The 144179-nt window shown below is 42.7% G+C and overlaps 1 protein-coding gene across 2 annotated transcripts; it reads left to right on the forward strand.

Annotated features, from left to right (window-relative positions):
- The first annotated feature begins 5065 nt into the window (after nucleotides 1-5065).
- LOC311136938 (fibroblast growth factor receptor 2-like) lies at nucleotides 5066-112148 on the forward strand. Of its 2 annotated transcripts, none has more exons than XM_084171262.1 (18): nucleotides 5066-5604; nucleotides 9060-9336; nucleotides 43445-43714; nucleotides 49024-49098; nucleotides 52645-52814; nucleotides 66237-66360; nucleotides 75850-76040; nucleotides 76533-76671; nucleotides 82773-82972; nucleotides 84013-84155; nucleotides 86849-86970; nucleotides 90837-90947; nucleotides 91376-91566; nucleotides 93731-93853; nucleotides 100154-100224; nucleotides 108718-108855; nucleotides 109499-109604; nucleotides 111887-112148. In XM_084171262.1, exons 2-18 carry the CDS (start codon nucleotides 9147-9149, stop codon nucleotides 112049-112051), a joined length of 2529 nt encoding a protein of 842 aa, XP_084027388.1. In that variant the 5' UTR covers nucleotides 5066-5604; nucleotides 9060-9146; the 3' UTR covers nucleotides 112052-112148. The 2 variants fall into 2 exon arrangements, with proteins under 2 accessions (XP_084027388.1, XP_084027387.1); XM_084171261.1 differs by lacking the exon at nucleotides 76533-76671 and adding an exon at nucleotides 77754-77898.
- The last annotated feature ends 32031 nt before the right edge of the window (nucleotides 112149-144179 follow it).

A 144179-nucleotide genomic window follows, 5' to 3' on the forward strand; every position in this document is an offset into this window, starting at 1 on the left:
AGGCCATTGATTGCCTTTGTCACAAGGGGTACGTATGGGAAATCTGATTGGTTCCAAGTTTAGTAGTTCTGCAAATTTGCCTGAGCGGCCAAGTGTTGAAATATACTTTTATGAGAAAATGTGCAAGAATTGAAGGTGTCAACAAATGTTATAGTCATCATAAGAATGTTTTACTGTCATATACATTAACAAAAAAATCTGCTGCTCCCTCGATGGCGATCGATCAACTTCACGTTTTAAGGCTTCGGCCCACCACCTAATTAGGGACAGGAGGACAATAGCGAACTAGTAGCACATGGGTCCGTCCAAGGTAATAGCCTAAAGAAACCCAGCTTGATGAAATTTCTTTCAAAAATAAATGCTGTTCAAAAGGTGGTGAAAATGGAAAGCTGCAAATAGGGTTAGGTGAAGAAACAGGGGAGTTTGCTTGAATGACTGCCTTGTCACTCTTGTACAGTGCCTTGCAAAAGTATTCATCCCCTTGGCGTTTTTCCTATTTTGTTCCATTACAACCTGTAATTTAAATGGATTTTTATTTGGATTTCATGTAATGGACATACACAAAATAGTATAAATTGGTGAAGTGAAATTCAAAAAATTACTTGTTTCAAAAAATTCAAAAAAATATATAACGGAAAAGTGGTGCGTGCATATGTATTCACCCCCTTTGCTATGAAGCCCCTAAATAAGATCTGGTGCAACCAATTACCTTCAGAAGTCACATAATTAGTTAAATAAAGTCCACCTGTGTGCAATGTGGGGAGAACAAGTATTTGATACACTGCCGATTTTGCAGGTTTTCCTACTTACAAAGCATGTAGAGGTCTGTAATTTTTATCATAGGTACACTTCAACTGTGAGAGACGGAATCTAAAACAAAAATCCAGAAAATCACATTGTATGATTTTTAAGTAATTAATTTGCATTTTATTGCATGACATAAGTATTTGATACATCAGAAAAGCAGAACTTAATATTTGGTATAGAAACCTTTGTTTGCAATTACAGAGATCATACGTTTCCTGTAGGTCTTGACCAGGTTTGCACACACTGCAGCAGGGATTTTGGCCCACTCCTCCATACAGACCTTCTCCAGATCCTTCAGGTTTCGGGGCTGTCGCTGGGCAATACGGACTTTCAGCTCCCTCCAAAGATGTTCTATTGGGTTCAGTTCTGGAGACTGGCTAGGCCACTCCAGGACCTTGAGATGCTTCTTACGGAGCCACTCCTTAGTTGCCCTGGCTGTGTGTTTCGGGTCGTTGTCATGCTGGAAGACCCAGCCACGACCCATCTTCAATGCTCTTACTGAGGGAAGGAGGTTGTTGGCCAAGATCTCGCGATACATGGCCCCATCCATCCTCCCCTCAATACGGTGCAGTCGTCCTGTCCCCTTTGCAGAAAAGCATCCCCAAAGAATGATGTTTCCACCTCCATGCTACACGGTTGGGATGGTGTTCTTGGGGTTGTACTCATCCTTCTTCTCCTCCAAACACGGCGAGTGGAGTTTAGACCAAAAAGCTCAATTTTTGTCTAATCAGACCACATGACCTTCTCCCATTCCTCCTCTGGATCATCCAGATGGTCATTGGCAAACTTCAGATGGGCCTGGACATGCGCTGGCTTGAGCAGGGGGACCTTGCGTGCGCTGCAGGATTTTAATCCATGACGGCGTAGCGTGTTACTAATGGTTTTCTTTGAGACTGTGGTCCCAGCTCATTTCAGGTCATTGACCAGGTCCTGCCGTGTAGTTCTGGGCTGATCCCTCATCTTCCTCATGATCATTGATGCCCCACGAGGTGAGATCTTGCATGGAGCCCCAGACCAAGGGTGATTGACCGTCATCTTGAACTTCTTCCATTTTCTAATAATTGCACCAACAGTTGTTGCCTTCTCACCAAGCTGCTTGCCTATTGTCTTGTAGCCCATCCCAGCCTTTTGCAGGTCTACAATTTTATCCCTGATGTCCTTACACAGCTCTCTGGTCTTGGCCATTGTGGAGAGGTTGGAGTCTGTTTGATTGAATGTGTGGACAGGTGTCTTTTATACAGCTAACGAGTTCAAACAGGTGCAGTTAATACAGGTAATGAGTGGAGAACAGGAGGGCTTCTTAAAGAAAAACGAACAGGTCTGTGAGAGCCGGAAGTCTTACTGGTTGGTAGGTGATCAAATACTTATGTCATGCAATAAAATGCAAATTAATTACTTAAAAATCATACAATGTGATTTTCTGGATTTTTGTTTTAGATTCCGTCTCTCACAGTTGAAGTGTATCTATGATAAAAATTACAGACCTCTACATGCTTTGTATGTAATAAAACCTGCAAAATCGGCAATGTATCAAATACTTGTTCTCCCCACTGTAAGTGTCACATGATCTCAGTATATATACACCTGTTCTGAAAAACCCAGAGTCTGCAACACCACAAAGCAAGGGGCACCACCAAGCAAGTGGCCCCATGAAGACCAAGGAGCTCTCCAAACAGGTCAAGGACAAAGTTGTGGAGAAGTACAGATCAGGGTTGGGTTACAAAATAATATCTGAAACTTTGAACATCCCACGGAGCACCATTAAATCCATTATTAAAAAATGGAAAGAATATGGCACCGCAACAAACCTGCCAAGAGAGGGCCGCCCACCAAAACTCACAGACCAGGCAAGGAGGGCATTAGTCAGAGAGGCAACAAAGAGACCAAAGATAACCCTGGAGAGTGGAGATTGGAGTGTCTGTCCATAGGACCACTTTAAGCCGTACACTCCACAGAGCTGGGCTTTATGGAAGAGTGGCCAGAAAAAAAGCCATTGCTTAAAGAAAAAAATAAGCAAACACGTTTGGTGTTCGCCAAAAGGCATGTGGGAGACTCCCCAAACATATGGAAGAAGGTACTCTGGTCAGATGAGACTAAAATTGAGCTTTTTGGCCATCAAGGAAAACGCTATGTCTGGCGCAAACCCAACATCTCTCATCACCCCGAGAACACCATCCCCACAGTGAAGCATGGTGGTGGCAGCATCATGCTGTGGGGATGTTTTTCATCGGCAGGGACTGGGAAACTGGTCAGAATTGAAGGAATGATGAATGGTGCTACATACAGGGAAATTCTTGAGGGAAACCTGTTTCAGTCTTCCAGAGATTTGAGACTGGGATGGAGGTTCACCTTCCAGCAGGACAATGACCCTAAGCATACTGCTAAAGCATCACTTGAGTGGTTTAAGGGGAAACATTGAAATGTCTTGGAATGGCCTAGTCAAAGCTATGACTTAGGTATGACTTAAAGATTGCTGTACACCAGCGGAACCCATCCAACTTGAAGGAGCTGGAGCAGTTTTGCCTTGAAGAATGAGCAAAAATCCCAATGGCTAGATGTGCCAAGCTTATAGAGACATACCCCAAGAGACTTGAAGCTGTAATTGCTGCAAAAGGTGGCTCTACAAAGTATTGACTTTGGGGGGGGGGAATAGTTTTGCACGCTCAAGTTCTGTTTTTTGGTCTGATTTCTTGTTTGTTTCACAAGAAAAAAATATTTTGCATCTTCAAAGTGGTAGGCATGTTGTGTAAATCAAATGATACAAACCCCCCAAAAATCTATTTTAATTCCAGGTTGTAAGGCAACAAAATAGGAAAAATGCCGAGGGGGGTGAATACTTTCGCAAGCCACTGTATTGGGAGGAAACTGCAGCAGAACTCTTTCTCACCCCTTCTCCCCTCTCCTCTAACTTCTCCCCCTCTTTGTTTCGAACCAAGCTGTCACCTTCATGTCTCTCATGGCTTTACCGCAATTGCGATAGAAATGGTGAGAGAGAAAAACAGAGCTAGAGAATGCTCCATTCTCTGTACACCACCTCGCTTTTGGTAACAGCCTTATTAGCTGCTCTATTCATCCTGAATAGGGGAGGGTTTCCTTCCTATAAACACACCTTCTACCCAGTACTGGAAGAGAGAAAATTACTTTAGGGGGCGATTAGTAGTCCTCTGCCTCCCTCCTTTCCTCCCTCCATCCCTCTCTCTGCTCCACTCCACTCGACTCAATTCAATTCAATTCACAGGGCTTTATTGGCATGGGAAACATATGTTTATATTGCCAAAGCGAGTGAAATAGATAATAAACTAAAGTTAAATAAAAAATAAAATTAAACAGTAAACGTTACACTCACAAAAGTTCCAAAGGAATAGAGACATTTCAAATGTCATATTATGGCTATATACAGTGTTGTAACGATGTGCAAATAGTTAAAGTACAAAATGGAAAATAAATCAACATAAATATGGGTTGTATTTACAATGGTGTTTGTTCTTCACTGGTTGCCCTTTTCTTGTGGCAACAGGTCACAAATCTTGCTGCTGTGATGGTACACTGTGGTATTTCACCCAATTGATATGGGAGTTTATCAAAATGTGATTTGTTTTAGAATTCTTTGTGGGTCTGTGTAATCTGAGGGAAATATGTGTCTCTAATATGATCATACATTTGGCAGGAGTTTAGGAAGTGCAGCTCAGTTTCCAACTCATTTTGTGGGCGGTGTGCACATAGCCACTCTCTTTCAGGGCCCCGGGAAATGGGGGAGGGGGGGCTCATCTTATACAAAACACTGTAGCCGAACCCTGCGAGAATGATAGGTGATAGACAAGAAACCTACTGCTCCCTTATGTCAACATTATTCATTATATACAACATGGAAATAATACATACATTCCCTATTGCTATTCTGCATATGACTTGTGCGCTTCAGGTGTTGTGTCCGCACGGGGGCGGAGTTACTGCAAGTTGCGCCAAGCCAACGAGGGGTGGAGGAGGACCCCTGTACAGTATGAAGTTTGTAGTGAGCTCCGTAGGTTGAGCTCTCTCTCTTCGGGCGTACGGAGCAAGGAAGGCTCGTGGTTTCTTTCTAGGCAAAAGCGTAGAAAGAGAGCGAGAAACTGAGGTTTGATTGGCGGAGGAATTCAGAGGCAAAAACACTGTGGCCAGGAAACGGATCGAATTTCAGGGGGGAGTGACACCCACTGAAGTGAGGGAGGAGGGGGTTGTGTGTGGGGACGTAAGGAGGAGAACAAAACTCCAAAAACCTGACAAAGCGTCTGAGGACAGTACTACTAGGATTGTCGGGGAAGAAGACGCTCTGCCGTGAGGGATCATAAATTGATGGATTCTATGTTTTTGGAGTATATATAATTTTTTTAACGCATGAATTCTTCATAAATTGCATAGGCCCTTCGTTTGGATGAAGAGTGAGCTCGCGGTGGAACACTGACAAGTTTTGAGTTGAAGAAACTGTAGGAACTTGGTGAATAAGAAAAGGTTTGGGGACGTAGCTAGCTAAGTTTTTCAAGTTCTTTTCAAGGATATGCATTTAAATTCAGAATTTTTCAAGTGCAATGGAACACCAATAATTTGGGGATTTAAGAGTTTCTTTCCAGTGATTTGAGTTGTTGCTCGTTGGATTTGGGGATAATAAAAAATCGCTGCTTGGCATTTTTGGTAATGTGAAGAGAATTCGCTCCGTCAGGACTATAGGGTACACATCCTCTCGATACGGCCCATGCACTCGCCTCCTGCCTTTTCCGTGCATGCGAATCGGAGATCTTTCAGACTTGGTAGTTATTCGTGGTAAGTATTCTGGCAGTATTATTGTGGGCATAGATCTCAAATAGTTATTGTTCTATTCGTCCTAGAATAATGGAGAATAGAGCTCATTTGTAATGTTGGTAAAAACCTGTTTCTAAGTTTTGGAAATATTTTTTGGGAACCAGTTTGTTACACAAATTATCACCACGCACATGCAACGTATGTATAAAACTATGATAGATTAGCATCATTTGTTATTATAAGGAGTTGTGAAATTACACATTTTATGCATATGCTACTTTAAATGCTAACTTGATCTGACAGTCAAATCATAATAAATTGCCAATATAATGTAGGCCTACCCCTTTTCTACTACGAAGCAAGAGCTCGTATTTTGCAATTTGTGAAAAATATTATATTTTTTCATTCAAAAACAACTGCCTATATGGCAATGTTTACCATTTCCCCCCCTTAATTACAAAAATAAAATGTAAGCAATGGTTGCAGCACCCATGAATGTTCATTAACAACATTGTTTTGGTTATTTATTACTTTGCTTAATTTTCTACATTGCATTTATGGTGCCAATTACAATTACCCCGTGACCGCACGTTGTGTTTTTACTGCATGGAGATGGAAGCCTAAATCACTGAGCGCTCTAAATGAGTCTTCATTTAGCAAAATACAACTGATTTGAATATCAATAGGAATTCAATCAGCGCCAAGAAATTTCATTCAGAAGCATTGGTTTAAATGGGGGCCAGGAAAACGTGTGGATATGCATATAAGGAAAAGCCCTCAAGTGTTTGAACTTGTTGTTGGACGTCATGTTGTTGACAGCAGCAACTCATAAAGCGTTTTTCAAAGCTATAGGCTATACACTGGATAGACTTACCACAGCTAAATCACCAAAAGTAGGCTAGACCTAGGCGAATTGTCGAGGCAAAAAATTGCCCGCCCACTCTAGTCTGGTCCCATCACTTTGCACGTGAGGGATGCATCCAGGCCACAGGCAGCATCCCATGATGTAATGCGCGGTGCGGCGCGCTCTCCTCTCCATGGTCATTAGAGGGTTGTTACTAGTTACCACAGCCACAAAGTCAAAATGCTATATTTCTTAAAAATTAATGAAAGCCAGAATTTGCTTTTTGGTCTTCATTTAAGGTTAGGGTTAGGCGTAAGGTTAGCAGTGTGGTTAGGGTTAGGTTAGCCGACTAAACTAAACTCCACGATTTACGATGGAGTTGAGTGGCGACTAGCGTGGGAGAACTGGAGTTCCGACATCTTTATAAAAAACTACGGATTTCACCACCCAAAATAATTCGGACTATTCTGGATTTCAGCACCTAAAGAAATGCGGCCTATAAATCTGTAGTTTTTTATAAAAACATAATTTTATGTGACGTCGGAGCTCCAGTCCGGCCACACAAGTCACTGCTCAACTCCATCGTAAATCGTGGAGTTGAGTATAGTCGGCAAGGGTTAGGTTGAAAATCAGATTTTAAGAAGATACATTTTAGAAATTGGCTGGGTTTAGCCATCATTTTGACTTTAAAACCTAACCCTAAAAATGAATAAAAATCTAAATTAGCTTTTTGGTCTTAATTTAAGGTTAGGGTCAGACATAAGGTTAGCAGTGTGGTTAGGGTTAGGTTAGCCGACTAAACTCAACTCCACGATTTAAGATGGCATTGAGTGGCAACTGGTGTGGGCGAACTGGAGTTCCGACATTTTTATAAAAAAATATGGATTTCAGCACCCAAAAATTGCAGGCTATAAATCCATAGTTTTTTATAAAAACGTAATTTTATGTGACGTCGGAGCTCCAGTCCACCCACTGCTCAACTCCATCGTAAATCGTGGAGTTGAGTTTAGTTGGCTAGCGTTACGTTTAAAGTCAGATTTTAAGCAGAGAAATGGTAGAAATAGGCGGGGTTTAGCCATAATTATAACTTTGTGGCTGTTGTAACTAGTGATGACCTCATTAGAGATTAACCAGAATCTCTAGACACCTTTCAAAGTTGCTGTGTACATGTCAAATTACATGTATCTTCCTGGGTAAACAAATCAATACATTGCAGCTGTAGCAGAAGGCGCTCAAGGAAGTATGACTAGGGGCTCTGTGCAGCCGGCTCCAAACCTCCAGAAACTGTTGAATCGGATTGAACCGCCAGATTTCTGGCCAATAAATTGATGTGTCCTTGTGTATTCCATTTCAATTATAAAACGCATAATCATAGGGCAACAATTAAGTGAATTTATTTTGCAACTGAAAAGTATGCATATTCACTAATAAATCGACTTGAAATGGAAAGCAACAGGTTGCGCACAAGGATAAAACATAGACTATCAGTATTGGAGGCCTTGGTTATTGATTGTAGCCTACTCTCTGATCAGAAGACGGTGATGTTTGGTGAAATTTGATATTCCACAGCTGGACAATTTCAGTTATAATAATAATAATAATAACAATAATAATAATAATAATTGCATTAGTGAAATGGTAATAACTATAGTAGGCTAATACAGTACCTACATAGCCTAGTGATGAATGTTTTTTCTTAGTAACTAACCAAGTCTATTCAATGCAGTTTCTCTGAGAAACCATTCATATATGTAAAACTTCACTACAAGGTGATTTCAGCCACTCAATAGAAATGCTACATACTCATGCGGCGTGTATTGTAATAGTGAACGTGAGGATTTGTGACAATGTGTCGGACGTAAAGGTAGGTTTAGTGTGGTTGTGTACTGAGCTGAGGTGCATCAGAGCTTCGGTATGTCTGTGGCAAGGCTTGTTTGACAGCATTTTGTGACCTTCTCCCTCTCTCACACCCACTCTTTCTATATGTGCTATTGTGACTGAAATAAATCAAATAAGTCGGTGAACAAATTAGAATAGGCGAGACAGGTAAGAATAGAGTACAAGAGAGTTTAGCAGAGTATAGTATACAGACGTAGGATCTTAATTTGAGCCAGTTTGCTACAGCAGGAAAATTATCCTGCAGCAACAGGAAATTTGCATTTTTATGTGGATTATAATGAATGGACATTTTTTGTAGGGGTTGGTATATTTTTCGTTAGGGCAAATTAAGTATTGACATTTTAAAGTGGAAATAATAAACTATATAAGCCTTTTAAACCTTGAATACACTACAAGTTTTGCATTTTCAAATTAAGATCCTACATCTCTAGTGTAAATGCAGAATTGGCTTCATTTTCAACGTCAATACTAATTTTCCTCTTTTGGTTTTCTCCCTCTTTCTTCTCCCTCATCCGTTCTCCCAATATTATTATAAAAAAATGTCATCCCTACCTACCCTTTCCTTCCATCTATACTTACCTACCTACCTACCTACCTACCTACCTACCTACCTACCTACCTACCTACCTACCTACCTACCTACCTACCTACCTACCTACCTACCTACCTACCTACCTACCTACCTACCTACCTACCTACCACCCTTTTCCCAACTTTCTTGCCCCTCCCACAGCCTTTCCTCAGCCCAGGTGATTGGGGGAATTCACAGTGAGTGACAGGCCATACAGCCTGCAGTTAATGGTTGGGTGGAGCCCCTCAGATGGGATCAGTGTCCAGGGGGAGGCGGAGCCTGAGGAGGGGGGCATGGTGTGGAGACTTGCCCTCCACTAACAGGATGGCCTCGTGGGCCTGGCTGCTCACCGCCGTCCTGGTATCCCTAGCGACGGCTACTGTGGCGAGGCCGCCGTACACCGCCGCCGAGGAAGAGGAGGCCACGCTAGAACCTGAAGGTAAGATACTGGCTCCTCATTGGCTGTATTATTTACTTTGTTGCTCCTAGATACTGATCTAAGGATGAAAATGTATGCACTCACTAACTGTAAGTTGCTCTGGATAAGAGCGTCTGCTAAAATGACTAAAATGTAAAAATAATCTAAGGTCCGTTTAGAGGTTGTGGTTATGGTTAGGATTTGGGAAAGGTAAGCTGATCCTATACTGAACAAATATAAATGCAACATGCAACATGCAATTATTTCAAAGATTTTATTGAGTTACAGTTCATACGAGCAAATCATTCAATTGAAATATATTAATTAGGCACTAATCTATGGATTTCACATGACTGGGAATACAGATATGCATCTGTTGGGCACAGATACCTTAAAAAAATGGGCCTCACAATGAGCCTCAGGATCTTGTCACAGTATTTCTGTGCATTCAAATTGCCATCGATAAAATGCAATTGTGTTTGTTGTCCGTAGCTTATGTCTGCCCATACCATAACCCCACCGCCACCATGGGGCATTCTGTTCACAACGTTGACATCAGCAAACGCTCGCCCACACGACGCCATACATTTGGTCTGCGGTTGTGAGGCCGGTTGGACATACCAAATTCTCTAAAACGACATTGGAGGCGACTTATGGTAGATAACTGAATGTTAAATTCTCTGGCAACAGCTCTGGTGGACATTCCTGCAGTCAGCATGCCAATTGCACGCTCCCTCAAAAACTTGAGACATTTGTGGCATTCTGTTGTGTGACAAAAGTGCATATTATAGAGTGGCCTTTTATTGTCCCCAGCACAAGGTGCACCTGTGTAATGATCATGCTGTTTAATCAGCTTCTTGATATGCCACACCTGTCAGGTGGATGGATTATCTTGGTAAAGGAGAAATGCTCACTAACAGGGATGTAAACAAATTTGTGCACAACATTTGAGAGAAATAAGCTTTTTGTGCATATGGAACATTTCTGGGATCTTTTATTTCAGCTCATGAAACATAGGACCAACACTTTACAACGTGCACCTGGAGCGTGTTATATAACTATGGGATGGAGAGAAGGAGGTAATGTTGCTGTAAGACTCTCCTTGGCCCTCTAGCTCTTGTATTGTACACTGTTAGGGGGGTAGTTGTGGTTCGGGGTGGGGAGGATTAGGGCTGGCACCTTTGAGTTGTACTCTCCAATTTATTTTACCTTATCCCTTTACACTTGTGGGAATTGGCCTATATGGATAAGGCTAAATTGAAATGTTTCTTACAGAATAAATATGAAAAGCATTTGCATAACCATAGTAGCAATTGAAAGGGAACAGTTTTGAGATTTTGGGAAAGTTATTAGACCAAAGTTGAGGACACAACAGTTCACCTGACACAAGACTGAATCCAAACATTACACTGTTGATTTAATGTGAATTTTACATTTACAATACTTTTCACCGCATTTGTTGATTACGAAATCTGAAAATACTCTGTATACATTCAGTAACATAATAAGAATATTCCTGGAAAATGTGGGGTTGGTGCAACATAAGACAAAAAAAATGACAAGGGTTTGAGTGAGAGGACTAACTGCTGTCTCCAAGTGGCCACACACCTCTCCAAAATATGCACATAAATCTCAATCTGGGTCAGGTGGGCATAATTTGAAAGCTTGTTCTATTGCCAACATGACTAGATACATGATAAAATATGGTATTACAGTGTTAGGCTTTCACGATGCAATTCAGGGAAACGGATCATAATGTTGGTGGGCAAAGAAAGGAGTCATGAGTGCATTCAGGTGCTGCTGCAAATTTTCTTCACAATAGACACTTGTTCTGTTCAGAACAACCAAGGGTATGACACCATGTCATCATGTATATGTACACTACCGTTCAAAAGTTTGGGGTCACTTAGAAATGTCCTTGTTTTCAAAAGAAAATTACTTTTTTTGTCCATTAAAAGAACATCAAATTGATCAGAAATACAGTGTAGACATTGTTAATGTTGTAAATGGCTATTGTAGCTGGAAATGGCTAATTTTTAATGGAATATCTACATAGGCGTACAGAGACCCATTATCAGCAACCATCAGTCTTGTGTTCCAATGGCACGTTGTGTTTGCTAATCCAAGTTTATCATTTTAAAAGGCTAATTGATCATTAGAAAACCCTTTTGCAATTATGTTAGCACAGCTGAAAACTGTTGTGCTGATTAAATAAGCAATAAAACTGGCCTTCTTGAGACTAGTTGAGTATCTGGAGCATCAGCAATTGGGGGTTCGATTACAGGCTCAAAATGTCCAGAAACAAATAACTTTCTTCTGAAACTTGTCAGTTTATTCTTGTTCTGAGAAATGAAGGCTATTCCATGCGAGAAATTGCCAAGAAACTGAAGATCTCGAACAACGCTGTGTACTACTTCCTTCACAGAACAGCGCAAACTGGCTCTAACCAGAATAGAAAGAGGAGTGGGAGGCCCCGGTGCACAACTGAGCAAGAGGACAAATACATTAGGAAGCTTCTTAAAATAGTACCCGCAAAACACAAGTCTCAACTTCAACAGTAATAGGCGACTCCGGGATGCTGACCTTCTAGGCAGAGTTGCAAAGAAAAAGCCATATCTCAGATGGCCAATAAAAAGAAAAGATTAAGATATATGCAATTTTCAACCCGTATATGGGTATGAGTGTAAAGGGTTACACGTGCCTTCACCCTCACAATACCACATCTCCACAGTATTATGGATTAATTAGAAATAGAACGTGGAATTGAGAAATTGGGGCACATAATAAGGAAAACTATAAAAAGTAGAAACTAAATAACCTTGGCATGTGTGATGTTTGCCACACCATGAGGTATTTACTACATGGCACATAGCTTTGGTTCTTACTTCTTTTCCATAGTCACTTTTTCTGTGCCTGTTGTTGGGAATTGTCAGACTCAGGACACTGTATTTGTGTCACCTAAAGATAAAAAAATGTCAAGTAAAGTGTATCAGGCAGTGGTGCTTTAAATTGCCACAGACAAAGCATAGCATGTGTGAAATACTGGCCCGTGACCTGGTATGAGAGGATGAGGGAGGATTGTGAAGGTGGGTGGGACAGTATTTTTACTGGTACCTTTCAGGTGCCCTGCTGCCCCAGAGAGAGAGTGTGAAAGAAAGAGTGAAAGAAAGAGAGAACTCTCTATTTACCCTCCATTACACTGCAGTAGGCTGCTTCCGGCCATACAAAACAACACTTTTCGAGGTGTTGCAGAGTGAAGCTAACTTTTGTTCTTTTAATCAGCTGTTTTCTCTCTCTCTCTCTCTCTCTCTCTCTCTCTCTCTCTCTCTCTCTCTCTCTCTCTCTCTCTCTCTCTCTCTCTCTCTCTCTCTCTCTCTCTCTCTCTCTCTCTCTCTCTCTCTCTCTCTCTCTCTCTCTCTCTCTCTCTCTCTCTCTCTCTCTCTCTCTCTCTCTCTCTCTCTCTCCCCCCCCCCCCCCCCCTCTGAGGTGAGGAGTAAGTCTATATATTTCCCACCAAGCAGCTTTGTTTGTTTGGGATGAAAATACTACTTTTTGGGTGACAGCGTGAATGTGAAATTAAATACTTTAACAGGGGATGTGGTTTGTATTTTAAAAACAACCCAAAGTCCAAAGTCTTGTAATACTAGCCCTCTCATTCTAGCTCGTCTCAAGCTAAATTACCTTCAATGGACAGTTTGAAAACATACATTTTGGCTACTGAAATGGTGCCTGAAACAGTAGCATTTTCTTTGAGAAACTGTCACTTCTAGAAATACATTTTCAAAGACATTTTGTAATACAGGCAGGGTTTGTGTTTGAGGGTACTAAGTATTTTGTCTCTAGCCTCCAAGGAGCCTGGTCAGTCTGAGAAGTAAGCCTAATTAGAGTTGTTGTGTTGGCTAGTCAAATTATGCGGCTTTTGTTCCTAGGCTCTAATCAACTTGATAATTCTAAATTGGGCCAACACTTTTTAAGCCCCCTTCACAGTTCACACACACACTCAGCCCCCCCTCTCTTGCCCTCTGGCCTAGGGGTCGGGAGTTGCCCAGACAAGGGTTACCTTTCACAGCATTATAAGGCTGCGTTGAGACAATGACATATCAATGACCCAAGCCCAGCTCAGTTAATCCCTTCCAGTGTGTCGCTGAGTCATCATAATGCTTTAGCATTGGTAGACACAATGTAAGTAACCTAATTTATGTCCCTCTAACTGCCCTGAATGCATCTGCTGATCCTATAGCTATTGTATGCAGCAATCATGTGCCTATGAACCAGATTTATGGTGTTAGCACTGAGGCAGTGTGCCCTAGTAGGAAGTCCACTGTGTGCAGCTCACTCTGCACTAACATAAATAACATGAGAATATCTACTTCTGCTAAGCTTCCCAGTAAAGCAGCAATGAAAACAAGCAACCATCCCAGAAAAGTGCTCAAAATAGCCCACGTTAACATATGTAGCTTAAGAAACAAGGTTCATGAAATTAATAAGTTGCTAGTAACAGATAACATTCATATTCTGACTATCTCTGAAACTCACTTAGACAATACCTTTGATGATACAGTGGTAGCAATACAAGGTTATAATATTTACAGAAAATACTGAAATGCCAGTGGTTCAGGTGTTGCTGTTTATATTCAGAACCACATTCCTGTAAAGATTAGAGAGGATCTCGTGTTAAATACTGTTCAAGTAATATGGCTACAGGTTCATCTGCCTCACCTAAAGCCCATTTTGTGGGAAGCTGCTATAGACCACCAAGTGCTAACAGTCAGTATCTGGATAACGTGTGAAATGCTTGATAATGTATGTGATATCAACAGAGAGGTATATTTTATGGGTGATTTAAATATTGACTGGCTTTCATCAAGCTGCCCACTCAAGAAAAAGCTTCAAACTGTAACCAGTGCCTGCAACCTGGTTCAGGTTATCAGTCAACCTAGCAGGGTAGTTACAAACAGCATAGGAATGAAATCATCAACATGTATTGATCACATCTTTACTAATGCTGCAGAAATGTGCTTGAAAGCAGTATACAGATCCATCGGATGTAGTGATCACAATAGAATAGCCATATCTAGGAAAACCAAAGTTCCAAAGGCTGGGCCAAATATAGTGTATAAGAGGTCAAACAATAAGTTTTGTAGTGATTCCTATGTTGTTGATATTGATACAACAGTAGCTAAGATGGGGAGAAGTCTGTCCATAATAAAGCACTGCTCTACCTTCTTAACAGCACTATCAACAAGGCAGGTCCTACAGGCTCTAGTTTTGTCGCACCTGGACTACTGTTCAGTCGTGTAGCCAGCTGCCACAAATAAAAATTGCAATTTGCTCAGAACAGCGCAGCACGGCTGGCCCTTGGATGTACACAGAGAGCAAACATTAATAATATGCATGTCAATCTATCCTGTCTCAAAGTAGATTAGAGATTGACTTCATCAGTACTTCTATTTGTGAGAGGTATTGACATGTTGAAAGCACCGAGCTGTCTGTTTAAACCACTAGCACACAGCTCAGCCACCCATGCATACCCCACAAGACATGCCACCAGAGGTCTCGTCACAGTCCCCATGTCCAGAACAGACTATGTGAGGCACAAAGTACTACATAGAGCCATGACTACATGGAACTCTATTCCACATCAGGTAACTGATGAAAGCAGTAGAATCAGATTTTAAAAAACAGATAAAAATACACTTTATGGAACAGTGGGGACTGTGAAGCAACACAATCATAGGCACAGACACATGCATACACACACCTGATAACATACGCACTATACACACGTACACATGGATTTTGTGTTGTAGATATGTGGTAGTGGAGTAGGGGCCTGAGGGCACACACTTAGCGTGTTGTGAAATCTGTTATGAATGTATTGTAATGTTTAAAAAATGGTATAACTGCCTTAATTTTGCCGGACCCAAGGAAGAGTAGCTGCTGCCTTGGCAGCAGCTAATGGGGCTCCATAATAAATGCAAATAGCATCACTCCATCAGGTTTTCACTCTTGCTGTTATTATTAACAGAAAGACAGTCCTCTTAGCTCCGATCGTCTCTATTTGAGAAACACTGATTTCTTAGACATGCTACAGGCCAATGCTGTAAGAGACAGGATTTTCCCCCTTGTAATCCAATATGTGCAGATAGGAATGTTTTTTAAGAGGATTTGGGCATAGTGGACTTTTCCTGACTTTGGGAAGTTATGTGATGGTGGGATTAAGTGGGCTGAACCTGGGGATCACATGATGAGGGATCAACAGGGCAGGGGTTGAAGGCTGGGTTAGAAAGCAGCCCCAAAATATGATTCCAGATCAGTTTTTGTTAGCTCACCCCGGTCAACCACAGGGGTAATATTCCACAGTGGTGACGTTTGTGTGTGTGTTTATTGTGTGAACCAGTAAGTTTAGAATCTATTTGTGCATTTGTGTATTTTTCATTGGATTTAATTGGCCATTTAAAAACACATTCCAGCCACACATAAGTGAATACATTACATGTTAAACCACCAAAGATTGCACCAAACAGTTATACAACTTATTTCTATTGGGGTCATATGAGAGTGAATCTTTCATCTCTCTCGCTCTGATTGGTTGTGGTTGCGGCGGTATCCCGCCCTTCACCAGTACAGACAGAAACAGAGGAACATGAAAAGATGTGTCTCTCTCCCTCTCTTAATTACCCCCCATAGGTTGTCTTGTCAGTAATGGTCCCTGGCCCCACCCCTTCTGAATGCCAGAGCGCCCCGGGGCAACAAGTGCCTACACCACTGTCTCTCTCTGCCTCTCTGGGAGGGGAGTGGTAAATTGTCATAGATTGCATATCAGTGTTACCGCTTACTTTCAACGAGGAATGAACCCATTATAGCTCTGCTGCTAGTTTGTTTACCTTCCCACTGAAGGCTTTTAAATTGAAACGTTTGTGTATGCTATCCCTTGACGTACTTTTATTTAAGCCCTTTGCTCCTATAAGGAGCATGGGCTGTTGACGAATGTTCTCCATCTCACTCTGAAGGTCCTCCATGCTATCTCTGATGCAGTGAGAGAAAAATATTCATTAAAATATAAAGCTTTATGCAACATTATTTTTGTGTGCGGAGTGCGGAACCATTACCTTAAAAAATACAATCCATTCATTATATTTCTATGGTCCTCACGCTCACTACGCTTGTGGTAGTAGGTTAAGTGGACTGAGGGTTAGTCAGGCTAAATCAATGTAAATATGCATGGACATGTCAACCTATTGTCATGAAAATTAGTTTTGATTGATTGCTACTCATTATGATAGCAAAATGACCTGTCAGCTAGTGATATACTGTAGGACTCCAACCTGTAAGGCTAGTATAGCAGGGAGGAACATTCTGATACACTGCTACACTCATTCTCCTAACTACAGTAGTTTGGAGTAGTAGAAGACTGCTACTCCTCTCTAAAATCAATGTTCAGTTATTCAGAATATGATAAAGTCCCCAAGTTTGAGTTATTCACTGCGTTAGCACACTCTGCCAACCCTGATGTTCTAGCAGTGTCTGAATCTTGGCTTAGGAAGGCCACCAAAAATTCAGACATTTCCACCCCGAACTACAACATTTTCCGTCTAGATAGAACTGCCAAAGGGGGCAGAGTTGCAATCTACTGTAGAGATAGCCTGCAGAGCTCTATCATACTATCCAGGTCTGTGCCCAAACAGTTTGAGCTCCAACTTCTAAAAATCCACCTTTCCAGAAATAAGTCTCTCACTGTTGCCACTTGCTACAGACCCCCCTCAGCCTCCAGTTGTGCCCTGGACACCATATGTGAATTGCTTGCCCCCCATCTATCCTCAGAGTTCGTACTGCTTGGTGACCTAAACTGGGATATGCTTAACACCCCGGCAATCCTACAATCTAAACTAGATGCCCTCAATCTCACACAAATGATCAAGGAACCTACCAGGTACAAACCTAAATCCGTAAACTGGGGCACCCTCATAGATATCTTCCTGACTAATTTACCCTCTAAATACACCTCCGCCGTCTTCAACCAGGATCTCAGCGATCACTGCCTCATTGCCTGCGTCCGGAATGGGTCCGCGGTCTAACGACCACCCTAAAACACTTCAGCGAGCAGGCCTTTCTAATTGACCTGGCCCGGGTATCCTGGATGGATATTGACCTCATTCCGTCAGTAGAGGATGCCTGGAGGTTCTTCAAAAGTGCTTTCCTCTCCATCTTAAATAAGCATGCCCCATTCAAAAAATGCAGAACTAAGAACAGATATAGCTCCTGGTTCACCCCAGACTTGACTGCCCTTGACCAGCACAAAAACATCCTGTGGTGTACTGAATTAGCATCAAACAGCCCCCGCGATATGCAACTTTTCAGGGAAGTCAGGAACCAATATACACAATCAGTTAGGAAAGCAAAGGCTAGCTTTTTCAAACATAAATTTGCATCCTGTAGCACTAACTCCAAAACGTTTTGGGACACTGTAAAGTCCATGGAGAATAAGAGCACCTCCTCCCAGCTACCCACTGCACACTCTCACCACCGATAAATCTACGATTATCGAGAATTTCAAAAAGCATTTTGCTACGGCTGGCCATGCTTTCCACCTGGCTACCCCTACCCCGGCCACCAGCTCTGCACCCTCCGCTGCAACTTGCCCATGTCCCCCCCGCTTCTCCTTCACCCAAATTCAGATAGCTGATGTCCTGAAAGAGCTGCTAAATCTGGACCCCTACAAATCAGCTGGGCTAGACAATCTAGACCCTTTCTTTCTAAAATTAGCTGCCGATATTGTCGCAACCCCTATTACTAGCCTGTTCAACCTCTCTTTCGTATCGTCTGAGATCCCCAGAGATTGGAAAGATGCCGCGGTCATCCCCCTCTTCAAAGGGGGTGACACTCTAGATCCAAACTGTTACAGACATTTATCCATCCTGCCCTGCCTTTCGAAAGTATTTGAAAGCCAAGTTAACAAACAGATCACCGATCATTTTGAATCCCACCATACCTTCTCCGCTATGCAATCTGGTTTCCGGGCTGGTCAAGGGTGCACCTCAGCCATGCTCAAGGTCCTAAACAATATAATAACCGCGATCGATAAAAGACAGTACTGTGCAGCCGTCTTCATCGACCTGGCCAAGGCTTTTGACTCTGTCAATCACTTAATTCTTATTGACAGACTAAATAGCCTTGGTTTCTCAAATGACTGCCTCGCCTGGTTCACCAACTACTTCTCAGATAGAGTTCAATGTGTCAAATCGGAGGGCCTGTTGTCTGGACCTCTGGCAGTCTCTATGGGGGTGCCACAGGGTTCAATTCTTTGGCCGACTATTCTCTGTGTATATCAATGATGTCACTCTTGCTGCTGGTGACTCAGATCCACCTCTACGCAGACAACACCATTTTGTATACATCTGGCCCTTCATTGGACACTGTGTTAACAAACCTCCATACGAGCTTCAATGCCATACAACACTCCTTCCGTGGCCTCCAACTGCTCTTAAACGCTAGTAAAACTAAATGCATGCTCTTCAATCGAACGCTGCTTGCACCCGCCCGCCGACTAGAATCACTACTCTCGACGGGTCTGACTTAGAATATGTGGACAACTACAAATACCTAGGTGTCTGGTTAGACTGTAAACTCTCCTTCCAGACTCACATTAAGCATCTCCAATCCAAAGTTAAATCTAGAATCAGCTTCCTATTTCGCAACAAAGCCTCCTTCACTCATGCTGCTAAACATGCCCTCGTAAAACTGACTATCCTACCGATCCTTGGGGCTTGAATTTTCGAGCTCTCTCCGTAGAGTTTGCGGTGACGTAGTGTCCCCATGAGTGACAGAACACTGAGCCAATCAAGGCGCAACTAGAAGACATTACCAACCCCTACGCTCCATATTTTCCGTTGGCTGCCCCACCACCACAGAAAGCACTGAGCTAGGCTGAAACACCTGCAGTTTGGAGCTGCCTTACTCAAGAAAGCAAAAAAGAGACCATGTTTGTATGCGGCTTTATTAACTCAATTATTATTATTTTATTTTTTTGCTAAACAGTTGTGGAGCCCACATCATTTTCCCTCTCCTCTTTCGGCCGGTGAGGCGGTAGAGAAGCCTGCAGAACCTCTCCCTGAGGGGGGCGGTGCGGGCCACTAGCAAGGCCCAAAAGTGTCTCACTCCCCGGGTCAGAAAGCTCATAATGAGCTAGGTCATCGCAAGCACCAGCACCAGTGTAGATACTACCATGACCTGGTAGTATATGAGGAGCTGTAGGTCACGGGGGCGTTTGCCAAAGTTGTCTGAAAAAGCATGTCGGACGTGAGACCCGCCCCAGTTAAGGGACAGGGACTGCGCATCAAACATATTGCCAAATGTATCCATAGAAATAAATGAATTAATTAATTATAATGAATTAATGAATACAATGAAGAGCAGGTTACAGAGTTGTTGATTGTCCACTGTCAACATTCTAGAACTCTTGTAACATACTGGGTCCATATAATATTATGTTTCATGACAGTCCCACTATCAACATTCTGGTAGTTGTGATGTCATAATCGATTCTTCTATTACATCATGTTGGGTCCATATCTTGTGTATGTTTGACAGTGAACAGTAAACCCAATTCACTTTTACAAAGCACAGCTAGCCAACTAGTAGTTTGACTTGTAATTTGTACTGCCTACTTTTGAAAGACGATTTCTTTTATCAAAATGGCACAGCTCTCCCAGAAGGGTGGGCTGTGCAACATGAAGATGTTATTGTTGGCTGTTATTTTCTGTCTCCTATCGTTTGTTGCTGCAAATGTGTTGGTGTCTTCAGAGCACAAGACTTTGATGCCAGTGAAGGACCACCCTATTCTGAACAACCCTGATGCTACAAAAGAGACCAATTTTAAGTCATTGCTGGAACAACTTGCGAGTTTACGGGTGAAAGACGATTCTTCTCCAGGTAACGTGGGCCAGTTGACAAAAGGATATTCCTCAAAAAATGTCATAGACCACCCGGACTTTGATGAGTCCCTGCCCCTGAATTATGTTCCAGAGCACAAGCCATTGATGCCAGTGAAGGATCACTCTGTTCAGAACAACCCTGATGCTACAAAAGAGACCAATTTTAAGTCATTGCTGGAACAACTTGCGAGTTTACGGGTGAAAGACGATTCTTCTCCAGGTAACGTGGGCCAGTTGACAAAAGGATATTCCTCAAAAAATGTCATAGACCACCCGGACTTTGATGAGTCCCTGCCCCTGAATTATGTTCCAGAGCACAAGCCATTGATGCCAGTGAAGGACCACTCTGTTCAGAACAACCCTGATGCTACAAAAGAGACCAATTTTAAGTCATTGCTGGAACAACTTGCGAGTTTACGGGTGAAAGACGATTCTTCTCCAGGTAACGTGGGCCAGTTGACAAAAGGATATTCCTCAAAAAATGTCATAGACCACCCGGACTTTGATGAGTCCCTGCCCCTGAATTATGTTCCAGAGCACAAGCCGTTGATGCCAGTGAAGGACCACTCTGTTCAGAACAACCCTGATGCTACAAAAGAGACCAATTTTAAGTCATTGCTGAAGAGCACCCTGAAGATCAAACCCAGAGTCAACATATTGACTGACCCTTCTTACTCCGAGCCACTTGTGAAGGTGAACCTGATTTTGGGGCCCGTTTTCTATAGCTTCATCGTAATAGTGGTTCTCTATGAGGCTGTGAGAATCTCCAAGGAGGCTAGAAGGCGATCTGATGCTATTGCCACTGCCAGGTTGAAGAAAAGGGAACCAGCCACCACTGAGGCATCCAACTACGAGGCAACCGAGAAGCCCTGCTACACACAGTCTTGGCTCACTGAGGTTTGCGTCAAATAAGACTGAGGACTACTTCTTAAACCAAGTGATATTGAATAAAAGCTGCAGATATTAAATCTCCAAATGAGATCACATGGAGACTGCCACCTTTGAAGACTTCCATTGTTTGTTTATAATTTAATGTCTTTAGAATAGTAATAAAAATACATTGCATTTAAAACATATGTTTCAAGTTATTTTTGGGGTATTTTGATTTGTTGTTGTACTGTTGTGTTGTAAATGCAATATGCAACATTATTTAATTGATAAAATAATATATTTTTCAGAGAAAAAAAATAGTTAAACATTAAAGAGATTCTTCTGTACTTTTGTATACTTTTTTGCCAGTAGTTCTGAAAGTAGCACTCACGAGCCAAAAGTGTTCCCCGAGAATTGCGTACTACGTCACATATGTGCAGATACAGTGCCTTCAGAATGTATTCATACCCCTTGACTTAATCCACATTTTGTTGTGTTACAGCCTGAATTCAAAATGGATTAAATAGATTTTTTCTAACTATCTACACAACATACAGAAATATCTAATTTGCATAAGTATTCACACCCCTGAGTCAATACATGTTATAATCACCTTTGGCAGCAATTACAGGTGTGAGTCTTTCTAGGTAAGCCTCTAAGAGCTTTGCACACCTCGATTGTACGATATTTGCACATTATTATTTAAAAAAATCTTCAAGCTCTGTCAAATTGATTGTTGATCATTGCTAGACAACCATTTAAGTCTTACCATATTTCTTATTTTATTTGTAAAAAAAATTACCCCCTTTTTCTCCCCAATTTCGTGATATCCAATTGCGATCCAATTACAATCTTGTCTCATTGCTGCAACTCCCCAATGGGCTCGGGAGAGGCGACGGTCGAGTAATGTAGCCTAAATATAGCAGACTAAATAGCCTTGGTTTCTCAAATGACTGCCTCGCCTGGTTCACCAACTACTTCTCAGATAGAGTTCAGTGTGTCAAATCGGAGGGCCTGTTGTCTGGACCTATGGCAGTCTCTATGGGGGTGCCACAGGGTTCAATTCTTGGGCCGACACTTTTCTCCGTGTATATCAATGATGTCGCTCTTGCTGCTGGTGACTCTCAGATCCACCTCTACGCAGACGACACCATTTTGTATACATCTGGCCCTTCATTGGACACTGTGTTAACAAACCTCCAAACGAGCTTCAATGCCATACAACAATCCTTCAGTAGCCTCCAACTGCTCTTAAACACTAGTAAAACTAAATGCATGCTTTTCAATCGAACGCTGCTGGCACCCGCCCACCCGACTAGAATCACCACTCTCGACGGGTCTGACCTAGAGTATGTGGACAACTACAAATACCTAGGTGTCTGGTTAGACTGTAAACTCTCCTTCCAGACTCACATTAAGCATCTCCAATCCAAAGTTAAATCTAGAATCAGCTTCCTATTTCGCAACAAAGCCTCCTTCACTCATGCTGCTAAACATGCCCTCGTAAAACTGACTATCCTACCGATCCTTGACTTCGGCGATGTCATTTACGAAATAGCTTCCAACACTCTACTCAGCAAATTGGATGTAGTCTATCACAGTGCCATCCATTTTGTCACCAAAGCCCCATATACTACCCACTATTGTGACCTGTACGCTGTCGTCGCCAAACCCACTGGCTCCAGGTCATCTATAAATCACTTCTAGGCAAATCCCCACGTTATCTTAGCTCATTGGTCACCATAGCAACACCCACCCGTAGTATGCATTCCAGCAGGTATATCTCACTGGTCATCCCCAAAGCCAACACCTCCTTTGGCCGCCATTCCTTCCAGTTTTCTGCTGCAAATGACTGGAACGAACTGCAAAAATCTCTGAAGCTGGAGACACTTATCTCCCTCACTAACTTTAAGCATCAGTTGTCAGAGCAGCTTACCGATCACTGCACCTGTACCCAGCCCATCTGTAATTAGCCCACCCAACTTACCTCATCCCCATATTGTTATTTACAGGGGCCTCCTGTAGCTCAGTTGGTAGAGCATGGCGCTTGCAACGCCTGGGTTGTGGGTTCGATTCCCACGGGGGGCCAGTATGAAAAATGTATGCACTCACTAGCTGTAAGTCGCTCTGGATAAGAGCGTCTGCTAAATGACAAAAAATGTAAAAAATATTTATTTTGCTCATTTGCACCCCAGTATCTCTATTTGCACATCATCTTCTGCACAACTATCACTCCATTGTTAAAACTAAATTGTAATTATTTTGCACTATGGCCTATTAATTGCCTTATCTCCATAACTTACTGCATTTGCACACACTGTATATAGATTTTCTATTGTGTTATTGACTGTATGTTTTGTTTATTCAATACGTAACTATGTTGTTGTTGTTTTTATCGCACTGCTTTGCTTTATCTAGGCCAGGTCGCAGTTGTAAATGAGAACTTGTTCTCAACTGGCTTACCTGGTTAAATAAAGGTTAAATAAAATAAAAAATAAATAGTGATGGCCCGTTCAATTTGAATAAGAAGAACCCGATTTTATTGCATGTAAGTGGGTGGTTGAGAAGAGATAGTGGTCATAGGACTCAAACCTAGTGATATATATTAACAACAGTGGGATCCAGGTTGTAAAAGTGTCAGCCTGCCTGCCTCCAGTCTGTTAATGACGTGTTCTGTGTTTGTGTGAATCTGTGAGCGTGCTTACTGTGTGAGCTTGCTTACTGTGTGTGAGTGTGCATGTGCCTGCATGTCTCTGTGTGTGTGTGTGTTGTGTTTGTGTGTGTGTGTGTGTACGTGCGTGCATGTCTCTGTGTTTTTGTGTGTATATGTCAGTGGCTGTGAAGCTAAACTCTCCCACTAACAAACTATACAAACTGTCCTGAGTCCTGCTGTCAGTGTGGCAGGCAGTTAGCCTGATAGCCTCTTCTATACAATTGACTTTTATAGGCCCCTGCTTGCCTGCCATTAGGCCTAGTTACTGTTGAAGTGTATTAGCGTTATATGGACTGTTGTTTGCCTTGGCCGATGCAGCAAAAAATGCCTTGTTGTCACTCCTCCACTACCTGTCTGATAAGAAGGTGATAACTGAGTTAGTGCCTGTGCCAAGTGATGCCACAAGTAGACCACTGTCTTGCCTATGGTCATTGGCAAGACAGCTCAAACAGATCTGGGATCAGTCTAGGCAAGACTGGGGCAGAACTGAACTCCAGAGTAGGGTGGGTTGTTGGTGGCTGGAGGGAGTGGGGGTGGATGCTTGCCCAGGACAGTTCTGCTCTGCTTTGAGGTCATAAGGGTTGAACCCAGGGTCCCATGAGGGTTGGTGGTGGAATGTGTGTGTGTGCCTGGCGGGAACCGAATGCTCGGCCGGAGGGCCGTTGCCATGGACGCCACCGGAAGGCAGTTGGCAGAGCACTGCATTGTCATGACAATAAAGCTTGATGCAATTTGAATTTGAAAGGAAAGAATGGAGAATTAGAATAGAGAGAGGGAAACAAGAATAGTCCAGAGAGTGGACATGGAAAAAGGGGCGAGTATGCATCCTATATTATAGTTTGTGAGGTGTGTGTGTCACAGTGTTTGTGTGCGTGTGTGCGTGCTTATGCATGTGTGTGTGTGTGTGTACACTTGTTTATTATGACTTTCAGTCCTCCCATCCAGTCCTCCCACTTTCAGTCATCCCACACACCTCTCTCTTCACTCCTAGCTTGTGATGAGTGTGATAGAAGGAGTCAGGCGCAGGAGGGTAAATCACTGAATACAGAGTTTATTCCGTCGTACACAAATGTGCTGGATAGCGACACACGAAAACAGGCACAGGGGAAACTATCTACCCTGGCAATACACAGTACGGGATACTCCAACAATATACAGGCATAGGGGAAATATCTACCCCGGCAATACAAAAGGGAGAGTAGCTCCACCGAGCTACACTACTCTCACAAATAACAATCACCCACAAGGACAAGGGGGGCAGAGGGAACACTTATACACAGACTAATGAGGGGATAAGAACCAGGTGTGTGTAATTGACAAGACAAGACAAATGGAATGATGATATATGGAGCGGCAGTGGCTAGTAAGCCGGTGACGAAGAACGCCGAAGCCTGCCCGAACAAGGAGGGGAGGCAGCCTCGACGGAAGTCGTGACATAGCTAGTTTACAGCAGTGCCTGTTTTTATTATCACACTTTTGAAAATCACACGCAACTCATGCTCCTTGGATACTGTTACTGTTGGTGCTTAGTCTGCTCACAGATATGACAGACAGTAGGACAGATGGAGTGAGAAAGATAGACAGATAGATAGACGAGTGTGTTCTGGTGTGAGAATTAGTTGCAGTCTCTTGCCAGGATGGTGTGAATGAAGAAAGGAGCGGAGTGATAGCCACGCTGATAATAACTGTCACTGAGGGAGAGAGTTGAATTGAGTTGAATTGAATTGAGAGAGAGAGAGAGAGAGATATCCATTTCAAACAGAGACGAAAACCAGCCAACTTTAGCATTCCAACTTTTTGCAGACTTTTGTTTATATCTGAAATGTATTGCCGGCGACAAAGCCTGTACTTTTATTTCCGTCAACCGACCTAGTCATGACTGCGGCTCTGTGTTTAAAAGTCCCACCAAATTCTCAGTATGAACGTCGCCTTTCATCTTACTGTCTTTGACATGCATTAGATCATGAACATTCTATTGTTGTTCTCCGACATCACACTTATCCTTGTAGTCAGTCCATGGGCCAGACCAAAAGTTTGGCCACTTTGGGGTGGCAAAGGTTTGATGGTAATATATTGTTCCCCGCAAGCCCCTGATCAAATTGATATGTGATACCTTCTCCCATAAAGTAGCTTTCTATGTTTTTCACACCTTTATATATCTTGTTGTATGGGAGTCTATTCAATAGAATGTTCACATGCTCATAAAGAAATTGACTGTGGAACAACAATGGGACATTGTATTGGGTGGATCTCATCTTAAAAACCATGGGATTTGGTACATTTTTGCCATCAGATCTAACGATTTCATAATTGAAACAACAATATTACAAATCGCAGAATTACATATTTGTTTTAGGGAAATTGGTTATACTGGGAAATAATAGAAGTCCAAGAGATCCAGATCTGGTAGCATATTGGTTTTATAGTTGCCACATGTAGTAATCTGTTGTATAGCAATACTCAGGATGCTAAAATGAAAGGTGTGCTCTGTCATTTGTTGAATTGTCCCAGCAAGTTAACACAAAGATTTAGGTAAACACAAGTTATCACTAAAAAGGAACATTGGTGATTATAATAATCTCTTCTGTCCCTGACCATCATGATCTTAAAATTATGCTCTGTAATAGGGCTGTGGCAGTCATGAAATTGTCAGCCGGTTATTGTCATGCAAATGACTGCCGGTCTCACGGTAATTTATCATTAACATAAACACGTTTAGCATCTCCAGGTCTCCAAACATACAAGCCGCATACAAGCTGGTGATGCACACGCCTTTGGAACATCTACATTAAAAAAAAGTATAATAATATTTAATATACACCATCACAATAAATCCATTATTTATTTTAGGCAGATCTAAAGAAACCTTATGATATGAAGAAAATGTATTTCAGAAGAACAGAATATGAGTTGGCCTACTGTATGTTATCTGGCTATGCGCCATGCCATAGGTTGTAGGCTTGTTTTAATTTAGCAAAGAAGATATGCTTATAAGTACCGTGCCATTATTTTATATTATGTAATTTTATAGTAAGAAGAATATAATTGAACTTAGTTGAATAAAATAGAAAGGATATTTTTCCCATTCCTGAGCATGTGAAGTGGCTATGTTGAGCGTAAAAATTATCATTTGAAACAGGTCCTATATGCTAGATTTAGAGTTATTTAGTTGTGAATTATACATACCTTAGAATGTTTTAGAAATCAAAACATATATGGGCTGCATGATGCGACTATAGGCTATTGATGAAAAAGCTTGCACTCCAGTTCCTTGCCTACTCATCAAGTGATCATATTTTCACCCATCAGACTATTCACAATTTAATATGGTCTTTACTAATATGTAAAATTAGTTTCAATTTAGAATGGCCCATTATCAAATGGGCAGGAATAGGGGCATGGGAAAAAATAAATGTCATCTGTATGCACCCGTATAGCGAATGGAGGCCGCTTTCAAGCCGGTTGGTTTATTTCAATTCCATGCGTCAACCACTGTTTGAGGAGCATGCAGCCTCTCGCTCTCCAACCCTGTTCCTGCAGCTACGCAGTGCTTAATTTGGGAAACCAAGTGAAATCTGTTTGGGAACATCAATAGGAACATGTTTTCACAACTAAACATATTTAATTAAACTGTTGACAGCCCCTCTTTGCGTGCTTGAGAAAATAATGAACGAGAGAGAGAGAGAGAAGGAGATGGAAACGCACAGTGGTGAGATATTCTGTAGCTAAAGCCTATTCATTATGAAAATATAAAAAATGCCCTATTACTAGGCTATACAAAATCTAAACTATACAGTGGCTTGCGAAAGTATTCACCCCCCCCCCCCTTGGCATTTTTCCTATTTTGTTGCCTTACAACCTGGAATTAAAATGGATTTTTTGGGGGTTTGTATCATTTCATTTACACAACATGCCTACCACTTTGAAGATACAAAATATTTTTTCTTGTGAAACAAACAAGAAATAAGACAAAAAAACAGAAAACTTGAGCGTGCATAACTATTCATCCCCCCCAAAGTCAATACTTTGTAGAGCCACCTTTTGCAGCATATACAGCTGCAAGTCTCTTGGGGTATGTCTCTATGAGCTTGGCACATCTAGCCGCTGGGATTTTTGCCCATTCTTCAAGGCAAAACTGCTCCAGCTCCTTCAAGTTGGATGGGTTCCGCTGGTGTACAGCAATCTTTAAGTCATACCACAGATTCTCAATTGGATTGAGGTCTGGGCTTTGACTAGGCCATTCCAAGACATTTAAATGTTTCCCCTTAAACCACTCGAGTATTGCTTTAGCAGTATGCTTAGGGTCATTGTCCTGCTGGAAGGTGAACCTCCGTCCCAGTCTCAAATCTCTGGAAGACTGAAACAGGTTTCCCTCAAGAGTTTCCCTGTATTTAGCGCCATCCATCATTCCTTCAATTCTGCCCAGTTTCCCAGTCCCTGCCGATGAAAAACATCCCCACAGCATGATGCTGCCACCACCATGCTTCACTGTGGGGATGGTGTTCTCGGGGTGATGAGAGGTGTTGGGTTTGCGCCAGACATAGCGTTTTCCTTGATGGCCAAAAAACTCAATTTTAGTCTCGTCTGACCAGAGTACATTCTTCCATATGTTTGGGGAGTCTCCCACATGCCTTTTGGCGAACACCAAACGTGTTTGCTTATTTTTTTCTTTAAGCAATGGCTTTTTTCTGGCCACTCTTCCGTAAAGCCCAGCTCTGTGGAGTGGACGGCTTAAAGTGGTCCTATGGACAGATACCCCAATCTCCGCTGTGGAGCTTTGCAGCTCCTTTAGGGTTATCTTTGGTCTCTTTGTTGCCTCTCTGATTAATGCCCTCCCAGCCTGGTCCGTGAGTTTTGGTGGGCGGCCCTCTCTTGGCAGGTTTGTTGTGGTGCCATATTCTTTCAATTTTTTAATTATGGATTTAATGGTGCTCCGTGGGATGTTCAATGTTTCTGATGTTTTTTAATAATCCAAGCCTGATCTGTACTTCTCCACAACTTTGTCCCTGACCTGTTTGGAGAGCTCCTTGGTCTTCATGGTGCCCCTTGGTCTTCATGGTGCCCCTTGCTTAGTGGTGTTGCAGACTCTGGGGTCTTTCAGAACAGGTGTATATATACTGAGATCATGTGACAGATTGTGTGGACTTTATTTAACTAATTATGTGACTTCTGACGGTAATTGGTTGCACCAGATCTTATTTAGGGGCTTCATAGCAAAGGGGGTGAATACATATGCACGCACCACTTTTCCGTTATTTATTTGTTCAAATTTTTTGAAACAAGTTATTTTTTTCATTTCACTTCACCAATTTGTACTATTTTGTGTATGTCCAATACATGAAATCCAAATAAAAATCCATTTAAATTACAGGTTGTAAAGCAACAAAATAGGAAAAAACGCCAAGGTGGATGAATACTTTTGCAAGGCATTGTAATTGTGGGCTAACTCTGTAAGCCGTCCTGCCCAATCAATGAACCAACAGCATCGCCTAGGCCTATACGTTCTCTCCCAGACTCATGGATATAACTTTTGGAGAATAGTGTAAGGTAACCAGTCCATCCACTATGCATAATAATACAATCCACATTCAAAGGACTCCTGAGTGGCGCAGTGGTCTAAGGCACTGCATCGCAGTGCTAACTGTGCCACTAGAGATCCTGGTTCGAATCCAGGCTCTGTCGCAGCCGGCCGCGACCGGGAGACTCATGGGCGGCGCACAATTGGCCCAGCGTCGTCCAGGGTAGGGGAGGGAATGGCCGGCAGGGATGTAGCTCAGTTGATAGAGCATGGCGTTTGCAATGCCAGGGTTGTGGGTTCGATTCCCACGGGGGGCCAGTATAAAAAAATATGTATTCACTAACTGTAAGTCGCTCTGGATAAGAGCGTCTGCTAAATGACGAAAATGTAAAGGCGATTACTAGAATTTGTTTAATTTTGGAGTATAGAATAGACCAATTATGTATCAAAAATATCTTAAATCAGTTTTTAAAATGTTTTTCAGCTATGTGTAATATACAGTAGGCTATGTCTTGTATAACCACACAATCATTATTTAAATTCAGGCTTTTTTTCAGGCTTAGGCTCATATATAAGCTGATGTGTATGCATAAGCTCTAATATGCATATGGGTGTTTTGAATTAATAACCACCTCAGAAAGCTCTGTCCATTTCGTTGAGTTAGGCTTTGAAACAACATCCACAATGACCATGTTTTCCACTCAGTTTCAACCTGTTGTTGAACTTCTTTCTTCAAATGTATCAATCACAGTGAGGTGAGTTTTAAAAGCGCAATACTGTTTTGATGATGTGTTTGATGTGATTTTCAAATGCATTTGCATTGATATCAGAGTGTTTAGAAGGACAATAGAGCCCTGAGTACCAGGCCATTAGCGACCTGGTGGTCGTTAGTGAGTTGGGTACTACCAATGCATGTCCAGAGTGCATAAGAGGAGATTACCGTGACTCAATTAATCATGACTGCCGGTGTGGTGGTAATACGGTCACCACAACAGCCCTACTCTCTAACCTTACAAGTGATTTAATGAAACATGTTACCTAATCATTTTGTAGCCATTAGTTCAATGGCTGGTTGACAAATGTAATTGAAATTATGCAATTGGTGATCCAGCCTTTTAGCAATTGTGAAAGATCCTTTTAGGAATAGTATAGATCCATTTTTCATTGTTTGAAAATAAACAATAGAAATGAGGGATGCAAAACTGACCAAAAACATTTTGGAATAATTTTGCTAATATTTGACAAATATTATATATTTAGCAAATCTGGCTAAGTTGGTTGTGTTATCTGCATAACTTTAATAATGTTTTAATTATCATTAGGCATATTCCACCTATTATTGAAAGAGTTGTGGCAATGTCAGATCAATCCAGTCAAAAGCAATGGAGCTGGTTGGCGGCCAGATTGGGAAATGTGTACCCTATGCTTAAATCAGCAATAGCTAAGCATCATTGTTTAGACTTTTCCTAGCTTTATGTAAAGTATGGTGCATTTATTATAAAGGCGTTTTCAGGAAATTCGTTATTTGTGCCTCTTTGCTAGACGTAATGTATTACTATGGGATTTCATATAAGGGTGCAATGTACTGGGCAGGTTTCACGTCACATTTCTTGATGTCAATACAATTTATAGAATCATATTGCATATAATTTAAATAAATAAACATCAGTGAATGCTTCTAGAACAATTGCAAAAATGTTTTTATGTAATATATTTGAAACAGCTACAAAACCTTTCTGGGGCATATTTTTTACAACTATTCTGGTCATATTTAGCTAAAAACATATAACTGACATACTTGCAACACACAATTTAAGCCATTATTGGTCTTATTACACCAATTCTTTATTCAGTTATGGCCATGCTCAATCAATGCAGTTCCTTCCCATTTAAATGAATGGCCACCATCTTGAATGAAAATAGGCTGCTGGGACTGATTATCGACAACATCTATGATGACTGTATATATCTAAAAAACTTCCCCAATGGATCTCCTTGTTCTGTGTGAAATTTGGTGTAGTTATCATCTAGGGTACCATATGGTAATAGAGCACATCCCAATATTGTCCATTCTGGCTTGAGATACCCCAAAATGCGTACATATGTGACTCGTTTCAGGGAACTAGGCGTCACTACCTCACAGGAGAGCCATTTGAACGTAAACCTTTTTTAAAAAATCAAAATGCGTTTTATGGCAGAAATGCCTTCTGGAACATGTGAACTTTCATGTGCCTTAATAACAAACTTGCAAGCCATCTGTAAATACGAATACAATTGTTAAATTACGAGCCTAGTTGGTTTAGCCATGGAAAAAGACAGGAACCTTCCCGTTAGCCATGATTGGCTGAAATAATGGATGGGCTGGACATGCCGAGAGATGAGTTCGGATTGGTCTGCCATGTAGCACGCTTCTGTCTATAATATGATCTGGTCAGTATTTGTAGGTAATCCTTTCTAATGGGGCTTTTTTTTTTAAGGTATCAAAGTGTTGCTCTCCACTTTCTGGAAGACTGAGTTTTGAAATCAGTGGAAGGCCCGGTGGAATTAGAGTATGATAGCTAAGGAGATGGAGTAAATTCTGGCCTTTGATTGCAAATATGCAGAGGGAGTCGAAAAGAGAACACACAGAATGCTGTATAAAACACCTGTCTCTGGATTACATCTTCAAATTAAGGGCAACCATGGCATCCGTGACAGAGATAGTCTAGCTAGCTTCATTTTCAGGTATTACACGTTTCTAATTTAGTCAGAAAGTCGTTTTCATTTCAAGTTAAAGCGTACTGTTAGGTAGCTAGCTAATGTTAGCTGGCTGGCTCGCTAGATAACGTTACGTGTATTTGCATTGCTAGTTATAGCCTAATGTTAGCTAGCTAACATTGAACCTGGTTGGTTAGCTACCTGCAGATACATGCAGGGTAGTAACGTTATGAGTTGGGATTATGGTTAATTGTTTAGCTAGCTAGCTACATGTCTAAACAAAAGGCTCCACTATGCAAGTAACCATTTCAATAGAATGTTCATGATGTCACTGCGACAACTGTCGATAGACGTAGCTGGTAAATTCGCTCTGTCTATCTACTCCGATTTCAGAGCACTCTCGTCTGAGTGTGCCAGAGCAGAGAATAACTGACAAATTTACAAACGCTCAACACCCGTTGAATATGGCCGGTGTCAGTAAACGTCGGCAAAAAAGCTTAATTAAATTGTTGCCAGCAGCACAGTTACAGTCACCAATGCTCTGGATAACATAAAAACAGCCTAACCAGCTCTGCTAGGGCGAGTAAAAGGTTCAGAGTGAGCTGTTCTCTCATGTGTCTTTAAGTAGCTAGCAAGCTAGCCAATGTTAGCCAGTTAGCTTGGGAGCCTGACTGCTGTTGTTAGTTCAGAACGCTCGGATCAACCCTACTCCTCAGCCAGTGTCCAGTGTGCGCTCTGAGCGCTCCGAGAGCGAAACGCTCTGAATTTACGAACCGACAATCTGACAACGCTCTGAGTTTATGAATGCCCAGGGTGCACTCTGGCACTCCAGATTGAATTAATGAATACACCCGTAGGATAAACCAGCCTTTAGTCTTGAAATCTTTGGTTGTTTAGTACATGTCCTCACATGTGAATCCTTAAAGAGAAAGAGGGTGTGAACGATGCTGAATGGGTGTAGACAAAGAAGAGCTCTCCAGTAGGTTTACCAAAACATTCAAGGGCCATTTTCTCAAAAGTGAGGTTACAAGTTTATCAACTTTCAAAGCAGAATTACTTTCCCATTGTTCCTCAACTGTAGTGTATGATAAACCATTTTCTAGCTCTGACTGGTAACTGATGGTGCCGGAGTAGATGGCTGCCGTTTTACAGCGCTCTAACCAATTGTACTATGATGTGTGTTTTTTCGCGCTATTTGTAATTTATTCTGTACATAATGTTTCTGCCATCATCTCTTATAACCAAAAAGAGCTTCTGGATATCAGGACAGCGATTACTCACCTCGTACTGGACGAATATTTTTTCTTCAACGAGGCGGCCGCGAAGGATATCCTACAGACACCCGACAAGGCCCAAATCCCTGTCATTCGCAGGAGAAAGAGACGGAGATATCGTGGACGTAGGTCGGGGTGCCTCGTAAGGATCCGACGGCGAGCGAGTAAACTGCCTCTTCCATCAATCCTGTTAGCCAATCTTCGATCATTGGAAAATAAATTAGATGACCTACGATTACGCTTATCCTACCAACGGGACATTAAAAACTGTAATATCTTATGTTTCACTGAGTCGAGGCTGAACGACGACATGGACAACATACAGCTAGTGGGCTATACGCTACATCGGCAGGATAGAACGGCTGACTCCGGTAAGACAAGGGGTGGCGGTCTGTGTATATTTGTAAACAACAGCTGGTGCACAAAATCAAATACTAAGGAAGCTTCGAGGTTTTGCTCGCCTGAGGTAGAGTACCTTATGATAAGCTGTAGACTACACTATTTACCAAGAGAGTTTTCATCTATATTTTTCATAGCTGTCTATTTACCACCACAAACCAATGCTGGCATTAAGATTGCACTCAATGAGCTGTATAAGGCCATAACTAAACAGGAACACGCTCATCCAGAGGCAGCGCTCCTAGTGGCCGGGGACTTTAATGCAGGGAAACTTAAATCCGTTCTACCTAATTTCTACCAGCATGTTAAATGTGCAACCAGCGGGAAAAAAACTCTAGACCACCTTTACTCCACACACAGAGACGCATACAAAGCTCTCCCTTGCCCTCCATTTGGCAAATCTGACCATAACTCTATCCTCCTGATTCCTGCTTATAAGCAAAAACTAAAGCAGGAAGCACCAGTGACTCGGTTAATAAAGAAGTGGTCAGATGACGCAGATGCTAAGCTACAGGACTGTTTCGCTAGCACAGACTGGAACATGTTCCGGGATTCTTCAGATAGCATTGAGGAGTACACCACATCAGTCACTGGCTTCATCAATAAGTGCATCGATGACGTCGTCCCCACAGTGACCGTACGTACATACCCCAACCTTAAGCCATGGATTACAGGCAACATCCGCACTGAGCTAAAGGGTAGAGCTGCCGCTTTCAAGGAGCGGGACTCTAACCCGGACGCTTATAAGAAATCCCGCTATGCCCTCCGACGAACCATCAAACAGGCAAAGAGTCAATACAGGACTAAGATTGAATCGTACTACACCGGCTCTGATGCTCGTCGGATTTGGCAGGGCTTGAAAACTATTACAGACTACAAAGGGAAGCACAGCTGCGAGCTGCCCTGTAGCACAAGCCTACCAGACGAGCTAAACCACTTCTATGCTCGCTTCGAGGCAAGCAACACTGAAGCATGCATGAGAGCACCAGCTGTTCCGGATGACTATGTGATCACACTCTCCGTAGTCGATGTGAGTAAGACTTTAAAGCAGGTCAACATTCACAAGGCCGCAGGGCCAGACGGATTACCAGGACGTGTACTCCGAGCATGTGCTGTCCAACTGGCAAGTGTCTTCACCGACATTTTTGACATGTCCCTGACTGAGTCTGTAATACCAACATGTTTCAAGCAGATCACCATAGTCCCCGTGCCCAAGGACACTAAGATAACCTCCCTAAATGACTACCGACCCGTAGCACTGACATCTGTAGCCATGAAGTGCTTTGAAAGGCTCATGGCTCACATCAACACCATTATCCCAGAAACCCTAGACCCACTCCAATTTGCATACCGCCCCAACAGATCCACAGATGATGCAATCTCTATTGCACTCCACACTGCCCTTTCCCACCTGGACAAGAGGAACACCTACATGAGAATGCTATTCATTGACTACAGCTCAGCGTTCAACACCATAGTGCCCTCAAAGCTCATCACTAAGCTAAGGATCCTGGGAGTAAACACCTCCCTCTGCAACTGGATCCTGGACTTCCTGACGGGCCGCCCCCAGGTGGTAAGGGTAGGTAACAACACATCTGCCACGCTGATCCTCAACATGGGGGCCCCTCAGGGGTGCGTGCTCAGTCCCGTCCTGTACTCCCTGTTCACCCATGACTGCATGGCCAGGCACGACTCAAACACCCTCATTAAGTTTGCCGACGACACAACAGTGGTAGGCCTGATCACCGACAACGATGAGACAGCCTATAGGGAGGAGGTCAGAGACCTGGCCGTGTGGTGCCAGGATAACAACCTCTCCCTCAACGTGACCAAGACAAAGGAGTTGATTGTGGACTACAGGAAAAAAAAGAGGACTGAGCACACCCCCATTCTCATCGACGGGGCTGTAGTGGAACAGGTTGAAAGCTTCAAGTTCCTTGGGGTCCACATCACCAACAAACTATCATGGTCCAAACACACCAAGACAGTCGTGAAGAGGGCACGACAAAACCTATTCCCCCTCAGGAGACTGAAAAGATTTGGCATGGGTCCTCAGATCCTCAAAAAGTTCTACAGCTGCACCATCGAGAGCATCCTGACTGTTTGCATCACCGCCTGGTATGGCAACTGCTCGGCCTCTGACCGCAAGGCAGTACAGAGGGTAGTGCGTACGGCCCAGTACATCACTGGGGCCTAGCTTCCTGCCATCCAGGACCTCTATACCAGGCGGTGTCAGAGGAAGGCCCTCAAAATTGTCAAAGACTCCAGCCACCCTAGTCATAGACTGTTCTCTCTGCTACCGCACGGCAAGCGGTACCGGAGCGCCAAGTGTAGGTCTAAAAGGCTTCTCAACAGCTTCTAACCCCAAGCCATAAGACTTCTGAACAGCTAATCATGGCTACCCGGACTATTTGCACCCCCGCCCCATCTTTTTACGCTGCTGCTACTCTGATAATTATTTATGCATAGTCACTTTAACTCTACCCACATGTACATAATACCTCAACTTTCTCAACTAGCCGGTGCCCCGCACATTGACTCTGCACCGGTACCCCCCTGTTTATAGCCTCCCTACTGTTATTTTATTTTACTTCTGCTCTTTTTTTCTCAACACTTTTTTGTCGTTGTTGTTTTATTTTACTTTTTTATAAAAAAAAAAAATGCATTGTTGATTAAGGGCTGTAAGTAAGCATTTTACGGTAATGTCTACACCTGTTGTATTCGAGGCATGTGGCAAATTTGATTTGATTTGATTTGAGTCTCTACTTTTATCCAATGTAAAAAACAGCATTTCAAATTTTGCTACATAAGTCTGAATCGAGCAGATCGTTCACATATGACCTTTGACCCCCCAAAGTGCACCCATAGAGATGTCATTATCATTCCAATTGTTTCATACATTAATGTGTGTTGTTTTTATGAAGTTAATAACATATAAAATATCCTTAGTTTGAGAAGATTGTTCCCTGATAATAAAATATTACATTTCATACCCTCAATCCTGTTAGCACAACTAAACGTATAGGGGTCATAACATATAATGCAGTGATACCCACATTTAGCTACCTCCGATACATGGGTATCATACCAAAATATAACCGACAGTCATGGACCTTAATGAAAATCATCATTAGACTTTTCCACCCCAAAGTGGCCAAATATGTGAAATGTGTCCCTCTGGCCCATGGACTATCATCATTATAGGGAGTCCAATCAAAAACACATATGTTCATTGTGTAGATAATCCTCTAAGAAAACCTATGGTCAAACCCTCATGTCTCTATCATAATCCGTTCAAAAGTTATTCAAGTTTTTACCCTTGTAGGATGGCCAGAATTAGGGTCACTAAATCAATGGAGGCCAGATAAAAAGTTGTCAAAAATCTGGAAAATTGCATTGCGTCAGCTAGGCTGGATTCTGTGCAAGAATTAAGGCTACTGGCTATGTGACAGGCTCACTTTCCCATTTAACTCGTCATCTTTCTTCTCGAATCCGCAGTACATAAAACAGTATAGAGGTAAGATGGGTATATGAGACATGATGTAGTATTTTAATATTTTAGTATACGCTTTTCATATTAATTCGAAATTCTTGTTATTTTTAGAAGATTTCTCACAAAAACAAGCGTATCTCCTGTGAAATGTCAACGGAGCACTGAGCGTATACTAAGCTTTCTATTTTCAAAGCCTTTTACATTTAATTCAGCTCGTGTCATGCTAATTTAGCTTTTTGAGACCCACGGAAACAACTTTGAAGACGACGACCACAAAATGTAAAATCCTCAAACGTTGTTTTGAGAAACCTGTGTCATATAAATGGTAAAATTCCGTGATAGTATTGCATTTTAGAACCCCGCTCCCCCTGTCGCTCCAAGATGAATGGTTTTGACCACTAAAGTTTTAGGCAAATTCATTTTGCATGGCCCGGTGTGCAGAGTTTGCTCATTTTCGACCATTCTATTGATCCTAAAGAGAAATCTCCAACCCACCCGGTGCACCCGGCCATGCAAAACGAACTTGCCCATTACTTCAATACATGCTCCAAAGCGTTCAATAGTTAGGCTATCCATATTACCTGAGCTTATATTCTTTCTATTTCTATGGCGGATTCGCGGCCGCAATTTAGATAACACATTGATATATAGCTGTGCAATTTAGAAAATGCATTGATATATAGCTGTGCAATTTAGATAATGCATTGATATATAGCTGTGCAATTTAGATAATGCATTGATAGCTAGCTAGCTTGCTGAAATGATATCAGAGAGAACAAAGAATATATGTTCGTGTGCATGTCCAAATATGAATGACGTCTGGAATTATCAAACGGCAAGAGTCAGACCAACGTCATCCCTCAACATGTCAACAGCTCGTATAGGCAGGGTTTAGCTGAGACTCATCTCTTGACAGGTAGGCTGGTAGTAAGCTTGGGCGGTATACCGAATATACCGTATACCGGGGTATTTGGAAAAATCCATGGGATAACTTTGAAATGTTTTTCAATACATGTTAATATTTTTAGCTAATTTTTAAGTAAATACCGGCAGTCAAACTTGTGCGTATGATCGCGTTATTCATTTCACCTGTCACATTATTTTTGCATTATGAAGCTTACCGTAGTTCCCCAGAGCAGTTGAGCCAGTCATGTGTTTGTTTGTAAATAGCAGAATGGGAGAAAGCGGGAGCAGGTGAGTCCAGCTGTGTATTGACAGGGGTCGCGTTTTATATTGAAAGTCTGGTGTTTTTTTGGCTTCAATAGAGTGATCAGGGACGTGCAACTATAGTTTCCCTTCACAGAAAATACATTAGTGCAACACATTTGGCAGATAATAGCTTCATTGTCATCAGATGACAACAGAAGTGCATCACTATTTGGCTGGCAGCCACACAGGTAAATGAGACAATGAAAAAGCACATATTTTTTGGCAAAAAACGATGAATGGCCATCATATTTCTAATGTTTATCATAGAAAGAATGTAACCAGCTACATTTCCTAATGTTTTTCTTAAAGTTAATCTTGCATTTTACCGGAGAAAAGTAGGCTGGCTACACCGAGAAAAGTACAGAAGATGTAGCTACATATCAGTCAGAGCATTGTCTTTTGATAGAATGCCCGTTCGTGAATTCTCATCCGAGTGGAGAAGTGCAACTGAAGCAAAAAATGTGTTTAATGCTGAGCAGAAATTACAATAAGAAGCATTTTAGATCTGCGTTTACAAAACGCAGCAAGATATTTGTAATGAGTTGTATTTTTATTTTGATGGGGAGAAAGGGAGGGAGAGCTGACTGGTAGGAATGGAGAGAGGTGTCTAGGAGTAAGATGAGTTAATATCAGAACACATCCCCGTGGTGTAGAAGGAGGAGAATGAGCTGAAAAGAGGTGGTTTTCAAACCCTCAACTCAGCCCTCCACTGAGATGCTGCATTGTAACAAAGCCCATGGCCACAATCTGCTGTGTGGGTTATGGTTAGTGAATTTGGAGTGTGTGTGTGTTTCGATGTGTGAGTGTGGTGGTCCCCATGCTTCCCATGAATAATTGGGAATCCAGAAGGTGTCAACAGGTTTAGGGATGGGGTCAGGGTCAGGTCAACAGAGTCATGAGAGGAGGAAGATGTGAAAGAGAGGTGGTTTTCAAACCCTCAACTCAGCCCTCCACTGAGATGCTGCATTGTAACAAAGCCCATGGCCACAATCTGCTGTGTGGGTTATGGTTAGTGAATTTGGAGTGTGTGTGTGTTTCGATGTGTGAGTGTGGTGGTCCCCATGCTTCCCATGAATAATTGGTAATCCAGAAGGTGTCAACAGGTTTTGGGATGGGGTCAGGGTCAGGTCAACAGAGTCATGGGAGGAGGAAAAGGAGAGGAGGAAGACGTGAAAGAGAGGAATGAGGGAGGAGAGGCATTGATGAAGATGGACAGATGTACACACAGCAGAGAAGAGAGATACAACACCTCAAAGTAACACTTAAGCATGCCTTTCCAAGTGTTCACCATTTGGAGTTATTTAACCATGTCCTGCCCCACCCCCCATTCTGTATGTGTGATGCATGGTGCCTGTCATAGTATATGGCCATCCCCTCTCAGTTTTGTGTATATTGGCTTTCTGTACACCCCTTCTCTCTCACCTGTGTTGACAGAAAGACAGAGAGGCCTAGCTCCCTAACTGAGGGCCTGAATCAGGCCTAGTGGAAGGCAACAGGCTAACACAACAGCTCTTTCCATAGGCTTTGACCACACAATGGAGGGAAACGCAAGGGTCAATAATGATGAAATTAAAGTAGTATGGAAAACTATGTAGGGAAAAAAACCAAAGATGGTGAATATAGCCCCCATCAATCAACACACACACTCCTCCCCAGACCACACACAGTGGGTGATGGTGGTGGGTGGAGAGGGAGGGCTTAATTATTTCCGAAGTGAAGGAAAGATAAAAAAAATATCACAGTACCGGAACTATACCTGTGTGGGGCAATGTGCCTGGGGGGAGTGCTTAGAGCCTTGCACACACGTTCTGGCCTGGCCGGCTGCCTGCGAGTGGAATAAACGTTCTCTTCCTGCCGAGGGGTGTGCTGAGGCAATGAAGGAGGAATGTACTTAGGGAGGTGTGCTGAGGTACAGGAAAGGTTGGGAGTGCCTCTGTACTATGCCTCTAACTATTACTGTACAGTCAGCCAAATGTAGACTGTCTAAGAGACGTTAGCCACGTACAATATTTTTTTAAATGGAAAACACGCACACACACATTACTGCAATAATATTGCAATAAACGATCCCAAAATGTTGCACCTCTACCAAGTTTTTGTTGTTGTAATGAAGGGCTCTACTGAGTGTTGAAATCTGTAGACTGAGTGCGTCAAATCAAGGCAGAGGTTTGATACTAGATTTACCATGGTTGTACACTACCGGTCAAAAGTTTGAAAACACCTACTCATTCAAGGGTTTTTCTTTATTTTTACTATTTTCTACATTGTAGAATAATAGTGAAGACATCAAAACTATGAAATAACACATATGGAATATTGTAGTAACCAAAAAAGTGTTAAACAAATCAAAATATATTTGAAATGTGAGATTCTTCAAATAGCCACCCTTTGCCTTGATGACAGCTTTGCACACTCTTGGCATTTTCTCAGCCAGCTTCACCTGGAATGATTTTACAATAGTCTTGAAGGAGTTCACACATATGCTGAGCACTTTTTGGCAGCTTTTTCTTCACTCTGCGGTCCGACTCATCCCAAACCATCTCAGTTTGGTTGAGGTCGGGGGATTGTGGAGGCCAAGTCATCTGATGCAGCACTCCATCACTCTCCTTCTTGGTAAAATAGCCCTTACACAGCCTGGAGGTGTGTTGGGTCATTGTCCTGTTGAAAAACAAATGATAGTCCCACTAAGCCCAAACCAGATGGGATGGGGTATCGCTGCAGAATGCTGTGGTAGCCATGCTGGTTAAGTGTGCCTTGAAATCACAGACAGTGTCACCAGCAAAGCACCCCACACCATAACACCTCCTCCTCCATTCTTTACTGTGGGAAATACACATGCAGAGATCATCCGTTCACCCACACCGCGTCTCACAAAGACATGGCGGTTGGAACCAAAAATCTCCAATTTGAACTCCAATTTGAACAGACCAAAGGACTCATTTCCACCAGTCTAATGTCCATTGCTCATGTTTCTTGGCCCAAGCCAGTCTCTTCTTATTATTGGTGTCCTTTAGTAGTGGTTTCTTTGCAGCAATTCGACCATGAAGGCCTGTTTCACACAGTCTCCTCTGAACAGTTGATGTTGAGATGTGTCTGTCACTTTATTTGGGCTGCAATTTCTGAGGCTGGTAACTCTAATGAACTTATCCTCTGCAGCAGAGGTAATTCTGGGTCTTCCTTTCCTGTGGTGGTCCTCATGAGAGCCAGTTTCATCATAGCGCATAGTGCAACTGCACTTGGAGAAACTTTCAAAGTTCTTGAAACTTTCCATATTGACTGACCTTCATGTCTTAAATTAATGATGGACTGTCATTTCTCTTTGCTTATTTGAGCTGTTCTTGCCATAATATGGACTTGGTCTTTTACCAAATAGGGCTATCTTCTGTATACCTCACTACTTTGTCACAACACAACTGATTGGCTCAAAGGCATTAAGAAGGAAAGAAATTCAACACATTAACTTTTAACAAGGCACACCTGTTAATTGAAATGCATTCCAGGTGACATTCCAGGTGAGAGAATGCCAAGAGTGTACAAAGCTGTCATCAAGGCAAAGGGTGGCTATAAAACAGCTTTCACCCTTTCTTGTCTGGCTTGTCTTTCTGATGGGAGTAGGGGATTTTAAAAATACACTGAACAAAAATATAAATGCAACATGCAACAATTACAAAGATTTTACTGAGTTACAGTTCATATAAGGAAATCAGTCAATTTAAATAAATTCATTAGGCCCTAATCTATGGATTTCAGATGACTGGGAATACAGATATGCATCTGTTGGTCACAGATACCTTAAAAAAAAGGCAGGGGCGTGGATCAGAAAACCAGTCAGTGTCTGGTGTGACCACCATTTGCCTGATGCAGCTCGACACATCTCCTTCGCATAGAGTTGATCAGGCTGTTGATTGTGGCCTGTGGAATGTTGTCCCACTCCTCTTCAGTGGCTGTGCGAAGTTTCTGGATATTGGCTGGATGTGGAGGTCCTGGGCTGGAGTGGTTACACGTGCTCTGGTTGCGAGGCCAGTTGGACGTACTGCCAAATTCTCTAAAATGACATTTGAGGCTTATGATAGAGAAATTAACATGGTGTGCATGCTCCCTCAAAACTTGTGGCCTTTTATTGTCCACCTGTGTAATGATCATGCTGTTTAATCAGCTTCTTGATATGCCACACCTGTCAGGTGGATGGATTATCTTGGCAAAGGAGAAATGCTCACTAACAGGAATGTAAACAAATTTGTGCACAACATTTTAGAGAAATAAGCTTTTTGTGCGTATGGATCATTTCTGGGATCTTTTATTTCAGCTCATGAAACATGGGACCAACACTTTACATGTTGCATTTAGATTTTTGTTCAGTGTATATATTTTTTTATTTTGGAGGTATCTGTCTTTCCCTGCTGTACTCACATTGGCTGCCTGGTATTTGTGCTGAAAGGGAGGGGGTCTGTCTATCTGTCTGGGCACAATGATTGGTCGTTATTCTCACAGGCTCCGCCTCCACCTCCGTGCCACTGTCTACCCTCTGCTTTGGGCCATAACTGCATGCTTTACATTTTAGCCATTTAGCAGACGCTCTTATCCAGAGCAACTTACATGAGCAATTAGAGTTAAGTGCCTTGCTTAAGGGCACATCGACAGATTTTTCACCTAGTCGGCTCGGGGATTAGAACCAGCGACCTTTCGGTTACTGGCACAATGATCTTACCCACTAAGCTACCTGCCGCCCTACACATGAAAACACAACCCAACACTAAAGATAATGTAAAGGGTATGGCTGAATGAGGGTTGTCATCCTAATTTATGGTTTTAAGATTAAACAATTTGGGCCTCCTCTCTCTCTGTATCACTCCTCTTGGCTTTACGTTGATTTAAGTGCATCCATGGGGTTATGTGGTGTTATTTTTTTATTTCTTACACTATTGCTTGTTTCTTCCTCTCCCACCTTTCTCCCTGTCTTTCTTCCCTCCTTTCTGTGCACACCCCTCCTTGGCCTCCTCCTCCCTTTTCTTCGCTCTGCAGAGCCTCCGACCAAATACCAAATCTCTAAGCCCACCGTGTGCTCGGTGCACCCGGGGGAACTGCTGAAGCTCAACTGCCCTCTGCCTGGGGAGGTGGGGACCATCACCTGGACTAAGGACGGTTCCTCTCTGGGGGTCAACAACCGCACGCTGATAGAGCGGGAGGTGCTGCAGATCCGCGACGCCTCGCCCAAGGACTCTGGCCTGTACGCATGCAGCACCGTGGGCCCTCAGGGCAGCGACACGCTCTGCTTCATAGTGAACGTCACAGGTGAGTCAGGGAGCCAGGCAGGAGGCAGGACAGGGGGTAACCAGCCAGTCAGCCAGCCAGCCTGTCAGGGCAGGGAGCAGCCAATAAGCCAGAGCTGGGAGAAACGAGCCAGCCAACCAGCCAGCTAGGGCAGGACAGGGACAGACAAAGGTAGGGTTGGTCATAGTGTAGGTCCTACACTCTTAGAAAAAAAGGTGCTAAGTAGAACCATATAGGGTTCTTCGGTTTGTCCCCATAGGGGAACCCTTTTTGGTGCTAGGTAGAACCCTTTGCAGAGGGTTCTACCTAGAACCCTCTATGAAGGGTTCTTCATAGAACCCTCTGTAAACTGTAATAGCTAGAAGTCTCTATAAATGGTTCTTCATAGAACCCTCTACAAAGAGCTCTACCAAGAACCCTTTTATCCTCTAAAGGTTCTTCATAGAACCCTTTAATCTTTAAAGGGTTCTTCCTAGAACCCTCCATGAACGGTTCTACCATTCTTATTTGCATATTTTTTATGACAATACATTGCATACAGTATATCATAAGGCCTTTCTTTCAGGGCTTAGTTATACCCTAACACAGCGGTCGGAAACTCCTGATTTACAGACCACATTAGGCCTGCAAGTCACATTATGCTGGCTTGCAAAGTGATGTGTAATTCCTATTGGAATCCCAATAGGAATTAGTGAGGATACCCAACAATTGGACATTTTAATCACCTGCAACCTGTATTTAGAATGACAGCCAGGGTGGCGTACATTAGGGTTGAATATTTGCCCGGTATTTTACAAATGTTCCATCCCAAGAATAAATCACTTTTCTCCCGGGTGACCTGGTATTTCCCGCCAAAACCGAAAGTGTCATTCTAAAGCATATAAAGTATATAAATATGTCTGGGTTTAATTCAAGCCTGATACTACCTGAGCCCTACATAATATTTCCCCTAATATTGTGTGACGTGCATATCCTCCTCTTTTTCTCTCTATTGTTGCTGCATTTCTTCCTTGCTTTCAACAGTTAAATGAAATTAGTTTTGTTGGCTATATCTTCATCATTATAATGACATGCTTGAATAACATAGGACTAGAATAAGATGTAGACGTCCTTCACTTCTCTTCACGAAGATTGAATGGTTATGGGTGACGGTCTGAATAAAAAACTGTTAGCGTTCTCTTCCTTCAAAAGTTCAAAAAGTTACCATGATGAGATGATACATGCATTGTGAACTGCGCTCCTACTGAGATGCGCTGTCTGTCCCCACCCTGAGCGTTGATGATTGATCATGCAGATAGCAGAGAGAAGGCCATAGAGAAGCCAGATTTAGACATCACATTATTTAGCAGTTCCATTTCAAGTCATGCTGTTGATAGAAGTAATTTATAATAATTTACCAGTTTCTCGCAGTTATTTATCCTGGGAAAAGGGAGTGGGTTTGGGCGGTAAAACTCAGTAACCTGTTTCCCGGTATTCAACCCTCCAAATTGATTATTGATACTACCTAAATCATGTAAACTGGAACAACCATCTCACTAACTGGTATATTAAGTCAAACTACTAACAGATTGGATTAGTTTAGAAAAATATATGTTATTTATCTTTGTGTAGCATAAGATTAATCAACCAATCAATCAAGTGTCTTGCAAAAGTATTCATTCCCCTTGGCATTTTTCCTATTTTGTTGCATTACAACCTGTAATTTAAATAGATTTGTATTTTTATTTCATGTAATGGACATACACAAAATAGTCAAAATTGGTGAAGTGAAATGAAAAAAATAACATGTTTCAAAATATTTGAAAGTATAAATAATGGAAAAGTCTATGTATTCACCCCCTTTGCTATGAATCCCCTAAATAAGATCTGGTGCAACCAATTACCTTCAGAAGTCACATAATTAGTTAAATAAAGTCCACCTGTGTGCAATCTAAGTGTCACATGATCTGTCACATGATCTCAGTATATATACACCTGTTCTGAAAGGCCCCAGAGTCTGCAACACCACTAAACAAGGGACACCACTAAGCAAGCGGCACTATGAAGACGAAGGAGCTCTCCAAACAGGTCAGGGACAAAGTTGTGGAGAAGTACAGATCAGGCTTGGGTTATAAAAAAATATCAGAAACTTTGAACATCCCACGGAGCACCATTAAATATATTATTCAAAAATGGAAAGAATATGGCACCACAACAAAACTCACGGACCAGGCAAGGAGGGCATTAATCAGAGAGGCAACAAAGAGACCAAAGATAACCCTGAAGAAGCTGCAAAGATCCACAGCAGAGATTGTAGTATCTGTCCACTTTAAATGTATTGGAATGGCCTAGTCAAAGGCCAGACCTCAATCCAATTGAGAATCTGTGGTATGACTTAAAGATTGCTGTACACCAGCGGAACCCATCCAACTTGAAGGAGCTGGAGCAGTTTTGCCTTGAAGAATGGGCAAATATCCCAGTGGCTAGATGTGCCAAGCTTATAGAGACATACCCCAAGAGACTTGCAGCTGTAATTGCTATAAAAGGAGGCTCTACAAAGTATTATTTTTGGGGGGTTTGCTTCACAATAAAACATATTTTGCATCTTCAAAGTGGTAGGCATGTTGTGTAAATCAAATGATACAAACCCCCCCAAAAAACAATTTTAATTCCAGGTTGTAAGGCAATAAAATAGGAAAATTGCCAAGGGGGGTGAATACTTTCGCAAGCCACTGTACATACAAAAACACAGATATTGAAATAAACAATTCTTAAAATCAACCTGCAATAGAGCATGTTGGGAAATATGATAATGATGGGTGTGTTTTTTTAAATACAGAACATACTAATTTGAAATAAAAACAATCATGGAAAATATATTAACTATGTCAGTACTGTATATGTAAAATGATTACATGCACAAATATTCCCATATAGGTACAGTTTAAAACATTCTCACACCTACAGTTGAAGTCGGAAGTTTACATACACTAAAGTTGGAGACATTAAAACTCATTTTTCAACCACTCCACAAATTTCTTGTTAACAAACTATCGTTTTGGCAAGTCGGTTAGGACAACTACTTTGTGCATGACACGAGTCATTTTTCCAACAATTGTTTACAGACAGATTATTTCACTTATAATTCACAGGATCACAATTCCAGTAGGTCAGAAGTTTACATACACTAAATTGACTGTGCCTTTAAACAGCTTGGAAAATTCCCGAAAATGATGTCATGGCTTTTGAAGCTTCTGATAGGCTAATTGACATAATTTGAGTCAATTGGAGGTGTACCTGTGGATGTATTTCAAGGCCTACCTTCAAACTCAGTGCCTCTTTGCTTGACATCATGGGAAAACAAAAGAAATCAGCCAAGACCTCAGAAAAAAAATTGTAGACATCCACAAGTCTGGTTCATCCTTGGGAGCAATTTCCAAACGCCTGAAGGTACCACGTTCATCTGTACAAACAATAGTACGCAAGTATAAACACCATGGGACCACTCAGTTGTCACACCGCTCAGGAAGGAGACGCTTTCTGTTTCGCGCAAATCAATTCCAGAACAACAGCAAAGGACCCTGTGAAGATGCTGGAGGAAACAAGTACAAAATTATCTATATCCACAGTAAAACGAGTCCTAAATCGACATAACCTGAAATGCCACTCAGCAAGGAAGAAGCCACTGCTCCAAAACCGCCATAAAAAAGCCAGACTACGGTTTGCAACTGCACATGGGGACAAAGATCGTACTTTTTGGAAAAATGTCCTCTGGTCTGATGAAACAAAAATAGAACTGTTTGGCCATAATGGCCATCGTTATGTTTGGAGGAAAAAGGGGATAGCTTGCAAGCCGAAGAACACCATCCCAAACGTGAAGCACGGGGGTGGCGGCATCATGCTGTGGGGGTGCTTTGCTGCAGAAGGGCCTGGTGCACTTCACAAAATTGATGGCATCATGAGGAAGGAAAATTATGTGGAAATATTGAAGCAACATCTCATGACATCAGTCAGGAAGTTTCAGCTTGGTCGCAAATGGGTCTTCCAAATGGACAATGACCCCAAGCATACTTCCAAAGTTGTGGCAAAATGGCTTAAGGACATCAAAGTAAAGGTATTGGAGTGGCCATTACAAAGCCCTCAATCCTATAGAACATTTGTGGGCAGAACTGGAAAAGCGTGTGCGAGCAAGGAGGCCTACAAACCTGACTCAGTTACACCAGCTCTGTCAGGAGGAATGGGCCAAAATTCACCCAACTTATTGTGGGGAGCTTGAGGAAGGCTACCCGAAACGTTTGACCCAAGTTAAACAATTTAAAGGCAATGCTACCAAATACTAATTGAGTGTATGTAAACATCTGACCCACTTGGAATGTGATGAAAGAAATAAAAGCTGGAATAAATCATTCTCTCTACTATTATTCTGACATTTCACATTCTTAAAATCAAGTGGTGATCCTAACTGACCTAAGACAGGGAATTTTAACTAGGATTAAATGTCAGGAATTGTGAAAAACTGAGTTTAAATGTATTTGACTAAGGTGTATGTAAACTTCTGACTTCAACTGTATCTTTTTAAACTTCATCAGATTACTCAAACTCGTGAGTTTTTTTCTAAGAGTGTATATGTAGTATACACCTGTGCCTCTATATGGCTCTGTACACATGCACCTAGCTGTGGATAGTATTGGCAGAGTAGGCAAGGTATACAATTGCTGGACTGCAGTGTGGCTTTGGCTACTTTACCTGTGAAGAACCAAGATGCTCCTACATCCCTGATCTTTAGAGGTTTTGATGCTTTTTTAATAGGGTGGTAGTTGGGGAATGGCCATGGAAGGGTTGTGGAATGGGAGGGTTTTCTGGGTCATGTAGTTGTAGTTATTCAACTTTTCTTACAAACGTCAGTGAGTCATGCTGTCCTTGGTTACGTATGATTATGATTTTGTGAACAGTGTAAACGTCAATATTACATCACCTGATCCTGCCACCTCACCTAAACACATCAGTGCATGTATGAGCATGTGCTGCAGTGAGTGTGTGTGTATACGTGTGAGTGTGTGAAGGCATGTGTGTGTGCATGCGTGTGAGTGTATGTGTGAGTGTATCTGTCCTTGGTTACGTATGATTATGATTTTGTGAACAGTGTAAACGTCAATATTACATCACCTGATCCTGCCACCTCACCTAAACACATCAGTGCATGTATGAGCATGTGCTGCAGTGAGTGTGTGTGTATACGTGTGTGTGTGTGAAGGCATGTGTGTGTGCATGCGTGTGAGTGTATGTGTATGGCTGGAGCTGTCCTGAGTGGTGGCAGAGATAGCAGTAAGTAACCGTGGTCATCTCTACAGATGCCATCTCGTCTGGGGACGATGAGGACGACACAGAGCGATCGGAGGATGTGGGGGCGGACGGAGAGCAGATAAGTGAGTATGGGCATAGTATTGTGGGGACAGTGTGGGGACAGGGCAGGAGAGGCTGTGACCGTTGTCTTCTGTAGTGGGGGCATTAGGGCAATATGTGAACTCAGCAAATAGGTTGTCATTTTCTTTGGTTGTTTTTACCCTCATTGTTATATAATAACACTGTTGTGGAGCTGAGGTCCATGGTTTGGACTTTCGACCATCAGGTCAAATGTCATCATGACCAAAGTTACTATACTCCTAAATGTTTGTCTTTTTGTGTGTTGTGTGCACAGTGTTACTAAATCTGGTAGTTTCATCAGTTCAAATCTGCAATGAGATCTCTGCTGTACTGTAGTATTCCTGTGTATGTAGTGAGTCTGGAAGTGTGTGTCTGCTGGGAATGTGTATGTGTATGTGTGTGTGTATTGTGAGGGTGATGTTTGTAAGCCTATCTCTCCCAGGCCTTCTAGGCGCTCCAGGGAAGAGGAATTCCTAACATTCCTACTGTAGCCGGCATCTCTCAGGTAGTCAGGCCCCAAGGAACCAGTCAGCTGGACTCATCCATTATGAAATGCTCCCATCTGGACAGGGTTAGGGACCAGATGGGAGATGGGCTGTATGTGATGAGATGTGTGTGTATCACAGGGCCAAAGTGAAGAAGAGGGCTTCCACATCTTGTTAAAATTGTCAACACGCACCGCGCCTAATAGTGGGCTCAACTCCCCCACTTTTCACCGACTATAATTGCCTGAAATCCATTAAATATGTCGTCTAGGAACTCTGTAAGGGGAGGAAAATGGAGAGAAAGAAAAAAAACTGTTTCTGGTGGTAATAAGCTGTTTGAATGCAAAGTAAAAACTGTTCTGGCAGCTCAGTTGAATTTTCTCCTGGTGTTTTTTCTAAGAATTCAAAACCCGGGAAGAGTGGGGGAAGAGAGGAAAACGAGGGGAAGGTTGAGGCCTTTTAACTACAGCGTTCTGGTTTGGATCAGCACCAGCACTTCTCTGTGTACGCTGTGGAGCTCTGGCCCTCGGCCCATTTCTGGAGGGGGGTTGTGGAGGCTTTTTAAGGAAAAAAGGAAGGAGGGAAGGAGAAGGGGGCCTGAGCATTGTGCTTGGGGCCATTCTAAGGCCCAATGGGTTAGGTTTCAGTGTCTGCCTCAGCTCGTACTCTGTACACTTTGATTCCACTTTCTTAAAAAGAGACTGAACAACAACACAGTCACAACCTGGCCCCCACTAAAACACTGGGAGAAAAAGTTATGAGCTAAGTTGTACCCCCTGCCCAGCGTCAGGTTGGCTGTGATTGGAGGAGACAAGCAAGGCGTACGGAAGGATCATGGAGGAGGCTTTGTTTTTCGGGGCAGCATTGACGTCAGAGTGGATATGGGGTTCCACTCCAATTGGTTCTGCTGTTCTAACTAATTCTCTGGCCTGTTAAGGAGATCAACCTTAATTGCTCCCGTTTGTTTTCGTTTGAAACATCTGTAGGGTACAATTTACAAGCTTGTAATAGTCTATTATCATTAGCTGCTTTGTTATGTTTGTCCTAGGTATACAGTATATGTAGATGTAGTACCAGCTGTACAGTATGGGGCAAATGTACAACTTTAAAGCAATTAATACTATCATTTGACACTTAATGTTTGTGCCTCACTCCTCATTCTGAACGTTAAGCACATTCTTGTTTTGGAGACATAGATAACCTGAGCTAACCCCAGACTGCCACAGAGTAAACAGCAAGAGAAGCTATCTGGATCCAGAGAGCTTAAGGGGCCACACAGGGTCCTAGGGGCCACAGAGGGGTCTTAGGGGCCACAGCAGTTGGTCAGTGAGAGTTTGGCCTCATCTGGACAGAGGTTGGGGGTTCTTTGAAGTCTCGCTACCTCCGGACGAGCGGAGCATGGGAAACAGACCCGGTCACCTTTCACCATCATGTCCCGTGCTCATCATCAGACGCAGCTGCTGCCACTCCGGGGTCAGAGTTCACCTGAGAGAGACGAGCTCCTGAATGGGGGCAGTCGCCACCTTAACCTGTCTGACTGTCTGTGTGTCTGTAGGGAGGAGTGTTGAAAGAGAAAATAAGATGGCGAGAAATAGGGGACAGAGTGAGAAGGAAATGGGCTTAAAAGAGACTAACTAGTCTAATTATAGTGCGTTGGTTCATCCTGGAAGGAAGAGCATGGTTTACTTCTTCTGCATCAAAGTATGTGTGGACTGTCCGGTTTGCATGCCAGAGAAAATGATGGGAGGTGACCGACTCTGATAGTATTCTGATTGCTCTCTGGTGGACGGAAGAGAGGAGTGGGAAGAGGGGCTGAAACAGGGAGAGAGAGGTGGAAAGAGAAGGACAGAGGCCCAAGAAGGCTAAAGGAGTGTCTAAAGGCTACAGGAACCCTGGAGTGTTCCCCCTCTTCTCCCTGCTCCTGTAAGATAGATATAGGAAGTGATGGTGGGGAGGACATCAGTTGTGTTGTTTCGCTCCAAGTTTCTCTTCTTTCTGAGGCCATCTGCTTATGCAATCACTCTCCCAGGTGCCGAGAGAGAGCTAGAGAGAGAGAAGATAAAGTGTGTGTGTGAAAGAGGAAGAGGGAGAGAGAGAGGGGGGGCTTCAGGGAACTACAGAAAAGGAGAGATATGGGGTGAACGAGCTGCAGTTACAGTATGTAGGCCAGACAGAAAAGGGGTGTTCCTAACTTCCTATACAACCCTGTGGGGGTGTGTTTGAATGAAGGAGCGTGATCATTGTGTGGGTAACTTACCCTTTACAAATCAAACATCTCTCACTCACAACAAATGTGAAATAATCTTTCTCCCTTCTGGAACATAATGATTATTCAAGGGTGATAAATATCCCATCTTCCCAACATCCATATCTTCCCCGATGACAGGAGGCTAAATATTGTAATTGGAAGAAGTGGTAAAAAAACACTAACTGCAACTAGATTAAATGGATGTGATGGTCTAGTTACCCTCTTGGCAACGCGTCCTGCAACCCTCAAAAGAGACCAAATGTGTTTGAGTTTTAAGTGTTTCCAGTGTGAACTGGAGTTACGTCCCAAATGGCACCATATTCCCTATTTAACGCAATCCTTTTGACTTGGGCCCATAGGGAATAGGGTGCCATTTGGGACGTAGCCTGTGAAGCCATGGCTGGGTTGTAAAACTGGGTTGTAAAGCTGGGTTGTAAGTCCATACAGCCCAGTGTTGTGAAGGGGGCTAGGGGAGTGTGACTAACAGTTTAGGGCTTGCCACCTCGGACAATAGGGCTTTGGTCAAAAATAGTGCGCTATATAAATCGAATCAAATCAAATTTTATTTGCTACATGCGCCGAATACAACAGGTGTAGACCTTACAGTGAAATGCTTACTTACAAGCCCTTAACCAACAATGCAGTTTTTAAGAAAAAAATAAAAAAAGTGCCATTTGGGACATGGTTTTAACTAATAAACTATGTGGTAACAATGGAAACTTTCTGGTACTGTCTGGTACTTCCCAAATATCAGATGTTATATGTTCCTGTTTTGCTATAGATGGAGAAAATCTAATTTGACATGTTGACTTTAGGGGCGCCCTATTGGACGATGCTGGAGAAGATGGAGAAGAGGTTACATGCTGTACCTGCTGCCAACACAGTCAAGTTTCGCTGTGCTGCCGGGGGCAACCCACGTCCTAAGATGCGCTGGCTGAAGAACAGCCGACCATTCCGACAGGAGGACCGCATGGGCGGGTACAAGGTACGAGAGAGAACCCCGCACTGCAGCATGCTGGCACATGGAGTTTCTCACGACTAGTGCCTTGAAATGAGTCTATGTAATCAAATGTTTCATTCAAGTTTACATTTGTGACTGTTGTTTAGAAAGGACTTATACTTTCAATGCTATTTTCTGTGTCTTGATTTTGGTGCAGACTGTTGCCCTTCCATTTTGGCTCTTAAAATCCCCCAATTAAATGTGTATGTCACCCACCCTCTCTACACCATCACTGGAGAAAGAGGAGATGACAGGAGGGCATGGGCTGCTGGTGTGAAATTGTACTCAGTCATCCGTGTGTGTGCTCTCGACGGGACACTTTACACACTATCTCTCTCCCCCAGCTTTAAATGTCTCTCAACTCCCCCAATTAGAAAACTGAAGCTGAAGTAATTAATATTCAGGGTAAACAGGTCACACAAGCTTTTGGGAACAGGATATTGTGTACCCATTGTTATGAGTTGTGTATGAGGCTATGAGTTGATTTACACTACATTTTACATTTTAGTCATTTAGCAGACGCTCTTATCCAGAGCGACATACAGTTAGTGAGTGCATACATTTTTTTTCATACTGGCCCCCCGTGGGAAACGAACCCACAATCCTGGCGTTGCAAACGCCATGCTCTACCAACTGAGCTACACGGGACTACACTGCTACTGCTACTACTGTTGAGCTGCGCATCCTAGTTAAAGTTTACGGAGTGGCTGCGGATCTGACTTTCTGGACCCCTTTTCCCGACAGCTAAAGGTCCCGAAGCTTCTGCGCATGTGCAGGATTCTCTACTTTACGCACAGTCTCTGCTCTACTTGTAGAGAACATGGTTACTCTGGCGAATGGTGCTTATTTAAAAAGTTGATCAAAGCTGAATCAATGTCTGCAATATCACATAATGATAGTATTCAACATAACAGAACCAAATATAATCGCATATATACAGAAAACACTACCTCTTTTCTTATGAGATTTTAGGATGATTGTGCGAATGGTTGCATTTTTCTCTCGAATGGTTGCAATTTTCAACTCAACAGCGCGCACCACTGAGCAAAATATGTGCTTTGATGAAAATAAAAAATTAACACAGGTAGGCAACAGTTTGTTAACACCATCTGTTCTAAAATGTGCTACCTGTACATTATGCAAAACAACACTATAGGCTACTTCGAAACCATGTCGATAACTAGGGCTGGGAATTGCCAGGGACCTCACAATATGATATTATCACGATACTTAGGTGCCGATACGATATGTGTTGCGATTCTCATGATTCTATATATATTGCGATTTGATGTTCCAAACATATTGCCCACCATATGTCTGCTGCAGAGGTGCAAGACAGAGCCATGAAAAAACGATCAGTCATGGAAATAAAAGTGCTGAAAACTAATTGGCTCCCTATAAAAAAAAGAAAAGATTGAAAATAAGCTATGAAGAAAAATAGTTTTGGTGCAGGTACAGGTACAGCCAACTAACAACGAACCAATCTGTGGGTAAAGCGACGCTGCGACTGAAACCCAACAAGCCATTCCTTTAGAGGAAAAGACAAAAAACTTGGAGATGCAAATGAGAGCAACAAACAGCTGAAGGATATCCAGGAAAACATAACTAAAATGCTCTAAATGCTCACCAAAACAAACAAACTATTATTATCTGTTGTACAGTATAAGAGGCCTCTTGGTGCGTCTGAGGGTTTGTTAGTGGCATCATTAGCCAGGGCGCAAGGGCATACCCCCGATCTCCTAATGAAACAAGTCATTAATGAAGAAACCCACTTTTTGAAACCAACAATTGGAATTTGAAATTACTGAACAATGCTTACCAATGAGCCATGCGTCTCCAGCAGCTCCTGGTTACAGGCGCATTCCCACAGAAATGTTCTGCAAAATATAAGAGTCATGTGCACCTCCTGGGAAGCGGGAGACCACGTTCAAGAGATGGTTGTCGGAGTCGCAGATTACTTGCACATTGAGTAATATTGCTTGCGGTTGAGGTATGGGAATGGGTCTGGTGAGGGTGCCTTAATGCGCACGTGAGTGCAGTCTATTGCCCCGATTACGTTGTGCTGACCCGCAATAGAGTAGAACCCTCTCTTGACCGGCAGCTGTTGTTGCGCTGTGTAGGGGAAGAAAATATATTGTGTGGCCAGTTGATTTATTCCATCCACAACTCGTGGGAGAGCGCGGCTTATGGATGGCTGTGATATGCCCACCCGGTCTGCTAACTCCCGCTGAAATGTCCCAGTGGCTAAAAATCCCAAGGTGGAGAGTACCTGCACATGAGGTGGTACGGGATTGGACCGTTGGGTATGGCTTCGCAGCGCTGGCTCCAAAGTATCACACAGCTCCATTAAAACGTGTCTTGGAAGCCTAAACCGTCCGATCAAGTACTCGTCAGTCTGCAAATAAATCAACGTGATCCTCAAAGATGCGTTCCCTTCTCAGAGCACGCTCGGCAATGTCGTCAAGCAGCAATAGATGTGCCATTTTGATAGCATGCCTGATGTGCAGAAACAGGCCCATTTTGGCCCTATAAATAGCGCGATCAATCACCACATAATGCAGGATTTAATCAGCTTAATTGCTGATGTAAATTGCAGTGTTAATGTTTCTTTGCATACTATGATTTTTTTCTTCAACAAATGATCAGAAATACATTACAGTAAAATACTATCATTGTAAATTACTGTAGAATTAATGATGTAGGTGTGTCCAAACTTTTGACTGGTACTGTATCTATATACAGTATGTAATGTATACAATAACTATGTATTTATACTATGATCCTCCCATTCTATGGAATGCCCACCGCCCTCATATGTCATGTCTGCTAAAATGTTTTACTTGTTCTTCAATGATACATATCAATCAAACATGGTTTGTTAAAAATAGACAGTTACAAACAAATACAAGGACATGTTTCAGTTTAATGCAATATGCCAAAAAACAAGATATAGATTTATCAATAATAGCTGTTGATGCCAAAAAGGCTTTTGACCATCTTGAATGGCCTTTCCTATTCAAAACTTCGGAAGCTTTCAACTTTGCAGCTGAAATAATAAATTTCATAAAAGTATTGTATAAATGTCCTAAAGCAAAAATATACACAAATAATACATTATCTGATGAAATTGCTGTAGAAAGGGGCACAAGACAGAGATGTCCCCTCTCCCCTTCCTGTTTGCACTGGCAATTGAACCGCTTGCAGAAGGAATTAGACAGGACCCAAACGTAACAAGTATCAGTATTTGTAAAAATCAATATAAACTAAACTTATTTGCAGATGATCTCCTGATATACTGTACCTGACCAATATTTTCAGAATATATAATACTACATAAAATCTCAGGATATAACATTTACGTGAAAAAATATAAAATAATGGCAATAGGAAAAATAAAAAGAATAACTCACGATTTACAGCAATCCTTTAAGTGGACCACAAAAAATATGAAATACTTAGTAAGTGACAACAAACAACAAATAATAAAGACAACTTTATTCCATTACTCAACAATATGAAGGCAGATCTAATTAAATGGAATAATCTTCACATACATTTTACAGGTAGAATAAACCTATTTAGAATGGCATGGCTCCAAATGTTTTTGTATTTATTTATTTACCCCACCGAATACATTCTTTTAAAATAATATACTCGGTCATAACAGACTTTAAAAGGAATGTTTCACATCTTCTTAAGTCTGAGGGTGGTTTTAACCTTCCAGACTTGGAATTGTATCAATTCGCTACCAAAGGCTTTTACTTGCAACATATAGTTAAATGCACAAAAGACGAACAATGGATACATATTGAAGATGCACATGCTCATTCCCAGAATATTTTCAAAGGATAAAGCTAAGAACATTAAAACTTCATAGTTTAGAACACTATAACAATTAGAAGAAAATGTAACATATTCTACAAGAACCAATATCACTCCCTAAAAACACAACCTTATAGAACAATCCTTGGATAGCTTCACCAATAAATTGGTCCACATGGAAAACTAAAGGCATAGAAACCGTAAACGACTTGGTAACAGGAAATAAATGTATTTCTATGACAGAATTAAAATGTAATTTTGGACGGACCAACCGAACAAAAATATAAACGCGACATGTAAAGTGTTGGTCCCATATTTCATGAGCTGAAATAAAAGATCCCAGAAATGTTCCATAAGCACAAAAAGCTTGTTTCTCTCAAATGTTGTGCAGAAATGTGTTTACATCCCTGTGAGCATTTCTCATTTGCCAAGATAATCCATCCACCTGACAGGTGTGGCATATCAAGAAGCTGATTAAACAGCATGATCATTACACAGGGGCACACTGTGCTGGGACAATAAAAGGCCACTCTAAAATGTGCAGTTTTGTCACACAACACAATGTTACAGATGTCCCACCCATGGCTGAGCCCCTGCCCAGTCATGTGAAATCCATAGATTAGCACCTAATTCATTAATTTCAATTGACTGATTACCTTATATGAACTGTGACTCAGTAAAATTGTTGAAATTGGTGCATGTTGCGTTTATATTTTTGTTCAGTAGTGGTAGGCCTTCATTGTAAATAAGTATTTGTTCTTAACTGACTTGCCTAGTTAAATAAAGGTTAAATAAAACATTTAAATAATAAAAGAAAATTGAATTTCAGAAGTAATACAATGTAAACTTACTTTTAATCCATCTGTCTGCATATTTCAAGACATGGCATATGAGGGTGTAGTGAGAACCAATGGGCTGGAGAATTCTCTTCTCATCTTGAAAAAACATATACAAAAAATGTCTAAATCAAATCAATTAACACAATGGAAAAATCGAATTATGTATTATTGAAATATTGAAATAGCATGGGCGATTGAGAAAAACATATTGGTGCAATTTAAGGCCAAGTGGAAAACAATAATGCAGCCACTAGGGATGGGGATCTGGGCAGATGAGATGTAGTCGTAGTTTGTGCGCGTCTGTAAGTTGTTGTTCAGATGTATAAGTTTGTATTTAAAAATATATAATAATAAATAAATTAATTACATCCATGTGTTACTTTCATCTTTAAAAATGGCCAGGACACTTTATTCCAGGTATTTTTCTGTCATTTAAATCCTTTTGGGGGAGGGAAAAATGCTTTCAGTGTAAACTTAAATGATATGAAAACAGATATAAAGTATGTAGAAAAGATAATGGACTTATATATTTAAATATATATAATCTTTGAGAACTAACAATCACCAAAATAAAAGCTAGACAATCCAAAAAATAAAAAAGCAAGACAAAAACAATGTATTTAGCAATATTGATTTTGTTATTCTGTTTGAGCAAAATAACACTGCATTAACCATGGCAAAATTCATAGAATAGCTTTAAACTGCAACATTTTCTTGCAGCTCCATGGTAGAATATGTAGAATCACAGGAAATTAGCTTTAAAAATGCAACATTTTCTCTCAGCTCCATGGCAAAATGTGTAGAATGCAGGACATTAGCTTTAAAACTGCAAACATTTCTCTCAACTCCATGGAGAAATGTGTAGAATTGCAGAGAATTGTTCCGCAAAGAAATACACTGCCTAGATGGGGTCCTCTAAAATGTTCTCTAAAATTCTTCCGCACCAATGGGCCGACTGCACCCATTGCTACACCCCCTGCCATGCTCCCTGCCATGCCCACCACCTAAGCCCCCTTTTGATCCAGAAAAAACCCCATCAAGTTTTCTTTTACAATCCAAAATGTATATAGTTTTTTGTTCCAACAGAGGAAGTCTAGAGAGAATGTTTCATACTTTTTCACTGCAGCCTCTGTGGTACTTATAAGATACAGTAACAGTTAGTGAGTTTATTTATTTGTCCTGAAAATACCTGATGCCACATCTCATGGGAAACAGGGCCAATTGTGCGCCTCCCCATGGGTCTCCCGGTCGCGGTCGGCTACGACAGAGCCTGGATTCGAACCAGGATCTCTAGTGGTACAGCTAGCACTGCGATGCAGTGTTTTAGACCACTGCGCCATTCGGGAGGCCATAACATAAATACCTTATTTACATAAGTATTCAGACCCTTTGCTATTAGACTTGAAATTGAGCTCAGGTGCATCATCCTTGAGATGTTTCTACAACTTGATTGGAGTCCACCAATTTAATTGATTGGAGATTATTTGGAAAGGCACATACCTGTCTATATAAGGTCCCACAGTTGACAGTGAAATGTCAGAGCAATAACCAAGCCATGAGGTCAAAGGAATTGTCCGTAGAGCTCCGAGACAGGATTGTGTCGGGGCACAGATCTGGGGAAGGGTACCAATAAATGTCTGCAGCATTGAAGGTCCCGAAGAACACAGTGGCCGCAATCATTCTTAAATGGAAGAAGTTTGGAACCACCAAGACTCTTCCTAGAGCTGGCCGCCCGGCCAAACTGAGCAATCAGGGGAAAAGGGCCTTGGTCAGGGAGGTGACCAGGAACCCGATGGTCACTTTGACAGAGCTCTAGAGTTCCTCTGTGGAGATGGGAGAACCTTCAAGAAGGCCAACCATCTCTGCAGCACTCCACCAATCAGGCCTTTATGGTAGTGGCCAGACGGAAGCCACTCTTCAGTAAAAGGCACATGACAGCCTGCTTGGAGTTTGCCAAAAGGCACCTAAAGACTCTCAGACCATGAGAAACAAGATTCTCTGGTTTGATGAAACCAAGATTGAACTCTTTGGCCTGAATGCCAAGCCTCACGTCTGGAGGAATCCTGGCACCATCCCTACGGTGAAGCATGGTGGTGGCAGCATCATGCTGTGGGGATGTTTTTCAGTGGCAGGGACTAGGAGACTAGTCAGGATTGAGGCAAAGATGAACGGGGCAAAGTACAGAGAGATACTGGATGAAAACCTGCTCCTGAGCGCTCAGGACCTCAGACTGGGGTGAAGGTTCACCTTCCAACAGGACATTTACATTTACGTCATTTAGCAGACGCTCTTATCCAGAGCGACTTACAAATTGGTGCATTCACCCTATAGCCAGTGGGATAACCACTTTACAAAAGTTTTTTTTAATATTTTTTTTTTGGGGGGGGGGGGGGGGGGGGTAGAAGGATTACTTTATCCTATCCCAGGTATTCCTTAAAGAGGTGGGGTTTCAAATGTCTCCGGAAGGTGGTGAGTGACTCCGCTGTCCTGGCGTCGTGAGGGAGCTTGTTCCACCATTGGGGTGCCAGAGCAGCGAACAGTTTTGACTGGGCTGAGCGGGAACTATGCTTCCGCAGAGGAAGGGGAGCCAGCAGGCCAGAGGTGGATGAACGCAATGCCCTCGTTTGGGTGTAGGGACTGATCAGAGCCTGAAGGTACGGAGGTGCCGTTCCCCTCACTGCTCCATAGGCAAGCACCATGGTCTTGTAACGGATGCGAGCTTCAACTGGAAGCCAGTGGAGTGTGCGGAGGAGGGGGGTGACGTGAGAGAACTTGGGAAGGTTGAACACCAGACGGGCTGCGGCATTCTGGATGAGTTGTAGGGGTTTAATGGCACAGGCAGGGAGCCCAGCCAACAGCGAGTTGCAGTAATCCAGACGGGAGATGACAAGTGCCTGGATTAGGACCTGTGCCGCTTCCTGTGTAAGGCAGGGTCGTACTCTCCGAATGTTGTAGAGCATGAACCTGCAGGATCGGGTCACCGCCTTGATGTTAGCGGAGAACGACAGGGTGTTGTCCAGGGTCACGCCAAGGCTCTTCGCACTCTGGGAGGAGGACACAACGGAGTTGTCAACCGTGATGGCGAGATCATGGAACGGGCAGTCCTTCCCCGGGAGGAAGAGCAGCTCCGTCTTGCCAGGGTTCAGCTTGAGGTGGTGATCCGGACAACGACCCTAAGCACACAACCAAGAAAACACAGGAGTGGCTTTGGAACAAGTCTCTGAATGTCATTGAGTGGCCCAGCCAGAGCCCGATTGAACATCTCTGGAGAGAACTGAAAATAGCTGTGCAGCAACGCTCCCCATCCAACTTGACAGAGCTTGAGAGGATCTGCAGAGAAGAATGGGAGAAACTCCCCAAACACAGGTGTGCCAAGCTTGTAGTGCAGGGTTCTTCAATTCCGGTCCTGGAGGGCCGAAACACCTCTGTTTTTCATCCTCTCCTTCTAATCAGGGGCTAATTCAGACCTGGGACACCAGGTGAGTGCAATTAACTACTAGGTAGAAATAAAAAACAGAAGTGTTTCGGCCCTCCAGGACCGGAATTGAAGAACCCTGTTGTAGTGTCATACCCAAAAAGACTCAATGCTGTAATCGCTGCCAATGGTGCTTCAACAAAGTACTGAGTAAAGGGTCTGAATACTTAAGCAAATGTGATATTTCCGTTTTGTTTTGTTGTTTTTAGAAAACATTTCTTAAAACCTGTTTTGGTTTTGTTATTATGGGGTATTGTGTGTAGATTGATGTGGGGAAAAAAACTATTTAATCAATTTTAGAATAAGGTTGTAACTTAACAAAATGTGGAAAAAGTCAAGGGGTCTGAATACTTTCCGAAGGCGCTGTATGGTAAGATACTTCAGCTGAATAAGATAATACGATTGGGGAATCATACAATCTATCGAAATCAAATCAAACATTATTTAACCTTTTCACTTGTGAGTTCCAAATATCTCTAACGGTCTCTCCAGCAAAAGTTTTTTTATGCACGTGATGTCAGAATTTACTCACCGTTCCAAAATGGAATTGTTACGCAATAGGACAGTTAACACGCGCTGCCTGCTAATTATCTATAGGCTATGTTTCAACTTGTCAATTTCAAATTATTTTCTAACAAGTTGTATTTTCTAACAACAGTTTGAATTGAGGTGTGTTCCGCCTCCTCATTAATTCACATAGAAGTAGCCCATTTCAGTGTTGCGGACCATTTATGTTTGAGGCTTTTACTGAGCCGGACAAACTTCCGTCTTCGAGGAGAGCCCTTCCCCATTTCTTCTGCACATCAAGTATGCAGACATTTGCGCAGTCTTCCAAGAAATGGCACATTTTCTGGCTGGCACTTGCATTATTGCATTGTTGTTTTCCTTACAAATAATACCTTTGGACATGTTTGCGTTTCTATCAAAGTAAGTGCCTTATTTTCTGTATATCGTGTTGTCGTTTTTACTGTAGTTTATACAGTCGTGGTCAAAAGTTTTGAGAATGACACAAATATACATTTTCACAAAGTCTGCTGCCTCAGTTTTTATGATGGCAATTTGCATATACTCCAGAATGTTATGAAGAGTGATCAGATGAATTGCAAGTAATTGCAAAGTCCCTCTTTGCCATGAAAATGAACTTAATCCCCCCCAAAAAACATTTCCACTGCATTTCAGACCTGCCACAAAAGGACCAGCTGACATCATGTCAGTGATTCTCTCGTTAACACAGGTGAGAGTGTTGATGAGGACAAGGCTGGAGATCACTCTGTCATGCTGATTGAGTTAGAATAACAGACTGGAAGCTTTAAAAGGAGGGTGGTGCTTGAAATCATTGTTCTTCCTCTGTTAACCATGGTTACCTGCAAGGAAACACGTGCCGTCATCATTGCTTTGCACAAAAAGGGCTTCACAGGCAAGGATATTGCTGCTAGTAAGATTGCACCTAAATCAACCATTTATCGGATCATCAAGAACTTCAAGGAGAGAGGTTCAATTGTTGTGAAGAAGGCTTCAGGGCGCCCAAGAAAGTCCAGCAAGTGCCAGGACCGTCTCCTAAAGTTGATTCACCTGCGGGATCGGGGCACCACCAGTGCAGAGCTTGCTCAGGAATGGGAGCAGGCAGGTGTGAGTGCATCTGCATGCACAGTGAAGCAAAGACTTTTGGAGGATGTCCTGGTGTCAAGAAGGGCAGCGAGGAAGCCACTTCTCTCCAGGAAAAACATAAGGGACAGACTGATATACTGCAAAAGGTACAGGGATAGGACTGCTGAGGACTGGGGTAAAGTCATTTTCTCTGATGAATCCCCTTTTCGATTGTTTGGGGCATCCGGAAAAAAGCTTGTCCGGAGAAGACAAGGTGAGCGCTACCATCAGTCCTGTGTCATGCCAACAGTAAAGCATCCTGAGTATGGTACCATTCATGTATGGGGTTGCTTCTCAGCCAAGGGAGTGGGCTCACTCACAATTTTGCCTAAAAACACAGCCATGAATAAAGAATGGTACCAACACATCCTCCAAGAGCAACTTCTCCCAACCATCCAAGAACAGTTTGGTGACGAACAATGCCTTTTCCAGCATGATGGAGCACCTTGCCATAAGGCAAAAGTGATAACTAAGTGGCTCGGGGAACAAAACATCGACATTTTGGGTCCATGGCCAGGAAACTCCCCAGACCTTAATCCCATTGAGAACTTGTGGTCGATCCTCAAAAGGCGGGTGGACAAACAAAAACCCACAAATTCTGACAAACTCCACACATTGATTATGCAAGAATGGGCTGGCATCAGTCAGGATGTGGCCCATAAGTTAATTGACAGCATGCCAGGGCGGATTGCAGAGGTCTTGAAAAAGAAGGGTCAACACTGCAAATATTGACTCTTTGCATAAACTTAATGTAATTGTCAATAAAAGCCTTTGACACTTATGGAATGCTTGTAATTATACTTCAGTATACCATAGTAACATCTGACAAAAATATCTCATTACACTGAAGCAGCAAACTTTGTGAAGACCAATACTTGTGTAATTCTCAAAACTTTTGACCACGACTGTATGTATGAAGCATAATGTATTTACAGTTTTATTCACATTTTCAAGTACTGATGACAAATAATACATTCCGATTATTGCATAGATTGTAATGGGATGATGTGTGTAAAATACTTTTTTGGTATTTTGTTATACTGATTATAATGATCTAATGCAAAACTATTTGCCAGCTATGTGTGGCGCCATGTTTGTTGACATCATACAATGCATTCTCGGTGTCAAGTAAACGTCTGTCAGACCAAAGATGTTATAATGAGGTCAACTTCCGGATGAATGAAGGGAAGTGAATGATCGTAGATGACACACCCCCTTCAACATGCATACTGCAAACAGATCAAACTCATCTTGTCTCCTCTTATTATCTTTGGTTAACGCAAAAAAAGAACATGGTGGCGGGCACAAACTACCCATCGTCGGATTACTTTTGATTTCTAGAAAATGTTTTACTCAATTATTTTGATCCATGTTGAGCTCAAACATGATGTGATTAATTATAAATAGTAATTGCTATTAGCTAATTCATATTGTTGTTTTTGTCAGCCGAGAGTTCTCTAAATATGACCGCTTGTGTTACGTCAATTATTTCCTCAGTTAGCGCTAGGACTTATGTAGCCTACATTTTCCAATTTGGATGATTGTGTATGCTGTCGCTACTTCTGTGAATGTCTGAACATTGCATCACAAAATAAACTGGTCACATTCAGTACAAAGTTTTTTAAGGACTGTGTTTGTGCAAAATGTCTCTGTGAGAAAAAACTATGTGGCTATATACTTTGTAGAGCCACCTTTTGCAGCAATTACCGCTGCAAGTCTCTTGGGGTATGTCTCTTTAAGCTTGGCACATCTAGCCACTGGGATTTTTGCCCATTCTTCAAGGCAAAACTGCTCCCGCTCCTTCAAGTTGGATTGGTTCCGCTGGTGTACAGCAATCTTTAAATCATACCACAGATTCTCAATTGGATTGAGGTCTGGGCTTTGACTAGGCCATTCCAAGACATTTAAATGTTTCCCCTTATACCACTCAAGTGTTGCTTTAGCAGTATGCTTGTCCTGCTGGAAGGTGAACCTCCGTCCCATTCTCAAATCTCTGGAAGACTGAAACAGGTTTCCCTCAAGAATTTCCCAGTATTTAGCGCCATCAATCATTCCTTCAATTCTGCCCAGTTTCCCAGTCCCTGACGAAGAAAAACATCCCCACAGCATGATGCTGCCACCACCATGCTTCACTGTGGGGATGGTGTTCTCAGGGTGATGAGAGATGTTGTGTTTGCGCCAGACATAGCGTTTTCCTTGATGGCCAAAAAGCTCAATTTTAGTCTCATCTGACCAGAGTACCTTCTTCCATATGTTTGGGGAGTCTCCCATATGCCTTTTGGCGAACACCAAACGTGTTTGCTTAGTTTTTTCTTTAAGCAATGGCTTTTTTTCTGGCCACTCTTCCATAAAGCCCAGCTCTGTGGAGTGTACGGCTTAAAGTGGTCCTACGGACAGATACTCCAATCTCCGCTTTGGAGCTTTGCAGCTCCTTCAGGGTTATCTTTGGTGTCTTTGTTGCCTCTCTGATTAATGCCCTCCTTGCCTGGTCCGTGAGAATTGGTGGGCGGCCCTCTCTTGGCAGGTTTGTTGTGATGCCATATTCAATTTTTTTATAATGGATTTAATGGTGCTCCGTGGGATGTTCAAAGTTTCTGATATTTTATTTACAACCCAACCCTGATCTGTACTTCTCCACAACTTTGTCCCTGACCTGTTTGGAGAGCTCCTTGGTCTTCATGGTACTGCTTGCTTGGTGGTGCCCCTTGCTTACTGGTGTTGCAGACTCTGGGGCCTTTCAGAACAGGTGTATATATACTGAGATCATGTGACAGATCATGTGACACTTAGATTGCACACAAGTGGACTTTATTTAACTCATTATGTGACTTCTGAATGTAATTGGTTGCACCATATCTTATTTAGTGGCTTCATAGCAAAGGGGGTGAATACATATGCACGCACCAATCTTCCATTATTTATTTTTATAATTTTTTGAAACAAGTTATTTTTCATTTCACTTCACCAATTTGGACTATTTTACATGAAATCCAAATAAAAATAAATTTTAATTACAGGTTGTAATGCAACAAAATAGGAAAAATGCCATGGGGGATGAATACTTTTGCAAGGCACTGTATGTTTCCCCTTGGCTTTAATTCTGTAGAAAGTCTCATTCTAGTAAACACAGTATTCAGCAGAACTCCCTCTCCCCTCTACAGTGTCTTTAGTGACAGTTCTGTAAACACACACACAAACACACACACATGCACACACACACACACACACTCCACTTGATTGGCCCATGCAAAACAAGTCCCCTAAAATAAAAAACAGAATGTCTAGTGTAGTCTACGACTGTTTGATTTTCTCTCTAAGTAGTAAAAAGTAAAATATTTAGAATCTGCAGGGTTTTCCCTAGTGTTCTAAGGAGTAGAGGTTGTAAGTGGTAGCTTAGGGAGAGCACTCCACTCAACTCCACAGTCCCAGCAAAACAGTGAAATTCCTTGGGTGGGGGTAGCAGCTCACCTTAGGATCAGTCTGTCACCATCCGTAATATTGTTTTTCACCATGATGCACTCGTGAGTATAAACTCTCTCTGGCCTTCCATCAATCCGCATCGTTTTGGATGTTCCTGTGTGAGTTTTTTCTTCATTCACATTAATGGGTTGTTTTCTCTCTCAGGTGCGTCACCAGCACTGGACCCTGATCATGGAGAGTGTGGTGCCGTCAGACAAGGGCAACTACACCTGCCTGGTGGAGAACGCATATGGCACCATCAACCACACCTACACCCTGGATGTAGTGGGTGAGTACTGCACTGGGCCTGCCTGGGATAGAGGGAGGGATGGGGGGGTTAATAATAACATCCGCGAGACACCTGCGGAAAGTTGGGGTCAGGACCAGGGTCAGCCATTTGCCGGTGTCCTTGGAACATTTGGGGTTAAGTGCCTTGCTCAAGAGCACAATGGCCGATATTGTCACCTTGTCGGCTCCGCGATTCGAACCAGCGACCTTTCGGTTATTGGCCTAATGGTCTAACATCGAGGCTACCTGCCGCCTCCAACAAAATGTTACCTGTTTGGGCCAGCATTAGAGGGTTCTCACAGAGGTTGTTGTGGGCGGGGTGGGGTTGAGGGTTATTGCTGGCTGTTTGATTCCCCAGGTGTATGCTACTACACTGTATGCAGGTGCAGAGAAGGAATGATGCCTAGGTGTGCCAGGTCTGTTTCTATGGGCAGTATTGATGCATGTACTGTATGTAGGCAGGGCCCTGGCCAAATCAAATCAAATTAAAAATCAAATCAAATTGTATTTGTCACATGCGCCGAATACAACAGGTGTAGTCCAATTTGTAAGTCGCTCTGGATAAGAGCGTCTGCTAAATGACGTAAATGTAAATGTAAATGTAAATGTAGACCTTACCGTGAAATGCTTACTTACAAGCCCTCAACCAACAATGCAGTTCAAGAAATAGAGTTAAGAAAATATTTACTAAATAAACTAAAGTAAAAAATACAATAAAAAGTAACACAATAAAATAACAATAACGAGGCTATATACAGGGGGTACCGGTACCGAGTCAATGTGCAGGGATACAGGTTAGTCGAGGTAATTTGTACATGTAGGTAGGGGTAAAGTCACTATGCATAGGTAATAAACAGTGAGTAGCAGCAGTGTAAAAACAAAGGGGGGGGTGTCAATGTAAATAGTCTGGGTGGCCATTTGATTAATTGTTCAGCAGTCTTATGGCTTGGGGGTAGAAGCTGTTAAGGAGGCTTTTGGACCTAGACTTGGCGCTCCTGTACCGCTTGCAGTGCGGTAGCAGAGAGAACAGTCTATGACTTGGGTGACTGGAGTCTTTGACCATTTTTTGCTTCTTAGTCACAATAGTCTGATTCGCACCAAGCCAAGCCGAACTGTACTGGGCTTGCCTGGTTACGCATAAGCCGCATTTGCTGGAACCTCGCTGGAAAATAAAATATCCCAGCAAGCCTAGTACTGTTCCGGTTCGCCCTATAGTGTGAATCTGGCAACTGTCGGGTGGACATAAGGGGCCAGGGATGTGACTGTAAGAGGAGCTGGAGAGGGACAGTGGGAGTGGCATGCTGCTGAGCCTCTCTCTGGGAGCAAACAGAACCAATGGGGTCAGCAGCAATGTTACCAGACATTTTTTAGACACTGAGAAAATGTCTGCTGAGTGCAAATTTGAACGTTGTGAAAATTCTGTGCAACCTTCAGCGCGCGTTTACTGTGAAAACTGTGGCTGTACCCACTTTAAGTTGCAGTGGGCAAGTAGGCTACTGTGGCTATTTGATCATAATGTAGGCCTACCAGGGTGGCCTACCATCAAAAACAATGGAGAAAATGCATCCCATAACATTTTAACATGGAAATAGCTGTTCTATCATTCAGCCTACAGTAGCAGCCAATGTGTGGTGTTCAATGTAGGCCTACATTCCATGAGATTTTTGAAAAAAACATGCAGGGCTTGACATTAAATTGTTTATCCACTTGTCCTTCAGACAAGGAGGTGACTGAAAATGTTGTTGTGTTGTTTGATGCAAGAAACCACTTTACAAAATAAAATGCATTATTATTCCCATACCATTATTACAGAGAAGTAATGCTACCTTCTGCCTATTGGCTACTTAGCTTATTCAAGCCTGTCTCATAATAGAACACTGCGTGACTTTACGTGACTTGCTTTTCAAAGAAATGTACACGTTTTGTGCTCTTGTAGGAAGCAATCACTCCCCTATTGCTGACTACAAATGATCTATAACTGGGCTAATAACTCACTAACTAGCAAAGGATATTAACAAAATGTGCACACGTGGCTACATGCAGCTCTCGCTTTGATCTCAAAACAAGCACATCTACTCACGACCGCTCATGCTGTAGAACAGTCCAGTTCAAAGTGAACGGCACAGATCCATATATGGCAATGGTCTATTTGCATATAGTCCTACTGCAGCTCTGATTGGTTATGCCACACACGTGTCAATGCAATAAAATCCTACTCTGATGCGTTCTGCCTACAACCAAATCTCTTGCATAGTTAGTTTTGCATACTAAGTCTTGCATAGTTTGTTTTGTTTCGGTATGTTGCATTGAAAGTGGCTAATATTGTCACAGTAAAGGGAAACGTTGATAGTGTTAAATAACAGGGAAAACTCTACAAAGTTGAATGAAGTTTATTCTCGTGCTTCTCTCTGTGGGCTGATATTTCTTCTGTGTGGCAGTCCCAGGAGAGCTGCGTGGCGGCAGTCTCGGGGCTACTGCGCGCATTGGCACAGCTTAGCGGGAACATTGGTCAGCAGTATTACAAGGGGACACAGCAAGTTCAAACCTAACTCAGTCAACCCCTTTACTCTGACCTTTGGAGCAAACAAGACAAGAGTGTGTGTGTGTGTTGTGTTCAATGTGTTCAATGTATTATGTAGCGCCCTGGTCATCTTGCAAAATAAACTAGCAGGAGGGTGGCAGAGAAGAGGGGGGTTAGATCAGAGGGTTTGGGTAAGTCAAATGCCAGATAAATGTGTAAATGTGTGTACACTGTATATATTGCGTGTGTGTGTGTGTGTGTGTGTGTTTTTTATTTTTTCCCTGCTGAGTTATTCAACAGTCTACTCTTATGATTATGACTATGGGTCTGTGTCCCAGACTGAGACCCATCTCAGTGTGTTGCTGTGTGTGTGTGTGTGTGTGTGTGTGTGTGTGTGTGTTTTATGGCTGTGACGGTCATGGAATTTTGGATGATGGTTATTGGTCAGGCAAATGACCTTGGTCACTATTATAACCGTACAAATGCATACAAAAATGTAAAATGCACATTTTCTCCTCTCCTCTGCTCCTGACTGCATGTGCTGCCATATAAATATAATGATATGATGTTCATTACATTTCTACACTCTTAGAAAAACCTCTGTGGAAAGGGTTTTACATGGATCCCAAAAGTGTTCTATATGGAACCAAAATGGTGCTATCTAGAAGCTAAAAGGGTTATTTGGCTGTCCCCATAGGAGAACCCGTAGAAGAACCCTTTTTGGTTCCAGGTAGAACCATTTTGGTTTCCACAGAGGGTTCTACATGGAACCCAAAAGGGTTCTACCTGGAAACAAAAAGGGTTCTACAAAGAACCCTTTTGGAACCCCTTTTTCTAAGAGTGTATGTGTGCTGCTGTAGGGAGGGGGGCATTACCTAGGCAACCAAAGACCCGTTTGCTACAACACCTTGCTTGTTTCACGTTTGCTATAACACCTTGCTGTGCTCCGCACAGTGCTCCGCACAGAGCAACAAAGTTTCATCACGTTGTTAAGTGTCCATGTTACAACAGAAACGGACTCAACTTCATGAATGCCCGGCCGTTCCTCCTTCAGTCAGCTGTTCATTCCACACAAAAAATAAATAAATATATGCACCTTCCTAATATTGAGTTGCACCCCCTTTTGCCCTCAGAACAGCCTCAATTCATCGGGGCGTGGTCTCTAGTTGGCTGGATCTTCTTTGGGTGGTGGACCATTCTTGATACACATGGGAAACTGTTGAGTGTGAAAAACACAGCAGGGTTGCAGTTCTTGACAGACTCAAACCAGTGCGCCTGGCACCAACCTTGTTCAAAGGGACTTCAATCTTTTGTCTTGACCATACACCCTCTGAATGGCACACATACACAATCCATGTCTCAATTGTTTCAATCCTTCTTTAACATGTCTCCTCCCCTTCATCTACACTGATTGAAGTGGATTTAACAGGTGACATCAATAAAGGATCATAGCTTTCACCTGGATTCACCTGGTCAGTCTATAGCTGTGTTCGAATACCCATTCTAACATAATGTATACTAAATACTTAATGAGTATTTACTACATATTATATACTATTAGTTCATTTTAGTATACTGTAAACGAATGGTATCCTTTCAGTTGAGCGTACTAGCGCTTCGCCTGTCTACCGGAAGTTGATGCTGTTGCTATGCAAACTATTGCTAGCTTGTTAGCATAACAAATTACTAGCTAGGCATTTTAAGACTTCGGGTGTGTTCTTAAATTCAATCTGGAGTGCCAGAGTGCGCTCAGAGTGCACTCAGGGTGTTCATAAATTCAGAGCGTTGTCCTTTTGTAAATTCAGAGCATTTAGCTCTGGGTGCGTTCAGAGCGCACACTGGACACTCTGGCCGAGGAGTAGGGTTGATTTGAGCGTTCTGTCCTTACAACGGCAGTCAAGCACCCAAGCTAACTTGCTAGCTACTTCCAGACACATATGAGAGAACACCTCACTCTTGACCATTTTACTCTCCCTAGCAGAGCTGGTTAGGCAGTTTTCATGTTATCCAGAGCATTGGTGACTAACTTCTGCTGGCAACAATTTAATTACGCTTTTTTGCCGATGTTTACTGACACCGGCCATTTTCAACTGGTGTTGAGCGTTTGTAAATTCATCAGTTATTCTGCGCTCTGGTACACTCGGACAAGAGTGCTCTGAAATCGGAGTAGATAGCGAGAGCAAATTTACGAAAGCACCCGAATGTCCACTGAGAACGCACAACTACTATACCACTTAGCTAAGAATGACGGAAATAATCAAGTCAATAAACGTTGGGTAGTTAGTTAGATAGCATATACAGTGGGGGAAAAAAGTATTTAGTCAGCCACCAATTGTGCAAGTTCTCCCACTTAAAAAGATGAGAGAGGCCTGTAATTTTCATCATAGGTACACGTCAACTATGACAGACAAATTGAGATTTTTTTCTCCAGAAAATCACATTGTAGGATTTTTAATGAATTTATTTGCAAATTATGGAGGAAAATAAGTATTTGGTCACCTACAAACAAGCAAGATTTCTGGCTCTCACAGACTTGTAACTTCTTCTTTAAGAGGCTCCTCTGTCCTCCACTCGTTACCTGTATTAATGGCACCTGTTTGAACTTGTTATCAGTATAAAAGACACCTGTCCACAACCTCAAACAGTCACACTCCAAACTCCACTATGGCCAAGACCAAAGAGCTGTCAAAGGACACCAGAAACAAAATTGTAGACCTGCACCAGGCTGGGAAGACTGAATCTGCAATAGGTAAGCAGCTTGGTTTGAAGAAATCAACTGTGGGAGCAATTATTAGGAAATGGAAGACATACAAGACCACTGACAATCTCCCTCGATCTGGGGCTCCACGCAAGATCTCACCCCGTGGGGTCAAAATGATCACAAGAACGGTGAGCAAAAATCCCAGAACCACACGGGGGGACCTAGTGAATGACCTGCAGAGAGCTGGGACCAAAGTAACAAAGCCTACCATCAGTAACACACTACGCCGCCAGGGACTCAAATCCTGCAGTGGCAGACGTGTCCCCCTGCTTAAGCCAGTACATGTCCAGGCCCGTCTGAAGTTTGCTAGAGTGCATTTGGATGATCCAGAAGAGGATTGGGAGAATGTCATATGGTCAGATGAAACCAAAATAGAACTTTTTGGTAAAAACTCAACTCGTCGTGTTTGGAGGACAAAGAATGCTGAGTTGCATCCAAAGAACACCATACCTACTGTGAAGCATGGGGGTGGAAACATCATGCTTTGGGGCTGTTTTTCTGCAAAGGGACCAGGACGACTGATCCGTGTAAAGGAAAGTATGAATGGGGCCATGTATCGTGAGATTTTGAGTGAAAACCTCCTTCCATCAGCAAGGGCATTGAAGATGAAACGTGGCTGGGTCTTTCAGCATGACAATGATCCCAAACACACCGCCCGGGCAACGAAGGAGTGGCTTCGTAAGAAGCATTTCAAGGTCCTGGAGTGGCCTAGCCAGTCTCCAGATCTCAACCCCATAGAAAATCTTTGGAGGGAGTTGAAAGTCCATGTTGCCCAGCGACAGCCCCAAAACATCACTGCTCTAGAGGAGATCTGCATGGAGGAATGGGCCAAAATACCAGCAACAGTGTGTGAAAACGTTTGACCTGTGTCATTGCCAACAAAGGGTATATAACAAAGTATTGAGAAACTTTTGTTATTGACCAAATACTTATTTTCCACCATAATTTGCAAATAAATTCATAAAAAATCCTACAATGTGATTTTCTGGAATTTATTTTCTCATTTTGCCTGTCATAGTTGACGTGTACCTATGATGAAAATTACAGGCCTCTCTCATCTTTTTAAGTGGGAGAACTTGCACAATTGGTGGCTGACTAAATACTTTTTTCCCCCACTGTAGTTAATATACTGGCAAGTTTGATGTATTAGGAGCCAACTAACGTTAGGTAGCTAGCTAACATACCGGTACATACTGCTGGAATGATATGCTATGTGGTTCGCAAGGATAGCATAGCTAACAAATTGTCAGCCAACATAATGTGTAAGGTAACCTATTTCAAAAGTCATTACTTTATTACATTGCTCAACATTTTCTTAACATTTGTCATAATTAGTTAAAGCAATGAATTTGTATCTGCTCTCGTTGGACTTCGGCTCCATATTTTCCTCCATTTTCTTCAAATCTGAAAACGATGTGAAGCCATGCCCATTTTCTGAAGAATTGCATTGTGGGTTCTAAAAGCACGGAACTAGTGTCCACTGATTGTATACTTCGTATTTTGGCGAATGTAGTACGACATCTGGGAACTTTTGGCATACTAACTATATCCATGCTATGACCAATAATCATACTATATACTCTATTTGCGGTTAATATGAGTATTCGAACATAGCTTGTGTCATGGAAAGAGCAGGTGTTCCTAATGTTTTGTACACCCAGTGTGTGTGTGTGTGTGTGTGTATATATATATATATATATATATATATATATATATATATATATATATATATATAGTTTTTTTTCTTCAATTGGTTATGACAGTTATTTTATTTTCATGACAGTCTTCATCCATAACCGTCAGTTAAACAGTTATATGGTAATTGTGCCAGCCCTAGTGTGTGTGTGAGGGCGTTTGGCCACTGTTTTAATCGGTATCTGTCTGTCTCCCTGTTGGCCTTACTGTGCCACAAGACAAACAGCCAGTGGGCATCAAAGCTCCGCCAGCACACTTCTGTCCTCTAGGGTTCATCAAGCTTCCGGTGTGACCTTTACCCTAGGTACAGATCAAGGATCAGCTTTCCCTCCCCCAAACCTTAACCATTAGTGGAGAAAATGAAAAACTGACCACAGATCAGTGTCTAGCGGCAACTACCCCACACTGTTCATCAATGCCTTACTGATAACCAATAGGTCAATGCACAATACTTTGTGGTTTAATTCCCAGAGGTCTTGGCTGTTGTTGGTCAATGTGGTTGTAAAGCTCAACTCTCAGGAGAGTTGACCCCCTCTGTTCATTTGCCCTAGCCTTCTGTCAGTGTCTCCATGGTAATAAAGGGCAATGTTCACAACAGTATCAGACAAGAGATGGAATCCTGAGTGTAAATACCCTCAAATACCTCACTGTTGTAGCCTCCAGATGCGCGCGCACACACACACACACACACACACACACACACACATATTCTCCCCCTTCCAGGCCCCCTGCTCTGGGATTAACTAAAGCTCTCCTTCAGACTCTCTGTTTCTGTTTTTTGTTCTGTTTTATTGCTCAGCAGTAAACCCTTTTTCTGTCTGGCTCCAGACTAACTCCACCCCCCAACCTCTTGCTTCATTTTACTCCATTTTACTCTTTAAGAGAGTGTGAGAAGGGGTGTAGACAGAAAGAGAGATGGAGGGGGAGAGACAGTCTGGAAGGCAGTTCTTATCAGGCTTTTGGGCACAAATGACCAACAGGATCAGCCATTAAAAACAAAGCTAGACCAGCCTTTTCTGGCTGAAACTTTCCATGGGCGCAGGGGGAGGGCCCCCCAGACAAACACGCACACACGCATGCAGTGCACACATGCTCACGCTCACACGCACACACACACACACACACAGATCAGTGCCCTGACTGAGCGTCTCCGAGAGGTCAACACATGGTACCCGCTGACCTCCACCAGCCTGCTCACCCACAGAGGTACCCAGTCACCCCGCGGGCACTTTGTTTATGCCTAGCCCCCTCCACTTGTCTTTCACTCCTTCTTCACTCTCTTCCCATGGTCCGAGTCTGGCCCTATCCCCCTCCAATCAACAACCCCTCCCTGACCCCCAGGGCCCTGCGTGTCAAGCTGCCAGGTTACACAGAGTTCAGTGGTGCTGCTTAGATGTCACAGAAGTCCCTCTCCTCAACTCCTAACTACCAACTCCCAGCAGCCATAAATACTTTACTAATGACTAAATTGATAAATTGATTTTGATTTGATTCGGGTGAGTGGATCAAGATAATAAAAGGGCAGAGCGTGTATGTGTGTGTGTTTGTGGGTTGTGTGTGTGTGTGTGTGTGTGTAAAGTATGTGTCAGGTGTTGGTCTCTCCATAAATGCATGAATAGCATGGTGTCTATAACATACAGTACCAGTCAAAAGTTTGGACACATTCAGGGTTTTTCTTTATTTTTACTATTTTCTTCATTGTAGAATAATAGTGAAGACATCAAAACTATGAAATAAGACATATGGAATCATGTAGTAACCAAAAAAGTGTTAAACAAATCAAAATATATTTTATATTTGAGATTCTTCACATAGCCAACCTTTTGTTTAACACTTTTTTGTTACTACATGATTCCATGTGTTATTTCATTTTTTTTTTGTTGATGTCTTCACTATTATTCTACAATGTCAAAAATTGTACAAATAAAGAAAAACCCTTGAATGAGTAGTTGTGTCCAAACGTTTGACTGGTAGTGTATATGGATAGTATGTCATAGTCGCCATGCTATCCATGCATTTATGGATAGATCCACACCTGATACATGCTATACATGCAAACAACCATATATTTCACAGAAACACTCAAGTCACAAACATACATCACCCCTCTTTCTTTCTTTGTTGAGCTCCCTTTATTCGCTCTATTATTTTCCCACCCCTCCTCTCCTTTCTCTGCCACCCCATCCCCACTTATAAGCCCTCCTTCTTTAACCCATCCATTGCCCGTTATCATCTGCCCCCCTCAGCCTCATGCCACCCCCCATAACCCTCCGAACCCTCACCCCCAAGTATTCTGTGCTCGTTTTCCTCGTGTCCTAATGCTTATTCCCAATGTACCCAGTGGTGATCTAGTTTAGTTGATCAATTGGCCGTCATTGATATTAGAAATACAAATCTGTCTTTTACCAATGGGTGTATGGTGCAAGGTTGGGGTTTGAAATGGCCAATGGCGATGTCTCAAGCACAAACTAACTCATCATAAAACATCTCCCACTTTTCTCTCTCCATCTTAGAACGGTCCCCTCATAGGCCCATTCTCCAGGCAGGGCTGCCGGCCAACACCAGTGTGCACGTGGGGGAGGACGCACGCTTCGTGTGTAAGGTGTACAGTGATGCTCAGCCCCACATCCAGTGGCTGCAGCACATCCAGAAGAATGGTAGTCGCACCGGCCCAGACGGACACCCCTACGTCCGTGTCCTAAAGGTATGTTCCAGCCCTCCCTGGCCCCTCATTGGCTGTTTTGACCTGATCGGCGAAAATGATTGGTTCCTCTTTCTTCTGACACCTGATTACCTGATTGACACTCTTTCAGTTTTTTTCCACGTATTTTTTTTCTTCAAAGTGTAGGCTAATCATTCTTTTGTTTTCAGGTTACCTTTTTGCCATTTGTAAAAGCAGCATTTTTTTTTGTATCCCATCTGTCTTCCTATAGTATCCAATCTCTCTCCTTTACGAAGAATAATAAATACCCCTTTTCCCTCTATACTACTGGAACACTCTGGCTGTGTTCCTGTCTGGGTGGCGCGGCTCCTATAACCTCCTCTCCCTGCACTGAGGTGCAGATGTGATAGTAACAGGCCTGTGTTTTGTTTTGTCCCCCTGCTGCCGTGTATGTGTGTACGTGTGTGTGTGTTTGGTTGTTTGTGTATGCATGCGTGCGCGCATGTGTGTGTGCGTGTGGCTCACACACCTCAGCGCTCAGGCATCAATAGCTCGGACGTGGAGGTGCTCACGCTCACCAACGTTACTGAGGAGGACGCCGGAGAGTATACCTGTAAAGTCTCCAATTATATAGGGGAGGTCAACCAGTCGGGCTGGCTGACGGTCATCCCAGGTAACCGCTGACCCCTGATCCTTGACCTCTGTTGACCACCTCCCGTGTGGTCTCTTTGGGCCTGTCACTGGCCCGGTTCGGTGTGGTGGTCTTGGTTCCTGCTGGGTTGTGGACTGACTGATCCTTTCCCAGCTGCTCTACTGTAACTACTGACTGTGACTGTACAGCCATGGAAATGCCCACTGTACCTGCACACTCACACTATCCTGCTATGTCCATCACAGACACCTCTCTCTCTCTCTCTCTCTCTCTCTCTCTCTCTCTCTCTCTCTCTCTCTCTCTCTCTCTCTCTCTCTCTCTCTCTCTCTCTCTCTCTCTCTCTCTCTCTCTCTCTCTCTCTCTCTCTCTCTCTCTCTCTCTCTCTCTCTCTCTCTCTCTCTCTCTCTCTCTCTCATTTGAATGGTGTGATGTGTAAGAGCACAGGCTAGTGTTGGGTGCTGCAGTGGGGTGATCTCCATGCCTTCCTCTTCTGTGGTTGTGTGTACTGTGCATGCCCAGGCATGCAGTGGATACGATTGGGCACTGGTGTTGTGGGTGAAGGGTATTTTTATCACGTGTTTTGGTGTATTGTGTTTGCTATTATTTCTTGTGGTACAAGGTGCTATTCCTGTTTGTTTTTGAAGACCCTCCCTCCCTGGAAGCTCCTCCCCTTCCATGGAAGCTCCTCCCATCTACTATCTCTCTCTATAGATGGGACGACCGTTCTCCTCCCAGCGATGGACACCATCCAGCTACTCCTCTCTCCTGGTGTTGTGGGTCTAATTGTTACCTCTGCTTTTCCTCCTCTCCTCTCCTCTCTGCTATTTTCTCCCCTCCATTGCTACTCTCACTCCTTCCCTTTATCTTACTTTCTTCCTACTTACTCCTTAAATATAATTTATCCTCCTAACATCCACCCTCCCTTTCTCATCCTCCATCCCTTTCTCTTCGTCTTCTTTCTCCTCCACCCCTCCTCTCCCACTCCCATCGTCCTGCCCCTTCTCTTCCTCTTCTTCCCTTTCTTCTTCCACCCCTCCTCTCTCATACTCCATTCTCCTCCTCCTCTTCATCCTCCTCCACACCTACTCCTAACCCTCTCCCAGACCGCAGGTGTAAACACCACGGACAAGGAGATTGAAGTCCTCTACCTCCCCAATGTCACTTACGAGGATGCTGGGGAGTATACCTGCTTGGCGGGTAATTCTATTGGGATCTCCTATCACACTGCTTGGTTGACGGTGCTTCCAGGTATATACACTCATATACTGCCCTCCCTTTCCCCTCACTCTCTCTCTCTCTCTCTCTCTATTTCTCTCTCAATGTCGTCCACTAACGGTTCTAAAATGTTCGGTCAATAAAGTTATTTTGATGATTTCTATGGGAGGAAGAAGGGAGAAGTGAAAAGTCCCTCTGGAGTGAAAGACACACAAACTCAACGAAATAACAAAATATCAGATTACTATGATGAACTTACACAGTCAACAACTCAACATCTAACTCAGAGTAATACTAGAGCAGGAATATGTATTACATATATTTTGTTATCGTGACGTGTTGAAAGCTAGGGGCCAGATAAAGGGACATTTGCTCAAAGCTTATTATATCCCGACTTCTCCGAATGGCTCGAGTGTCTCCTTACTCAAGAGGGGGTTTGCCTCCCCCTCCTCCCTCGCTCTCCTGGTTTTCGGGAAAAGTCTGTTCGTGCTACGTACATTTTGGCTTGGACTGCAAGTTTTTACAGAAGCAGGGTGTCTGTCTGTCTTGATGATAGTGTCTGTCTGTCTGTCGGTGTCAGTGACTTCTCTGTCATGCCCTGAGAATGAATACAAACTCCCTCATGGCTCCACCTCTTTCCTGGCTCTGATAATTGATTGCCTTTTTATTATTTCTCCTTGAGATAATACAAAATAAAAAAAGAATGTCACAGCCGCAATACTCACAGCTTGACTTTCTCAATTATCTGGGCCATTAAAAAAATTATGTATTCAATATATTTTATATAGTGTGTGTGTTTGCATGTGTGTGTTTAAATTATGTCTGTCAGAGTTAATCAGTTAACTTGATTTTAGTGCACACATTTTTTGTTGTTGTTGTGATTAATCAGTTTGTCTGAAAGCATTCAAAATTGACTGAAAACATCCAAAATACATAATCTATACAGCTAAAAACAACAATTTGATGTCAAAATAAGTTGACATTGAGGTTAAAGAAAGTGTGCTCTATCAATTTACTTTCTAACCGTTGCTTTGGGAAAATCAAGATGTCATTATTGTAATGCTTTTTGTATAAACAGTCTTAAATTACAGCTTAATTTGAGCGAATTCTGAATTTGCGATTAATCGTGATTAATCACAACAAATCATACGATTAACTCGATTAAAATATTTTATCCTTTGGCAGCCCTAGTTTAAATGTATATGTGTCTCTCTGTGTCTGCGCGAGTGTGTCTGTGTGTGTTTAAATGTGTGTCTCTCTGTGTCTGTGTGAGTGTGTCTGTGTGTGTTTAAATGTGTGTCTCTCTGTGTCTGCGCGAGTGTGTCTGTGTGTGTGTCAGTGTCCCTCATGTCTACACTGACAAACATCCATAGATTTACAGTGGGGTCCAAAATTATTGACACCCTTGATAAAGATTTGCAAAAATGACTGTATAAAATAAATAATTCAAATACTGAGCTATATTGTATGCTCAAAATTTGTTGCAAATTATATTATTTTATACTAATACAATTGCTCAGAGAAATATATTTTATTTTCTGCTTATGTATTCTCATTTTGACGGTAAACCCACCACTTGTGTGCATGGCCAAAGAGCTCTATTTTCAAGCCATCTGACCAAAGCACCGGTTCCAATCCAAGTGCCAATGCCATTTATCAAACTCCAGGCGTTTACATTCGTTGGATGACATGAAAATAGAGCTCTTTGGCCACGCACACCAGTGGTGGGTTTGGCTTCGAAATGAGAACGCATGAGCAGAAAATAACCCCATACCTACTGTAAAATATGGTGGTGGATCTGGGGCTATTTTGCTTCCACTGGTGTTGGGGCCCTTATTAAGGTCAACGGCATCATGAATTTTACCCAGTACCAGGACATTTTAGCCAAATACCTGGTGTCATCCCCCAGGAGGCTGAAACTTGGCCACAAATGGATCTTCCAGCAAGACAATAACCCCAATAACACTTCAAAGTCCACAAATAAATTGTTCTATAGCAGTGGAGGCTGCTGAGGGGAGGAGGGGTCATAATGGCTGGAATGGAGTCAATGGAATGGTATCAACCACATGGAAACCACATTTGATACCATTCCATTGATTCCATTCCAGCCATTATTATGAGCCGTCCTCCCCTCAGCAGCCTCCACTGTTCTATAGCTAGGTTTCCATCCAATTGGCGACAGGTTTTCATGCTAATATAAAAAAAAAACGCATTAAAACAATATGCACATTTTCCCACCAGAGATGTGCTTCCATCCCATTTACTTGTTGCGGGTAAAAGGCTGTGCTTGATCACGTAGTGCACATAAAAATAACTTATGCGGTTAAATTCCCATGTACCGAATAAAACATACAGGTTAAATGTGTTTCCATTTTCAACTCTACTGATGGTTTTGTCACAAAAAACATTTGTTATATAGCGAATGTGCCCACTATGGTCTTGGCACGTGCACTCTATATAGAACAGCTTGCATGTATAGCCTACATGATGAGATTATTATGGACCAAATATTATTGGTTATTTTTCAAACGGCAGCCAAGCATCGATCAAGCTCAGCACTGTGCACTTTCACCACCCTGTGAAGTTCATCATAACTTATTTCATCTGTAGCATAATAAACGGCATGCTTTCTCGAGTGGGAGAACCACACACCATATCATCTCGTGACTCCAAGTTCGATAAGATGGTTATTATATCAATATTTGCGCATAAAGGTGTTTCCACTGCCATATCTCACATAATACATTTTACCGACACAAAAAGATCCCTACCGTATTTTGTTTTGTCGACATTTGGAAAGTTTACCAACAAATTTCGATCAGGGCCTGTCGTGACATTTTTTATCCGACATATACCTTACTCGCATAAAGAGGTTGGATGGAAACCTGGTTATTTGCCACAAAATCAACATTTTGCAATGGCCATCTCAGTCTCTGGACTTGGAACCCATTTAAAACCTGTCATTTGAATAGAAGAGGGCAGTCCATAAGCTCAGACGGAGGATATCAAGCATCTGGAAGGATTCTGTATGGAGTAATGGTCTAAGATCCCTCCCAATGTGTTCTTCAACATTTTAGAAAAAATCTCAATCAGCCTTTATCCTCGAGGGGTGAGCTATTAAAAGGTATTAAAAACAGGGGTGTCAATCATTTTGACTCCTACCTTTTTGAGAAAAAAAAGTATTACTTGTTAAACAAAATATCTTTCTCTAAGCATTTATATTCGTATAAAAGAATAGAAATTCCTAAATTTTTGGAGGATACAATATAGCTCAGTGTTTCAATTATGTATTTTATATAATAATTTCTGCTCATCTTTATCAAGGGTATCAATAATTTCGGACCCCACTGTATATATCAAACACAGTTAAAGTCCATATAGATAAAACACTTATGCTCATTCCTTATATAGAGGTTCAGTTCAGGCAAAAGAGTCAGCCAACATGAATACATCTACATTCATGTAGGGTGGGTGAGATGTCTGGACTCTGGACATTAAATGAGATGGATGATAGCACTTAATCACCTGTAATCCCACAACCTGAACAGACAGTGGGTACAAAAAGCACCTCAATGCCCTCGCAGATAATAGCCTTGTTTTGTCTCTAAACAAAATAAAATGATTATGCATAGTCACTTTACCCCTACCTACATGTACATATTACCTCAATTACCTCGACTAACTTGTACCCCCGCACACTGACTCGGTACCGGTACCCCCTGTATATATAGCCTCGTTATTGTTATTTTATTGTGTTACTTTTTTAAAACTTTTGTTTATTAAGTAAATAGTGTCTTAAATCTTATTTTTCTTAAAACTGCATTGTTGGTTAAGTGCTTGTAAGTAAGCATTTCACGGTAAGGTCTACACCTGTTGTATTCGGCACATGTGAATTTATTTATTTTTTATTTTATTTAATTCCTTGTGGAATTAAATTATCTTTAATTTATTGCCCTAGTCCCATGTATCTGCTCTGTTGGCACCTGCTTGGCTCTTCTGCCGTCTGTGTTGCGGCTGTGCGCTGTGGTTTTTGGACCAGGTGATACAAAGCCGACTGGAGAAAGGTTCCTACATGTTATTATTTCCCCCTGGCTGCACATTACAAGGGCCTTGTTTGTAGCCATGGGTGGATGACATGCATTATGGAACAGGCTGTGGTCCTATAGCCACTCAGAGACAGACCCAGACCCATTTCCTACAGACAGGAAGCTCAGGCCATATATCGCCACAAAGGGCAGCACTCACTTGTTTGCAGTCTGAAGTGAAGCGTGTGTGTGTGTGTGTGTGTGTGTGTGTGTGTGTGTGTGTGTGTCAAAGGGTGTGTGTGTGTGTGTGTGTGCGTGTGAGAGAGGGAGGGAGGGAGAACGTGTGTTTTTTGTGAGTGTGTGCGTGCATGTGTGTGTATTTGAGAGAGAGAGAGAGTGTGTGGTGTGTCAAGTAGCCCTGAATGTAGGCACTTAGTACAGCCCCTGCTTGAGCTCAGTGTATTTACCTCGTAAAAATAGAATTATATTTATATGGTTTACCCCCTCTTCTTAGATCAATTCCATTTCCTGTCTGTCCTAGATGGGCAGTAGATGGTTGTGTGAAGAAGAGGGGGAGTAGAGGGAGGGGGATGGAGAGAAAAAAATGTGTGTGCGTCTTTCTCATTATTTATGTTTTGTTTGTCTATCTAGCAATGACGTGTGTGTGTGTCGTTTCCATGGCATGTGTTCTGTTCATACATGTGCGTCTATCAGATGTAGTGTGTCCATGTCTGTTTGTTTAAGTGTCTGTGTGTCTGTCTGTGTGCCTACGTCTGTTTGTTTGTGTGTGTACATTGTCATGAGTCGGGATGTGCCTCTACGTTCCACTTTCTATCCCTCCCTGACACTCTCCCCTTGCCCCTCCCCCTGCTCCCCAAACAGCCAATAAGGAAGAGACGGTGACGGGCCTGACATCACCTGACTACGTGGAGATAGCCATCTACTGCATCGGGGTGTTCCTGATCGCCTGTATGGTGGTCATCGTGTTGGTGTGCCGGATGAGGAATACGGCTAAGAAGCCTGACTTTGGGAACCAGCCGGCGGTCCACAAACTCAGCAAGCAGATACCTCTGCGTCGCCAGGTAACAGAAAGTAGATAAGGGGTTTCCAAGGCATTTAACACCCATAAAAAGACAAACTCCACGCAAACATGCATTTATACAGAATTGTATTTTCACACTATTGTGCCGACCCAAACCAAACTGGACTGACTAGGATATGTTCAGCTACTATGGGGGATGTGTAACCAGGCTAGCTCAATACAGCTTGGTTTGGGTCGTCTTGGTTCAGGTTCAGCAGTGTGAAAATCCATATATACTCAGACTTAAATAAAAACAACAGAAAATAGTCCGAGGTTTACCTAGCAAGAGCAGAAAACACCCAAAAAGTTCCACCGCATTTGTTTCCCCGACATAGATCAATTGGGTTACTGGTACTCTGATTTAAGAGCCCAGCTAATTTAGCTGTTCAGGAGAAGCAATTTTCATAACACTACTGTAACTAATACATCGCACTGCTTGAGGTGCTAAGCCTCTGTTAACTCCACTGAAAGACAGCTAGCTACAGTGCATGGCGTCTGAGCATGTTAGCACTGCTCTCCAGCACCTCTAGCTCCTCTACCTCTCTGTGAGTGATGCTTTTCCCTCAAGGGGAAAAACGCAAACTCCAAGAGGTACAAAAAGTGATGGATTACATTCCTGCGAGAGATGGGTGGTTCCAGTGTCAAGGTGAGGTTGGAGCGGAAAGGAGAGAAGAGCCCTGAGGACAATGACAACAGCATGATAAACAGACACATTCATCAGATAGAACGTTACTCTCTAGCACTGAGTTGTTGCTCAACTCTAATGATCACTAACATGCTTTTTAAAAAGCTTGGAGAATATGTTGATTTGCGCAGTATCAATAAATAATTTTAAGCCCATGTAAATGAGGCATTTCATCTTTAGTAATGGAGATTTTTTTTCATCACACACACACACGTGTGCACACACACACCTACCCACCTACACTTGGTCCTCACAATTATAGTAATACAAACACACACACATGCCTAGCCCCGCCCTTTTTTATTTGACCAGTGTATCTAGACTCAGGTGATCAGCCAATCTGTCGTCTCCTACAGGTGTCAAATGACTCCAGCTCCTCGATGAACTCCAGCACCCCATTGGTCCGCATCACCACACGACGCAGCTCGGCCGGCCACGACGACCCCATCCCAGAGTACGACCTCCCCGAGGACCCACGCTGGGAGTTTTCCAGAGACAGGTGATGGACAGGGACGGGAACGGGGGTAGGAATAGGGAGGGGGGAGGTAAAGGGTGTAGCGGGGAGAGGACTGTACAAGGGTGACATTGACCTCAACAGTATGGCCACATTTCAGGCCGCCTACATAGTAGTCACTCACCAAACCTCAGAATGCCTGGATAAATGTTTACCATATCAGTAACCACATCAATGCCTGACTCAATGCCAGACTGCAATAGTGGCGTGTACTCATGGATGCCAAGGGAATGCTTCCCCACAAAAAATACACAAAAAAAATACAAATAAATTATAATATATATTTTCGTCTCTGTGTTTCATAATTTTCTTTCAATTCGCAAGCTGCTGAATGTATCTCACTGGAGAAAGCATCCAAGCGAGCGAAACAGCACCCCTCTGTCTCTGTATGTGTAGGCCATCTATCTGATGCTGTCTGGTCAAATGTATGACATTGTTGCCGCCCGTAGCATTGAATGCAAAGGAAGCCAGCGAGCATTTGGCCACCCTTGATTAAAAAAATTCAAATAATAATAGCCAGTCAGCGTTGAGTTTGCAAAGCTGTCATCAAGGCAAAGGGTGGCTACTTTGAAGAATCTAAAATATATATTGATTTGTTTAACACTTTTTTGGTTACTACATCATTACATATGTGTTATTTCATAGTGCTGATGTCTTCACTATTATTCTACAATGTAGAAAATAGTAAAAATTCAAAATAAACCTTGAATGAGTAGGTGTGTCCAAATTTTGACTGGTAGTTGAGGTAATGTGCACCGCTACTGGACTGCAATATAGAAAATGTGGCTTTCAATCACTGGTTAATTTTTGTTTTACGCAACTGCTTCACAGACCCCCTGGAATGTGGCCTATGGCTTTCTCCTCAGGTATTTATTTGAGAATCTGTGAGGAAATGGGTGAGGCCCAAGACTAGCTTCATACTGTTATAAGCTGCAGTCAGTGAGGTTTTTGCTCAGTTGGAATGTATTTCCACCTAACATCCACCCTCAGCGGGGTCTGAAAAATCCGGAAGCATCCAGTTTTCAGGGGAAAAGCAGAGAAGAGGCAAAGCCTGAAAACCGTATGCTTCCGGTTTCCTCTGACTCCGCTCCGGCGTTTATTTTACGTCTGCTATGTTATGTTACCTAACTTCAAACCCCAGAAATGAATCCAGTGCAGTGACCCAGATATCAGAGATTGTGGCAGTGATTTCACACTAGCACTTTCAAGTAAAAGTGTGAATGTTGCTATTCACTTTATTGTCTACTAACTAGATGCATTATAGTAGCATGTACTACCCTCATCATGAATGACAACGTTGGCTAACTGATTGTATAAGCAGGCTATTACATGAGGTACTAGTGTTATCCGGTATAATATACCATTAAGCACCATTGAACATGGTCTGTGATCTGTAATGATTAACCAGTGAGTAATGGCTGTGACACTGTACCAGAGTAGTGTTCATTAGGCACCAAACGGAAGAAAAGGGACTGAAACAGGGAGGGACAGCCTGGACCAATAAGAAATGCTCAATTTTGTTTTCAATTGCAAAATGTTTAAAAACATTGTGCTCTACTGAACATGTCCCAGGGAGCCCATTGGCACCCATCCCTTTCCTTATCACTTACACAGACCAATGAGTCATTTCTCAGTACTACACTGTACCAGGGTCCTGTTCATTAGGCACCAACCAGAAGGAAACAGACTGAAACAGGGAGGGACTACCTGGAAGTGTCCAATGAGAAAAGCGTTTTTTTTTCACCTAATGAACAGGACCCAGTGTGTGTGTGTGTGTCTTTGTGTGTGGGTGTGTGTGTCATGGCTGTAATCTGTGTGTTTCTGCTGTGACTGTTTGCTTTGCCTTCATACCAGAGGAGTTAGTCCCTACTCCGAGTTGAACTAGTGGCCTCAGTCAGCTTCAGTGGAAAGTGTCAGGCTTAAGGACAGAACAGACTTATACATACAACCCAGGCAGTAAAACACACACTCCGGCTCTTGGGTAATTAACATATTTTTGCCTGTGGTGTTTCGCCATGCCATGTTTTTGTGAAGATTTAACAGTAGGGGATCAAAAGCATTCTACATGTTCTCCTTGGCATGCTCAATTGAAGCCCTCTGTGTGTCTCTCTCTCTCTCTCTCTCTTTCGTTCATCTCTGTCCCCCTGTCTCCTCTCCTCCGCTCCTCATCTGTCATTCCCAAGTGCCTCAGGGGCCGTGGTGGAGATGCGGAACATTCAGGAATGCTAACATTTGTGCTGGCGTGGAAGGAAAAATAGCATTGATTATGTGTGGTAGGCCGGGGCAGAAAGGGTGCCATTGAGCTAGGGGTTGTGGGGTGGTGGGGGAGCTTGTGTGTGGACAGGCTAGGGATTGTGTTACACTGACGGCGTGCTGGCCTTAGGCCCCGGAGCCAGTGTGAATGTTTACACAGCCTCAAGACTGGGCCACAGGGGTAGGGCCACCGCCTGTCAATCAAACTAGGACCAGAGGGTCAATCTATTACCAAAGGATCAGTTGGTCAGAGAGGTGTTGTGACCATGAGTGATAGTGGTGTGGGGTGTGTGGGACTGGGTCTAAGTGTGTGTGCGTGTGCACATGCCCATGTGAGTGTATAAAGGAGTGCTATTATACATTCTGTGCGTAGCTATACAGCTGTTTGAACTATTCTTCTAACCTCTCCCTCTCCTCCTCTACAGGTTGACTCTGGGCAAGCCGCTAGGCGAGGGCTGCTTTGGCCAGGTGGTGATGGCCGAAGCATTGGGCATTGATAAGGACAAGCCCAAGGAGGCCGTCACAGTGGCTGTGAAGATGCTGAAAGGTAACATGCATTCAGAAAGTATTCAGACCCCTTGACATTTTGTTACGTTAGCCTTATTCTAAAATGGATTAAATTGTTTTTTTGTCCCGTCTTCAATCTACACACAATACCCCATAATGACAAAGCAAAAACAGTATTCAGACCCTTTACGCAGTACTTTGTTGAAGCACCTTTGGCAGCGATTACAGCCTCGAGTCTTCTTGGGTATGACACTACAAGCTTGGCAAATACACACCTGTATTTGGGGAGTTTCTCCCATTCTTCTCTGCAGATCCTTTCAAGCACTGTCAGATTGGATGGGGAGCGTCGCTGCACAGCTATTTTCAGGTCTCTCCAGAGATGTTTGATCGGGTTCAAGTCCGGGCTCTGGCTGGGCCACTCAGGGACATTCAGAGACTTGTCCCGAAGCCACTCCTGCGTTGTCTTGGCTGTGTGCTTAGGGTTGTTGTCCTGTTGGAAGGTGAACCGTCGCCCCAGTCTGAGGTCCTGAGGTTGTCATCAAGGATCTCACTCTACTTTGCTCTGTTCATCTTTCCCTCGATCCTGACTAGTCTCCCAGTCCCTGCCGCTGAAAAACATCCCCACAGCATGATGCTGCCACCACCATGCTTCACCGTAGGGATAGTATTGGCCAGGTGATGATCGTAACGCTTGGCTATCAGGCCAAAGAGTTCAATCTTGGTTTCATCAGACCAGAGAATCTTGTTTCTCATGGTCTGAGAGTCCTTTAGGTGCCTTTTGGCAAACCCCAAGTGGGCTGTCATGTGCCTTTTACTGAGGAGTGGCTTCCGTCTGGCCACTCTACCATAAAGGCCTGATTGGTGGAGTGCTGCAGAGATAGTTGTCCTTCTGGAAGGTTCTCCCATCTCCACAGAGGAACTCTGGAGCTCTGTCAGAGTGACCATCGGGTTCTTGGTCACCTCCCTGACCAAGGCCCTTTTCCCCCGATTGCTCAGTTTGGCCGGGTGGCCAGCTTGGTGGTTCCAAACTTCTTCCATTTAAGAATGATGGAGGCCACTGTGTTCTTGGGGACCTTCAATGCTGCAGAAATATTTTGGTACCCTTCCCCAGATCTGTGCCTCGACACAATCCTGTCTCGGAGCTCTACAGACAATTCCTTCGGCCTCATGGCTTGGTTTTTGCTCTGACATGCACTGCCAACTGTGGGACCTTATATAGACAGGTGTGTGCCTTTCCAAATCATGTCCAATCAATTGAATTCACCACAGGTGGACTCCAATGAAGTTGTAGAAACATCTGAAGGATGATCAATGGAAACAGGATGCACCTGAGCTCAATTTCGAGTCTCATAGCAAAGGGTCTGAATACTTATGTAAACACGTTTGTTTTTCTTCAACAAATGTATAAAAACCTAATTTTGCTTTGTCAGTATGGGGTATTGTGTGTAGATTGATGATCCGTTTTAGAATAAGGCTGTAACGTAACAAAATGTGGAAAAAGTGAAGGGGTCTCAGTTTGTACCTGTGCATGTTTTTGTGTGTTTACCCCTGTGTGTCCCTATCTCCCTCAGTAAAGGCTACGGGATCTCAGTATTGACACAGTGTAACCCTAGCCGTGTGACACACTGCCCTGCTAGCTGTAAGCCACCGGCTCTAGTTTGGGGTATATGTGGCTGGGCGTATGTGTTTGTGTTCGAGGGTGTGTTTACTTATGTATAATTTCTTATTTACACTACATACAGTGCATACCTGGCTATATGTGTCACTGTGTGTGCAAGTACTCTACCAGGGTTGGTGAATAACGGATTACATGAAATCCATTACAAGTAACTGATTACAAAAATCTGACAGACTTTGGTTTTTAATGCCTCCTAAGGGGAAAGTAATGTAAAAGTAACTCAAAGTAATCAGATTATGTTACTGAGTTTGGGTAATCCAAAAGTTACAATACTGATTACAATTTTGGATAGGTAACTAGTAACTGTAATGAATTACATTTAGAAAGTAACCTACCCAACCCTGTACACTACATACACTACATGACCAAAAGTATGTGGACACCTGCTCGTCGAACATCTCATTCCAAAATCATGGGCATTAATATGGAGTTGGTCCCCCCTTTGCTGCTATAACAGCCTCCACTCTTCTGGGAAGGCTTTCCACTAGATGTTGGAACATTGCTGCGGGACTTGCTTCCATTCAGCCGAAAGAGCATTAGTGAGGTCGGGCACTGATGTTGGGCGTTCAGGCCTGGCTCGCAGTCGGCGTTCCAATTCATCCCAAAGGTGTTAGATGGGGTTGAGGTCAGGGCTCTGTGCAGGCCAGTCAAGTTCTTCCACATCGATCTCGACAAACCATTTCTATATGGACCTCGCTTTGTGCACAGGGGCATTCTCATTCTAAAACAGGAAAGGGCCTTCCCCAAACTGTTGCCACAAAGTTGGAAGCACAGAATCGTCTAGAATGTCATTGTATGCTGTAGCGTTAAGATTTCCCTTCACTGGAACTAAGGGGCCTAGCCCAAACCATGAAAAACAGCCCCAGACCATTATTCCTCCTCCACCAAACTTTACAGTTGGCACTATGTATTCGGGCAGGTAGCGTTCCCCTGGCATCCGCCAAACCCATATTCGTCCGTTGGACTGCCAGATGGTGAAGTGTGATTCATCACTCCAGAGAACACGTTTCCACTGCTCCAGAGTCCAATGATGGCGAGCTTTACACCACTCCAGCCGACCCTTGGCATTGCACATGGTGATTTTAGGCTTGGCTGCTCGGCCATGGAAAGTCATTTCATGAAGCTCCCGACGAACAGTTATTGTGCTGACGTTGCTTCCAGAGACAGTTTGGAACTCGGTAGGGGGGGGCTAGGTCAGGTAGAACATTTGATGGGTGGGGCTGGACACACAGATGCACACGCGCACACACACACACACATCGGGACTTCGACCATGGCTGAGCAAGGGAAGGTAATGGCAAAATGTAGATTCCCGCCTAAATACACATACCCAAAAGTAACTGCTATTCATGTGTAATTACATGATTCTGACATGCAAAAACTTGGTATATTTGGAGATTATAAGGAAATGATCAGAAGATAGATAGGAGTTACATAGTTCAGAATACACAAGATCAAGCACACACAAAATAATAATAAGTGAATTATTGATGACTAGAGCTGGAAACACATCAGATGTGAACAATATCAGAAAAAAAATGGGATTGATAGACCTAACAACTAGAAATGGGCAAATGTTTTAGTAAGTGGTGTCAGGTGTGGTCACGGGACATTTCCAAGTGTCCCTAAACCTCTCCAAAGTCCCCTCCTGTACTCTCTGTTCACCCATGACTGCATGGCCAGGCACGACTCCAACACCATCATTAAGTTTGCCGACGACACAACAGTGGTAGGCCTGATCACCGACAACGATGAGACAGCCTATAGGGAGGAGGTCAGAGATCTGGCCGTGTGGTGCCAGGACAACAACCTCTCCCGCAGCCATCTTGAAATGAGGTCATCGGCTCGGCCTGCCCTTATAAATGTGTATGCCCATATATGGTAGTAAGTCACACCAATGATTGTAAGGCACCGATCAATAGCCAAGATACTCAGCTTTCCGCATATACCCTGCCTTTGCAAATAGGGGCTAACGTTCTCATACCAGACTGAATTGAATAGACAAAATCTAATAGGGTCCCCAAATATGGGGACTTTACATTTAAGAGGTTTAACTGAGCGAGACAGGACCGACCAAGAGGGAGGGCTAGCTAACAGGTAATGATGTTGACATATGAATGCAGCCTATAGCATTGCGCATGTGAGCGCATGTGTCTGTTAATCATGAATACGTATTTTCTGTCCTCTATATTGACGCATTGTTCCTCCCTCCTCCTGCCCCTCTCCAGACGATGCTACAGAGAAGGACCTGTCTGATCTGGTGTCAGAGATGGAGATGATGAAGATGATCGGGAAACACAAGAACATCATCAACCTGCTAGGGGCCTGTACACAAGAAGGTGAGTACAAGGGGCTCTACCATAACTTACTCTGTACCTCATAATTTTCATGGTCCAAATGGCCAAGCTCTCTCCCATACATCTACTATGAAAATGGGGTTGAACATCAGAACTGAATCTACAGGAGTATTTTATCCACACACACGACTAAAACCTCTCCCACCATATATTTGTCATTAGTCTATGTTTGACACTGTCCTTCACAAATTGTCAGTATTGAAGTTTTGAAGATAAAATCCTGATGGCCAAAATCCCTGATTGACTCGGTTCCTTCAATACTGAAGATTCTTCTCTCTCCCCCAATTTGGAAAGCAGTGATCAGTCAGTGTGGTTGAGTCCTGTATTCTCTCTCTCTCTCTCTCTCTCTCTCTCTCTCTCTCTCTCTCTCTCTCTCTCTCTCTCTCTCTCTCTCTCTGTGTGTGTGACAGGCCCTCTGTATGTGATAGTGGAGTATGCCTCTAAAGGGAACCTGAGGGAGTACCTACGTGGCCGCAGGCCCCCTGGCATGGAGTACTCCTACGATATTACCCGCTGCTCAGATGAACAGCTCACCTTCAAGGACTTGGTATCCTGTACCTACCAGGTGGCACGGGGCATGGAATATCTGGCCTCACAGAAGGTACACACACACACACCATGTTCATTCTCACTATAGAGGTAGACACACTTCCTTGTCATTGCACTGGGTCCTTGTGACTAGGGCTTTAGCCAGGGTGGTTGTGTAAAAAGTGTGTGTTTATCATTGTGGGAATATTGTCTCCTAAAAACACATCTCTAGCCCACTGTCCAAATCCCAGCATTGTCTCTCTCTATCACACAAAGCCTCTCTGTGTGGACAACTGAAGAATAGCGTTTTCCCAACGCATTCACAACTGGCAATGGGCACGTTAGCCAAACACTCCATCATGCTCCTGCTCACTAGAGGAATGTGACAGAGGCTAGAGCATACAATCACACAGTACGCTAACACATACACACACACACACACACACACACGCGCATACACACACACTGGCATGCAGACATGCACCTAGACACACATGCACAGGTACACATGCACACCTAGGCACACAAAAAACTTCTACCATGTATCTGTTATGAATCTTCAGATTCAGGCACGTTAGTCATGCCTGTGCTATTTCGTCATGTTATATTAGGTAGCGGTGTTACTTTAACCTTTTCACATGTGAGTTCCAAATATCTCTAACGGTCGCCCCAGCGTGAGTTTTTTTTATGCACATGATGTAAGAATGCACTCACTGTTCCAAAATGTGATTGTTACGCAACAGGACAGTTAACCCACGCTGCCCTCAAACCAAGCTGCCTGCTAATTATCTATAGGCTATGTTTCAACTTGTCAATTTCAAGTTATTTTCAACTGAGGTGTGTTCCGCCTCCTCATTAATTCACATAGAAGTAGCCCATTTCACTGTTGCGGACAATTTATGTTTGAGGCTTTACTGAGCCGGACAAACTTCTCTCTTCGAGGGGAGAGCCCAAGCAGTCTTGCACGAAATTGATCCCCCAGGCACATTTTCTGGCTGGCGCTCGCATTGCCTTCATTGTTGTTTTCCTTACAAATAATAACTTTGGACATGTGTATGTTCCTATCAAAGTAAGTGGTTTATTTTCTGTATATCGTGTTGTCATTTCTACTTTAGCATACAGTATGTATGTATGGAGCATATTGTATTTACAGTTTTATTCATATGTTTTCAAGTACTGGTGACAAATCATGCATTCCCATTATTGCATAGATTGTAATGGACACCTATGATGTGTGTAAAATACCTTTTTGAAGGTTGTACTGATTATGATGAGCTAATGCTAAGCTCGTTGCCAGCTATGTTTGGCGCCATGTTTGTTGACATTATACAATGTATTCTGGCTGTCACGTGAACGTCTTTCAGACCAAATATGTTATAACAAAATGAGGTGAAGGAATGGTTCACTCATCTTACGATTAAACTTCCGGAAGTGAATGAAGGGAAGTGAATGATCATACACAACACACCCCTTCAACATGCATACTGCAAACAGACCAAAGTAATATTTTCTCCTCTTCTTATCTTTGGTTGACGCAAAAAACAAACATGGTGGCACGCAAAAACGACCCATCGTCAGATTACTTTCCATTTTTAGAAAGTGTTTTACTCAATTATTTCAATCAATGGTGAGCTCACCATGATGTGATGAATTGTAAATAGTCATTTCTATTAGCATATTGTGGTTTCTGTCAGCCGAGAGTTAGCTAAATATGACCGCTTGTGTTACGTCAACCTTTCCTCAGTTAGCGCTAGGACTAATGTAGCCTACATTTTCCGGTTTGGATGATTGTGTTATGCTGTCGTTACTTATGTGAATGTCTAAACATTGCATCCAAAAATAAACTGGTCAAATTCAGGACATAACTTTGTAAGGACTGTGTTTGTGCAAAATGTTTCTGAGAAAAAACAGTGTGGCCAGCTCAAACGCTGACTGTTGCGTCAATCGAAACTGGACGTTCTAAATAAGCGTTCGTATCACACCGGTTTGAGCGTACGCTGCAGGGACCACTGTAGAATGATTCCACCCGTTTGTTGGTACGTGTCAAAGGGTTCATTAAATATGTTTCTGGTTCATTACACTTACCATACATACACAGTATAAAATCATAACATAATTTTTAGTATAGCTTACTTAAATTTTTCTATTCATTTCTATGTATGTTTTTTTTTCTCGTTCTCAAGTTCATCAATATCGCTATCCACCCTGACCCCTTTTCTCTACTTCTCTCCATCCAGTGTATACATAGAGATCTAGCAGCGAGGAACGTCCTGGTCACAGAGAGCAACTTCATGAAGATTGCTGACTTTGGCCTGGCCAGGGATGTCCACAACATCGATTACTATAAAAAGACAACTAACGTGAGTACTTGGGGGGGGGCACATGAGGAGTGTATGCTGTGTCGTGTGTTAGTTAGTGTGTTCTGGAATGTTGTGAGGGGGTGTATGTGACACAGTCAATTCCATTTCAATTTAGTTAATTCATGAAGTAAACCGAAATTCCTTGAGGAAATTTGGAATTTGAAAGTTTACTTTCTGTATCGTGTAAATTGAGCCTCCCTCCCTCCTTCTCAGTCTTGGCAGAGACAGGAGGTAGAAGTCTGTGCGGGATTGATTCCTTCATCCCGCTCCCGCTGCTTTTCATACAGTCCTCGCCTGCTCCCACTGACTTCTTGTCCGATTCCCACCCGCTCCTGAAAGAACTGGTCCCGAACCCGGCCGCCATACCGCAATGTTATTGTAGGTCAGGGGTCGCCAATTACATTCAGCCATGGGCCAATTTTTCCTTGAGCGGATGGTTGGGGGGCCGGAACATAGTTTTAAATAATTTGTACACTGCAAATTGACTGCAAGAATCCCAAACAGATATAGTATTTGACAAAACAGAATAATTTCAAACCTTGATTACATTGGAATATGAGCACATATCACTGCTGAGCGATTTGTGCTTTTTGAGGTCGGTTCGATTATGGTTTCGATAATTTTTTAAAACATTAACTGCACTATGCATTATGTGGGTTGAATGCTGTAACAACACAGAATAAAACAATTAATAAAGGTCCCATGATGGTAGAGACTGCCCATTACTGGTTATCACTTATTAGCCGTAATTTATTCACATTACTTAAAAAAAGAAAATCAGTTGTTGTGTATATTACATTTGTTTTATTTGATGACTTTATTATTTCATTCCAAGTCATCATCTCATCACAAGCTGCTGCCTCTGCTGTCTGACAAAAGTACTATTTTGTAGTTCTTCAAAGTAAATAAGGCATACTTTTATGACTGCTGAATACCAACTATCAATCACTTAGATCATGTATGTTCAGGTGGAATTACTTTGCGAAGCAACAGCTGCTCTCTATATCAGCTCACAATCGCGCACTCTTCTCTCTTCCATAGAAGCGGTCATAAAAGAGACACAGACCGGACAAGTAGATGCGCAATGGATTATGGTCATTGTAGTTAATTACCACATGCTATGCGCTAAACTCTATAGAAAATTGGCCTGTTTGAAACTACAACTCCCTACTACATCGCACAGTTCAGGCTGGATCTGATTTATCTCTACAAAAACGGTGCGATTTGCGCATTGAGTTCACACAAAAAAAACGAGTGAAATGGAATTTCAAATAATTAATCAGACGGTCAATTAGTTGTTTAAACCCCCCCCCAAAAATCTAATTAAATGGTTAATCGCTCAGCAATATCACATACGCCTCTATTTATGCATGGGACTACTTGGGAACAGATTTCCTACACTGAACAAAAATATAAACCCAACATGTAAAGTGTTGGTCTCATGTTTCATGAGCTGAAATCAAATATCCCAGAAATGTTCCATACTCACAAATTTGTTTACATCCCTGTTAGTGAGCATTTCTCCTTTGCCAAGATAATCCATCCACCTGACAGGTGTGGCTGATTAAACAACATGATTATTACACAGGTGCACCTTGTGCTGGGGACAATAAAAGGCCACTAAAATGTGTGGTTTTGTCACAACACAATGCCACAGATGTCTCAAGTTTTGAGGGAGCGTGCAATTGGCGTGCTGACTGCAGGAATGTCCAACAGAGCTGTTGCCAGAGAATGTAATGTTAATTTCTCTACCATAAGCCACCTCCAACATAATTTTAGAGAATTTGGCAGTATGTCCAACCGGCCTCACAACCGCAGACCACGTGTAACCACGCCAGCCCAGAACCTCCACATCCGGCTTCTTCACCTGCGGGATCGTCTGAGACCAGCCACCCGGACTGATGAAACTGTGGGTTTGCACAACCAAAGAATTTCTGCACAAACTGTCAGAAACCATCTCAGGGAAGCTCATCTGCGTGCTTGTCGTCCTCACCAGGGTCTTGACCTGACTGCAGTTCGGCGCCGTAATCAACTTCGGTGGGCAAATGCTCACCTTCGATGGCCACTGGCACGCTGGAGAAGTGTGCTCTTCACGGATGAATCCCGGTTTCAACTGTACCGGGCAGATGGCAGACAGTGTGTATGGTGTCGTGTCGGCGATTGGTTTGCTGATGTCAACATTGTGAACAGAGTGCCCCATGGTGGTGGTGGGGTTATGGTATGGGCAGGCATAAGCTACGGACAACGAACACAATTGCATTTTATCTATGGCAATTTGAATGCACAGAGATATCGTGACGAGATCCTGAGGCCCATTGTCATGCCATTCATCCGCCGCCATCACTTCATGTTTCAGCATCATAATGCATGGCGCCATGACGCAAGTATCTGTTCACAATTCCTGGAAGCTGAAAATGTCCCAGTTCTTCCATGGCCTGCATACTCACCAGACATGTCACCCATTGAGCATGTTTGGGATGTTCTGGATCGGCTTGTACGAAAACATTTTCCAGTTTCCAATATCCAGCAACTTCACACAGCCATTGAAGAGAAGTGGGACAACATTCCACAGGACACAATCAACAGCCTGATCAGCTCTATGCGAAGGAGATGTGTTGTGCTACATGAGGCAAATGGTGGTTCTGATCCACGCCCCTACTTAAAAAAAAAAAGGTATCTGTGACCAACAGATGCATATCTGTATTCCCAGTCATGTGAAATCCATAGATTAGGGCCTAATGAATTTATTTCAATTGACTGATTTCCTTATATGAACTGTAAATCTTTGAAATTGTTGCATGTTGCGTTTATATTTTAATTCAGTGTAAATTAAAATCACTTTAAGCTGATTTCCTGGTGATTTTATAGTCTTTAATGTCCAACATTGAAAGTTATATAAGATATATATATATACAAAAGTATGTGGACACCCCTTCAAATGAGTGGATTCGGCTAGTTCAGCCACACTCGTTGCTGACAGGTGTATAAAATCGAGCACACAGCCATGCAATCTCCATAGACAAACATTGGCAGTAGAATGGCCTTACTGAAGCGCTTAGTGACTTTCAACGTGGCACCGTCATAGAATGCCACCTTTCCAACAAGTCAGTTTGTTAAATTTCTGCTCTGCTAAAGCGGCCGCGGTTTACTGTAAGTGCTGTTATTGTGAAGTGGAAATGTCTAGGAGCAACAACGGCTAAGCCGCGAAGTGGTAGGCTACACAAGCTCACAGAACGGGACCGCTGAGTGCTGAAGCACATAGCGTGTAAAAATCGTCTGCAACACTCACTACCGAGTTCCAAACTGCCTCTGGAAGCAACGTCAGCACATGAACTGTTCGTTGGGAGCTTCATGAAATGGGTTTCCATGGCTGAGCAGCCGCACACAAGCCTAAGATCACCATACGCAATGCCAAGCGTCGGCTGGATTGGTGTAAAGCTCGCCGACCATTGGACTCTGGAGCAGTGGAAATGCGTTTTCTGGAGTGATGAATCACGCTTCACCATCTGGCAGTCCGACGGACGAATCTGGAATCTGGGTAGTGCTAACTGTAAAGTTTGGTGGAGGAGGAATAATGGTCTGGGGTTGTTTTTCATGGTTCGGGCTAGGCCCCTTAGTTCCAGTGAAGGGAAATCTTAACGCTACAGCATACAATGACATTCTAGACGATTCTGTCGTTCCAACTTTGTGGCAACAGTTTGGGGAAGGCTCTTTCCTGTTTTAGCAGGAATTTGTCTCCCAGTGTCTGTTGGAAAGCACACTGAACCACGTTTTCCTCTAGGATTTTGCCTGTGATTAGTTCTATTCCATTTCTTTTTATCCTAAAAAACTCCCTTGTCCTTGCCGATGACCCATACCCATAACATGATGCAGCCACCACCATGCTTGAAAATATGAAGAGTGGTACTCGTGTTGTGTTAGATTTTTCCCCAAACATAACACTTTGTATTCAGGACATAAAATGCATTTATTTGCCACAGTTTTACTTTAGTCTTATTGCAAACAGGATGCATGTTTTGGAATATTTGTATTCTGTACAGGCTTCCTTCTTTTCACTCTGTCATTTAGTTTAGTATTGTGGAGTAACTACAATGTAATTGATCCATCCTCAGTTTTCTCCTATCAAAGCCATTCAACTCTGTAACCGTTTTAAAGTCACCATTGGCCTCATGGTGAAATCCCTGAGTGGTTCTCCTTCCTCTTCGGCAACTGAGTTAGGAAGGACGCCTGTATCTTTGTAGCGACTGGGTGTATTGATACAGCATCCAAAGTGTAATTAATAACTTCACCAGGCTCAAAGGGATATTCAGTGTCATTTTTATTTATATTTTTACTAATCTACCAATAGGTGCCCTTCCTTGCGAACCATTAGAAAACCTCCCTGGTCTTTGTGGTTGAATCTGTGCTTGAAATTCACTACTCAACTGAGGGACCTTACATATAATTGTATGTGTGGGGTACAGAGATGGGGTAGTCATTTAAAAATCATGTTAAACACTATCATTGCACACAGATTGAGTCTATGCAACTTATTATGTAACTTGTAAAAGACATGTTTACTCCTGAACTTATTTAGGCTTGCCATAACAAAAGGGTTGAATACTTATTGACTCAAGATATTTCAGCTTTTCATTTATTTGTATTTTCTTAAATTTCTAAAAAACATAATTCCACTTTGAAATTATGGGGTATTGTGTGTAGATCAGTGACACAACATCTCAATTTAATCAATTTTAAATTCAGGCTGTAACACAACAAAATGTGGAAAAGGTCAAGGGGTGTGAATACTTTCTGAAGGCACTGTACATAACGAATAGCCTTCAAAACAAAAAGACAAAACCGTTTTGAAATAATCTTACATAACTTTGATAGGAGCGAGACAATTTGCAGGCAAACACAAATAAATGTGTTATCAATATTTATTTACAGCCAATGTTGGAGCCTAAACTATAGCCTATCATATTTAATAAGTTAATTTCCATGGAAAGACCATTGCGCGTGCTTCTCCGTCCATGCATGCAGCCTATAGGTTATTTAAGTGAGACCAAGCATAGGCACATTTGATCTCGCACGCCCAACACAAGAGAGAAGAGCTAGGTTACTGAACTTGAAGCAGAATTATCCTTTGAGAGTTTGTAAATATTGCGACAAAGAGCTGTTTTTAATACAATAGATAACACATACAAAACAGAAAGACAACCGTTCTAATTAATCTGCGGGACCCAAAGTTATCTGTCTGACCGCCCGCTCCCGCCCGCAGTGTGAAAAATGCCGACCACACCACAATGCTCTCTGTCGGGCCCGCAGCTCTCTAACTGGAGGTTCCCAGGCCATCAGTGAATGCAGTGCTTCTATAGAGGCTCTGCACTCGTGTGTGCCTCCTCTCTTGTTCCTTCACTTCCATAGCCACTTGTCCAAACAGACCAAGAGAGATGGAGAGAAAAGGAGGGAAATAGAGGGAGAGCAACAGAGTGCTTGACATCTCCATAGCAGACCCCCAGTAGCATTCATCCTATTCCCACTGTAGAGCACAGCACAGCCTGCCCATCCTCCTTTAGTATGCATGGCTGCCTTTTCATTACACGCTGAGAACCTAGCCTAGTTGAAAACAACAACAACCACAACAACAACCAACCACAACACATGAGCCATAGACAATGGGTGAGGGTGTTTGTGATGATGATGATGATGATGATGATGATGATGACGATAAACACCAATCCATCAGTCTGTACAATATAGTATGTTCTAGTCTAGGAGAAATTAGACATATTTCAGAAGGCCTAATAAAAAGGTAGGGGCAGAACAAATGTTAATCATTATCATCATCATCATCATCATCATCATGATTATCATCTGCCCTACCTTTCTATTACCCATTCTGAAATAATTTATCCTACACTGCAACTTCAGTATGCATGAATGTATTCGACCCTGCTTGTCACTTAGCTATCCATGCTGCAGTGTTTAATGGCATGTAGCAATAAACTCTGCCTTTATCTGCTAACTGCTAAAAACGTGTGACAGTACCTCTGGGAAATATAAGTCCCAGGTGGTCCCAGGCGGTCCCAGTGGTTTTCCTATATACTATTGTAATTCCCTATTGGTATTCCCAGATCTAATGAGATTATTGGGAATACCAGGAACCAGGAAGAGTGCATGAATTAAAAGATGCTGATTGGCCAATAAATATTGGTCATGAAATACCCCATGTCTGTCTGTGTATAGATATTTAAATGTCATCTTTTTGACCTTGTGACCTATTGACCTCTGACCTGTATGAGTATGTGTCCTCCTCAGGGTCGTCTCCCGGTGAAGTGGATGGCTCCAGAGGCGCTGTTTGACCGTGTGTACACTCACCAGAGTGATGTGTAAGTACTGAGCCTTGGTTTTACTCTCTCTCTCTCACACACACACAACTCGCTTACTGTTTTAGAAGGAGGAACTCAGCCTAGACTGTGTTCATTGGGTACCAAATGTAAGAAAACCGACTAAAACCGGCCGCTTTAAAAAGTTTTCCATTGTGTGCCCCAATGAACACAACCCTGGCCTATACACTGGCTCTTTGATGCAAATTGTTTTGCAGTGAGACCGAGGGGGTAAGAGGTTAGGATGGTGGTGGAGCAACGGGTACAGGAGGTCAGTGAGGTGATTTGGTGGTGGTGGAGTTAGGGGGGCAGGGGGATTTGTTTGGGGGGTGGATGGTGTACCGGCAGGTCTGTCGCCAAAGGGAAAGTTTCACACTAGACTTGCAGCCAATGCTGTGTTACTAATCTGCCCGTCTTCAAAGCCTCTGGAAGGGGCAAGAGCCCACCTCCCCCTGCCCTGCACGGAAGTCTCCCCTAGGCCTCCTTCAATTCAATTCTCAATTAAAATGTATTTATAAAACCCTTTTTACATCAGCAGATGTCACAAAGTGCTTATACAGAAACCCAGCCTAAAACCCCAAAGAGCAAGCAATGCAGATGTAGAAGCAAGGTGTCTAGGAAAAACTATCTAGAAAGGCAGGAACCTAGGAAGGAACCTAGAGAGGAACCAGGCTCTGAGGGGTAGCCAGTCTTCTTCTGGCTGTGCCCGGTGAAGATTATAAGAGTACATGGCCATTAAGGCCAGATCGTTCTTCAATATGTTCAAACTTTCATAGATGACCAGCAGGGTGAATTAATAATCACAGTGGTTATAGAGTCCTTCATACATGTCTGAATGCAAAAATACCACCTCTTTCTCCTCTCTCACCTTCCCCCCATTTTGCACACACTCATCTCTCAGTCTTGAGTCTTCATTCAGTTCTTAGCTTTGGACATGTCTCATCTTTTTCGTGGGACCTTTTCTGTTAACAAAATAATGAAAATGTTCTCAGTTTTTATTTTCATTAATCTCGTATGTGAATGGCAGGAGACTCATCTTGCCTCCTTTCCTCGCCTCTTTCAAGTAGTACTTGCCCATGTTGTTTTGACAGATGGACCCAGTAGGTTGTGTAGGTTTAGGAGGCAGGCTGGGGTAGGGGAAAGTGAAATGTTATCTGCCAGTCGGCCACAGAGTTGGTCCACTAACCTAGGGAAAGTGCGCCATGGACAGGCTATGCTACAGCAGTGTGGGGGGTCTGATCCACTAGGCTGGAGCTGGGTGGTGTGTGTGTGCGTGCGTGTGGCGTTCGTGCGTGTGGAGGGGGTGGGGATATCCCATTTGGATGAGGTAATACCCCCCAGAGTGTACAACTTCTTAGGGTTCAGACACACCAATACCGTTTGCTGGCCAAGAGTACTTAGTACCTCTGAACGTAATTTGCAAACTGAGTGCGCATCGATTTTACATGTAGAATCATGTGAGAAATGTCGGCAGTCAGACGTCTACAGCGGGTGGTCCCTAAAACACAGCGCACTGAACGATCGGCAGACGAATGCTAGATTCAAATTCGGTGCGATGTGTGCGAGCCTTTAGCTCCAGACTCCAGCCCTTTTGGACTGATTGGTTTATGGTGATATTTTGATTCATGGCCCGATGTATGTGTATTGATCTCCTTCTTAAAATTCATATTCATATTGTTGTTTGTCAATACCATAAATACAGTATATGGGTGCTGTATATGTAAGCGCTTAAGATATAAGTGTAATATGAGTCAGAGTTTTACTTATCTATTTTCTTAAAACTGCATTGTTTGTTAAGGGCTTGTAAGTAAGCATTTCACTGTAAGGCATGTGGCAGATAACATTTGATTTGATTTGATTTGATTGACATTCAGCCAACAATGTTACAGAGGAAAATGCCCAATGAGCTAATAAAGTAAAAAGTCCTATATTTGCACCGATTTGAGTCACAGAGGTACAGTGGCTTGTGAAAGTATTCACCCCCCTTGGCATTTTTCCTATTTTGTTGCCTTACAACCTGGAATTAAAATTGATTTTTGGGGGGGTTTGTATCATTTGATTTACACAACATGCCTACCAAAATATTTTTTGGGGTGAAACAAACAACAAGTAAGACAAAAAAAGAAAGAAAACTTGAGCGTGCATTACTATTCACCCCCCCAAAGTCAATACTTTGTAGAGCCGCCTTTTGCAGCAATTACAGCTGCAAGTCTCTTGGGGTATGTATCTATAAGCTTGGCACATCTAGCCACTGGGATTTTAGCCCGTTCTTCAAGGCAAAACTGCTCCAGCTCCTTCAAGTTGGATGGGTTCTGCTGGTGTACAGCAATCTTTAAGTCACAGATTCTCAATTGGATTGAGTTCTGGGCTTTGACTAGGCCATTCCAAGACATTTAAATGTTTCCCCATAAACCACTCGAGTGTTGCTTTAGCAGTATGCTTAGGGTCATTGTCTTGCTGGAAGGTGAACCTCCGTCCCAGTCTCAAATCTCTGGAAGACTGAAACAGGTTTCCCTCAAGAATTTCCCTGTATTTAGCGCCATCCATCATTCCTTCAATTCTGACCAGTTTCCCAGTCCCTGCGATGAAAAACATCCCCACAGCATGATATAATAATAATATATAATATGCCATTTAGCAGACGCTTTTATCCAAAGCGACTTACAGTCATGCGTGCATACATTTTTTTTTTGTGTATGGGTGGTCCCGGGGATCGAACCCACTACCTTGGCGTTACAAGCGCCGTGCTCTACCAGCTGAGCTACAGAGAACCACGATGCTGCCACCACCATGCTTCACTGTGGGGATGGTGTTTTCGGGGTGATGAGAGATGTTGGGTTTGCGCCAGACATAGCGTTTTCCTTGATGGCCAAAAAGCTCAATTTTAGTCTCATCTGACCAGAGTACCTTCTTCCATATGTTTGTGGAGTCTCCCACATGCCTTTTGGCGAACACCAAACGTGTTTGCTTATTTTTTTCTTTAACCAATGACTTTTTTCTGGCCACTCTTCCGTAAAGCCCAGCTCTGTGGAGTGTACAGCTTAAAGTGGTCCTATGGACAGATACTCCAATCTCCGCTGTGGAGCTTTGCAGCTCCTTCAGGGTTATCTTTGGTCTCCTTGTTGCCTCTCTGATTAATGCCCTCCTTGCCTGGTCCGTGAGTTTTGGTGGGTGGCCCTCTCTTGGCAGGTTCGTTGTGGTGCCATATTCTTTCAATTTTTTTATAATGGATTTAATGGTGTTCCGTGGGATGTTCAAAGTTTCAGATATTTTTTTATAACCCAACCCTGATCTGTACTTCTCCACAACTTTGTCCCTGGCCTGTTTGGAGAGCCCCTTGGTCTTCATGGTCCCACTTGCTTGGTGGTGCCCATTGCTTAGTGGTGTTGCAGACTCTGGGGCCTTTCAGAACAAGTGTATATATACAGAGATCATGTGACAGATCATGTGACACTTAGATTGCACACAGGTGGACTTTATTTAACTAATTATGTGACTTCTGAAGGTAATTGGTTGCACCAAATCTTATTTAGGGGCTTCATAGCAAAGGGGGTGAATACATATGTACGCACCACTTTTCCGTTATTTATTTTTTAGAATTTTTTTAACAAGTTATTTTTTTCATTTCACTTCACCAATTTGGACTATTTTGTGTATGTCCATTACATGAAATCCAAATAAAAATCCATTTAAATTACAGGTTGTAAAGCAACAAAATAGGAAAAACGCCAAGGGGGATGAATACTTTTGCAAGGCACTGTATGCTATTCTACATAATCTGTATACTACACCTGACCCCAGTCTCCGAGGGTCTCAGATGCAAAATGCAAAAATCACATTTCCAATTCAAATAAAATGTTATTGGTCGCATACACATATTTTGCAGATGTTATCACAGGTGCAGCGAAATGCTTATGTTTCTAGCTGCAACATTGCGGTAATACATAACAATAGAAAACTATACACACATGCATATTAATATACACTTGTCAGGGCTTGACATTCAGGTAAATTTGCCAATGGCACACTGAGCCATTGCCAACTGAAAGCAACTGTCCCGAATGAAAACAAATACTGGCCCGGGTCAAGATCTGGCTGGAAAGCAGATGATGTGCGCGTAATTTCAATAGCAGGTGATTTTATCTTTCATTTGGGCTGAGCAAGTAGCCTACAGCATTCATACAGACATTGACAAGTTAAATTCAAGGGCTTTCAAGGACTTTTTCCAAGTACTTAATTGTAATTTTCAAGGACTTACATTTTATATTGAATTGTTGTAATAGCCTATAGAAATAAATCTCCCCCCAAAATGTATGCAAAAAAGTATGCATTACCACTTGTTTTTATTAAGACTTCCCAATGGCATTATACGTTGACATAAAAATATATATATATACATTCTAAAACATGTCAGAATAGAGTGGGCATTGCCTGACTAAATAGACTGCATGCAACAGTAGATTCTCCCAACACAAACAAAGTAATGAATTCTGTGGTAGCTAGTCAGTCTCTCCATTTGAAATGTTGAAGAGTTATTACGTGGTTATTGTATCATGTTTTAAAAATGAGAAAGTGAGCAAAAACTGGGTTCCCTTTGTAGTGCTGATCCTCAACACGGGGGCCCCTCAGGGGTGCGTGCTCAGTCCCCTCCTGTACTCCCTGTTCACCCATGACTGCATGGCCAGGCACAACTCCAACACGTCATTAAGTTTGCAGACGACACAACAGTGGTAGACCTGATCACCGACGACGATGAGACAGCCTATAGGGAGGAGGTCAGAGACCTGGCCGTGTGGTGCCAGGATAACAACCTCTCCCTCAACGTGATCAAGACAAAGGAGATGATTGTGGACTACAGGAAATAAAGAGGACTGAGCACGCCCCCATTCTCATCGACGGGGCTGTAGTGGAACAGGTTGAGAGCTTCAAGTTCCTTGGGGTCCACATCACCAACAAACTATCATGGTCCAAACACACCAAGACAGTTGTGAAGAGGGCATGACAAAGCCTATTCCCCCTCAGGAGACTGAAAAGATTTGGCATGGGTCCTCAGATCTTCAAAAAGTTATACAGCTGCACCATCGAGAGCATCCTGACTGGTTGCATCCCGCTTGGTATGGCAACTGCTCGGCCTCCGACCGCAAGGCACTACAGAGGGTAGTGCGTACGGCCCAGTACATCACTGGGGCCAAGCTTCCTGCCATCCAGGACCTCTATACCAGGCGGTGTCAGAAGAAGGCCCTCAAAATTGTCAAAGACTCCAGCCACCCTAGTCATAGACTGTTCTCTCTGCTACCGCACGGCAAGCGGTACCAGAGAGCCAAGTCTACGTCCAAAAGGCTTCTTAACAGCTTCTACCCCCAAGCCATAAGACTCCTGAAAAGCTAATCATGGCTACCCGGACTATTTGCATTGCCCCCCCACCCCATCCCAACCCCCTCTTTTATGCTGCTGCTACTCTGTTTATTATTTATGCATAGTCACTTTAACTCTACCCACATGTACATATTACCTCAATTACCTCGACTAACCGGTGCCCCCGCACATTGACTCTGTACCGGTACCCCCTGTATATAGCCTCCCTACAGTTATTTTAATTTACTGCTGCTCTTTAATTATTAGCTTTTTTTTTTTTTTTTTACTTAACACTTTTTTCCCCTCTTTTCTTAAAAACTGCATTGTTGGTTAAGGGCTTGTAAGTAAGCATTTCACTGTAAGGTCTACACCTGTTGTATTCGGCGCATGTGGCAAATAAAATTCGATTTGATTTGATTTAATGGAATGCTTTGTATGGAAAACAAGTTGAAGCCAACATTCAATGTTGTCTTGCTCATAATAACCGAAGATGGTTTTACCGCAACGAGAGCAACAGACTAGCGCAGCATCTGTTAATTGAAATGGCGGGAAACAAATGAAAGTGGTTACAAAAAAACTAATTGGAGCAGTAGAACTTCTAATTCGGCTTCCATAACTTCAAGGACTTTTAAAGGACTAAATAGCCTAAAGTAAATGTCTGATTATCAAGGTAGACTGTATAGCGCATAGCAAATATTCAACCAAGACTGAACTTTTTATACCTGGTTTGCATACCCATTCTTGCCTTAGCATTTATTGGTATATATCATAACTTGGAACATCTTTCCTACCGCTTTCCTACCCCTACCGCTGTCGGTCTTCAGTGAGCTGCTCCACGCAACAATCTCAAGCTAAGCTATGTGTGCGGGGGCGTGTGATAAATAATCGACATAACGAACTAACAGCTTCAGAAATTCATCTGTTTCTTTATCAATTATATAGCCTAGATTAAAAATAGCATTATTACAATATTATTTTCACTGGCCCAAGCGGGCCACTGACGGGGATGACCAACTGGCCCTGAGAGTTTCCCAAACCTCCCTGGGCCAGCTGGCAACCCTGAATGTCAAGCCCTGCTTGTACATGTGTGAACTAGGACAAATATAAGCACCCACCTTAGTGTGTTTTGGTTTGTTTTTTGCTTTTCACTACGATGCAGCCTTTGTATAAACACTAGCTATGGCCAGGTTGGATGCCAGGTCACTGGCTGCAGTGACCCTTGGAGAGTGTGTATGCGTGTGTGTGCGTGCAGTCATGCACACATGTGTATGCTTGCACTTGGATCTGTTAGTGTGTATATATCTACATGGGCCAGTGGAATGACAATAGGTGAGCGATGGACACAAAGTGCCATTGAATGGAGCAAAGGGGTGTGTTAACAAACGGAGAGATAGAAAAGAGAACCAACGCAGGGCCAGTTATGTAAACAAATGGATGGAGAGATAACCACAGGAGTAAATAAAAGATCAGGGTGTCTTTGTGTCTTGTTGTGGCCTCTTTGGGTCACTAAGGTAGGCGTGTAGCTCTGTGTGTGTGTGTGTGTGTGTGTGTGTGTGTGCCGCCTTTCCCTGCGTGTGCTATAATACACTCTTTGTTGCTCCCAACACACACACTGCCATGATGATTCATTGATTATCCCCTAAAATGAAATCGGGGAGGGCACTGTGGATCTGTCTCCGTCCGTTAGTACGTACGTCACATGCGATATCTCAGACAGCACTGGCCTAATTTTGACGAAACTTGGAATGTGAATGATGCGTCCTGCCATTGATCCGGCATTTACAAAATTACACTGATTGGCAAGATGGTGGCGTTATAACAAGCGATTGAAAATGCAAACTTTGAAAGGTCGCCCCTCACTCCGTTTGACCTAAAGTCAGGAAATGCAGTACATAGGTCCCTCTCCTCACAAGGAACACATTTGCCTCAGGGACCCATAAGGTCCACCATGATGGATTTTTTTTGAAAAACGCTTAAAACTCTCCTGACACCAAATTACCGATCTGCACGAAACTTGATATGTTGCATCTATGGACGAATATCTCTCAACGCAATATTTTACAGACTAGTACCTAAAACAATATTGACCAATAAACATTTTCGTGGGCGTGGTCTGGCACATAAATGCATATAAATCAGTCACATATATTCATATTGTAACAACATTTGGTACACATGTTGCAAACACTGTCAAGACTCAACATGCAGGAACATTCATGTCGACCACATGGTGGCGCTATAACGGGCACATGTTTTGTTACTATCAGTATAGTCTAGTTTGAATTGGGGGCTGCATCATTTGTGGGGGATGACATTTTTACTGCCTTGTTTTTTGTTGAGATATGCCAGTCAGTGGAGAAGTGTTGGCTGTTCTCAGTGTATCTTGTGTAGATACAGCATTACATTGATGAATATCAGTATCAGGGTATCATTGATGCTTTTAATTAGTGTTGTAATAATGACTGGACACTGTACAGTACAGTCACGATGTACAGTAGAGTTAGCTAGCTAGCTATTTACACAGTCACCCATTAGGCCGACATAAATAGTCACTTTACTGTAAACCTTATCTCTGGGTGGGGGATCCATTCTACTGTTTCTTTTGGAGTGTCTGACTGGACAATGGGGGCCAGTGTGACACTGTGACTGTCCAGTATCGTTACAAAGGGCATTTTTGATGCCAGGTCCAGCATGGCACTGCCCACCAGCTGTGGGAGCGGGTCAGTATCGCAGGATGGTGTGGGCCAGCGGAGGGAGGGCAGAAAGAGGCTGTTGATAGTAACACCCCGCGACAATCACACTGTTGTTCCCCACCACCTCTACACTAAAGATATATTTGTTAAACTGAGTACAACTAAATGAATGTTAGGGGCGAACATTTATAGAGAATGTTTAGCGTTTTAATTAATGGAATCAATGGAATGATGTAGCTATGGGTTCTTTTAACAGTTATCCTTCAACCCTTTGGTTCTCTGAGCAGTACCAGTTGAAATCGTGTGAAAAATAAGAAAAAAGAAAAGTCCAATACTTCCATTGCCATCAATTGTTATCACTTGTATGTATGTATCAATGGACGCATAACATGATAATAGTAATGAAATCATTAATGTTGAATATGTGTGTTTGTGTTTTTCTTCCCAGCTGGTCATTTGGGGTGCTGATGTGGGAGATCTTCACCCTGGGGGGTTCTCCGTACCCCGGCATCCCCGTAGAGGAGCTCTTCAAGCTGTTGAAAGAGGGCCATCGTATGGACAAGCCTGGCAACTGCACCAATGAGCTGTATAATACCATCTTTATCACTTTATCTACTTTATCTCATACACACACACACATGTGCATGCAGGCAGGCAGGCAGGCAGGCAGGCAGACACACACACGCACGAATGTACGCACTCACACACACACACACACACAAACCCTACTGGGGTCCCCACCCTCACCCCATCTCCATCAGATCCATGACCCTACACAGCTGGCCTGGGCCTGTATCAATGTTGTCATTCACAATGGGCCCTCTCCAGTCACACAGTACACAATGTCACTGCCTGCATCGGTACTGTAGGGCCTAATGTTCTCACACTGTACTGGAAACAGTGAAACCCACAGTGGAGACAGACAGACCTAGGATAGGATTGGTATTGGCGTGCATTTGTTTTAAACGTTAGAGAGTGCAGAGAAATAGAAGCAGCATAGCTGTGTTTGGATTGGCTGGTTCATACCTTGACACCTAGGCTCAGAGAAATTAGTCTTTATCATTTCACCCACTTTTGACAGGCAATTGGACAATGATTTTAGAAATGTGCATCAGAGTCTGTTGAATGGGTGGCAGGGCATGTGTTTTGGAAAGAAAAACAATAAAGTAATTTTGCCAACCATTCATTCTCCTTCTCTCTGTCTCTGTCTTTCTCTCTCTCTGTCTCAGGTACATGATGATGAAAGACTGTTGGCACGCCATCTCCTCCCACCGGCCCACCTTCAAGCAGCTGGTGGAGGATCTAGACCGCATCCTCACCCTGGCCACGAATGAGGTGAGGGCACAAACCAGAGTCATTCCACTTCACCTTTTCATCCCTAGAATCTGGAGCCAGAGCAATTCACTTACCTCCAGGGTTGGGGTCAATTCCCTTTCAATTCAGGAAGTAAACTGAAATTCAAATTCAAATTTTTTCTGTTGAAAAGCATTGAGGAAAACATGGAATTGGAATTTCAGTTTACTTCCTGAATTGACTGAATTGAAAAGGAGTTGACCCCAAACCTGCTGACCTTGTATTCTTGGAAGTGCTTGGTCAATGAGAAGTATGACATAAAAGCATGTCAGGCTTCTCTCCTAAAAGCTTGGAAAAAGGTGAACACGATACAGGTTCACGGACACTCCAATTGCCGGGGTAAGCAAAGTTGAACAACGCTTTTTTTAAAACAAGAATGTTCAAAAAGCATTAGAAGGAACCTGCGTTGGCTGACACATGACCTTACCAATGACCAGAAAATGGCTGCTTGATTCGAACCAGGCCCCAGAGCTGTGGCCATGGCCCACTGATGTTAATCAATCATCAATAGCTACTCTGAGCTATTCCTCGCCTCAGAATAATGGCTTGTGTTTCTTTCCGTTCCCCTCCTGTCGTGTGTGATATCCATGCGCGGGCCTGAAGAGGGGCTGTGGTTGGAAATCTGTCAGGGCTCGTCTGGCCTCAGACTGGGCCTCCATAGATTATGCCAAAAGCTCCAACTTCAGGGTTTCAGAGTTTGAACTTTTTTAAATGTAATAAAGCGCCCTTCTTTTTTTCTTTTCTTTTTTAACCGCTGGCAGATGTGGCGCTCTTTAGTAATGTGAGACGCCTTGTGTTCAGCTGAGAAATGGAAGCCAGCACTCGTTTTTATAAGAACGCTCAAACCCCAACAACGCTTCTCTTCTTCCTCCCCACTCACTCTCAACTATTTCTTAACCTCACAACTATTCCAATAACTGCCACGAAAGACAAGAGAAAAAGGAGAGAGGAGGGTGCAAGGATAAAGATGAAAAGAGCAAAAACAACTGCAAAATGCTGGTTCAAGTAAAAAAAAGCCCTAAAATTAAAGAGATTTTCCAGTACTTTTGTATACTTTTTAGCCAGTTGCTTTGAAAGTAGCCTCACGAGCCAAAAGTGGTCCCCGAAAATGGTTACTATGTCACATATGTGCAGATATGTGCAACACGTCATTGCTCTCTCTTGTGTGCATCTAGCTAGCTGTCACTCAAATGGCGAGGGGCTGAAGCTCATTGGCTAGAACTCAGATTGCAAGGGGGCTGGCCCACATGGGGGAAAATGTAGGGAAAATGGCACAGCACAGCTTCCAGAAAAACCGTTGCTTTCAAACTAGGGATTTTGTGGCTAATTGAGGTAAGACAGTAATTCTGCTTATAGATTATGCATGTATGAACTACAGATTGGCACATCCAGCCCAAAGCGGGAGGTTTAAAAAATAATTAGTGGTCGCCAAAGTTCCGGAGCATGTCTTTTATAACATACATTTAGTTTTTTATATTTTCCTTGGTTTTTGGGTGAGCACTGAAGGTTGCCAGAGTACTGGTGTATCATCCTCCTACTGTGCTCAAATCCACGTTCCAATTTCAGGTTTGTTTGGATTGTGCTGGGTAGTGACATGAAGCAGAGCGGTATGGGTGGAGCCCAGAGTTGGGTATCCCTCTGTTTTAGTTTGAACAGTCTCTCTCTCTTTGGTCTCTTTCTCTCGCTCTCTCTCCCTCTCTGGTTTGTCTTTCTCTCTGGGCTCCCCACCCTCTCTCTGCCTCTCTCTCTCCCCCCTTTCTCACTGGTCTCTCTTTTCTCTCTCTCTGGTCTCCCCCCTCCCTTTCTTTCTTGTTCTCTCATTCACGTTCTCTCGCTTTCTCTGTCTGGGTGCTCTCCCTTGCCCACCCAGACACATTGAACCATTTTATACTGAGACTAACAGCAACCAGGTCAGCATTGCTCTATGTGAACTGTGCTGGAAAGTTCCCCTCTCTCCAGCCCACGCACCATTTAAGAAGTATTATTCATCCACATATTTTCATATGGATTTAAAATCGTTTTCTCTCCTGGCGCCAACATTTTTCATAAATCCTTCCAGCGTGATAGTTTATAGTTTACATAAATAAAATAATGAAGATGATACTCTCCACAAGATCCTCTCCGCATGTCCGTCACTGTCCTCCTGAAACTGTCTTCATGCCTGTCTCTATTTCAGTATTTTCCATTTGTCTCTCTCTCCTCTCTCACTCTCCTCTAAACCTGTGAGTGTAATAGTTCTTCCCTCTCACTCTGTCTGTGTGTAGGAGTATCTGGACCTGTGTGCCCCAGCGGAGCAGTATTCTCCCAGCTTCCAGGACACACGCAGCTCCTGTTCCTCCGGTGACGACTCCGTGTTCTCCCATGACCCCCTACCAGACGAGCCCTGTCTCCCGAAGTACCAGCACATCAATGGGGGTGTCAAAACATGAGCCCTCCCCTCCTCAATCCCCCCATCCAGCCCCAGCCTGACTTGACCCCCCCACAAAGAGACACTTCCATAGAGAGAAAATGAGATATACCCCCACCACCAACCCCCCAAACCTCTGGCTCCCAATGGACTAACGGACCCAGATGGGACTGGGCTCGTGGCAGCGCTGCTTTTAGAACCACACACACACGTTTGTACACACACACTCATACACATGTTCAATGTCTTAAGGAGAGGACAGTGACCCTTCATCAGTGTTCCTCTTGACTGACTGAATGAATAGCTGTTCCCAAGGGTCCCCCTCCTCTCCTCTCTTGCCGTTTTATTTGTTTTCCACGAGAGTTTGGAATTTACTATTTTTGCGTTATATGATTCCACTCCGTTGGCTGGCATTCCAAGACTTTTGTTTGTTCCCAGAGGGAAAATATGGACCGTGATGAACTGAAAAAACAAGGGACTCATAAAGAGGACGACAAAATAGGAAGCTGAAAGGACTGAAAGAAAGCATCAACTAACAAATACAGATGAATAGGAGAAGAGCGCATACAGACACTGCCTCTTATATTTTGTAATATTGTCTTGTTTCTTTTTACCTTATCTTGATAAGCCCACACACTTATTATTATTATGGAGAAAAATAATACACATTATATAGTGCTGGGTATATTTGTAAATATATTCAAATATGTATAAATATATATTATATATTTACAGTGAATTATTTTTTTGTATTGACTCCAGAATAATTCCCCCTCTCCTCTCCCCTCCTCCCTCTTTGGGTTTGAGACAGGTGTGTCATCACCCAGGTTATGTTTCTGTTCAGTTGTGTTCTTTTAAACACACACACACAAATATAGGCATGCGCAAATATACACATATAGGCACACACACACAAAAACACACACTCTCACTCTCATTCAATGACACAGTGGAGTATTGGCTTTCAGGGAAAGAGGTAGCATGTTAATTTATTGATTTATGTTTTTTTTTTATGAAATCAAAAAGATGTAAAAATAAAATAAAAATAATAATAATAGTAAGAAATAAATAATGCTATTAATGATGCTGATAATAAATAATCCATTATGTTTATTATCGTAATTTAAAATGATCTTTCAGAGGTAACAGAAACAAAGCTATTTTTAGTAGTGGGTGTTTGAAAGTACTGTACATTTTATTGTCTGCTAATCCCTTTATGTAGATGATGCAGTTTCTATCCAGTCAATCTTAGGTTTGCATTTGATATGATATGATTTCTGGATATTTATAAATGATTGAAAAGAAAAATGATTTTGGAACTACCCACTAGCAATCTGTTAATTAATTTAGACTTAAAGATAGACTCCAAATTCGCACCAGAGGGTTCAAAGCTGAAAAACAAAAGTGTTAAATCATTCAAGTATTTCTTTTCTACTGGACCAAGTTTAAGATGTTCTTTGCAAGTGTTCTTGCCGCATTTGCAAAATAAAAGATGGAAAAACAAGTGTTTGTGGTAATTTCTATTTTGTGTAATCGCACTATTCAGTCAAAAGTTACTAGTTTCTGGTATCTTGTCATGTCCTTGAGAGACAAAGAGGTCTGAGAATGGCTATATTGGAATATCAGACAATTATCAGTTTTTGTTGGTGTCAGCTGATTAGTTGATTGATTTGATCAGATAATAATTAATTTAGCAGAGTGAACGGTTGATTTATGTAAACATGTAGGTAATCAGTGTTGATTTATTATCAACTGTGATTGATAATGGCTGTGTTCATATAGTTAATGGCACTTTATTCATATAAGCAAAGCAATAACATTAATAGCAACATACAGCAAAAAATAATAATAAACTGAGTTGATTAAAGTATCGCCAAATTAATTCAACTTTAATTAAAATGCATTATATTTTTGCCAGTCAGTCTATAGGAGGGGTGGGGGAATGATGTGTCTAGTTGTAGGGCCTGGAATTAAGTTAGGAAAACTGCCCAGAACAGGGTTCGCTGGAGGTGCACTGTTGAGGCCCTTTGCTCCTCTAGGAGCTAAAAATAATAAAGACTTGATTAAATCCGTATTGCGGAAGATCCGCGGTTTGGCACGATTGAAATTTATAAAGGCAATGTTCCCGTGTTCACAGAGACTGCATTAGCCATGCTGCATATGTCGCCTCAATTGGAAATGACCTTTACATTTCAATCGCTCTATACCGCTCTATATCAGCGATACGGATTGAATCAAGCCCTTATTCAAGTCAAGTTGGAAGGCCAGCGATTGTTAAGAGTAGACATTTACAGTTACATTCTTTAGAGTAAATCTTAATTCCCTCACCCTCAATAACCAAGTGTTGACTTGTCTTGCTCTGAGAATCTCAGAGTGCACTGCACCCCCACCCCTGTGACTCGATGGCGCCTTCTTCCACTCATCGTGTTCTCTCATGCCCCTGTAACCTGAGAGGGCTTGGAGGGAAAAGTGGGGGAAAACATTTAGCTTTTTCCACCGAATAGAGGGAAGAACAGAAAAGGCCAAGAAGAGCCCTGTAGGATTGGAGGAAAGAAAGAGTGGCAGAGTTTAACCGCAGAGCCATACACCCTTCATTATAGGGTGTAGAGAAAGAGAGAAAGGCGATGGTGGTGGCCGGATATCCACACTGGCTATAGCTCACTGTTATCAGCACCAAGGCTCAGCCGCTCTCCATTGTCCTGTGGGCTGGTTATACACAGTCCTGGAGAGGGCAGGGTGGGGTGAACACACTCCAAGGAGGAGGTTGCACATTGAGACTGGAGAGAGTTTAGAGTGTTCCCTATACACAGAAGTTCAAAGCAACCCCTAATACAATGAAAAACTATTTCCAGAAATTAGTGACTGAGATTGAAAGAAGTTGTGATTTTAAGACCACACACTGATTCAGTACACAGACATAGACATATTCTTCTTCATTCCCCTGAGATTTCCTTGCAACGTATATACTACGAAGTTACTGTACCTTTAGTCTCTTCCCACAGCCTCTGCATGGAGCTCCATGAGTCTAGCAAACAAGACCAATGTACCTTTCGAAAAACACAATTCTAGAACTGTACATAATTGTATTATATTGTGGTCCTCTGTAGCTCAGCTGGTAGAGCATGGCGCTTGTAACGCCAAGGTAGTGGGTTCGATCCCCGGGACCACCCATACACAAAAAAAAATAATGTATGCACGCATGACTAAGTCGCTTTGGATAAAAGCGTCTCCTAAATGGCATATTATTGTGGACATTCTGTGAATTTATTGATATCACATGTATTATTTTGCTGAGGTATTCATATATTATTTTATTAAACTGCACCCCAGGGATGATTGCAATATATAACTTTCTGGTTTAGAGATTATCTCTATCTTCTTAAACCCTGACCACCACACCCAGACAAAGTGTTGGCTTTCCCATAGAGGGGGCTACAATATTAGCCATGGCTAACTTCTACGGAGACAGGGCGGCAGCCATTGGCGACGTATGGGCTATAAGGGGCCGATTCAGACTTAGGAAATGTACGCCTTTCCTACGCACTTCTCAGTAGTTGGTATTCAGACTTACTTACTGCAGGCTCATAATGCGCTCTACAGGTGTGGCTACCTTGCGCGCATTGAATACATTTAATTCAACTGCTGAAATCCCTCCCACTTGCTGGCAAACATATTTTCTCTTTAAGTTTTCATTCAATAGGGATTTCAGTACATTTATCTTAAGCCATCCCTTTCAATACAGTGTACGTTTAATTAGAATTTTGTCAACAGACTCACTAGAATACATAGAGAGAATGGGTTCAGAATATAGGGGTCGATGAAAGAAAGCCATCTAAATATATGCATATTCGTCTCCATTTCAGCTCCAACTGGTAGATTTTAAAATACTCAGATTTTGTAGATTATTTCATGGTTATGTAGGAATAAAAAAACAGGTTTGGAGAGTCTTTACGCACAAAATATATTGATGAAAAAAAAAAGTGTTTTGATTCATCTTAAGAGTTGCCATAGTCAAGTTTGTAACAGGCTTTGGTTTTTCCATTTATGTTTTGAGGTTGGACTTTAGCACGTATAGCGCGTTAGCGCGTAAGGCGCACCAATTGATGTACCTCGTTAGTCAGTATGTGTTAACCTGTGTTGGTTGCCATCTCGTTAGTGGGAAGGTGTTTCACCTGTGCTGGCCCAGGTGCAATTTAAGAGTGGCTGGCCCAGTGCTCCAGTTGTCTTGAGAGATGTGGAGAGTCAACACCTTTAGTTGGCTCTCTAGTTTGAGTTCTAGACAAACAATCCTTTATCTTCGCCTTTTTGGTTTGCTTCCTGTCTTTAAGTTTGGTGTGGGTTTTTCTTTTGTTTGCCTCTTCTTGGGCACATTTAGTGGGTGCTCATGGTGAGTGTCTTTTTAGGTTCCAGTTGTTGTTGCTAGTCAACTTTCAGTGGACACCCCCATGTGTGTCTTTCAGAACCCCTCCTAAAACCCTGCGTGTTTCATTTTGGCTGTTGGTCAGTGACTCTTTGTTAGTTCCCCTTTCTGTTTGAGCGACAATTTCTGATTTTCTTGCTGGGGAACGTAACAAGTACAATCCATTAAATATTGGAAGGTGGAATAAAGTGTACAATAAGGGTTGAACAATGGTACTAAACTCAGCAAAAAAAGAAACGTCCTCTCACTGTCAACTGCGTTTATTTTCAGCAAACTTAACATGTGTAAATATTTGTATGAACATAACAAGATTCAACAACTGAGACATAAACTGAACAAGTTCCACAGAAATGTGACTAACAGAAATTGATTAATGTGTCCCTGAACAAAGTAACAGTATCTGGTGTGGCCACCAGCTGCATTAAGTACTGCAGTGCATCTCCTCCTCATGGACTGCACCAGATTTGCCAGTTCTTGCTGTGAGATGTTACCCCACTCTTCCACCAAGGCACCTGCAAGTTCCCGGACATTTCTGGGGGGAATGGCCCTAGCCTTCACCCTCCGATCCAACAGGTCCCAGACGTGCTCAATGGGATTGAGATCCGGGCTCTTCGCTGGCCATGGCAGAACACTGACATTCCTGTCTTGCAGGAAATCACGCACAGAACGAGCAGTATGGCTGGTGGCATGGTCATGTCAGGATGAGCCTGCAGGAAGGGTACCACATGAGGGAGGAGGATGTCTTCCTTGTAACGCACAGCATTGAGATTGCCTGCAATGACAACAAGCTCAGTCCGATGATGCTGTGACACACCACCCCAGACTATGACGGACCCTCCACCTCCAAATCAATCCCGCTCCAGAGTGTAACACTCATTCCTTCGACGATAAACACGAATCCGACCATCACCCCTGGTGAGACAAAACCGTGACTCGTCAGTGAAGAGCACTTTTTGCCAGTCCTGTCTGGTCCAGCGACAGTGGGTTTGTGCCCATAGACGGACCCTCCACCTCCCAATCGATCCCGCTCTAGAGTACAGGCCTCGGTGTAACGCTCATTCCTTCGACGATAAACGCGAATCCAACCATCACCCCGGTGAGACAAAACTGTGACTCGTCAGTGAAGAGCACGGTGGGTTTGTGCCTATAGGCGACGTTGTTGCCAGTGATGTCTGGTGAGGACATGCCTTACAACAGGCCTACAAGCCCTCAGTCCAGCCTCTCTCAGCCTATTGCGGACAGTCTTACACTGATGGAGGGATTGTGCGTTCCTGGTGTAACTCGGGCAGTTGTTGTTGCCATCCTGTACCTGTCCCGCAGGTGTGATGTTCAGATGTACCGATTCTGTGCAGGTGTTGTTACACGTGGTCTGCCACTGCGAGGACAATCAGCTGTCCGTCCTGTCTCCCTGTAGCACTGTCTTAGGCGTCTCACAGTACGGACATTGCAATTTATTGCCCTGGCCACATCTGCAGTCCTCATGCCTCCTTGCAGCATGCCTAAGGCACGTTCACGCAGATGAGCAGGGACCCTGGGTATCTTTCTTTTGGTGTTTTTCAGAGTTAGTAGAAAGGCCTCTTTAGTGTCCTAAGTTGTCATAACAGTGACCTTAATTTCCTAACATCTGTAAGCTGTTAGTGTCTTAACGACCGTTCAACAGGTGCATGTTCATTAATTGTTTATGGTTCATTGAACAAGCATGGGAAACAGTGTTTAAACCCTTTACAATGAAGATCTGTGAAGTTATTTTGATTTTTAAGAATTCTCTTTGAAAGACAGGGTCCTGAAAAAGGGACATTTCTTTTTTTGCTGAGTTTATAATTCTACCCTAATCCTCAATCATGGAACTGTATGACAATGGTCCAGTCATCCTGAACCGTGCGCCAGCCTCCAGGTTTCAACTGCTATGTGTCGTCTGCATTCCATAATGATTCAAATAGGCTACATGTCCCAAATTATTGCACGGTAGCCTAATGTGATCCACTATTGCTAGAAACCCTCAGGAACACCTACAACTATGTGACAGAGGAATGGAAGGTAAATGAAATGGAATGATGCACAATGTAGGCTACAAATGGAAGGAAACTAACACTAAAGTGACAGTTATAAATGTATGTGGGTATTACTGATGGTGGCTCCCGATAGTGGCTAATATTTAACATGATACAAATTGTAAAATAAAACCCAGGCATATAATTAAAACATTCTAAAGCGCATAAATCAACTCATCAGGTTCTGCGCTACAGAAGCATATTGCTTGGGTCTCCAAATTTTATCCCTGCAAATTATGAGGGCAAACAGTTAATATTCGAATAACGGCACAGCTATTTATAGCCTACTTCAATGTGGAAAATGGGCCACAAAACGTCATGTTGATATGATTATCAGTTTGCTTTCATATGACTGGTTTCCCATTTGTCTCCAGGGATCACCAGGAACAATAATCTAAAACAATTGCTATGTGTATTTACAATCCCTTCTCCAAACTGATAACTCATTTACCTAGCTCTTATGAATGTATAAATTACAGTGCATGGAGAATTCAGTTTTTTCTATCGGAAAAAATAAAGTAGATGCTGATTCCGCTTGGAATAATTATGGAATTATTAGGGAATTAAGTCAAGGTCAGAATATGGCGTATCTGTCACAGGAGGCTGCTGATGGGAGAATGGCACATAATAATGTCCGGAACGGAGCACATGGAATGGCATCAAACTATGTATTTGATTGCATTCCACTGACTCTGCTCCAGTCATTACCACGAGCCCGTTCTCCTTATCTGTAGATACACCTCTGCCACACCTCAATTTCTTTGATCTCCACCCCAAACGCCTACCTTTCTGACACTGGCGTTTGCCCATGCTTAACTTCAAGGTCAGAATACGCATAGAGAGAAAAGTGCATAAAAAGGGAATTAAGTTCCATTTACACTCACATAATTTGGGTCTGAATTCCACCCCTAAGAGAGACTTTGTTCAGGAACTGGGCTGTGTTCATTAGGCACCAAATTGAACAAAGCAGACTTAAATAGGAAGGGACAACCTGGACTTCTCCAATAAGAAACACTCATTGAACGTTGTGCAATGTTTGCCCTAGACTTGAAGTTGACTTGAAGTTTAACACTGCTTACTTTTTTACCGCCAGTGACCACCAATCCCTCCCTACGCAGCATGAAGTAAGGGTCCCATTATGAAGCAATCATGGTAGTATAATTGTGTTAAATAAATCCATCCCCCTGCATTTTCTGATTGTTTCATTGGCTCTCCAGCCTAAACTGCTGCTACTTAGCTTTTCTATGTACAGTGCATTCGGAAAGTATTCAGACCCCTTCTCTTTTTCCACATTTTGTTACGTTACAGCCTTAGTCTAAAATTGATTAATTTCTTTTTTTCAAATCAATCTACACAAAATACCCCATAATGACAAAGTGAAAACAGGTTTAATTTTTTTTGCAAATGTATTAAAAATGTAAAACATAAGTATTCAGACCCTTTGCTATGAGACTCGAAATTAAGCTCAGGTGCATCCTGTTTCCATTGATCATCCTTGAGATGTTTCTACAACTTGGAGTCCAACTGTGGTAAATTCAATTGATTGGACATAATTTGGAAAGGTGTGCACACACCTGTGTGTATATATAAGGTCCCACAATTGAAAGTGCATTTCAGAAAAAAAGCAAGCCGTGACGTCGAAGGAATTGTCCGTAGAGCTCCGAGACAGAATGGTGTCGAGGCACAGATCTGGGGAAAGGTACCAAAACATTTCTGCAGCATTGAAGGTCCCCAAGAACACAGTGGCCTCCATCATTCTTAAATGGAAGACGTTTGGAACCACCAAGCTGGCAGCCCAGCCAAACTGAACAATCGGGGGAGATGGGTCTTGGTCAGGGAGGTGACCAAGAACCTGATGGGCACTCAGACAGAAGCCACTCCTCAGTAAAAGGCACATGACAGCCTGCTTGGGGTTTGCCAAAAGGACTCTCAGACCATGAGAAACATGATTCTCTGGTCTGATGCAAGATGGTGCTGGAGGAGATGGCTGCCGTTTTACGGCCCCCTAACCAATTGTGCTGTTACGTGTGTTTTTTTTTTGCATTATTTGTAATTTATTCTGTACATAATGTTTCTGCCACCGTCTCTTATGACCAAAAAGATCTTCTGGATATCAGGACAGCGATTACTCACCTCATGTTGGATGAAAACATTTTATTCAACAAGTCGGACGCGAAGGATATTCTACAGACACCCAACAAGACCCAATTCCCCGTCATTCGCATGAGAAAGAGACAGAGATATCGTGGACGTAGGACGGGGTGCCTTGTAAGGATTCGACGCGAGCGAGTAATCTGCCTCTTCCATCAGTCCTATTAGCCAACGTACAATCATTGGAAAACAAAATGGATGACCTAAGATAAAGGATATCCTACCAACGGGACGTTAAACTGTAATATCTTATGTTTCACGAGTCGTAGATGAACGACGACAGGGATAACATACAGCTGGCGGGATATACGCTACATCGCCAGGATAGAACGGCTGACTCTGGTAAGACAAGGGGTGGCAGTCTGTGTATATTTGTAAACAACAGCTGGTGCACAAAATCTAATACTAAGGAAGTCTCGAGGTTTTGCTCGCCTGAGTTCGAGTATCTCATGATAAGCTGTAGACCACACTATTTACCAAGAGAGTTTTCATCTACATTTTTCATAGCTGTCTATTTACCACCACAAACCAATGCTGGTACTAAGATTGCACTCAATGAGCTGTATAAGGCCATAAGCAAACAGGAAAGTGCTCATCCAGAGGCAGCGCTACTAGTGGCCGGGGACTTTAATGCAGGGAAACTTACATCCATTCTACCTAATTTCTACCAGCATGTTAAATGTGCAACCAGAGGAGAAAAGAAAACTCTAGACCACCTTCACTCCACACACAGAGACGCGTACAAAGCTCTCCCTCGCCCTCCATTTGGCAAATTTGACCATAATTCTATCCTCCTGAAGCGCCAGTGACTCGGTTAATAAGGAAGTGGTCAGATGACGCAGATGCTAAGCTACAGGACTGTTTTGCTAGCCCAGACTGTAATATGTTCCAGGATTCTTCTGATGGCATTGAGCAGTACACCACATCAGTCACTGGCTTCATGACCGTACGTACCCCAACCAGAAGCCATGGATTACAGGCAACATCCGCACTGACCTAAAGGGTACAGCTGCCACTTTCTAGTAGCGGGACTCTAACCCGGAGCACATCTTGCTCTTCATTTTAATCAGAGGGCTGATATAAATACTGCATGCCAGTCTCTCTTGGCTAAGAGTTGAGGAGAGACTGACTACATTACTTCTTCTTTTTATAAGAAACATTCGTGTGTTGAAAATCCCAAATTGTTTACATAGTCAACTTACACACAGCTCTGACACACACACTTACCCCACCAGACATGCCAACAGGGGTCTTTTCACAGTCCCCAAATCCAGAACAAATTCAAAAAAAGCATACAGTATTGTATAAAGCCATTATTACTCAAATAAACAGCACACCTGGTTTCAAAAAACAGATAAAGCAACACCTCACAGCACAACGCCACTCCCCTATTTGACCTAGATCGAATGTGTGTATATATTGATATGTAGGCTACGTGTGCCTTTAAAAAATGTTTTATGTAGTTCTGTCCTTGAGCCGTTCTTGTCTATTAATGTTCTGTATTATGTCATGTTTCATGTTTTGTGTGGACCCCAGGAAGAGTAGCTGCTGCTTTTGCAACAGCTAATGGGGATCCTAATTAAATACCAAATACCCCACCCCCTCTTTTACGCTGCTGCTACTCTGTTTATTATCTATGCAGAGTGACTTTAACGTACATATTACCTCAATTACCTCGACTAACCAGTGCCCCCGTACATTGACTCTGTACCGGTACCCCCTGTATATAGCCTTCCTACTGTTATTTTATTTTACTGCTGCTCTTTAATTATTTTTTATTTTTATTTTTTACTTAACTTAAATTTAACTTTTTATTTTCTTAAAACTGCATTGTTGGTTAAGGGCTTGTAAGTAAGGTCTACACATGTTGTATTCGGCGCATGTGGCAAATAACATTTGATTTGATGATACCAAGATTGAACTCTTTGGCCTGAATGCCAAGCGTCACGTCTGGAGGAAACCTGGCACCATCCCTACGGTGAAGCATGGTGGTGGCAGCATCATGCTGTGGGGATGTTTTTCAGAGGCAGGGACTGGGAGACTAGTCAGGATCGAGGAAAAGAAGAACGGAGCAAAGTACAGAGAGATCCTTGATGAAAACCTGCTCCAGAGCACTCAGGACCTCAGACTGGGGCGACGGTTCACCTTCCAACAGGACAACAACCCTAAGCACACAGCCAAGACAATGCAGGAGTGGCTTCGGGACAAGTCTCTGAATGTCCCTGAGTGGCCCAGATAGAGCCCGGACTTGAACCCGATCAAACATCTCTGGAGAGACCTGAAATACTGTAGCTGTGAGAGCTTGAGAGGATCTGCAGAGAAGAATGGGAGAAACTCCCCAAATACAGGTGTGCCAAGCTTGTAGCGTCATACCCAAGAAGACTTGAGGCTGTAATCACTGCCAAAGGTGTTGAATACTTATGTAAATGTGATATTTCAGTTTTTTATTTTTTATAAATTAACAACAATTTCTAAACCTGTTTTTGCTTTGTCATTATGGGGTGTTGTGTGTAGATTGAGGTGAGAAAAAAAATCCATTTTAGAATAAGGCTGTAACATAACAAAATGTGGAAAAAGTCAAGGGGTCTGAATACTTTCCGAATGCACATAACAGTTGACCAATGGGACTGCTGTATGGTCTATCCATCATGCCTGCATGCCTGCATGCTCAAACGTACCATTTGTATTGAAGAGAAGATCATGACTGGTTCATCGCTGGGTCAATGGCTATAGGAGGAAGGGAGGGCTCTACTTGTGTTTGATTAAGGGTTTGCAATGCACCTTGTCTGGTTCTTCATGGAAGGATAAACAAATCGAGTGTGTTTGTGGGTGAGTGCATGTGTGTGGTTTGTTGCCCAGTGGGGTCCTCCGTCACATTTGCTAATGGCACAATTGTGATGGAGCAGTTGTAATTCAGAAGATTTGACTAAAAGGCCTTACATTTTCATCAGTTGTTGACTTTGCATGTGGTCTTTTGTATCACTTGAGACAACATAGAAAACTCACAAACGGAAACACAAGACATAGGCGTAGAACTAAACAGTTGGAAGTAAAATAATGAACTCCTCATGAAAATATACTAAACAAAAAAATATAAACGCAACATGTAAAGTTTTGGTCCCATGTTTCATGAGCTGAAATAGAAAATCCCAGAAGTTTTCCATATGCACAAAAAGCTTATCTCAATTTTTTGGCACAAGTTTGTTTACATCCTTATGAGTGAGCATTTCTCCTTTGCCAAGATAATCCATCCACCTGACAGGTGTGGCATATCAAGAAGCTGATTAAACAGCATGATTATTACACAGGTGCACCTTGTGCTGGGGACAATAACAGGCCCCTCTAAAATGTGCATTTTGTCACACAACAGAATGCCACAGATGTCTCAAGTTGAGGGAGCGTGCAATTGGCATGCTGACTGCAGGAATGTCCACCAGAGCTGTTGCCAGTGAATTTAGTGTTCATTTCTCTACCATAAGCTGCCTCCAACTTCGTTTTAGAGAATTCGACAGTAGGTCCACCTGGCCTCACAATCGCAGACCACGTGTAACCACGCCAGCCCAGTATCTCTACATCCAGCTTCTTCACCTGCAGGATCGTCTGACACCAGCCACCCGGACAGCTGTGGGTTTGCACAATGGAATAATTTCTACACAAACTGTCAAAAACCATCTCAGGGAAGCTCGTCTGCGTGCTCGTCATCATCCCCAGGGTCTTGACCTGACTGCAGTTCGGCATCGTAACCAACTTCAGTGGGAAAATATTCACCTTCGATGGCCACTGGCACGCTGGAGAAGTGTGCTCTTCACGGATGAAGCCCGGTTTCAACTGTACCGGGGGCCGATGGCAGACAGCATGTATGGCGTCGTAGGGGCGAGCAGTTTGCTGATGTCAACGTTGTGAACAGAATGCCCCATAGTGGCGGTGGGGTTATGGTATGGGCAGGCATAAGCTACGGACAACGAACACAATTGCATTTTATCGATGGCAATTTGAATGCACAAAGATACCGTGACGAGATTCTAAGGCCCATTGACGTGCCATTCATCCCCTGCCATCACCTCATGGTTCAGCATGATAATACACAACCCCCAGGATCTGTACACGATTCCTGGAAGCTGTAAATGTCCCAGTTCTTCTATGGCCTGCATACTCACCAGACATGTCACCCATTGAGTATGTCTGAGATGCTCTGGATCGACGTGTATGACAGCATGTTCCAGTTCCCGCCAATATCCAGCAACTTTGCACAGCCATTGAAGAGGAATGGGACAACATTCCACAGGCCACAATCAACAAGCTGATCAACTCTATGCGAAGGAGATGTTGCGCTGCATGAGGCAAATGGTGGTCACACCAGATACTGACTGGTTTTCTGATCCCTCCCGTACCTTTTTTTAAGGTATCTGTGACCAACAGATGCATATCTGTATTCCCAGTCATGTGAAATTGACTGATTTCCTTATGAAATGTAACTCAATAAAATCTTTGAAATTGTTGCGTTTATATTTTTGTTCAGTCAGTCAGCACCTAAATACAGTGCCTTCAGAAAGTATTCATACCCCTTGAATTCAAAATGGATTCAATATTTTTTTTTCTCACTCATCTACTCACAATACCCCATAATGACAAAGTGAAACATGTTTTTACAGAAATATCTCATTTACATAGTTATTCACACACCTGAGTCAATACACGTTAGAATAACCTTTGGCAGCGATTCAAGCTGTGAGTCTTTCTGGGTAAGTCTCTGAGAGCTTTGCACACCTTGATTATACAATATTTGCAAATTTTTCTTTAAAAAATTCTTCAAGCTTTGTCAAGTTGGTTGTTGATCATTGCTAGACAGCCATTTTCAAGTCTTGCTATAGATGTTCAAGCCGATTTAAGTCAAAACTGTAACTAAGCCACTCAGGAACATTCAATGTCGTCTTGGTAAGCAAATCCAGTGTTTATTTGGCCTTTTGTTTTAGGTTATTGTACTGCTGAAAGATGAATTTGTCTCCCATTGTCTGTTGCAAAGCAGACTAAACCAGGTTTTCCTAAAGATTTTGCCTGTGCTTAGCTCTATTCCATTTATTTTTATCCATAGAAACTCCCTAGTCCTTGCCAATGACAAGCATACCCACAACATGATGCAGCCTCCACCATGCTTAAAAATATAAAGAGTGGTACTCAGTGATGTGGTGTTTGATTTGCCCCAAACATAGCGCTTGTATTCAGGACATAAAGTTAATTTCTTTGCCACATTTTTTACAGTATTACTTTAGTGACTTGTACAAGATGCATGTTTTGGAATATTTGTATTCTGTACAGGCTTCCTTTTCCCTCTGTCATTTAGGTTAGTATTGTGGAGTAAGTACAATGTTGTTGATCCATCCTCAATTTTCTCCTCTCACAGCCATTAAACTCACCATTGGCCTCATGGTGAAATCCCTGAGTGGTTACCTTTCTCTCCGGCAACTGAGTTAGGAAGGATGCCTGTATCTTTGTAGTGACTGGGTATATTGACACGCCATCCAAAGTGTAATTCATAACTTCACCATGCTCAAAGGGATAATCAATGTCAATGTTTTTTTTTACCCATCTACCTGTAGGTGCCCTTCTTTGCGTTGCATTGGAAAACCTCCCTGGTCTCCTTAAATATTTACTCCTTAACTTAGGTATGCTTGCCATAACAAAGGGGTTGAATACTTATTGACTTATTTCAGCTTTTCCTTTTTAATTAATTCGTAAACATTTCTAAAAATATATTTCCACTTTGACATTGTGTGTGTGTGTGTGTGTGTGTGTAGGCCAGTGACACAACATCTCAATTTAATCAATTTTAAGTTCAGGCTGTAACACAACAAAATGTGGAAAAAGTCAAGGGGTGTGAATACTTTCTGAAAGCACTGTATATTCTAGATTTTTCTTTCACTGGCTTTTTTATTGACATTATCATCTGACAGCTATTGAAATATATTGCAATCCCCTGCTAAATTATAAGGGTACGCTCTTAAGTAGAAATAATATACAAGTGAAAAGTCCCCTGTCCAAATGTTATTACACTTAACTCATACTCATCAATTATCTGAACTGCTATGAGATGTCTTTTACAGTTCATGGGATGTGGTTAAATATTTGAGGCTATAATCCAAAATATAAAAAGTGGGTGTAACATACACTACCAGTCAAAATATACACTACCAGTGCTTTTCCTTCACTCTGCAGTCCGACTCATCCCAAACCATCTCAATTGGGTTGAGGTCAGGGGATTGTGGAGGCCAGGTCATCTGATGCATCACTCCATCACTCTCCTTCTTAGTAAAATAGCCCTTACACAGCCTGGAGGTGTATTGGGTCATTGTCCTGTTGAAAAACAAATTATTGTCCCACTAAGCCCAAACCAGATGGGATGGTGTATTGCTGTAGAATGCTGTGGTAGCCATGCTGGTTAAGTGAATTCTAAATAGAGCACAGACAGTGTCACCAGCAAAGCACCCCCACACCATAACACCACCTCCTCCATGCTTTACGGTGGGAAATACACATGCAGAGATCATCCAATCACCCACAAAAAGACACGGCGGTTGGAACCAAAAACCTCGAATTTGACTCCAGACCAAAGGACACATTTCCACCGGTCTAATGTCCATTGCTCGTGTTTCTTGGCCCAAGCAGGTCTCTTCTTCTTATTGGTATCCTTTAGTAGTGGTTTCTTTGCAGCAATTCGACCATGAAGGCCTGATTCACACAGTCTCCTCTGAACAGTTGATGTTGAGATGTGTCTGTTACTGGAACTCTGTGAAGCATTTATTTGGGCTGCAATTTCTGAGGCTGGTAACTCTAATGAACTTATCCTCTGCAGCAGAGGTAACTCTGGGTCTTCCATTCCTGTGGTGGTCCTCATGAGAGCTAGTTTCATCATAGTGCTTGATGGTTTTTGTGACTGCACTTGAAGAAACCTTCAAAGTTCTTGAAATGTTCTGTATTGACTGACCTTCATGTCTTAAAGTAATGATGGACTGTCGTTTGTCTTTGCTTATTTGAGCTGGTCTTGGTCTTTTACCAAATAGGGCTATCTTCTGTATAACCCCCCTACCTTGTCAAAACACAACTGATTGGCTCAAACGCATTAAGAAGGAAAGAAATTCCACAAATTAACTTTTAAGAAGGCACACCTCTTAATTGAAATGCATTCCAGCTCACTACCTCATGAAGCTGGTTGAGAGAATGCAAAGAGTTTGCAAAGCTGTCATCAAGGCAAAGGGTGGCTATTTGAGGACTCTCAAATAAAAATATATTTAGATTTGTTTAACACTTTTTTTGGTTACTACATGATTCCATATGTGTTATTTCATAGTTTTGATGTCTTCACTATTATTCTACAATGTAGAAAACAGTAAAAATAACAAAAACCCTGGAATGAGTAGGTGTCCAAACTTTTGACTGGTACTGTATATAAAACATGTTATATTGTACCCTTCCCACTGATTCTAATCACTTCATCCACAGCTTATTCCCTTGTCTCTCGTCACTCACTGATGATGTCAGCGGTGACATCAGAGATGACGGACCCTATGACTCATTCCCTCATACTCAAGAAGCCCTGTTGCACCAGTTAAGAAAACACGACGAGCTGAATTCAATATAAAAGGCTTTGAAAATAAAAAGCTTGGTATAGGCTCAGTGCTCCCTTCCCATTTCACAGAGATACACTTGTTTTTGTTAGAAATCTTCTAAAAAGAACCAGAATTTCTAATTAATATGAAAAGCATATACCAAAATATGAAAATACTACATGTCATGTCTCAAAATCGACATCCATCTAACCTCTATATTGTTTTATGTCCTGTAGATTCAAGAAGAAAGATGACGAGTTCATTGGGAAAGTGATCCTGTCAGGTAGCCAGTAGCCTTAATTCTTGCACAGAATTAATTTATGCACAGACCACTTTATTTCTCTGGCCTCAATTGATTTAGTCACCCTAATTCTGGACATCCTACAAGGGTAAAAACTCCAATAACTTTGGAACGGATTATGATAGAGAAATTACGTTTGGACCATTGGTTTTCTTTTAGGATGATCTAAACATTTTATATATTATTTTACTCATTGTTCACAAGATGTGTTTTTGATTGGACATCCTAGATTGACAATAGTCCATGGACCAGAGGGCCACATTTCACATAGTTCGCCACTTTGGGGTGGCAAAGTCTAATGATGATTTTCATTAAGGGCCATGACTGTGGGTTATATTTTGGTATGATACCCATTGGTCAAAATATGCGTTTTGTCCTTCACCCAGGGCACTTAAGTGTGTATGACAGCTACCATTTTTCTAGAGGAAAAATAGCATGTAGACTTAAATAAGTAAATCGGTTTCCATGGCCATATTTCATCAGAAATATTGGTCCTGAGGGTCCATACACTCTGCAAGCTGGAGAACAAGAAGGATGAGGAGAAGGGAGAAGAGGGTGGAATAGAGAAATGAGAGGAGTAGAAGTGCTCGACTGCTCCTCGATTGTGTGTCTGTCTGTGTGTGCGTGCGTGTTGGGTAACATTCCTTAGTTCCTGTGAGTAAAGGGTAGGGGAGGTGCTCAGGTCATACTGCAGATTGATATACGTACAGTACTTCTACTCAGATCCCAGCTCCACCACTATGGTCAACACATATGGCCTGAGAGAGCAGATGTATAGTTCAATAACGTCATGCAGTGGCCATCCTTTGGCCATGAATACGTGAATGAACAGGTAGTTATGTAGAAATCATTTATAGGAGGACAAAATGTATATCATGAGACAGTGGCCATCCTTTGGCAACACTACAAGCCCAGTGTAGGCTACCTAGGTATGGCTGTGTCTACACTTGGGTTAAAGAACCAATGTACAACGGATTTGTCACAACGGTGTGACACCCAGGAATGCAGTGGAGGGTTAATGTACTACTCAAACACTGATAACACACCTTTCTAATTTCTGAATAGCGTTTACGTTAGTGTTGAATTTGTGATCTTTATATTAGTGTTTCGTTACATCACATCATGTCAACATATGTTGTACATACGTTGCTCAACTGAGTGTAGATGTAGCCTATGACAAATTATTTGAAATGAAGTGAACAGTGAAATTATGTAAACACATGACTATAGGAAGACAAATGAATAACGTAAGGCAAGTTTAAAATAGAACAAAACGAAAAAGAGATACTCTATAGAAACAAGGAAGGGTAGATCAGCAGTTAGTGAGGCGTTTGCACATGCTCAAATACTTCATTGTGTGTGTGGGTTTGCCCCATCTTTGTCAGGTTGACTGTTTTTATAATCCAAATGATTGATTGATCGCCATAACAATGCCATGGTGAGAGACGTGGGATATAAATCACGGTGTATAACCGTCCCCCTCCTACCTACATCCCTCTTTCCAAGCTAACAAGAAGCCCAGTGTTTCTCTGAATACTATGGCTGCTCATTTAACACAGGCGTACATACAGGGCATGTCAGCCTTCGCACAAAAACAGGTTTATTTTTCCCAGTCAATTTCAAATATGCTTTCAAAGTTTTGTCTGCCTTCTTTCACCCTCTTTTCCCCCCTCTCAACCTCCCTCACACTCTCACTCTCTCTCTACCTCTCTCCCTCCCTCCCTCTGTTTAACCTGAAAGCCTAGGTACAGTTTATTTTCCCCCAGGGTAATTGCGTGTTGCAGGCAGGTAAAGAGATAATGCCTCTTTGAGTGCAGTGGAATGTCTTGGCCTGCGTTCCAAATGGCACCCAATTCCCTATATGGTGCACTGCTTTTGATCAGAGCCCTATGGCTTGGCCTATGGGCCTTGGTCAAAAGTAGTGCACTATAAAGGGAATAGGGTGCAATTTGGGACACATGCCTGCTCTCTACAGTAGGGGGGAGGTAATTAAAGAAAAGCGTTCTCTCAGCGCTCCTCTCAGTACCTGCCCGCCCGCCCTGCTCGAACAGGAACCCGCTCTGTCCTGCCCAGGCAAGAGAGGTAATTACAGTTTCTGACTAAATTGCTCACCTTCAAGCTCTTCACCTCTCTCTCGCTCTCTCTTGCTAAGAGATGTTACTTTGTGGATTGTTACTTTTTTAAATCATAGACAATAAATAGTTGGGAGAGATCAGTACAGTAGTTCTGACATGTAAAAAAGCAAACAGTGCAAGCAGCGCTGGAAGCTATGCTTAGAGAGAACCTTCAAGTAAATTGAAAGGTTATTAATAAGATCCATCTTATGACTACTACATATTTGTCTCAAGTGTGTGTGTGTGTGTGTGTGTGTGTGTGTGTGTGTGTGTGTGTGTGTGTGTGTGTGTGTGTGTGCAAAGTAAAGCAAAGCTGCTGTAGTAATAATACAGTATGTTTTCCTGCACAAACCATTAGGAACAGAGGTTCTCTTTTCTAAACATTGCTGTACAGTATTCAAACATACATCATACAGCATATCCATATTTTCATTTAAGTCTCTGTGGCCCTCTCAATCTGTCAGCCAGAGAGTTGGGAGGGAGGAAAATATGAATGTGAAATTCTGAACCTCAGACTATTTTTCTGCACTGAAAGCATTCCCTCCCAGGCTTTATTCGGTGACTGGACCCTGGCTGAGGGGAGAGGGGGAACAGGCCCCTGAAAAGGTACTTTGTGCTGGGCTAGACTCTGGCCAGCTCAGCTCCATCAGAGGTTGTGGTTCTAGGCCAGTGGCCAGACGCTCAGACCCTCTCCACTGGCACCAACGTGTTGGCCCTCCCTGAGCTGCTCCGTGCTGGTCCGGCCCAGGCTGGGATGAGCTAGGCTGGGCCCTCCACACTGTGGAAAATGAACCATAGACTTTAACTGAAATCCTCTGCTCTCCTACCCTCCAATCCTCCAGTCTTTCAACCCTGCAGCTCCATTCCCATGGGAGATTTCCAGGCTTCGAGAATGCTCCACACGGAACATTGAATGTGGCTGAGCTTCTGTACATTGCATGAACCTGACCCATACATATTTATGTAACCATATATAGGCGATGTTCCAATACGTTCCATGCAATGTACTGGGCATGCATTCTGAGTAGTATGCTAGTGTGGATATTGGAACTGTAAAATAAAGTTTAAAAAACACTCACAATATGACATGGCATTGACTTGGATGGGGAGATAATTCATGGTGCATTAAGTATGAGAGGGGAGGGAGAAATGTAAACCCCTTCTGCAACTATAAAACTCCCTGGATTTCTTGGAGACGGCCCAAGCCAAATCAATTATATGACAAAATATTTTTATATGAACCTCTGTCACGCGAAAACATCACTAAGCTCCGTCCCTCTTTCTGGAATATACTCCGTACTTTATCCTGTTCCTGGGAGCAGGGCCATTATCCTGAATCCTAGAGGCCTTCCTGATGGGGAAAGAGAGAGCGGGTAGGAGAAAACGAACAGAAGATAGAATGAGAGAAAGCCAAGCAATATCAGAGTCCACTTGCAAAAAATACATTTATTATTACGGTCTTTTCATTTATTTAAGGCAAACACAAGAAATACACTTATGTCAGGCTAACCATAACTGGCTGAATGAATTAATTAATGGTTCATTCTAGTTAAATGAATGAATGAATATTTTTGCCCATTGCCAGTTCATGGTTGAGTTACCAAAACCTTTGTCTCTATGTAGCTGATGTGAAATGGCTAGCTAGTTAGAGCGAGTGACGTCATTGATTGACCGCTAGTAGCATTCAATCGATGACGTCACTCAGACCTTGAAGTAGTAGTTTCCCTTGCTTTGCAAGGACTGAGGCTTTTATGGAGCAATAGGTAGGATGCTTCATGGATGACGGTTGTCGTGGTGTTCAGAGGGTCCCTGGTTCGAGGCAAGGAGAGGGATCCCCCGAACGGACTCGAGGACAATCAGACCCAAACTCGAATAGACCCAACGACAACCAGACCTAGACTAGACCCGATTGGACATGGGTGACAAAGACATTATGTTTATCAGCCAAGTTGCGCTTCTGGTTAACGAATAGGTCTTTACAGTATATGTTGGCTAGGCATTTTATAAGTCAATAAATTCACATTATTAGCGTAAAATAAATATGCTATAGGAGAAGTTGGTGTAGGGTGGCTTCTGTCAAACTATATTTCACACCTCGTGATTTATGAGGGTGGTGTGTTAGGAAGTAATCAAATTCGGTAATTTGGTGGTAAACATCCGGTTTGTGGGGGAGTGATTTGGGGGTTGGTAATTAGGTAGGGGTGTGTTCTCCTGTGGCTGTGGGCTTTAGTTATGATAATTACTCTATAAATTAGAGTGAATTAGGTTTGTGTGGGTGTTGTCTGTGATTGATATCTGTTTGATGTAATGTCAGGTAGAAACTGACCCGGGAATCGTGACTTATGATCACAGATGTAAAATCTGTGACTGGGACTGATTTCTATAGAAGGGTATTTGTACTAACAAGAAGATTTTGTTACACATATTAACATATGTAACATGTCAAATGTTATCAGATTTAATTTGTAAATGTAATCATTGAAGATATCATGCACATAATTATATTCACTGATGCGGCAGACAACACTTTTCAAGAAGTTACGTTGGTGATGGGAAATGTCTGATATTCAAAGACATACATCATCACTTGTGCAATCTGTCACATTGCAGTCAATGAAGTTTATGATAGGAACTCAGTCCTGCCAGTGATCAATTGACAGGTCTTAATCCTACATCACTCCCTGTGAACAAGCAAATTAATAGACAATTTACCCCAAGGGTCTTTTCACTCTCGGGATACAGTAGATCACCCCAGAAGCCTTTGCAAAGGTCAAATCTGCATAAACATTGTTGATTCACTGTTACTTTAAGACAAGATAGGTGGTGTGTCTAGACTTGTAGCTGTAGCCTGGTTGAGAGTCTGGGTGGTAGATGTAAATGGGGAAAAAGGGGGTGACATGTTAAAGTGGATATTGTCTGATGGTACCAATGTTGATAACCTCTAAGTCTGGGTTCACATAGAATTGATTTAATGATGTAACCTCAAAAGGTAAAATGCATATAAGGATATGTGTACACACAAATATCATTAAGTACTATGAACATATTACATTTAAAATATTATTAGATCAGATTTTTAAGATCACAAAGGATCTCTTACACACACACATCATTATATCCACCGATGCGGCATGCATCCTTTTTCTAGAATTAAGGATTACATTTTACATCCCATACACTAATACTAGTAATTTAAATAGTTTGCAGTAGCTTGGTGGTAGTTGAACTAAATTCTAATCTTGGTAGTGTTTTTCAGTAGTTAATTACTTTTTTTCCCAATGTAGCAGTATAGATCACTACTTTTTTTATTGCAAAAATAAAATAAAATATGTGTGAAGTAGGTAAGTAAGAATTTCCTTTATCTTTCAGCATCAGAGCTGCCTAATTTTCACTTGACTCCAGAGTGAACTGTTCTTGCAATTTGTAGTCTATGACATTTCTGATTTAGATATGATAATGTTTCACAAATTAGTTTGGATGTAGTGAACTACTTTTCCAAAGTAACTTTAGTTAAGTCAAATATATTTTTCTTAAGCTACACTTAAGCTAACCTTAACTTCTTCCAGCGTGAAGTAATTGGTAGTTTGGTAAACTATATATTTCAGAGTAGCTTCCCCTAACACTGACTATATATATTACATGACTCTCTCACAGACCTTCTCAAAGGCTCTCAACTTAGCATACATAATTATCTGCTGATAGTTGATGGGCTCCTAATTGTATTCAAAATGTTGAGTATGTTTAGGCCCCAGAGCATTCACACCTACCCCATTGGGCAAATCAACAAGCAGTTGTCTAAACTTCACAGAGCCTCGGCAGTTAACAGAAAAAGAACACATGTTCAAGGTTATTTATGAAACGGTTATTTATATAACTGATATGATATCCACATCGTATCAAAAAATTTAACATATCGATATAGAATTTCCATATCCATCCCCATTACTAGTCAATTTAAATCTTCTCACATACTGTTGTTGCTGATGTGAGATTTTTTTTTCAGAACAAATTTTAGTCATTTAGCAGACGCTCTCATCCAGAGCGACTTACAGTTAGTGAGTGCATATTTTGTTTAGTTTTTCATACTAAATCAGTGTTTAGTGTTTCTGTATCAATATGGACTTTTAAAAATATCAAGTCCTTTGGGGTCATTTTAACTCCTACGAAAATACACCTAATTACGCCTATAGTAATTTGATTAATAGGACCTTTATTTCAAAAATAAATACATGAGAACTTCGATGTTGGATTTGACATTATGAACACGTTACTTCATTGTATTGCTTTTTACAAAACTAACCCCAATACTAATTATGTTCAGACGTTTAACCAGCATTATTTACCTACACCCTAGTTGTAAATAATGCAGTTGAACATTGTAATATTATACTTAGTAATGTTATCTTACATTTATATGTCGATAGTACATCCCACCAAAATACAAAGTTTGTTAAATATTTAACAATCAGATTACCTTGAGAGACAAATATACACTATATATACAAAAGTATGTGGACATCCATTCAAATTAGTGGATACGGCTATTTTAGCCACACCCATGCAATCTCAATAGACAAACATTGGCAGTAGAATGGCCTTACTGAAGAGGTCAGTGACTTTCAACTTGGCACCGTCATAGTATGCCACCTTTTCAACAAGTCAATTCATCAAATTTCTGCCCTGCTAGAGCTGCCCCAGTCAACTGTGCTGTTAGTGTGAAGTGGAAACGTCTAGGAGCAACAACAGCTCAGCTGCGAAGTGGTAGGCTACACAAGCTCACAGAACGGGACCACCGAGTGCTGAAACATGTAGCGTGTAAAATCATCTGTCCTCGGTTGCGACACTCACTACTGAGTTCCAAACTGCCTCTGGGAGCAACGTCAGCACAATAACTGTTCGTCAGGAGCTTCATTAAATGGGTTTCCATGGCCGAGCAGCACACACAAGGCTAAGATCACTATGCGCAATGCCAAGCGTCGGCTGGAGTGGTGTAAAGCTCGCCGCCATTGGACTCTAGAGCAGTGGAAATGCGTTCTATGGAGTGATGAATCATGCTTCACCATCTGGCAGTCCAACAGACGAATCTGGGTTTGGCGGATGCCAGGAGAACGCTACCTGCCTGAATACATAGTGCCAACTGTAATGTTTGGTGGAGGAGGAATAATGGTCTGGGGCTGTTCATGGTTCGGGTTAGGCCCCTTAGTTCCAGTGAAGGGAAATCTTAATGCTACAGCATACAATGACATTCTAGACGATTCTGTGCTTCCAACTTTGTGGCAACAATTTGGGGAAGGCCCTTTCCTGTTTCAGCGTGACAATGCCCCCGTGCACAAAGCGAGGTCCATACAGAAATGGTTTGTCGAGATCGATGTGGAAGAACTTGACTGGCCTGCACAGAGCCATGACCTCAACCCCATCGAACACCTTTGGGATGAATTGGAACGCCAACTGCGAGCCAGGCCTAATCGCCCAACATCAGTGCCCGACCTCACTAATGCTCTTTCGGCTGAATGGAAGCAAGTCCCCGCAGCAATGTTCCAACATCTAGTGGAAAGCCTTCCCAGAAGAGTGGAGGCTGTTATAGCAGCAAAGGGGGGACCAACTCCATATTAATGCCAATAATTTGGGAAAGAGATGTTCAATGAGCAGGTGTCCACATACTTTTGGTCATGTAGTGCATGTCATGATCCAAAAGCAAATGAGTAATCATTAACAAAAACAAAACAGAGTTTTTTTTCTTCTTCTGGTTAACACAGCACATTTTACAAACATATCTTACTTTGCAAACACAACAGTGGTCAAATATGTTTCTGTGAATGTGACAACATTTGTGACTCCACAGATTACACTTGTGACCTACATTTGACATATTTGTGACTTGCCTCACATTTGAGTTGTTCCACATATTTGTGAGTCACCTCACATATTTGTGAGTCGGTTTTACAGATCAGTTTGTGCAGATTTAATATACAACATCCAGATTAGGACATCCTCAGTTCTCATAGCTTCCTTTCCTATCTTAATTTACTAATTTCCTAGCTTTATTTCCTTAATCACTTTCCTTTTTATTTGTTTTGTAATAATACATCTGATATTAATGCCCATGATTTTGGAATGAGATGTTCGATGAGCAGGTGTCCACATACTTTTGGTATAATAATTAGTTAGATTGCACACAGGTGGACTTTATTTAAGTGTCACATGATCTGTCACATGATCTCAGTATATATACACCTGTTCTGAAAGGGGCACCACCAAGCAAGCGGCACCATGAAGACCAAGGAGCTCTCCAAACAGGTCAGGGTCAAAGTTGTGGAGAAGTACAGATCAGGGTTGGGTTATAAAAAAATATCAGAAACTTTGAACATCCCACGGAGCACCATTAAATCCATTATTAAAAAATGGAAAGAATATGGCACCACAACAAACCTGCCAAGAGAGGGTCGCTCACCAAAACTCACGGACCAGGCAAGGAGGGCATTAATCAGAGAGGCAAAGATAACCCTGAAGGAGCTGCAATGCTCCACAGCGGAGATTGGAGTATCTGTCCATAGGACCACTTTAAGACGTACACTCCACAGAGCTGGGCTTTACGGAAAAGTGGCGTTCGCCAAAAGCCATGTGGGGACTCCACAAACATATGGAAGAAGGGACTCTGGTCAGATGAGACTAAAATTGAGCTTTTTGGCCATCAAGGAAAACGCTATGTCTGGCGCAAACCCAACATCTCTCATCACCCTGAGAACACCATCCCTACAGTGAAGCATGGTGGTGGCAGCATCATGCTGTGGGGATGTTTTTCATCGTCTGGGACTGGGAAACTGGTCAGAATTGAAGGAATGATGGATGGCGCTAAATACAGGGAAATTCTTGAGGGAAACCTGTTTCAGTCTTCCAGCAGGACAATGACCCTAAGCATACTGCTAAAGCAACACTTGAGTGGTTTAAGGCGAAATATCTAAATGTCTTGGAATGGCCTAGTCAAAGCCCAGACCTCAATCCAATTGAGAATCTGTGGTATGACTTTAAAGATTGCTGTATACCAGCGGAACCCATCCAACTTGAAGGAGCTGGAGCAGTTTTGCCTTGAAGAACAGGCAAAAATCCCAGTGTCTAGATGTGCCAAGCTTATAGAGACATACCCCAAGATACTTGCAGCTGTAATTGCTGCAAAAAGCGGCTCTACAAAGTATTGACTTTGGGGCGGGGGTGGGTGGGGGTGGGGGGGGTGGGGGGGTGAATAGTTATGCACGCTCAAGTTCTGTTTTCTTGTCTTATTTGTTGTTTGTTTCACAAAAAATATTTTGCATCTTTAAAGTGGTAGGCATGTTGTGTAAATGAAATGATACAAACCCCCCCAAAAAATCAATTTTAATTCCAGGTTGTAAGGTAACAAAATAGGAAAAATGCCAAGGGGGGAGAATACTTTCACAAGCCACTGTATCTAAATCAGAAATGTCATAGACTTCAAATTGCAAGAACAGTTCACTCTGGAGTCAAGTGAAAATTAGGCAACTCTGATCTACAGCAATCTGAAAAATAAAGGAAATTCTTTCCTGCTTCACACTTTTTATTTTATTTTTGCAGCATCAGTGGATATAATTATGTTCATATGTGCAAGAGATCTTCACTGATCTTAGAAATGTAATCTAATAATATTTGACATGTTACATATGTAAATAATTGTAACATAACCTTCTTGTAAGTAAAAATGCCCTTCTATAGAAAAAAGTCCCAAATCACAGATTTTACATCTGTGGTCATATATTACAACTCCTGGGTCAGGTTCTACCTGACATTACATCACATGATATAAACAGACATCAATCACAGACAACACCCACACAAACCTAATTCTGTGACGAGTACCGAGGATACTAAGAGGCAGGACGCAGATGCAGGAATCAACAATGTAAAGGTTTACTTAACACTGAGCAAGAGAACAACAAAGCGCGAGGACACGACATGACACTAACAATCACACACAACACTGAACAGTCCAGGGCTATATAGGGATGGTGATGAGATGATGAGGTGCAGGTGCGCTGGAGGTGATTAGCGTGCGTTGGGTTTCCATTCCGGTGTTGCCAAGGTGGTGCGCTCAGACCGGTGGCTCAGTAGACCGGCGAATCAGAGCGCCGGAGGGGAGCAACGGGAGGAGACGTGACAAATTCACTCTAAATTATAGTCTTAATTAACATAACTAAAGCCCACAGCCACAGGAGAACACACCCCTTCCTAATTACCAATCTCCCAAATCAGTCCCCCACAAACCGGATGTATGCCTCCCTCATAAATCACGAGGTGTGAAATACAGTTGGACAGAAACCACCCTACATCAATTACTTCTAGGCTATGAAGAGCCGTGGTCGGGTCCACCCGGTTTTATCAGCTGTAGTTACATAGACCCAAGACCCGATGACAATCAAACAGGACCGGACCCGGACCCGCTCAGGTTCGGGTTCGGGTGAACCCGTGAAGACCTCTAGGACAGAAGCATTACTGTTACATTGAACTTTTTCCACCATGCACTTTTTCATGTCCTAAAAAAAATCTTGAACCTCTGTTTTAGATTCTTCCATATTTTTTCAACAGTGGGCTGGTGGGTATCTATTCTCCTTATAATCCCCACCAGTTCATTAATAAACTCAGCAAAAAAAGAAACGTCCCTTTTTCAAGACCCTTTCTTTCAAAGATAATTTGTGAAAATCCAAATAACTTCACAGATCTTCATTGTAAAGGGTTTAAACACTGTTTCCCATGCTTGTTCAATGAACCATAAACAATTAATGAACATGCACCTGTGGAACGGTCGGTAAGACACTAACAGCTTACAGACGGTAGGCAATTAAGGTCACAGTTATGAAAACTTAGGACACTAAAGAGGCCTTTCTACTGACTCTGAAAAGCACCAAAAGAAAGATGCCCAGGGTCCCTGCTCATCTGCGTGAACATGCCTTAGGCATGCTGCAAGGAGGCATGAGGACTGCAGATGTGGCCAGGGCAATAAATTGCAATGTCCGTACTGTGAGACGCCTAAGACAGCACTACAGGGAGACAGGATGGACAAATGATTGTCCTCGCAGTGGCAAACCACGTGTAACAACACCTGCACAGGATCAGTACATCTGAACATCACACCTTTGGGACAGGTACAGGATGGCAACAACAACTGCCCGAATTACACCAGGAACGCACAATCCCTCCATCAGTGTAAGACTGTCCGCAATAGGCTGAGAGAGGCTGGACTGAGGGCTTGCAGGCCTATTGTAAGGTAGATCCTCACCAGACATCACCGGCAACAATGTCGTCTATGGGCACAAACCCACCGTCGCTGGACCAGACAGGACTGGCAAAAAGTGCTCTTCACTGACGAGTTACGGCTTTGTCTCACCAGGGGTGATGGTCGGATTCGTGTTTATCGTCGAAGGAATGAGCGTTACACCGAGGCCTGTACTCTGGAGCGGGATTTATTTGGAGGTGGAGGGTCCGTCATGGTCTGGGGCGGTGTGTCACGGCATCATCGGACTGAGCTTGTTGTCATTGCAGGCAATCTCAACGCTGTGTGTTACAGGGAAGACATCCTCCTCCCTCATGTGGTACCCTTCCTGCAGGCTCATCCTGACATGACCCTCCAGCATGACAATGCCACCAGCCATACTGCTCGTTCTGTGCATCATTTACTGCAAGACATGAATGTCAGTGTTCTGCCATGGCCAGCGAAGAGCCCGGATCTCAATCCCATTGAGCACGTCTGGGACTTGTTGGATCGGAGGGTGAGGGCTAGGGCCATTCCTCCCAGAAATGTCCGGGAACTTGCAGGTGCCTTGGTGTAAGAGTGGGGTGATATCTCACAGCAAGAACTGGCAAATCTGGTGCAGTCCATGAGGAGGAGTACTTAATGCAGCTGGTGGCCACACCAGATACTGACTGTTACGTTTGATTTTGACACATTATTCAATTTCTGTTAGTCACGTGTCACGACTTCCTCCGAAGCTGCCACCCCTCCTTGTTCGGGCAAGCTTCAGCGTTCATGGTCACCGGCCTTCTAGCCACTGCCGCTCCATATCTCATCATTCCATTTGTCTTGTCTTGTCAAATTACACACACCTGGTTCATATTCCCCTCATTAGTACGTGTTTAAGTGTTCCCTCTGCCCCCCTTGTCCTTGTGGATGATTGTTCATTGTGAGGATTAGTAGCTCGGTTGAGCTCAGTATTTTGTATTGCCGGGGTATTTTCCCTGTGTGTATGTTTGTGGACTGGTTACGCTGGATTATGGAATAAACTTTGTATACTGAGATTTACCCTCCTGTGCCTGACTCCTTCAAATCACGCATCACAACATGTCTGTGGAACTTGTTCAATTTATGTCTCAGTTGTTGAATCTTGTTATGTTCATACAAATACAGGGTAAGTTTGCTGAAAATAAACGCAGTTGACAGTGAGAGGACGTTTTTTTTGCTGAGTTTATATAGTCTGTCTCCCAGCCCCTCCCATAATTATTTGCGCTGAATGTCAGTGCCTCTGTCGTGGTAACCACTCCACCCTGGCCCTGCTGTTTACTGTAGTGTTAAGTGTGTGCCTTTCTAGGATCACTCAGTGCCATAATCCCCTCTTCATTCCCTCTGAGTCACGGAGTGTGTGTAAGTGGACATGGCTGATGGCAGACAGGGACCGGCTGACCAACCATCAGCGCCAACCTTTCCACCTGCCACCCTCTCAACCAACTGTAGAGACCTAACCCAGGGGGGAGGAGGGGGGAATGTGTGTGTGTGTGCATGCGTGTGTGTATGTGAGAGAGAGAGCAAGGAAGGGGGGACACTTAAACGAGAGAGAAAAGAGGGAGGTTTCCTGTACCTAGATATTACCCCCGTATTTCTCTTTTCTCCCTAAGCTTTATTTCATGACACCTTGTAAAAAAGGTTTATGGTCTTCCCAGGGCTCATGGCTGTCAGTGGAGTGGTGGGTTCTGGGAGTTTTCAGTGGGCTTTAGAAGTCCTTTAGGGCTTAGTCCAAGTGACAAGAAAGCATCTCCAGAGAGCACTACCCCGGTAAATGTGAAACTCTTTAATCCCACTCCTTCCTCTTTCGCTTGCACTAGCTCTCTTTCTCGCTCGCTCTCTCTCTCTAGTCTCTTTGTGGTCATCTTTCTCTATCTCTCTCCGTCTCTCTCTCTCTCTCTCTCTCTCGCTTTCTCTCTGTCTTGATCGCTCTCTGTCTCTTTGTTTCTCTCTCTCTCCCTTTCCCTCTCACCCCTTCAGTTGATTCTACCTTCTCTTCCACTCTCTCAATATAACAAGCACCAACACCCATACACTCTCCAAAATGTTCACATGATTGCAAATACATGGACAGGCAAAAAAAATGGTAACATCTAGATGGTAACAGAAATCATTAGAGAAATAGTGTGAACAAATTGTAGAATTTGTATATAGAATTGGATATTAATTACGGAGAAAATTAGTCTTCCACATCTTAGACAGAAATTTAACATTTTTCAGGATTAAGGCCTAGATTCAATCAGATCAAATGTTAACCGGCGATAGCCGACACCCGCATAGCTGATGTTTTGGCGTGTCGGCGATGTACTCCGTTGGAGCTGTCAAATTGGTGAGCAGCTGCTCTTGATCATAGTCACGAAGCCACATCCTTCCCTCTCACGTTAGAAGTTCAGAAAGATATAGGCTATATAGAAATATAATCTCAAATTGAAAATCATTCAATGAAATAATGAGGATTTCTATCAGCCTAATCGAGGTGTAGATTACATCTCACATTCCACTGTCCGAACTTGTAAACAAGGCTGCATGGGATTTCTCTTAATGCGACTCCGTGCAGCCATTGACAATGTCTGCGTTAGGTATAATGCCATGAGCCGCTTATGTATTTGACAGCTCCAACACAGTTCCATCTCCGACAGACAAAACAACCCCTATGCAGATGTCGGCTAAAGCGGATGTGATTGAATAGAGCCCTAAATCTCTTGGGATGTACAGTGAGGTCCAACAGTATTGGCAACCTTGATAAAGGGTTTACAATTGCTACAAAATACAATTGCTCAGAGAAAGAGATTTAGTTTAACAAGTTTTTTTTCTTTCTTAAAATTATTGACACCTCTGTTTTCAATACCTTGCGAGGATAATTGCACTGAGCCTTTTTCTCAGATTGGAGAACACATTTGGAGGGATCTTACACCATTACTCCATACAGAATCTTTCCAGATCCTTTCTATTGGCTGTCAGGACTATTAATATTCTTACATCCTAGTAAAACAGAGGGCAATATGTTGATGCGCAAGGTTAAACTATGAGCGATTGTATGGACCTTCGCTGTCAGAAGAAACCTTGTACCTCCAAAATGGAAACGTTTCAGGAAATTGAAAGAATATGCCTTATTTGTCCATTTATGAACATACAATCACATAAGTGATTTTGAATACATTTTCTTGGTCCTAGAGTCATAACTTTTTCAGAGCACACAAAAATGTTATAAGATTTTCTTCTTTCAGTGACAATGTTATAACCCAGAGAGGTACACTACATGACCAAAAGTATGTGGACAGCTGCTTGTCGAACATCTCATTCCAAAATCATGGGCATTAATATGGAGTTGGTCCCCCCTTTGCTGATATAACACCCGCCACTGTTCTGGGAAGGCTTTCCACTAGATGTTGGAACATTACTGCGTGCACTTGCTTCCATTCAGCCACAAGAACATTAGTGAGGTCGGGCACTGATGTTGGGCGATTAGGCCTGGCTTGCAGTCGGCATTCCAATTCATCCCAAAGGTGTTCGATGGGGTTGAGGTCAGGGCTCTGTGCAGGCCAGTCAAGTTCTTTCACACCGATCTCGACAAACCATTTCTGCATGGACCTTACTTCGTGTATGGGGGCATTGTCATGCTGAAACAGGAAAGGGCCTTCCCCAAACTGTTGCTACAAAGATGGAAGCACAGAATCGTCTAGAATGTCATTGTATGCTGTAAGATTTCCCTTCACTGGAAGTAAGGGGCCCAGCCCAAACCATGAAAAACAGCCCCACACCATTATTCCTCCTCCACCAAACATTACAGTTGGCACTATGCATTCAGGCAGGTTGTCGGACTGCCAGATGGTGGAGCGTGATTCATCACTCTGGAGAACGCGTTTCCACTGCTCCAGAGTCCAATGGTGGCGAGCTTTACACCAGTGCAGCCAACACTTGATATTGCGCATGATGATCTTAGGCTTGTGTGCGGCTGCTCAGCCATGGAAACCTATTTCATGAAGCTCCCAACGAACAGTTCTTGTGCTGCTGTTGCTTCCAGAGGCAATTTGGAACTCGGTAGTGAGTGTTGCAACCGATGACAGACGATTTTTACGCACTTCAGCACTCGGCGGTCCCATTCTGTAAGCTTGTGTGGCCTACCACTTCGCGGCTGTGTCGTTGTTGCTCCTAGACGTTTCCACTTCACAATAATAGCACTTACAGTTGACCGGGGCAGCTCCAACAGGGCAGAAATTTGATGA

The sequence above is a fragment of the Coregonus lavaretus genome (genome assembly GCF_964263955.1).
Source record: "Coregonus lavaretus genome assembly, chromosome: 1".
NCBI classification, from domain to species: Eukaryota; Metazoa; Chordata; class Actinopteri; order Salmoniformes; family Salmonidae; genus Coregonus; species Coregonus lavaretus.

What these genes read in the sequence shown, in the direction of transcription:
- LOC311136938 (XM_084171261.1), top strand. Translation starts at nt 9,147, where the DNA reads ATGGGATCAGTGTCCAGGGGGAGGCGGAGCCTGAGGAGGGGGGCATGG. An exon ending in GGCCACGCTAGAACCTGAAG is followed by an intron (nt 9,337 to 43,444) that starts GTAAGATACTGG and finishes TTCGCTCTGCAG; the next exon opens with AGCCTCCGACCAAATACCAA. An exon ending in TGGGAGTTTTCCAGAGACAG is followed by an intron (nt 84,156 to 86,848) that starts GTGATGGACAGG and finishes CCTCCTCTACAG; the next exon opens with GTTGACTCTGGGCAAGCCGC.